The following is a 144,179-nucleotide window of genomic DNA, read 5'->3' as shown; positions in this document are numbered from 1 at the left end:
GTGTTCTAAGCTAAAAAAAAAAAAAAAAAAGAAACTAATAACTGTTTTTATTTTATTTACCTTAAAAAATCCTCATATATAAAATTTTATTAACTAGAAAATAAAAATACTTTCCTGGAAGGCTTTTATTTTCAGAAATTTTCTAAAGACATTTGGTAAGTATTTCAAACTCATGAAACAATACAAATAACAATAACCATAATGAAAGTAGCAATTATTGAGGCTTTACTACATGCTAGATACTATGAATTTTTTAAAAAATAAAATGTTAGTTTGGTCGAGTACAGTGGCTCATGCTTATAACCCCAGCATTCTGGGAGGCCTAGGTGGGTGGATTTCATGAGCCCAGAAGTTCAAGACCAGCCTGGCCAACATGGCAAAACCCCATCTCTACAAAAGAAAACACAAAAAAATTAGTTGGGCATGGTGGCACACACCTCTAGTCCCAGCTACTCTGGAGGCTGAGGTGGGAGAGTCACTTGAGCCTGGGGAGGTGGAGGCTGCAGTGAGCTATGATTGTACCACTGCACTCCGCGGGTGACAGAGTGAGACCCTGTCTCAAATACACACACACACACACACACACACACACACACATATATACATATAAAACTTTATTTAATTATTCGGACAAAGTTCTTAGTTAAGTATTATCATGCCCATTATCCCAATGAGCAGACAGAAGCTTGGAGAAGCTGAGAAACTTGTGTTAGGACACACACCAGTAAATAGCAAGGCTAGGATTCACACCCAGATCATCCCCACTCTTACATATAACTTTCAATAACCATAACATAATTCATGATTAAATTATATTTGACAAATGAGAGGGGATTTATGTCCATTCTGTTTTAAATAAAATCACGGCTTGGAAAGCCAGAAAAGTTTTATTAACGTCTGTGTCGTTCAGTTAAGCTTATGTTGAGTGTATGTCTTTTAAAAGAAAACTGCTTCTAAATTATTGATCAAAGCCTGTAAAACTCAGGAAAGGAAGAAATCACAGATCTAATTTATCGACCACAGATCCCTAAACACAAATTGATATAATCAAGTCAACCAGCCAATTTTAATAAACCTTGTCTCCATATACATAATCAATAGTATGAATTTAAATTAGCTGTTTCATATTTGTACAAGAATAATCTGCAACATATAACAAGTAGGGAGGAATATATGTGGTCATACGGAAAACATGTCTCTGTTGCAATAACGTCAAACTGAAAAGTTTTCAATTAAACATCACTTGCAATATAATAGATGAATACACAGTTTAAAAATGTCCTGTAAAACTTTTAGTATTAATGAATATGACTACTCTCAATTCAGATACCACCATTTGCCATGCTCTATCAGGTACTTCCCATACTTATTGCACTAAACTGTCACACAATTTAGTGAAGTAAGTATTACCTCCAATTCATGTGTGAGGAAATGGAGCCACATAGAGGGTAAATCACTTGTTCCAAAACCCACAGATGTTAAAGGACCTGGCAGCAATTCATAACAAGGTATGGCGGTGCTAAGCACTGCTGCTTTTTCAACTAAGTAAGATTGCTTACCTCTGTAAGTGCTAGGCCTCCATTTCACATGGCTTGAATGTTATCCTATTTTACCAATACTTATTTATTTATTTTTCACAGAAGGTATCACTCTGTCTCCCTGGCTGGAGCACAGTAGCATTATCATTGCTCACTGCAGCCTCAAACTTCTGGCCTCAAGAGGTCCTCTGGCCTCAGCGTCCCAAGTAGCTGGGACTATAGGTGTGTGCCACCACAATGGACTAATATTTTTTCTTTTCTTCCTCTCTTCCTCCTCCTCCTCCTCTTCCTTGTTCTTCTTCTTTCTTTCTTTTTTTTTTTTTGGTAGAGATGGGGGTCTCCCTATTTTAATCATTCATGTCCTGTAATATCATAAAACAAGTTGTATTTAATGAGAAAAAAAGTAAAAAGTACACCTAAACCATATTTTTCTGTTTAAATTGCTTTGACAGTTTTACTAAGGCTTTTACACTAACCTTAATGTAAATGTTGTTTGTACAATTATTATAAAATATTTATGGGTGCTGGGACATCAGGAATCCGATTATAAATTTGCTTGCAAATTTAAAGTAGCAATAATTCATGGGCCTTTGAACAAAAATCCCAACGGTTAATGAGTGAATAAGGGTTTATCTGGTTTGGGAAACAAATGTTCTTAGAAGATACCTGCAAATAGATCATAAGAAGAATGTGAATGTGTCACCAATTCTCCATCTCTTTCCTAGACATCATCCCCTTCTACATAGGGTTTGCCGTTAGGAAATTTTATTTTGGCCACCAGTAGTCACTAGTTGTCTGAACACAGTCAAGTTGGTTGAACTTGCTGAACTTCAGGTTAAAAACTAAAAGCTTATTATGAAAACAATAAGATGGGCCGGGTGTTGTGGCTTCACACCTGTAATCCTAACACTGTGGGAGGCCCAGGTGAGAGGAGTGCTTGAACCAGGAGTTTGAAACCAGCCTGGGCAACATAGCGAAACCCGGTCTCTATTAAAAAAAAAAAAAAAAAAAAAAAAAAAAAGAATAAAAATGAGAAAAATAGGACGAATATAACAACATGTCATCATACATTTTATTATATTAAATGTAATTGTAATTGTGAAGAGAAGTTTGTAAACACAGCACAAATGTGAATTTGTGTTCCTAGTGCTCTTAATACAATTCACCCAGTCAGGTCTTGCAATTTTATATATATTGAGGCCCAGGTAATAAAGTGAAGTATGCAAGGACACACAGTAACATTTCTAAAGACCAAGACTATGCTTTTCCTATTCTTTCATGTTGATTTTTATGACACATTACTCCCTCTCACAGCAACATAGTTGCACGGATGCCCATTGCACAGCTCTAGAGGGCACCATTCACTTTGTGATCTATGAATAACACATGCCTTGAAACACAGCTCAAACTGAATGGCGCCCCCTGAAGTTGTGTGCCAGGTGGCATTATTCAATATCGCCATTTCAACTAACTTTTTCTTTCCTCCATTAGATACCTATCAACAAACCTCATTGTTTTAATATTTAAAAATGCCTGTCCATTTTAGTGATTCTCTTCGCAATAACTTTTTTAAACTGAATAAAAGGTCTGCCTCACATTTAAGTTTTTCTGAAAATATAACATCTTTTTAGAGCCCTGCAGTTTTGGTGGCCATCGGAGACTTCGACACCCACCTGAAATCTATGCTTTCAATATTAGCATTGCCAAAAATAAAGGATTATTGACTACATCCTGAGGTTTTCCCTATTATTTGATAATGTCAATTCTTCAACTTTCAGAAATATCATACCACCTTGTATTACTTTTCCCACATCTTTCTGATATCCTGAGCGCCTTATTTAGCCCCTGACCAGCATTTCCTCTCCAAACCCAGGACTGTTAGCATCTACGAAGGGTTAGTTCTAAGCTCTCCATTGTTTCTTGTCTCTTAGCCATTGACTATGTTCCACTGCCAAGATGAAGGCTTTTGTACTCAGTCAGATCGATGTTTTGAATCCCAGCTCTGCTATTCATTATATGTATCTCCGCTGAACAGAATCTGGACTCTCTGAGTTGAGTTCTTTCACTATCAGACAGAATTGATAACACAAATCTCACAAGATTAGTCTGAGGAATAAACGGTGCCATATTTAGAAAGCACCATACATCCTCACAAATTACAGTCCTACTATGGTGATAATTTCTGTCATTGACTTTTCACTGGAATTTGAATTCTTTGGGAGCTGGAGACTATGCCAGCTGTGTTAGTCTATTTTTATATTGCTATGAAGAAATACCCAAGACTGGATAATTTATAAAGAAAAGAGGTTTAATGGACTCACAGTTCCACATGGCTGGAGAGGCCTCACTATCATGGTGGAAGGTGAAGGAGGAGCAAAGGCACATCTTACATGGTGGCAGGCAAGATAGTGTGTGCAGGGGAACTGCCCTTTTATAAAACCATCAGATCTCATAAGACTTATTCACTATCATGAGAACAGCATGGGAAAAACCCGCCCCATGATTCAATTACTACCACCAGGTCTCTCTCATGACATGCGGGGATTATGGCAGCCACAATTCATTATGAGATTTGGGTGGGGAAGCAGCCAAACCATATCACCAACCTTGATCACTATTGTATACTTAGTGCCTAGAATGGTGCTTCCACATAGACAATGCTACATACATGTAACCTAAATGTAAGCTGGCACCCATGTAGTAGAGTTTCTGAGAATCCTAGTGACATTCACTCAGTCCAGCAGCCAGAAGAAGTGCAAACTATAGCATATCCATTAACTTGCATTTCTCAGAAAAGGAAAACTGTTCATTCAAAATTTAAATTAACGCTTTGTAAAATCTTCTTTTCCCTTTTCTTCTAACCTATCATCCTCTAATAGCTCTCTTTTCTTTCTCAATTCCTCACCCTAAACTCTGCAAACCTGTTATTTCTCTTCATTCCCTATATCCAGCAAGTTCTGCACTAGTTCATTTTGAAATACATGTTTTCAATGCACCTTAACTATAAATAATTGACTCATGTCATTCCCTCATATTGTAAAGGATTCTGCAAAAGTCCTACTGCCTGACAGAGAGAGGTTACTACTAGAGCAGATAAAGTGGAAACCGGTGTAAACCCAAGGGGACCATTAGAGTATAAGAAACAGTTCATGTTTGGTTTCCAGATGGGACAAATGAACATGTTCAAAGCAATAGAATGTGGAATAATAATGAGAGAAAGCTCTGACCTAAACTGACTTTTGTGTTGCACTTCCTAATAATTTTGTGAAGTTCTACTCTTTCCCTGTTCATCATAAGTTCCTGAGAGCAGGGACTTTAGTAATTCATTTATTCCTTTTGTAACAGCATCCCAGCAAAGAGCTAAGCACGCTGCAGATTCCCACAAGTTGAAAAGGCACCTTTAATACATCTGATTTGACTTTCTTTAGGCCTGTAGAGACAAGGAGAAACAATCCTCCTCAAGAAGTTGAAGGGGGTAACTAGGGATACTAGGTACTGAGAGAATCTCTTTTAAAACATTGAATAAAATCTCCCTTAGTTCAAGTGCTTTATTATTTCACTCCACATACATTTGAACAGAGTGCTGGTAACAAGTCTCATTTGCCTACTGATGATATTACAAAGAAAATGTTAATTGTTGGTGAAGAGTAGTTTGGAGTGTTTGACTAAAGAGTAGCATGATCTAATAGAGAGATGTAGACCTGAATTCTTATCTTTGCTCCAGCAATTATGAACTGTATGATTTGAAACAAGTCCTTTAATCTTTCTGTCTTAATTTCTATCTTTATCTGACTTCATCTTGCAGGGATGTTAGAGACAAACAAAATATTTAATGTAATACCTAGCATAGAATATTTCCTAAAAATTTGGTAGTATGGCCTTCATAATGCGACAGTATTTTCTGGAAACCCAAAATACAATCTCAAAAAAGAGAGATACTGAGGTTTTACCAAGGTTTTTGGAAGCTAACAAACCAAAAATACAATCTTAAAAAGAGAGATACTGAGGTTTTACCAAGGTTTTTGGAAGCTAACAACCCAAAAATATCGTCTTAAAAAGAGAGATACTGAGGTTTTACTGAGGTTTTACAAGTAAAATTTTCTTTACACTGCCATTTAACCTCTTTTTTGAAAATACATTCTCTGCGCATTGACTATTGCCGTTGCATTTTGTCTACACCTTGCCAGTTTTACCACTCACATCCTTCTGATTTATGCTGATGCTTCTCAAGTCTTGACTTAGTCACCTTTTGAATGCAATGTTTAGGTTATCTAATTGGGCTTCATAAACCAACTCCTCCTGGATTTCAGTTATTTTCTCTGCTTGGCTTTGAGTTTCCTATTTAGGTTTGTTCAGGATCTTGGCATAGGTCCAGATGAAGGCAACGTGCCAGGGGTGGGGCATCCCTAGACACAATGTTTTACCAGGTATGGGAGAAGTCTCTGTGCCCCTGGTTATCTTGCAAAACCTCATTTGCTTCTGGCTGAGAACAGATTGCTCTCGCCCTCCCCTTCATTTCATAACTGTGAGAACAAAGAAGTCTGCTCCTGTGAGAGATAAAGTATTCAGCAGTGTTTGAGATGATTAGAAACAAGAAAAAGATTTCTTATAGGTTTTGACGGGACTTTCTCCTCTGCGCTAGTGGAAGACAGAGCTTCAGTCAACATTCTGCTACTAGCCAAGAGGTTTACCACAATTCTGATCCAAGCCTAACCCAGCAAAACAAAGAATTTCCTCATGCCATGAATAATCTGTGTTCTGCAGGCTGGGTGACCTCCTTCCCCGAAATGAAGTGCATAAGTGACTTTCGATCTAACAAGTTTATAGAATGACTTCAGGGAAATCTCATGTTTAATTTGTGTATTGACCATGTAAATATGTGGCTTTGAATGTGATTATTTGCTGCTGATGAACCATCAATCAAGTTGCATTTTTAACTTGTTTTTGAAGCAGTGTTTACTTGAAATGAGTGTTTAGAAGAGAGGAAGAGGGGGACATTTTAGAAACATTCTTTGAGGCTGTTTTAGAGATGTCCATGACAGCTATTTGCACATTTTGGGACTTTTATTCAAGTCAAAAAGTATTTACTGAGCACACACAGTATCCTCAGAAATGAATTATAAATCAGGACGTAACATTATCAGTAAGGTTTTATGCTTACTCTGGGCTAATACCTATTCTACTTTCTGGGGATTACCAAGAGCTAAGAGTTTTATTTGTTCTCTAGGTTGCTGTAACAAGTTACTACAAACCTGGAGGTGTAAAACAACAGAAATGTATTTTCTCATAAGTATGAAGGCCAGAAGTCCAAACTCAAAGTGTTGGCAAAGTCATGCTTCCTCCAAAGGCTGTAAGGGAGAATCTGCTGCATGCCTATCTTTTAACTTCTGGTAGGTGCCATCAACCCGCAGCATTCCTTGGCTTGTAGTTGCATCATTCCGATCTTTGCTGCTCTCTTCATTTTGCCTTCTCTGTGTATGTCCTCCCTTTTGTTTCTATCTCTGACTCCCTCTTCCTTTCCCTTTGAAGGATGCATGTGTGATTGTTAGTTTTACGTATTAACTTGGCTGGGCCAATAGATAGGATACCAAAATACCTCTCCATCTGTGGACATGAGAACCTCGGAAAAAAAAAAAAAAAAGTCATCTGCCTCCAAAATACAATGATGGGACAGATATAGTTAATAGTTATAGACATTGCCATTTTAAGGGAGAAAATGGAAGAAAGAAAGTGGTCACTGATGCCAAGCAAGTTCAAAATCCAGCAAGGAAAATTTCATTAGGTTTCAAGACCTGACAATTATTTTCTGCTGCTTGAAGCTATGATCTCTGGGTCTCGAGCTTTACCTTCTGTACCCAAGGCTCTGCCCTGAGAGTCATTCTTCTCTTTTTTTGAAAGATAATACATGTTTGTAGCCAACTAGTTCTATCAGCCCATTTTCTGCCTATAAAATCCCAGAAGTCTGACAACCTGCCTTCATTATGTCCCATATAGGTCCCTTTTGGGCCAATCTGGCAGTGTTTCTGCTGATATAATATTCCCAAAAACCTTGTGGGTCTCACATGTTTGTCACAGGGGCTCATATAATTAGACAACAGCATACTCCATAGGCCTTTCCTGAATAACCCAAACTCTTCTTAGCTTCTGTTGAGATGGTTGAGTGAGTTCAGAAATCACACATCTGCAATTATTAAATTGCTGTCCAGTCATATCCTTAGCTTTCTCTCAAGAGCATTTTTTTTTTCTAACGGTGAGGCTTAGTCTCAATATTAGTTAGGTTTCTTTTTAATCCTGATAGGTTGTAAATTTCCAAAATTATTAATTCCTAATTTCTTTCTGCTTAACAGTTCCTTTCTCAATCCGTTTATTCCCTCTTGCATTCTACAATAAGCATCAAGAAGAAAGCAGTTTGCATGTTTTGACAGCAGACCTGGTCATCTCCCTAGCTAAATATCCACGTTCGTTGCTTATAAATCCTGCTTTTGACACAAAAATTGTAGGACACAGTTAAGCCAACTTTTCTGCCAGCATCTAATAAGGATCTCTTTTCCTCTAGTTTCCAATAACATGCTTCTTATTCCTGGGGCTAAACCCTTTCCTGCCATGCTTCTAACGTTGGTATTTCTACCAATATTCTTTTTATGACAACACATGTATTCTCGAAAACTGTAGAATACTTCCCTACCTTGTTCCTCACTTTGTTCTGAGCCCTCACCAGAATCTCCTTCAATGTCCATATTTCTACAAATAGTCTGTTCAGAGAAGTGGAGGCCTTTGTTATCATGCTTCCTCAAGTTCTTCCAATTTCTATCACTATGCAATTGCAAAGCCACCTCTACATTTTTAGAAATTTATTACAGCAAATATAAAAAATCTGAGCCTGGTGTGGTGACTCGTGCCCATAATCTCAGCACTTTGGGAGGCCGAGGTGGGAGGATCACTTGAGTCCAGGAGTTCGAGACCAGCCTGGGTAACATGGCAAAACACTGTCGCTACAAAAAAATAAAAAATTAGCCAGACCTGGTGGCTACTGTCAGGTACTACCCCAGCTACTTGAGAGGCTGAGGTAGGAGGATTCCTTGAGCCCAGGAGGTCGAGGCTGCAGTGAGACATGATCATGCCACTGTACTCCAGTCTGGGTGGCAGAGTGAGACCCTGTCTCAAAAGAAAGCAAAACAAAATAAAATCTGTATCAGTTTTCTATTACCACCATAACAAAGTACGACGTCTGGTGGCTTAAAAGAACATAAATATATGTCCTCCTAATTCTAGAGACCAGAAATCTGAAATCAGTTTCACTGAGTTGAAATCACAGTATCAGCAGGGCTGTGCTCCCTCTGAAGCCTCATGGAGATAATTTGTTCTTTGCCTCTTTCAGCTTCTGGGGGCTGCAGGAATTCCTTAGCTTGTGGGCCCATCACTTCAATCTCTCTCTATGTCTTCACATCACCCACTCTTCTTCTATCTGTCTGTCTTCTTCTTTGTGTGTCTGTGTCCAAATTTCTTCCACCTCTCTCTGATAAGGATGGATGTGATCACATTTACCTCGCACTAGGATAATTCAGGATAGCTCCTCCTCTCAGTGTCCTTAGATTGATAACATCTTTTGCCCTATAAGACACATAGTCATTCTTTTGCCATGTAAGGTAATGGTTACAAATCCTGGGGATTAGAATATGGACATATCTTTTTGTGGGGGCCACCTCACTGCCTACTATAACAAGTAACAATCAATAATATCCTGTTTTATGTCAGCCATTCTGCTAAGTATTTTAAATCTTATTTCATTTAGGCTTTACAAAGATACCTTAAAGAATGTGTTATTATCTCCATTTTATAGATGAAGAAGTTAAAAATCAGAGAGGAACTGTCTAAATTTATTTTGTGTTGCTATAAAGGAACACCTGAGACTGAATGATTTATAAAGAAAAAATTATTTGGTTGACAGTTCTGCTGACTAGAAGATTGGGCCTCTCGTGAAAGGCTCAGGATGCTTCCACTCAGAGTGGAAGGTGAAAGGAAGCTGGCAGGTGCAGAGATCACACGCTGAGAGAGGAAGCAAGAGAGATCATGGAGAGGTGACAGGATCTTTTAAACAACAGGCTCTTATGGTAACTAAGAGTGAGAACTCACTCATCACACCTCCAGGGAGGGCATTCATCTATTCATAAGGGATCCACACCCATGACCCAAACACTTCCCATTAAGCCCCACGTAAAACACTGGGGATCAAATTTCAATATAAGATATGGAGAAAACAAATATTCATACTACAGCAGGAACTAATACCCTAAAAGTCTCACAGCCAGTTTGCCTGACTTCATAGGCAGAGATCTCAGCTAGACTACTCTGCCACTTCCACTGGCTATTGTGCTTCAGGAGTTGGCATTCTTATTTAAAAGGAAGAAAAACAAAAAGTACATTCTCAAAACAGTTACAGATTCCATCATAATCCATGCCTGGCACATGGTACTGTGTGTCCAATATGTTTAAAACATAACCGGTAAAGAGAATGACCCAAATGCAAGTAGATATATTGTGGAGGTAGCATTGATTTTTGGATTACAAATGTTCATTAATTCTTATTCTCTGCCCCAGGTGAAAGATTCATTTTTGTGTGACGGCGGCATTAAATTCAAGCAATAAGGGGGAGACTGTGCAACTTAAAGCTCCACTTTCCTTCATGTTTCTGATCCTATGGAAGATTTAGAGCAAGGAACCTAGACCGATCATGAAATGAAGCTGGCCAATCCTGAGTGTTCATGAAGCAACAGCTTGGTATCAAGTTTTCTGTGAGTCACCTTTGAGTAAGACAAATGAGAGGAGATGGAGTTCTTTCCTGAAAGAGAAAGCTAATAATCGTTTAAATGCACATGATAGAAAAATTAAACACTGGTGATGGAAAGAACAGATTGGAAAGTAAAAGGTCAAGTATCAGCAATGGCCTGAGACGGAAGAAGCTTTGGAAAATTGGCATAGACACAGTCTTCAGTAGAAGCATGTGGCTAAGCAGACAGAAAAGGAGAAGCAGATGGAGGTGATGGATGATAGGCTATGTGTTTCTGTGTGGGTTTGTCTGATTGGAGCAGAACTGAAGGACTGGATTGAAAAGGGAGGTAATTAGGTATTTTTTTTTTCTCCAAACCACTGAGTTTTTGTTTTACTTTATAAAATAACACCTATTAGTTATCATTATTATTAGTAGTAGTATTTCAAACATAAACTATGTTAATGTGACACACAAATCACACAAACACATAAGTAAACATAGAAAATAAAGACTGCTGGTAATGGCAACTTGCAGAAATACCCACTGTTAACATTTCATTCTGAATGTTTCTTATTGCATATATTCATCTATGTCTATTTGTACACATTTCTTCTACTTTGGAATTATGATTCACAGCCTACCCTGTAGCCTGCTTTCTCTTCTTTAATTAAAAATCTGCTGTAAAGATTTTTCAGATTACATATTCCTCCTAAACATAATTTTAATAGCTGTATAACTTTTTGTTATACAGGTATATTAACACCCATTTAAATAATTTTTTATTTTTCAGTATTTAAGTTGTTTCCTATTTTGCCCTCTTATAATATTAATCTGATCAACAAATTTACATCCATGTATTATGTGCATGTAAATTGGATTATCATTTTAAGTGTGAGACAAGAAATTCCCAGCAGTTACTCAATATTAATGTTTCTTTCTCTCTTGTCCCCATAAGTATTACACACACACACAGACACATACACACGCATGTATGTATATATATACACACATGCATGTATGTATACATATACACACAAGCATATAAAATAACACTACAAAACAAGTAGCAATATGCCAGCAAGGCTGAAGAGGTAACTGAAATACATAGATGGCAAATCCAAGATTCAAATTCAGTTCTCTCTAATAACAAATTCTAAATTACCTCCTGTATGATACTACTGCTAATAGTAATAATAACTTGCCTTAGTTGAGCACTAACTATGTGCTAGGCAAGGTACTAAATATTTTATGTAAACTGTCTCATATAACCCTTACAACATCTGTATAAGATTGTAGAGGCAAAAAGGAGGTGATCCCTTTTCTCCCCACAAAGGGTCATGGCCAAAACTCCTATAACAAAAGAGAGTTTGATAAGAGACAAGCATGACAAATTTATTATGTGCATAGGAGTCATCCAAACAATGTTAAAAACTCAAAAAGGGCCAGATGATTGATGCTTAAATATCCTCTTCATTGGAGAGAGGAAAGTGAATGAATAGACCCAAGGACAAGATAATGATTTATAAAAGATTATCTTTGGATGCTAAATGAGACCAAAGAACAAATAATAGCTTGTGGACAAGTTAGAGAAGGGTGTGGGGCAGAACTGCATTGTGAACAAAGGTTGCCTTATTATACAAGTACAGTTCTCCAAGTAATTTCTCACAACTGCCCTTGGAAGAATAGAAGAAAAGTCTGTCTGCATGTGGTAACAATTTCCAGTCTCTCCTCTTCTCCAGTGTTAATCCTTCCTGGTTATTTAATAAGATTCCTAAGAAGAGGGTTTTAAGATAATTTCCTTTAATTTACTAGAAGTTTTCTCAGCCAAATAGGGAAATTTCCAAGAAAGCCCCTTTTGGGAAATAAAGAGGATCAGAGAAACAGGAAGGCAGAGGAAGGTCAGAGGGAGACCTTAAAGGTGCTTCTATACTTCGGCATGCCAGAGCAACATATTTTGAGGTATTGGTTTTTGAGCCCCAACAGGGTAAACAACTATTATTATACCATTTTAGAGTTGAAGAAAAAGGAGCAAAAAATTTTAATAATTTCTGCAAGGTCACACTGCTAGTTACTGTATTTGTCAAGAAGTCTCAATGTGTAGACATGCATTACAAGATGACTTTATATTTGGATATACTACATGGGTTTGAGATAGGATTTTTTTTGGTACCTGTAATAGTCCTACTGGCAAACGTTACAATGGTAGCAGTAGAGTATCTTGGTTAATAGTACAGACTCTAGAGACAGACTGCTCAAATTCAAATTTCAGCTCTGGCACACCTAGCTGTGTGACCTTAGTCAAGTTAATTAATACCTCTGTGCTTAAGTTTTCTCATCTCTAAAATTGGGATAATTATAATAGATAGTTATGAAAATTAAATAAGATAATTAAATAGACAGTTCCCTTACAGTAAGGCTTCAATAAATCTTAACTAATATCCAAAGAAGTAATAAACACAATGACAAAAAACATCAAATAAAAGTTAACACATAAATAGAGGCGTTTGCTCCTAGCCTGGGCTATGAAAAATGAGACTTCCATTGGAAAATTCCAATTAGGCTTTCATCTGTTAACATATAGAGTATAGTGAAAATTAAAAAATAGTACAAAAACACAGTAACTTGATTTTGACTCTATTTTACATCATAAAATAATTAGCTATTCACTCTTCTCAAATGAAGACAGCTGGTAGCTCACTTCTGGGTGAGCCCTCAGATGAGAACTCATTCACAGAAAGAACCAGGATCACTTTTCTAGCATTTAGGAGAACAAATCCAAAGAGGTATTAACAAAAGTCTGCAGACACAGCCCAGAGAAAGTCTGATATGTGAACAGGAGCTAAGCAAGCTAGGAAGAATGCCTTTCTCACCCCTCCAAATCAACCCTTACAAGTTCCCAAGCTTGATGACCTTGGCTCATCCTACATAAGACATCTGTACCACATCTGGTAAGACAGGGGCTGAGGGGATACAGAATGAAAGAATTTTATACTGAAATGGGACATTGGTCCAAACACTGATGCAATAGAAGTCCTGAAAGCAGGAGTAAGGGACCCACACGAAGGGGCTAGAATCCAGGTTTCCAAGCATGGTTTGTTCAGTGCTCTTTGATTCTACCGCCTTGCTTCATTTATGTATGTGTGTATGTATGTGTAAATACGTGTATTCATGGATATATATATATATATTTAATACATGAATGTGTTATATACGCATATATGTGAATATGTGTTTATGTGATTGGATATTTATATGCATGAATATGTGTACAAATGTATATGCATGAATATGTTAACACATATGCATATCTGTATTTATATATATATGTATTTCATTCTGTATATTCTATCAAGTACCCACTGACAGTTCTGTTGCATAATTTATGTCATGAATAATTGATAATATTCATACAGGAAGTTTAGGTTAATTTACATCAAAATGTTTCTTGAACACATTTAGACATTTTTCACAGCTTCACATACAGCTGCATGGTTATAGATTCGGTTTTTGTGTTCATGGACTTTGTTTTGCTGATGCAGTGCTGAACTGCCGAGGCATTTCAAAAAAGCATATCTCAAAGGACAAGATCAAATGACATTGTAACTGATGTCTGCATTTTTGGTAAGACTTTCCTTCTGCTTCTTTGTCACCATGCATGAGACAAGCTGTGCTGTGCTGTTTCAGACAAAGGGGCTTGCAAGAGAAAGGCATGTGGACTTTGCTTTATTTCTTATCTATTTGTTTATTCACAGTGTGCAAAATGATGTCCTCCCTGTTTACTCTTGTAATAGAAGGAAATGGTAATTCGTTTCCTTAATGAAAAATATGCTACGGTTTACCTTACATGTAGAAAAAAGCCATTATTACTACCACAGCTATTGTTTTCCATTAGTAAAACTCATTCATTTCATCTAAATCAGAATAACATTTCTTTTTCTCTTAACTCTTACTTTTCCTTTAGATAATAATCCAAGCTCAGTGTTGGTGACAAAAGGTATAATGGCCCCTTGGTCAAATGCCATAATCTTCTAACCCTTCCCTCGTATAGAGATCAGAACTGCAATTCAGGCACATTGATTGTTTTGATTTCTTTACATTGAAATAGTCTGCATTTCCCCATCACACTAGGATGTAGAAAATTGAGGAATAATTGCTATGTTCTCTCATTTTGATCTTTATTAGAATGTGATGTTGGGAATCTGCTTATTGGCATATTCAGCCTTGTTACCAAGATGTGTGCTGTTGAGGCCATAAAACAGACAGCTCAACTTGAAGGTTAAGGCAATTGCATGCCATTATGTTCAACGCTGGTTTTCAGTTTGGGGGCAGTAAATATGTCTGGCAGGCAGGCAAGTTCTGTTACATGGCACTGATACAGTGCCTAGCACTTAGGGGGCTACTTGAATGAATGAATAAACACGTGCATTTTGCCATTCCCCCATACCACTGGTATTGTTCTGTCTATTTTTTTTTTGCCCCAAATAATTAATTTTAATTTTATAAATATTGTATAAAAGAAAATTGTGTAATGCAAGTATCTTTTGCTGGTTATTATTAATAAAATACATATGTAAGTATAGCACTATTTATTTAAATTCAGTGATGTATTCCTTCCACACAAATGTAGGACATAGAACACACTGAAGTTGGGAAACACTGAAGTTGGAAAGTTCTTGAGTAATAATAATAGTGATAATAAAGAATAGTCATACAAAGCAGCTATCATTTAAATACCTAGTATCTACAGAGTTAGCTCATTCAATTGTCATACCTAAGAGGAAATCATTATTTTTCCCACTTTACAGGCAAGAAAATTGATATTCAACAAAGTTAAGAATTCATGATATGATAAAACTTGTAATAACAATAATAAAAGTTATTGATAAAAACTTATTTTATGCTGAGATTTATCAACAATATGGTATTTGATTTTCACAATGACCCTATGAGGTGAGAGTTATTATCTTCATTAACAGACGAGGAAACTTAAATAAATAGCCCAATCACTTAGCTACTAAGTGAAATAGTCAGTATTTGAGCCCACCTATCTCTATGACCTAATCCTACAACACATGCCTTAATCTAGGGGAACTTGCATAATTCCACCATGGTAGTCAAGAGCATACAGTAGTCCCCCTTAACCCAAAGGTGATATATTCCAAGAGCCCCAGCGGGTGCCTTAAATCTCCAATAGTACAGAACCCTACGTATACTTTGCACGAATTTTTTTTTCTTCTTCACAATTTCACAGGTAGAAGATTCATTCTTACCATAGATTTTAGAGACCTCAGCATACCATTTTTTTTCTCACCTTATTAAATGGAGAACTTTCACCTTTTCACCAAAAGGAAGCATTTTACAGCTTCTCTTTGGTATATCCAAATTAGCAGCATCACTACTCTTCTGTTTTGAGGCCATGATGAAGTAAAAGAAGGGTTACTCGAACATAAGCACGGCAATACCACAGCAGTCCATCTGGTAATTGAGCTGGCTATTAAGTGACTAACAAACGGGTGGGTAGAAAGTTTGGATATGCTGGACAAAAGAAGGATTTGTATCCAAGGCGAGGTGGAGCAGGAGCACAGGAGATTTCCCCAGGTCACTCAGAATGGTACATGGCTAAAAACTCATTAATTGTTTATTTCTAGAATTTTCCATTTAATTTTTTTTTGGGTGGTGGGTAAGCCAAACTGCAGATAAGGTGGAATTATTGTACTTTATAGAATGGAGCAGTAGGAATACTTTTGAGATATTCTAGTTCCACTAGGTCACTCACAGGAAACAATTCTAGAACTGTAAGTTCCCAAACTCATCAGTTACTATGATCTCAAAAGAATACAAGAACAGAGAATCATTCAGCATCAGTGAAATAACCAGGTATTTTTGGACTGTTAATCAAGTCATTTAGAGCTGTGTGATTATAGTTTGTTTGTATAAATTGAGAAGAAAGTCATCCAGCTCTAAGAGCAATGAAAGGTTACCAGTTGACCTTTTGTCTTCTTTCGGGAAGCACAGAGGAGCAAGGAACAATTCAAGTTTCGAGGGGAGAGGATCCACAAAGTGTTATTTGTTTTCTTCCATTTGATTTCTATATTCAGCTGAGCACTTCCTTGAAACTGATGCCCAGAGCTGTCATTTATCCACTTTTCCATTATCACATCTGAATCCCGCAGGCCCACTTCAAATGTGGAGGGATACACCTGCAGTTTCTGAATGGATTTCTTCAACAATGCAGCCCAATTGACTCACATTTAAAAATACTTTGATCGACCCATCTCTTTGTCACATGAAGCTGGAAACACTAACGGAGGCTGTTGGAAAGAAAGGTCTGGTTCCATGGCCAAATATCTTGACTTTTCCAAAAACAGACTTTTTCTGTCTCTTCAGAAGAAGAATTACATGCAATGGGAAGATTGATGTTCCTCTGTCAGAAAGCTACCTTGGAACAGGTGCTCCCAATTAATTTCCATGAGCCACATTTATCCTGTGGTCAGATAATTAAAAAAAAAATAACCTGGATGAACCTTCTTTTGCCAGTCTAATAACCACATTTGATATAATAAAACAGCAAACACTTAGTGATATTCCAATAAAAAAGATTTATTTTTATTCTGGTATATATTATAATGAATAATATTATTGATATTATAGAATTTAAAATTACATTAAATCAGAGCTATATCATGCAAAATGTACAAAATATAGAAAAATGTGAAGAAAAATTTCAATACACAGAAATATGGATATGTTTTATTTTTCACTTGATGTTTGCATTTATATTGACATAGGTGTAGTCAAACATTATTTAGAGTTTTATGAATTAATAACACAGTCATTAAACAGTAATTAACCAAGTAATATCCATAGTCATCGCAAAGTAATTGGAAAACACAAATAAATAAAATCTAAATATCACTTTCTTTTTAGCAGCACAGTACTTTTTCTGATATGTTACTTCTATTTGTTTGCTTTAAAATTCAAAAGATTATATTTATGTAGTAATGGATTTTTGTGGTTGTTATGGAGCCCATGTGCCCTGGGGAAGGGTTTTAAATATCATGAAACTGAGTTCTTTCCAGTTTTCTTTCTCATTAAGGGCGCTGAAGAGATCAGCCCCTTAGCAAAGATTTGACTGAGATATAAAGGAGACAATTATGTACTCTATTACCAATTCGGATGGACTGTATGGTATTTAAATGAACAAAGCACTCTTTGTCATTTCATTAACATGATTCCTTTTCAGAGAATGAGCAGCTCTCATCTACTTCCTCCATTTTGGGAAAACAGCCCAATTTTTCTCAAGCTCATTTGAAAGGAAAAATGGTTGTTGGTCTCCATAATTGATTGAGGATGTGTCTGGCCTCTGAGTGTACCTGATTCCATGGCTTACCTCGGACCACACTAGAGTGAGAAGGGCCATGTTCTATTTGGGTGGAATAGTTAGAGGTTCAAAAGCACAGAACATAACAACCATTATTAACTTATAATTCCACGGCATTTATGAGCTGGTTTTTCTCATTTTTTCTTTTTCCCTCTTAAAAAAATGAAATGTGTAACATATGAGATGAGAACATATTGTTCTAAGTGTTTCAATTTAAAATGCTGAATTTCTTCATTTGAACTTTACCCAATTATGAGAATTTTAATGCTTGCAAATTATTTTTATTGCTTTATTTTACTTTTAAAAGTAATTTTGTACATTAGCTAGTCTTACTAACTAAAATGCATACATCCAAATTGCCCATATTTAAAAAGCCATGTCAAAAATAAATAAAAATAATGGATCCAGATGAACAATGAGCTTTTATTTCACTTTGGCATATTTTAAGAACTATAAGCTCAGTAATATGTATGCATACTATTTTATGTACTGTATATTATTATATGCATATTATCATATACACATAAGCATATTCATGTATTACCTATCATAGATGTTTGAAATGCTTGTTTCCCGGTGCCGTAAAGAAATAGCACTTTAACATAAATTTCATTTACTCAGCAAGGCCATTTTTATACTTTCTGCAGAAAGGGCACACTCACCAGCAATTTTGCCATGAGAGTACACTGAACAAAGGAGACAGGGTTATTTATAACCTGAAGCATCCACCCTACTGTTGTGTCCGGTTTCCATTGGCTGGAACAGGATCTCACATTTTTTATTTGTTCCAATTGGCTAGAAACTTAGAACTTTTTAAAGAGGCAAAGGTAGAGGAGAACAAAGGAAGGAGGAAATAACTTGTGGAATGCTGAGAAAGGTAAAAACACCTTTAGATAAGGAAAAGGAGCAGGCTATGACCTAATGCTTGCTTGGACCAGTATAAACCTGCCAGGACACATATTTAGGCCAAACTGTGAGAGCTAAGAACATAAAGCACATCAATTGCTTTATCATGGCTAGCAGATATTTAAGAATGTTAGCACAGGTCTTTGAATAAATTTTGCTTCCAAGATAAGTTACTATTTATTCCTAATTAAATGGGGAGGAAAGTCTTTAAAGAGGAATCTTTATTTTTTACAATAGAGTTCAATATAAAAAGCTGGGGAGGAATTTTTGCTCAATAGATACTAAGAAGAGACCTCCATATTGTCTCTTTGGATCCTGATGATGCTTATTTAAGCTACCACCTTGTATAAGACGTTGAACCACATACCTTGAGCCTGCTCTCTTGGTATTACTCTTCCAAGAGTGAAAAGAAGTAGTCCAGTATTGAACATTAATTAAAATAAGGACCCAAATATCTGTGTAATTAAGTTCTTAAACAACAGAGTAGAAACGGAAGCAAAGTTTAAATACCCTACTTAAGATGAATCTGTAAAATTCTTTGGAAATACCCAAGTTTCTATGTTACTTCATGGATCTTTTACCCAAGATGAGACCTCTTCATCAAGTGCTCTTTTACCCATTTCAACTCACCCCTGAGATCCTTAATTTAGCTAAATCCCATTCATTGTTTGAGTAAAGTGAGTACAGATTTGGGGGACCTAAAGTATATATGGGTTTGAGGGACTTATTTTAGGAAAAAGAATATAAAGTTACAAATACAAAAGGTATATTGGAAATGAATGTTGATTAAGAATAAGAAAATAAATCACAACAAATAACTGCACAGTTAAGATTCAGCCCACTTTCTTCCAAGATCTCTTTAGGCAATTTAATGAAAATGCTTAAGCAGAAATGATATCTGTTTGCATCCTCAATTTTCCTCCCCAACTTTTACACCCACTCCTCTCAGGGATCTGCCCAAGGAAGAAACCAGAAAACTGAAGTTTCTCTAAAAATTTTGTTTTAATTGACACATTGTACATATTTATGGGGTACAATGAAATCTTATCTTTTGTGACAACATGAATAAACTTGGATCACATCATGTTAAGTAAAATAAGCCAGACACAGGACAAATAATAATCACACTTACGTGAAATCTAAAAAAAAAAAGAAAGGTTGGTATCATAGAAGCAGAGTGGAACAGTGGTTAACCAGAGACTACTGGGGGAGAATGGGGAGAGGTTGGTCAAGGGCTTCTTGAGCATTATGGCAAGTCTCAGGCTGTCCCTTCTTGAAAGAAATCTTCTCTGCTTTCAGTATTCCTCCCCTGAGCTTCTGTGGCAGATTATATCCTCCTCTATCTTAGCATTTAGCACCTTGTATTTTAAGTACTCTGATTAGAATAGGAGTCTTTAGGACAGGAAATTTGAATCCCTCCCCATTTTATCCCCAATTTTCAGCACAGTTCTTATAATAGAATATGCACCAAATAAATATTTTCCAATAATAGCAAATAATTGCATAGTGCTTACTATATACCGGGCTCTCTTCTAAGTATTTTACATCTCTACACTAGAACAAATCTAACTTTATTATCAATATTATATAGATGAGGAAACTAAGAAGTAGAGAGCTTAAATAACTTGCCCAAGTCCAGAGTTAGTTCACATCAGAGCTGAAATTCAAACCCAGGCAGTGTGCTAATACAGTTCATGCTCTTGACCCTATGCAATACAGCCTCTCAAAAGGAATGCTGTAAGAATGTTTTTCTTCACTCCTGTTTTGAGTGGCATTTAAACTTTATGCCCCAAGGCATGGTTTGCTACAATGGCTGACTCCTTAAGAAATGATAATCCAATTTGTAAATTTTTGAAGACTTGCAGCCTCTTCACCCCCTACAGCTTCTTGCCTGTAGGAACCACTTACATGCTTGTTAGTACCTCCCCAGAGATGTTGCCAGGAGAGACCATATTACTTCCATTGTCCTCTACACCCCCCCATTATTCTTAATCCTACTGGGGTCTCTAAAAGCTAATCTAGCAGTAGCTTGTCTGTATGTGTGGATTCCAAATAGGAAGTAACCCTTTATTATCTATATTAACCTTTTTCACCCCTTAAAGGTTGATCATCTAAACCAATCCTCTCCTTGGAAAGATACGTTAAGTACACAAATGGAAACTCAAAATATGTCCTTTCAGCAGTTGAAAGATTTTTAGTGGGAGAGAGACAGAATAAAAACTGTATTTAAAGAAGATTAGCAGACGCATTGCAGAAGAGGAAGAGATGGGAGATGAGGAGATGAGTGAGGAGCAAATTGGTTTCACATTGCAGCAGCTTCCAGTGTGGACACTGACCCTGCAAACCTGCCAATCATTTCTAACACTTTACTTTAAAATAATTATTTCCTGAAACTCATTTTGGTATAATTTCCCAAGTCTAGTGATTATCATAACAATTTATTTTGAGAACCTTGTGTGTTAGTCCATTCTTACGCTACTATAAAGAACTGCCCAAGACTGGGTAATTTATAAAGGAAAGAGGTTTAACTGACTCACAGTTCTGCAGGGCTGCTTAGACCTCGGGAAACTTACAATCATAGCAGAAGGGGAAACAAATGCATCCTTCTTCAAATGGCAGCAGGAAGGAGAAGTAGTGCTGAGCACTAATTCTTTACTTTGTAAGGAGAAAAGCCCCTTATAAAACCATCAGATCTTGTGAGAACTCACTCACCATCATGAGAAAAGCAGCATGGAGGTAACTGCCCCCGTGATTGAGTTACCTCCAACCAGATCCCTCCCATGACACATGCGGATTATGGGAACTACAATTCAAGATGAGATTTGGGTGAAGACACAGCCAAACCATATCGCCTTGTGAGGAGAATATTTCTTTAGCAAAACTAAAAAAAGACAAAGTTGGCATAGGCAAAAGGTTAATTAAAATAATAGTTTATACTTATATTTCCTAGCCAGCAAGCAAAGCTGACTAAAATTTCCTTATATCAAGATTTATTTCTATTATGCAGAATTTTCTGTTTGTAACAGGAAGAAATATTAAGCTCTGGGGAAATTTCTCTCGAAATTACAGGCATCTGAAAAGGGAAGGCTTCTCTAGCCAAGAGATAGCTTTTGCGATTTTGTAATCCAGACTGTATATGTTTGATGGAACATTAATCTGCCTCATTTTGCTCAGATGAGAGGTTTTATATGTCATTCCCAGGAAAAAAATTGGTGACCATAACCGCATAATGAAGTTGACTTCCTAGTAGCTTATCAGGATTGGGTTCCTGAAATTTTTCAAAGCATTCACAAAGCCTGGCAGAAATGAGCAGAATTATTTCACGGTAAAATTTCATTCATTTAGAAGGCACTCATTTGGAGTTCATGATCATGGGGAACGGCTGGAGTGACCTTTAACGGGCACTACCTACTCAACAGAGTTTTATAAAACCTATTGAGGAAAGCAAACTCTTTTAAAGCATTTGTTATCACTTTAGAGGCAGCATTTCAAAAGCTGATGAATTAATTAAAATAATTATTACCGCCCGGCGCAGTGGCTCACGCCTGTAATCCCAGCACTTTGGGAGGCCAAGGCGGGTGGATCACGAGGTCAGGAGATCGAGACCATCCTGGCTAACACGGTGAAACCCTGTCTCTACTAAAAATGCAAAAAATTAGCCGGGCGTGGCGGCGGGCGCCTCTAGTCCCAGCTACTCGGGAGGCTGAGGCAGGAGAATGGCGTGAACCCGGGAGGCGGAGCTTGCAGTGAGCTGAGATCCGGCCACTGCACTCCAGCCTGGGCGACTGAGAGAGACTCCGTCTCAAAAAAATAAAAAATAAAATAAAATAAAATAATTATTACCTTCTGATTTAAGCAAGTCTCCTAGAATTTCCATCTTATTAATGCTACCAGCTTAATTTGAGTTCATTTACATCTTAAAATACCACTTTTAAAATTTTGATCTAATTCTTGTCATTCCAATCACTGTCACTTGACACTATTTATTTTGTATTGACTTAATAGAATAGATATTTTTGTCCATCCAAAAATGTTATTTGGCAAATATTCAACGAAATTATTATGCATTGGATACTTTTCTAATATGTGGCCATTTTGGAGACTTTAGGTATGGGTTTTCATACAATATAGTTTTTTAGTGCTCAAGTCAGGCTGTCTTTTGATAATTACCGGTTTCCTTGTTCCTGTGTCCATTTTCAGTGTAGGAACTGCTTTTTGTTGAGTGTGGGTTCCCTTTTTGCAGCATGGCATAGCATTTGGTAGAAATGTATTATTTTTCTTGAAAAACTAATGAGTGACTCAACAAATGAGTGACTCAGGCTTTTATTTGTTGTGCACTAAATCTGAAGTCAGTAATTTTAGAGACTCAGAATTATTTGCCAAAGAAGATCCTGGCATGGTATTCCATCTATATGGAAAGGAGCTACAAGGATCCAAGAGAGCAGGGAAGTGGAAGATTCCAAGAAGACACCAGGCAGGCACCAAAGGGCTACATAGGCAGAGAGGGTCCACAGAGTCAGCAAGAATGACTCCTCAGTGAAAGTCCAACTGTGAGACCAGAAATGTTAAATATATCCCCAAATCAGTGAGAGGCAAATAGGGGAATATCTCCATGTTTGAAAAACTATACATTTGTTTATTCACTTTTCACACAGTTGTTATGTTAATCCCAACTATTTATAGTATACTATTACTATTTACCAGATAGTATATTAGCTGCTGTCTAGAACATATGGTCATGTCTGGCATCTGATGGTTGCTCAATATCTGTTTATTAAATGAAATTGGCTGAAGAGAAATGACACAAAGTGAGTAAGGCTGAAGTAAATCTGGAACAAAGGGAAGAAAAGCTTAGGCAAGGTGCCCATGTAGTAGTAAAGCAGCCATGAGTCTCTCCACAACTTTCTCTGCACCTTATCAACGACACTGAACCTCACCCAAAGTGTTCTGCAATCAAGCATGCTATCCAAACTTACTGTTACATCTTATTATGTAATTTATCATTGGCCTTTCTATTCTTGAAGTAGAAGAGTGAATTTGAGTTAGAGAAGATTGCCTGGCTCTTGAAGAACTGCAGTCAATGTGTCATAAGCCCACAGTCCCATGTGTACTCGGTAATACCTACAGTAGAACTAGCTATGACTGGATAAACACAAAATCACACATTTACTAGTTTGTCATCACTCCTGTTTTGACCAGCTAATCTGTGTAAACATAGAAATGAAACATTAAGAGTAGGCAATTCGAAGAGCAGTGAAAGAAATGGGTACTTTTTTTGTATTAAAAATGTTTTTATTTTCTCATTGAGTACTACACTGAGCTGCTGAGTGTTATGGTGAAATAATTTGAAGCCTAAAGATCTTCTTCCAGTTTTTCTGTATACAACCAAAGGCTTATGACCATATTAAGTATGGGGAAGAGAATTGTCCTTGTGTATCTACAGTTCCTAAGACTATTTTGTATACAAGAAACTGATCAAAATCAGCTAACTTGAACTGAGTTTGGAAAATGCACATAGATTCAGTTGACAGACAGAGACCACGCTGTCAGATTAGCTATAGGGTATAAGAGGGGAATGAGAAGACAATGAAATCAAGGATGGATTAATCTCAAAGGGGAGAGAATATGCACTAACAAATCCTGACGTGGAACTGAAAGAATACAGATAACCGCCATGGATCAAGAAGAACAAAACAAGTCGATAACTGAAGAGTCCTGTTGATCGATTCACATTTTAGACCCTGATTTTCACATTGTCAACTGATAAACATAGTCTTCCAGAATTTCTTTCAAAGGAATAGCTCATACGTCTATTAAGTTAAAAATGACCTGAATGTCTATGCTTTTTGCAGTTATAATAATAATTTGAAAATCTTGGCATTTCTAGAAACTTCTGTAGGCTGAGCCATATCTCGTACCCCCAAATCTTGTCTTTCATGATGCCAACAAATACTTGACATTATGTAGGTAAATCAAATGTTGCAAGAAATGTTTATGTAGTCGCTATACATTTAAAGCCAGTAGCTTTACTCCCTTTCTTTTGAAGCATAAACTTCACATTTTGGATAATGTGGTAGTGAGGTGTTCTGGTTTTTAAGCAGCAAATCGACTACATTAACATGTTCCAACTACAAATTGTCTGAGAAACTATCAGATTTAAAATTTTTATTCATAAAATATCAAGGACTAACAATAGAAATTTATGGCAAGCCTGCTATATAACAGTAAAAAGGAATATGTTAAAAAAGAAACCAAAGCCACTGCTGTTTAAAAAAAAATAGATTAAAAAAGCAGTACATAATTTGTTTCCTAATTGTAGTGTGGACTAAAATTTTGTAGATGTCCAGAAGACATCATGAGTAAATATTAGTAGTTGCAAAGGCCAGGAGATTAAACTTGACATGTGGTTGGCTCCAGATGTGACCTTGGGCCTCCGTGACTAGAAAGTCACTGCTCTTTTCCAGATACTCCCAAACTAGAAAAAGCTAGCTTGGAAAACTTGCTGAGCCAGGGAAAAGAAGAAGAAAAACTGATTATGCACTGAACTCTAAGAAGATCAGAGAACACATTCTCAAGACAAACCTCAAAGGTGAGCAATCGTCTGTTTCTGAGAAAACAGGACTTGCAAAGTCTACTCCAGCATTTTTGCCAAAGAATATTGAGTTTAAATAAAGGCAGGCATAAAATGAGCTTTAAAAGATTCGCTGAAAATATATTCTTTAAAAAAATCTGCTGTAGCTAATGAAATGGTCACATTACTAAAAAGATCATTTCAAAGCATATTTTACACTTTTCTTCTCCAAAGAAACTCAAAGTAATTTATGATATTACCCAAGAGCCCAAACTGTCAAATACTAGAGAAAGTAAAGGTATGAAGTGATGAAAATAAATACTTGAATCATAGTTCTCATACCCTGACGAATCACCTATGCTCTTAAAGTGCTCTTAATCTTGACTACAAAGCTTTTACACAGAGTAAGTGAAAAGTAAGGGGATGTTGGTGGGTTTAAAATTGGTTCTTACACAATACATGAACAGAAGTGTTATGGGGGGAAGAGGAAAAGGCAAAAAGGGTAGCAGTCCCAGTTCTACAGTTGAACGTTCAACGCTTTTCCTTGTTGAACTCAAAGAGGGTACAAGGAGCACACTGCCTTCTCCCGGCTCAGAGAAAGGCGCTCAACTGTGAAAACGGTTCTAAAGCCAATGTGTCTAGCTCTTTATCTTTATGCACACACACACACACACATATACAAACAGGCACATTTATACACATACGCACACACACACAATTTGAGATCTCCCCACTTGCCTACCAAAATCTCAAATACACATGCGGACACACACACATGCACATTAGGAACACACACATGCACACCCCCAGCACACTCTTGCACATGCCTGTGCACACACATCACACATGAACACACCACAATATATATCTCACACTCACACACAAACATGTATGTACACAAACAAGTGCACATCATGCCAGTGCATGTGCCATACTTGCATATGTACTTCATGTAGACACACATACACAGACTCTCATACATCCAACCCTCACATACTTATATAATGCACATAGGAAAACACACAACAAAACAAACACAGAGATGCACACACATTGGGTAAGTATTCACTTACATATCACAAGGCAGGCATGTAGTCGTATACATCCATGCACACAGATACACTCCCAGACACAGGTGCACACATAACAATCAAAGACTACAGACAAATTAAATACATCTCTATTTAAATGTTTGGGAATTTTAAGTTATAAAGAAGGGAAATGAAAAAAGAAAACGGAAATCAATGGGCCATGTTATTGGATAGAGTAAACATATCTTCAAGTTCCTGAGACGTTCCCTTGCAGAATGGAGACTGCCATTTTAATTCAAGAGAAGCCCAGCGTTAATGCCAAAGCAAGTTATAGGTGTGTCTAACTCTAAAATGTCGGGCAGCACTGCTTTAATCCTCTAAATACACAATTCAGTTCCCAGCTGAGTTGAGCAATTTAATCAAGGTCACTGAGAATGGTAAACAGCCAGAGCTTGACTAACATTTGAACATGAACCACAGGACCACTCCCTTAAATTCATTTCAATATTTCATTTCATAAACAAGATAGGGAAATGAATTTAAAATATAGATTTCTCCATTTAAAATTCTATTTAATTCATCATCATAGATTAGAAGTTTGACAGTGACGAGGTGCTCATAATTTATGTATGAATCTGTTGAATTTTAAGCGCATTCATACACATATGGAAGATGGAGATATGTGCATATAATTGGTGTTCTCTGCATTGAAGACGTCCAGCTAGCAGCCAACATACTTTGCAGATGCCAAATCATGCTATTTTAAATATGATTAACAACAGCAAATTAGAAAGAAAAACATCTCCAAAACTCCATCTTACATACATTTAAATAATTATTTTTGTGTGTGGAAAGAAAGAACAACATTCTGTAGTTGTGCAGATATAAAGTATAATTCTTTACCACCCTCTTGTGGTGATTTTAAAGAACAACTTTCTGATCATTGAATCCCCCTCCATATTTCTAGAGTAATATTGAGCCGCTACATTTCTTTTAAGGTAAATCATAAGAAATTGCAGATATTTGACAATTTTTGACCTACAAAATGGTGATTTCATATGATATTGCTGCAATTAATCATTATCCCTGTGTTCTGAAGCCAAGGAGAATTCATGTACCATTTACTTGGATTTTTAAAAATTATCTTTCTATAAGAATTCCTTGTCTAGCTTTAAGAGTAAACAGAATTGCAGCTTACCCTTCCTATCCACAGTTTTCTTGATACCTATAAACATGGCCTAACTTGTTAGAGTTGGTTCCATCCCTATGCTGTACGCATGATGCCTTCTTTCCTAACTCTGTTCCTCACTTCCCTGGGGCCCCTTCCTGCCTCATCCAATAGCTATGCAGTCTTTATTATTCAGACAGATGTAACTTTCTTGGATATATCCAGTGCACTTAGATGTATGCCTTCTCTCTATTCCAATGGCTATACCCTGAATCTAATAAATTAGTTTTTCTATATTGTCTTATTTACCAGCAGTTTTGTTTTTATCTCCTCACTTATACATTAATATATCAACTCCCCAACCATATGCTGAGACGGGAATTTCTCAAACTGGAAGAGGACTCTTACCAGACCCTAACTATACTGGCACTCTAATCTAAGACTTTCAACCTTCAGAACTGTGAGAAATAAATATTGGGTGTTTAGCCACTTAGTCTATGGTAATTTGTCACAACAGCCCAAATAGACTAAGACACTATCTTATGTTCATTGTAAACTAAACTGACAAAAGATAGATTAATATGAGTAAAACAGAAAGTTTATTAATGTGTGCAGTGCACATCACTTGGGAGAAACCTCAGTGACAAGTGACTCAAAGGGGTGATTAAGCTGGAGCATACCAGCCTGGGCAGCATAGCAAAACCACATCTCTACAAAAAGTACAAAATTAGCTAGGTGTGGTGGTGTGCACCTGTAGTCCTAGCTACTTGGGAGGCTGAGGCTAGAGGATCCCTTGGGCCAGGATTTGGAGGCTGCAGTAAACTATGATCACATCATGTATTCCAGCCTGGTTGACAGAGCAAAACCTTGTCTCAGGAAAAATTAAAAAAAAAAAAAAAGAGAGAGAGAGAAAAAGAACTTGTGCATATATAGTACCTTGGCAAATAATAATAAATTTGAAGAAAAGTGGCAAGACATAAGAGAAAAGACTTTTAGCCTTCCAAAGGCTATATAACCTGTGGTGGGCTATATATAGGGGCTGAAACTAAGAGAAGACAAAAGTTCTTTTAGTAAAGTTATATAGATTCCTCTGATGCCATTTCTGGGCTAATAAGAGTCCAGCATTGTCCCAGGTGATTAAGAATTGTTCAGCCGGGCGCAGTGGCTCACACCTGTAATCCCAGCACTTTGGGAGGCTGAGGTGGGCAGATCACCTGAGGTCGGGAGTTTAAGACCAGCCTGACCAACACAGAGAAACCCCGTCTCTACTAAATACAAAATTAGCCAGGCATGGTGGCACATTCCTGTAATCCCAGCTGCTCGGGCGGCTGAGGCAGGAGAATCGCTTGAACCCGGAGGCGGAGGTTGCGGTGAGCCGAGATCGGGCCATTGCACTCCAGCCTGGGCAACAAGATGGAAACTCTGTCAAAAAAAAAAAAAAAATTGTTCTACTTTTCCTGGTAGAGAAAGGAAGGACAGAGAGTGTGTCCTGTGTCTGTTTTTTCCTCAATTATCTTTAGTTCAAACAATTCTTATGCCAAAGTAGCATATTTTGGGGTGGTATACTCTGAATCCCTCAAGTACCTCAACCTAGATTACTAGCTCAGAGAAGATATCACAGTTATGCAAAAGCCCATTGATGTTGGGAACATGTAAACTTTGCATGCATTAACAGGAGCAGCGTTGTACCTTTAGTTCATTAACCAACTTTGTCCCTGTTAGCTTCAACTAGCATTTATGCTTGAGGATCACAGATTTTCTGCAAGGCTGTGATTGCCTGACTAAGTCATTTCATTCTTCAAAAACTCAGTGGAATTGAAAAGACTAGAGACTGGCTTTAGTGGTTGCCATCCTCCCATCCAGGATACTCTTAACATGTACTGGAATGCTGCGATATCTTCTAAATATCAAACAAGAAAAACAAAAAAGTAAAAAAAAAAAAAAAACAAAGAAACAAAAAAAAACCTTAGGAGTCTAGTTCAGCTCTGACATGTAAAGAACTGGGACGTCATACTTGGCCTATGATAAGAAACAGTTGAACCAACTGAAAATCAATGACTTTTCTTGGACTCATCGGGTGCATCCAGAGAGACACACCTGAGATCTGCTTACCTGGAAGAGAAGAAGCTGGTGCCATACACTGATAGGAACATTCTTGTGGTAATTGTAATGAATTGCTGTGGGCTGTGTATGAATTACTGTGAGAGTGAGAAACTATTAGGAGCTGGATATTTAGGGGTAGGGGTTTCCCACATTTTAAAGGGCTTTATATTTAGGAACCCCACCAGGTTCTCACAGTAAACATCTGAAAAGATGTTTCTTCATGGCTCTGGCAGGTGGAAAGAAAGAGTAATCATTGTGAAATAGCTCAGTCTTCTCCTTAACAAAGGCTGATACTCCAAAAGAAAGACTCTGCTAAGAGTTTATCATAGCAGAGGCATTTCTCCCACTGAAGCTCCCATTAGCCTCCTGGTCTCACCTAAGAAGGGAAAACAAACAAACAACAATCAAAGTTTCAAGGAAATACACTGAGGATGCTACAATCAGGGAAGGGAATAGGGAGAAGTAGGGGGATAAAAGCTAGATCATGAAGGTCATAGCCCCAGGATATAGACACTGAGATTTAAGTGGGGCATGGTGGTGGAAGTGCCTGTCATCTCAGCCTCTTGGGAGACCCAGAAATTCTATCACATCACTGCACTCCAGCCTGAGTGACAGAGTGAGACCATATCTCTGATACAGGAGCTAAAAAGAAATTATTTAGGCAGATAGTGAAGGTAGCAGAGTCCTCGGCTGGGTTTTCCTTTTAATAAAAAAGCAGCCCCCAAATAATTTATTTTCTAACAAAAAGCAGCCTGAAAAATCAAGCTGCAAGCATAGATAAGCAAGTGGAAGCTTGCACAGGTGAATGCTGGCAGCGGTGCCAATGGAAAAAGGACACCTGGAGGTCAGGCATATTTAACATAGGGGTCCCTTTTCTTTGTTGACACATGTGCAGTAAAAAAATGGGAAGCATGGCTCAGGCCAGGTAGAAAACTCCATTTACATAATAAAAGATCAGGGTGGGATGACCAGCCTCTTTGCATGCTATGTAAATGGCACATCTGCTCCAACCAATCCTCTGTGCCCTATGTAAATCAGACACTGCCTCCTCAAGCTCATCTGTAAAAACAGCTACATCTTGTTGCAAGGCCGGAAAACCATTCCAGTCGCTTTCCTCTGCACGAGGAAGCTTTCTTCTCTCTTTTGTCTATTAAACTTCCGTTCTTTTTTTTTTTTTTTTTTTTTTTTGAGATGGAGTCTTGCTCAGTAGAGACAAGGTTTCGCCATCTTGGCCTGGCTGGTCTTGAACTCCTGACCTCGTTATCCACCCACCTCAGCCTCCCAAAGTGCTGGGATTACAGGCGTGAGCTGTGGCGTCCAGGCTAACCTTCCATTCTTAGGTGCACTCTTTACGTTTCTGCATCCTCGATTTTCTTGGCATGAGACAATAAACCTCCAGTATTTCCCCAGACAACAACACAGTTTCATCTCAAAAAAAAAAAAAAAACGATTTAATTGGAGGATTATAATAATGCAATCTCTCTCCTACATCTTAACACCATACCCTCAGGCTTCAACATAGTGACAGTGGATTACAACTGAAAAAGCTCTCTATTTGAAAAGAAGTACGTACTTAGGAAAGTGTAAAGTCAAGAGGGGAGACCAAAGAAAAAAATAAGATCATCAGCTGAATTTGAAGCCTCTGGCACCTGCAGCTACAGTAAATATTAAACACAACCCTACTCCTAGAGAGATTAAAATAAATGTTCACACTGAAGGCTTATTTATCTCAGTTCTCATTACCTGAGGCATGTGCAGATTTCTACAAAGTATTACAAGGCATGATAAAGGATGAGGAGAAACACAATCTGAAGAGACAAAGCTACCATCAGAACAACACTTAGATATGACTCAGATGTTGGAATTATCTTTTTAAAATACATATGATTAACATTTTAAGGGCCTTAATGGAAAGAGTAATGGGTAATGTCAGCAGAGGGATAGAAACTCTAAGAAACAAAAGAAAATGCTAGAAATAAAAAATCCTATATATGGATATGAAAAATGCCTTTGATGGGCTTATGAGTAGATTTGACACAGCCAAGGAAAAGTTTCAGTGATTTTAAGGATAGTTCAATGGAAACTTCCCAAAGAGAAATATTGAAGTGCAAAGGAAAAATAGGGGCCCGGTGCAGTGGCTGATGCCTGTAATCCCAACACTTTGGGAGGCTGAGGTGGGCAGATCACTTGAGGTCAGGAGTTAAAGACCAGCCTGGCCAACATGGTGAAACCCTGTTTCTACTAAAAATACACAAATTGTCTGGGCGCAGTGGCTCATGCCTGTAATCCCAGCACTTCGGGAGGCTGAGGCAGGGAAAATCACTTGCACTGAACTGAGATCACGCCATTGGACTCCAGTCTGGGTGACAAGAGAGTGACTTTGTCTCAAAAAAAAAAAATTAGATGAGTGTGGTGGCATTCACCTGTAATCCCAGCTACTTGGGAGGCTGAGGCAGGAGAATGACTTGCACCCATGAGGCGAAGGTTGCAGTGAGTCGAGATTGCATCACTGCATTCCAGCCTGGACGACAGAATGAGACTCTGTCTCAAAAAATATATGTAAAGTAAAAATACATAAATAAACCCAGAACATCTAAAACTATGGAGCAATTTCAAAGGGTATGACATATGCAGAAATACTTAGAAGAGAGAACAGAACAGTAGAAATATTTTAAGCAAAAAACAAAAAGCCATAAAGTTTAGAATTCTGCATATATCACCAAGTAAAGCATTTACCAAGATATTTCCCAAATTAACAGGTGACAGGATGGGCACCTGTATTGGTGTAGAAAAGCCTGTATTTCTGTGAGTGAGGAGTTCATTGTAGCAGAAGATAAAAGAAAAGGAGCCTAGTAAGAGAACAGTAAGCAGAGGTGATTGTGAAGGCTCATGAATACCACTATATCATTTGGACCTCAATCCAAAATCTGTGATATACTTTGCCTTAGAAAGACATGGTAATAATGGGTAAGATGAGGCTGGAAAGCTGTAAGTCCATTAGTCCTTCCTGCAAAATTCTAGGAAAGGGATAGTGAGAACTATGGCTGTGACAAAAGCTAAAGACTATTACTAGAGATAGGACATGAAGTAAGTCCTATAACCAAGTAAAAAAAAAAAGTAGTAAAAATAACAGATTAATGAAAAGTAAACAAGTAAGAGATTCAAGTTGGGAAATCCCACCGACCAACACCAATATGAAATTATTGCCCAACAAAGGAGCTGACATTTCTTTTTCTTTTCTTTTCTTTATTTTTTTTATTATACTTTAAGTTCTAGGATACATGTGCACAACATGCAGGTTTGTTACATATGCATACTTGTGCCATGTTGGTGTCATTGGGAGTTATCCCTGATGTAAATGACGAGTTGATGGGTGCTGACGAGTTGATGATGAAGGAGTTGACATTTCTAATTCAGAGCTTTCAGAACTGCAAGTAGCAATAAATAAGTCACTTAGAACTTTCTCCGGAAAGCCACTACGATGTATAAATGCATAAGGAAGTGAATACTTAACCACTCATATGATCTTGAAAATCATGCAGAAGACTGTCCATGTAGTTAGTAGTGGATAATGCCGATATGGCTGTTTTTAAAATTTCTGAGAGACCAACATTAAAGAGTCATATCCTACAAATGCAGATGCTATGGACATCTGATTTTGGCCTCACTGACTTCAACACTCTAATTACCAGTTTTCTTTATGGATGAATTAGTTGAATAGCTGTGTGATTTATCCTGATTGATTGTCATCATGGCACATTTGCAGAGGGAATAGTCAATGAAATGCATTTTTAGCAATAGCTATTCTGGCTTCCGTCAATATACATGTGGTGTCAAGGCTTGACATTTTATCTTGAATATTTTAAGGCACCCTTTCTCTTGAGTATAGTATCTAAGAGTTTACTTGAGCAAAAATTCTAATACTTGCATCACATGGATGATGTGATATGAAGGCAAGATGATTACATGGCTAAATGGTCTTTCACTGCTTCTACTATAATGAGTTTTCAACAGCATTGGCAAAGAGTTTACAAATTGATGATCACATAGGGGTAGATCCAGCCCCCAGATGTGTTTGCTTACATCATGCAATAGTTTATGACTTTTAAAATAAATCAACAAAATATTATTTTGGAAAACAAAAAGATTTTACATGAACTACCCCCCATCCCCATGTGCGTGCACACACATGCACACACACACAGACATACACACACTTTATTTTCTTTAAAGATTAGAAAGCTTGGCTATACTGTTCCTGCAATTCTGTGTCAACAATGGCCTACCCTCAGTCTCCATTACTTCTCAAATGCATGAATTTACATTTAACCTCGCCGTTTCCTTTATTTAGATTACTTGCTTAGCCCATTATTATTAGTCAACTAAGGCTGCCATAACAAAATACCACAGACTGGTATTCTCTCATAGTCCTGGAGGCTGGAAGTCCAATATCTAGGTGTCAGCAGGTTGGTTTCTCCTGAGGCCTCTCCTTGGTTTGCTGCCTTCAAGCTGTGTACTTATATGTCTTTTCTCAGTGCATGTGCCTTCCTGGTGTCTCTTCTTATAAGGACACCAGTCCTATTGGATTAGGGTCCCACTCTTATGACCTCATTTAATCTTAATTACCACTTTAATAGTCCTATCTCCAAATATAGTCATATATTGCGGTTAAACTTTCTACATAATTCAGTCCATTACATCCCTGTAAACAATTCAGTCCGTTACATCCCTGTAAACATTTAGGTTTGTGAACGCTTACAAAGCATTTGTAATTTTTAATGTCGGGAGAAGCCATTGAGCAGGACTCAACATAGGAGAGGCAGAAGGGAACTTGGATGTCATTAGCTTGACTTCCTAACTGATATAGTTCCTACGTCATTGCTGCTGTCCAATCAACTTTTGTTTCACCCTTTCTGAGATAGCTAAATGTTCTGGCTAATCACTGCCAACCAAGTCCTTTTCCATCAAATCACCTTGTTTTGATTGATCAGCTAGCATTTGTGGAGATATTTTGCTTGAGTTATCATTCATTGCATCATGTAAAGTCTTGCTTATATAAATCCCTGGGAAGAGTTCCCTCCTGATAATGTTGATGTTAGTTGCCCTGCTGTTCTTTTGAGCAACTGGTCTCTTAAAAAAAAATAATTGGTACAATGTGTTTTGCATAAAAGTCCATATTTGCTATTTGGCTGGTCACCATAAAGTAGAGATGTGTACTCTTTTGGCTTCCCTGGCCACACTGGATAAAGAATTGTCTTGGGCCACATATAAAACACACTAATACTAGCGATAGCTGATGAGCTTAAAAAAAAATCACCCAAAAATCTCACAATATATTAGGAATGTTTACAAATTTATGTTGGGCCGCATTCAAAGTCATGTGCCACAGGTTGGGCAAGCTTGACGTAAAGCTTACAAACACACACAGGGGGAGGCTATGTCACTTAGAAACCAAGAAGGGCCTGCAGGCTGGCATTATGCCTCACAATTGTAATCCCAGCACTTTGGGAGGCTGAGGCAGGAGGATTGCTTGAGCCCAGGAGTTTGAGACTAGCCTGGGCAACATGGTGAAATCTCCTCTCTACAAAAAATAAACAAGATTAGCAGCATGTGGTGGCACGTGCCTGCGGTTCCAGCTACTTCGGATGCTGAGGTTGAGGCTGCAGTTAGCAGGGATCATGCCACTGCACTCTAGCCTCAAAAACAGGATGAGACTCTGCCCCACTGTCCCCATCCCCCCGAAAAAGTGCCTGGAGTCAGAAAGTGTTAACTCAAAATCTTCCCCTGCACTCACTATGTGTTTAGTTTTTAGCAAGTTACTTATTTTCTTAGAACCCTGGTTTCCTCACCTGTAAATTGAAAAACACATTAACAGTAAATGCTCTTTATCCAGTTCTTGGCAAAGTTTTATGTGCTCAGGAATCACCCAGGACCTTGTTAAAATGTAGATTCTGATTCAACAGATCTGGGATGGGGCCAGAGTTTCTACATTTCTCACAAATCCCAGGTGATGCTGATGCTGTTGGTCTGTGGACTGCACTTTGAGTGGCAGGGTCTTTGAGGATTAAATGAGATATAGGTGGAAAGCAGCTAGAACCCTGCCTCACACATTGTAAAAATCCAAAATACCCTTCCTTCAAGGGTTAGTGTTATTCAGACAAAGCTTGTAGGTCAGTATAATTGCCTTTGTAGGAGGATTCATTGCATCCTGATTATGGTATTCCTTTGTGCATATCCTTGCACCCTACTTCAATTTCATGCAGTTGCATCATACTTTATGTATTTTTAAAAACCACCTGAAATCCTTTTTCATAGAAAAGATTATATAAATTAAATACTTTGATAAATGGACAATGAGAATGTACTTTTAAAAATGAATTTAAAATAATGTGATTCCAAAAACGAAATCAGAGTACCCATTGTAATCACCACCACTCCCTAATCAGTAAGACACTTCCAGAGACTGCACCCTGACGCACCTTATCATACCTGCTTTTTCATGATCCCTGAACTTGCGCACCATAATACAGTTTTCCCTAACCTCTTTCAGGTCCTTCAAAAGTATTATATATGCAAGTATCCTGGTCTTTGTTTTTGCTATTTCATCTGACATTCTTTATCCTTCCCTCTGCTTCAGATCTCAGCTTAGATGCCACTTCCTTCAGGAACTTGCCTGATTGCCCTCTTAGATCTGAGTTTCCTGCCCCTTCAGGGGCTCTCATAGGACCTTTGTGTACTCTTATCTTACTGCATTTCAAAATGTATCATAACTGCTTATTTAATAATTGGTCCCTGTCACCTCCCATGCCCCCAATCTTTAAACTTCAGAAAGTCAAGAGCACTATGCTTATGTCCTGTTATATTCTTAGTACTTAGAAGAGTGCCTAATTGTTATTATAGTAGGCACCATAATGAAGACTCAAGAAATACATGCTCCATTAATGATGAATGGATGAGTGGATAGATAGATGGATGGATTAATAGATACAAAAGCAGATTACTCCATTGTTTGAGGATTTTCGTAAAACATTTATTAGCAACAACTTGGATTAATTTTATTCAGCCTGAAATCCCTGAACATAACAATCATCTCAAAATCCATACACTTACTGGCAGTACCAGTCAACTTCTCTCCTTTGCCCAGCTGTAAAGATGTTTAGGAATAATGGATTCCTTTCTGGAGTTTAGCATGTGGCAAACATCTCTCCCTGAGACCTGCTATGAAGGGGTTTCAGGCTGAATTTCATTTAACTTTCTCCGTGTGTAAGATAGTGTCTTCATCAGAGCTAGCAATCTAACATATGTAACAACTGTGCACAGAAAGAAGCAGGCAAATACTGAGGAGTAGATTTTCATGAACTCACCATCACTATAAGGAAAAAAAAAACCTTCAAACTGTATTCGGGATTGATCATACCTCAATCTCATCATTTTCATCATTCAAAAGGGAGATAGCTCATGATCGTTACTAAGATAAAAATAATGAAATTGTTTTTAGCTTCTATAGCATGATTGTATAATTCTCTGCTCAATTTAAAATAAATTCTTCCATTGTGGATCAGACAAACTGAGCGGTTATCAGAAATGATGTTGCATTTTCAGAGAAGAATGATAGCCCTGAGCTTAATCAACCCTCTGAAAATATAATGTACATTCATAGAAATATTTTAAAAATATATCCTGAGGTTTTTATCTTGGTTGGAAACATAGCATACTCAATTATATAGGACAGAAACCATTCAGCATGTGCCTTGAGGGCCATTAAGTTCCCCAGGACTTGAGATAATGAAGATAAACAGTTTAACCTTTGCTAGACTTGGGACCCTGGTTACCACAATGTCTCATTAGGAAGAGGCACACTAGGAAAAGCACAGAAAAATGCATTACCAAGCACCATGCCTCTAAGTGGTGCCCCAGATCCACTACTTTTACAGTCTAATTTTGTTTTCTCACCTTATTCTAGCTATTTTCTATACCCAGACCACAGTGCTTTTGTGAAAGATTTTTGTCACTAAATTCTCAGCTTACGTTTTGAGAGTTAAAAATCACCTACCTGTTGACCCAATAGCTTGCAATGTATTTTATAAATTGAAATCTTTTAGGGACAAACGTTGAGATGCTCCCTAGCATTTAGAAAAGTTTCTGACGTTTGATTTGCAATTATTGAGAAGTCATTTTGCAATTATTGAGGAATGGGGTGGGGGTAAAGAAAAATGTGTTAGACTATTTGTGACTAGCAAAATCTATGACGAAATAAAGTTACAATCTTATCTTGGTTATTAGAACCTGATAACAATAACTTAGTTTCTTATGTAACAATATAAGGTAGTGGAACTAATAATGACTTATTTTGCTTCTCTTGAATGGATCTCAGGAGGAAATAAGCCAATGGCACATCTTGCTTCTGATCCCCACCATTGAGGAGAGAGATGGTCCATTGAAGAGCAGGCTCTTGTTTCTCTTGATAGGAGTAAGAGGAACACTATAAGGCACAGCTATAGATGGAGGAAAACATGCATGCTATTTGGAAAAGCCACTTCAGTTCTTGAGAGCTTGTAAAGACTCAAACAAAGTCAAGTCACAGTGTCATATATTTCAAGATGGACTTGACCTTTCACCCTTCCCAAGAGAGAAGGATTATCTGGCCTAGGAATACAAGTGGATAACAATTTCACAGAGATGAATCATTATGTCACTTCCTTATTTCCCAATGGATGTAGTAAACAAGGCACCTTTTTAAAATAAAGGACCTAGGGTTGAATGTCTTATTCTATCAAGTCACATGAGAAGACGTGTGAAGGTTAGAATAAATTACATTTTTGTGATTCTAAATCCATTGGTTCAATCATGGAACTTGAAGAATCTTTTACTGTGCTATCTTGTAACATCCAAGATAGCTCAAGAAGTTGAGCTTGTGAGGACCAAACAATAACAGATGCAATATAATCTGGATATATTTAAAATCTCCAACAGGTAGTTCCTAAGAAAGCTGAACACTAAGGAGTACCATCAAGCCAATAATAAAACGAGGTTGTTGGGTTGTTTTTAACATATTAAAATAAAACAGAATTCCCTCTTTCCTTTTTATAGAGAGTCATGTTATGACTTTGGTGGGCACAGGTACTTTTATCCTCCTGGTTCCCTTCCTCCAAAAAAGATTTAAAATTATATTTTATGAATACATTGTCATAAAGGTGAATATATTAATATTATGTATTATTTTCTTTGACCTAAAAGTTCATTTTCTCTGATAAAAATAAAACACTTTCTTAGGCCCTTAGCAGTATCGTGGGCCTTAAGTACCGTGCCTTGTGTATCTGCTAGAAAAGTCAGACTGCTATTATCTAGTTGTATCTAGAAACTGTGCATCTTCTTTCAATTTGCAATACAGATTCTCATGCCTAGGAGTCACATCTTAGGGAACTAACACACTAGAAACTGAGGTATACCCAGCAAAACATTAAATATAACTTCAAATGCTTTTTTTTCCCCCTCAAATTCATTATATCAAGTTTATTTGATTCGCAAATATGCCTGCTACTCAAAGTACATTTGTTGGTTCCTTTTGAACAATGCTAGCTTTCATCAAGTGTCCTCTGAAGGAAGCTCCAACTCTTGAAAATCCAGATCTTCCACATTCTTACTATCTACTGTATGCCCATAATTCATCTCTGCATCACAGCCCTCCTCCATGAAATCAGTGGGTTAGATAAACAAAACCACAAGAACATAAGCTCCAAAAGGCAGAGATTTTTTTTTCTTTGTTTGGTCTGTTTTGTTCATTTTTTTCACTGATGAATCTCAAATACCCAGAACTTTGCCTGATACATAGTGAATGCTCAATATGTACTAAGTGAACAAACTTCCGTTGATTTTATTTCCTTTAAATCTCTTTCTACAGCCTGTTTTCCATCTTTATTAGTTTTTGTCACCATTGTCTCTTTCCTTCATTGATCCATCTGCCTCTATGATCTTGCTAGTATTTCTCTTATGTGCTTTTCTGAGTGTTATTCATAATGCTCAGTTTTGATGATGTAGTCATCGCCATCTTATTTTAAAGTCTTTTGATGGTTCCTCATTTTCTTTAGAAGCAAACAAACAAAATCCAAACTATTTAAGTATATAGTATAAAAATCTCTTCATGTACCGACACCAGACTATATCTACTCTTGTCCCAAGTAGGCTACTGAATTATTTGACAGAATTGAGAATCTACTAATCTCTTTAGCTTCCAGTTCTCTGCACATGTCATTCTTCTGCACGGATAATCCTTTCTCAAACCTTTCATAAATTCACTTCCCTTGACCCCACACCTAACCTGACTAATTCCTACCTTCTCTTCCCTTTAGGAATCCTAGGCATTCTCCCATGTTCTCATATACACCTGCAACTTCCTTTCATGATAGCACTCATTTGACTTTATTGTGACTAGGTGTTTAGGTATCTGTTTCCCCCACTACATTGTAAGTTTCTCCAGGGAACAGTTCCACTGTGCAATATTTTATCCCCAGAACCTGGCACAGTATCTAGAACTTGTAAGAAATGTAATAAATGAGAATGGATGACTGAATTAATTAATTAGGCTTTGTTACATTTAAAGGAAAATTGATGTATTTCAGGATTTAACAGATTAAAGTTATGTGTACCACTTCATGTATTTGTTTATTTACAATCCTTTCAAAGTAATTGGAAATATTTCTATTATTTATTTATTTATTTATTTATTTATTTATTTTTGGGGGACAGAGTCTCACTCTGCCACCCAGGCTGGAGTGCAGTTGGCTCACTGCAACTTTGTCTCCTGGGTTCGAGCACTTCTCTTGCCTCAGCCTCCCAAGTAGCTGGGACTACAGTCATGTGCCACCATGCCCAGCTAATTTATGTATTTTTAGTAGACACGAGGTTTCACCATGTCGGCCAGGCTGGTCTCTAACTCCTGACCTCAGGTGATCCACCTGCCTTGTCCTCCCAAAGTGCTGGGATTACAGGCGTGAGCCACCTTGCCTGGCCTCTCCATTCTTAATAGGAAATAATAAGGATGATTTGAGTTAAGATTGTTGAATTCAGATATTATTTTTAGAAGTATATGTACATTCAATATTGGGTGCATTTCAGAAAATAAATATTTTTATGTACTACCCATAGGAATTAAGGTTGATAGGTCCTGTTTGGGAAGATATTTGGCATATCTTGTAAAACTAAAATTCACAGATCCTGTAACCCATTAGTCTTACTTTTAGGTATATTCTCTAATAAAACACATGTTCACAAGGAGACACACATAAATGTGCTCATTTGAGTAACAGTAGAAATTAGAAATGGTGTGAATGAACGTGAATAGGGAAATGACCAAACAAAATTAGGTATAATCACACAATGGAATGATTCATAAAACAGTTAACATTTGTAAGCAGATAGATCTAAAAATATGGTGATAATCATAAAACAGCAAATTGCAAGATGGTAATTACCCTATGCAACCATTTCTGTAAATAGAAACCTCACCAATAAAAACAACATGTATTGTTTATACAAATGCATGTATATTTGAAAAACATGAAAATTAGGATGAAATTATATTAAATTAGCCATTGACAGTCATTGCCTCTGGGCAGGAGTATAAGTGATGAGACTTAGGGAGTAGTCAAAGAGATCTTAATTTTATTTACAGCATTTTAATTTCTTCATTTTTTAAAATGTTAGTGATGAAATGTGGGCATTAGTTGTACAGATTATACAGTTATCTATGTATTTTATAGTTCCTGCAAAAAGAGAAGGTGATGGACACCTAACTATGTTCTAAGTTTTGGAGTTGAAGCCATCAGTGGGGAGTGGGGTTTGGGGGATGGTGCTGAGGAAAGTGATATGCCACAAGAGAGTGCAAAAGTACAGCATCAAATCCTACCTGTAGGAGTAAAAGATGTCAAGGCAGAGAGATTTACATACCCTACAAGTTACCTTTGGAGGATGCCAAGACACTCTTGAGGGAGTTGAGAGAGGCTCATGAGTACTGCAAAATTAATGGTCTAGGACAGAGAAAGAAAATGATTGCTGTGAAAAGAAAGGAACAAAATTGGCAAAATGACGTTTGCTGTTGCTGAAGCTAGAGAGTGAAAGGCAAACACGCTGCATCCTAGGTCTGCTTGCTACAGATAAGATTTCTCTGAATGTAAGAGTCAGTGCACTGAATATTCAAATGTCAGGCAGTAGTCTTCAACTATAAAACAAAAAGCATCCATAAACACATCACCCACAGGATGGCTTTGTGCTGCCATTACTGACAGTTTTCTTAAAAGGAGATTAAAAGACACTGTACTCAGGTTTCCTACAGACAAATGAAAGTGACAAGGATGAGAAACATGCAGTGTGTAATGTAGATAAAGGGAAAGAAGATTTTCCAACAAATACATATTCTGCTGACAGAATGAAAAGAAAAGCAAAAGAGAAAGAAGTACAGTTATGAATGTTGAGGATCATATTAATTAAAATAGACTTTGGGAAGGAGTGTTGTGCTTTTATCAAAGAGAGTATAGTTTTAAAGAGAAAGGCCAATGATCCAGAGTGCTGAATGGCTGGGTGATTTTTAAACTGGAGCCTTCTAAGTCTGTTAATTTATTTACTGGCTATGACAAAATCCAGAAAAGTGTCAATCGCTATAATAACCCAGTTGTATTTATACAGAAGGTCAAATATTACAAGCCTGCTGTTCAAGAAAATAAACATGTAGATAAGCAGAAGCCATAGTTATTAAAAGCAACAAAGCTGGGTTTAATTCTACCACTGCCTCTGGTTGGCCCTTTCAGTTTGGGTAAGCTGCCCAATGAATCTTTTTCTCAGCCTCCTGTACTGGAAATACAAAAATCAAAACAAGTGCACCATTAAATCCTTTTCTGTCTACCATTTTGGAAATTTATTAAATCTTTCTGATATGCTGTGGAAATAAGAAGAAAAGGGTGTTTTGTGGAAGAAAATACATTATTTTAGTGAATAAGAACAGATACATGTTATTGTATTTTACTTTTTTTGTGTTTTGGAACAAAGTCTTGGTCTGTCATCCAGACTGGAGTGCAGTGGCACGATCATAGCTCACTGCAGCCTCAAACTTCAGGGTTCAAATGACCCTGCTGCCTCAATCTCCCAAATAGCTGGAACTACAGACACCTGGCACCATGCCTGGCTAATTATTATTATTAATAATTATTATTTTGTAGAGGTGGAGTTTGTTGCCCAAGCTGGTCTCAAACTCCTACCCTCAAGCAATCCTCCCACCTCAGCTTCCCAAAGTGGTTATTGCACTTTATAAATTGCTTAAGTAATATATGCTTTCCAAATCATGTATGCAGAAGGACTCATAGGTATTAGAAAATTACTGGATTGCAAAATTGAATATGGAAATCTACTGTTTGGCATTTTACTTTCCTTTCTTTGATATACTAGAAGAATAGCTACAAATATTTCCCCTTAATTTCCAAAATGATTTGAAGATTGGGCTCTCCTTGCCCACAAATAAATAAAAACTAATTTTGGAATTACTGATGATTTTGGTGTGCCATTTAGAGAGATATTAAGGTTTATTTTGAAAGAACAAAGGAAGGAAAGAGCTTGAGTTGCACACCTATCTCCTATTCACATTCCCTTCACCCAAAGTTGGTCACATGGACATGTCTAACTGCAAGGGAGGCTGGAAAATGTAGTCTTCAATGGCGATCAATTTATGCAAGTAAAACTGGAAACATTTTGTTACTAAAAGAAAAAAAAGGTGGATACTACATGGTAAGGCAGTTCCTAAAGAAGGGAGTAAGTCTAGCACCCTGAAAGAGCTGAGTAGGAAATTTGACAGAGCAACAAAAGGATATGTTTCAAGTGTGCAACTGTCATGGGAGTGCTAAGTCATACTGAGGAACACACAGTTTTCACTGCACAAGCACCTCCTATTCCTTGTTTCCAGGGTATAGGTTGTTAAAAGAAAAACTTTAGCCAAATTAAATTTAAAAGAGTTTAATTGAGGAAAGAGTGAATCAGGCAGTCTCCCTGAGCCAGAATGGGCTCAGAGACTCCAGTGCAGCCGCCTGGTAGAAGATTTATGGACAGAAAACAAAAGAAAGTGACATACAGAAAATGCAAGTGAGATACAGAAGCAGCCAGATTGGTGATGCTCAGTGTTTGCCTTATTTGAACATGGTTTGAACAGTTGGCCACCTTTGATTGGCCGATCAAACTTTTCTCAGGGATTGGCACAAGAGTAGGCTACAGTCTGTTTACAACTCCATTTAGATTATAGTCCATGATGTATGGAAAAACCTTTAGGCTGAACTTAAAATATATAAGGAGGCAGCTTTTGGCTAAACTTGATTTAACACTGTCAATTTTACACAAAGGGTCTAGCGAAAACTTCGCTTCATCAGCATTCAGGAACCCTCTCACTGGCAAGAGAAATGCTATTCTATACCACAAGTCTATTCTTAGGCTCTGATAAACTCTGTATGGCCAGACACTGGAAAACACAGGAGAATAGGTGTGAAGCCCTGGACAGCTAGGGTAGTGGTCCGCTTGAATAAGCAAAAGACCACCATAAATTGGAATAATCATTAATAATACATTTGCTACTAATGTTTATATAGACATGTCTTAATATGAAAAAAGCAATGTACACATATATAACTGTAATATAATATAAAGCCTATATAGGGCAGATCAAATATTATCATAAATAGAGCAGGACCATATTTTGAAACATCACCATTGAGTAGAAGATTTTGTTAGTAGATGCCAAGGTGATAGATATTAATTATAGGCAAGAAAACTAATTTTCTTTTAAATGTTTTATTTATTAATTACTTTCATAAAAATTGCACAATCCCAAGTGTAGATTTTCTCACTTCGGCATGAGAAGAAGGGCTGTTGTGAATGTGCATGTTGAATGAGAAATGTGTTTCTTTAGCTCAAACTTTCTGTTCCATTATTGGGAACAAGAAATAATTTCTCCTGACAGAATATACCTGAGATAAAATGGAATTGTTACGAGGAAAATTTTTCCATAGCTGTATATATACGTAAAACATATTTATCAGTAAAAAGACTGTTTTAAAAATGTTATACATGGTATTTTCATTTTCACTAATTGCTTTAGTGTGGCAGTAATTCACTAGGAAGGATCTGAGATGTTCTCTCTCCCAAGACTCTTTTAATTTTATGGAAAGCCACAAACAATGTGTTAAGAAAGTTAAATTTTTTAAATCTTGGAGAGATAAAAAGGTTTTTTCATGTCTGTTTTACCACTTGACAATATTGTGACTGCCTAGAAGCTTTGAATATCCTGTGTATGTTGGCTAATTTTCCAGCTTATGAGTCTGATCCTACCCAAGGTAGAAGCCAGAAATTAAGTTCTCAATCTCTCTTGAAGTTGGGATAGAGGCTTGTGACTTACATGCTACAGATTAAGTATATACATGCCAGTTTTGACTATAAAACTACAAATTGAAGAATTAGATATCATGCCCGATCCACTTCTGTTCTGGTGGCTGCACACCTATCCGGTTTCTGAAGACCTCACCAGCAAAAATTTTAGTGTTATTAGCCAACATCCAGCGTGGCGTCTGTTGGCAGGGGTTACTGAAGCAGTTATGAAGTGTGATTTTGATTTTCTTCTTTGATTCACAGACTGGTTTTCTGTGTGGTCTTCAAGATTACTTGAGAGAGAAGAATGGGAATTTCATTGAGTATGTAATTATTTATTTTATATATCTTACATTTTTTTTACTGTATTCAGAGTAAACATATTCCCATTCACTAAATCACTTATGAATATATAATTTTAAATAACTGCACAGTATTTCCCATTTTACCCTTCAAATCTATGTTTCATCTTTTTCACATTGCTTTCTTTCTGGGGCTAATCCGTGTATATGAGATAAAACAGCTCCTTAGATCTCTGGTTTCAGGTGGATTTGGACAATGGGGAACTAGGGTAAAATAGCAGAGAAAGGAGGAAGCCTGAAGTCAGGCATTTGTATTCCCCTTGTTCCTTCTTACTGGATTAACTCTGATTGGCTGCTGCTCTCAAAGAGATTCACTTTTCATCCAGATTTTGTTAATTGCTACTTACTCACTCCAGCCTAGACATTGCATTCCTTATGATTTACTTTCACACACTTAGATCCTCTTCAAATAGCTTCAATTTGTGACAATTATACATTTTCTTTAGGGTCTCTGACTGGAGCAATATTCCATTGTAGGAATATATCATAATTTACATCACTATTTTCCTAGTGTTTTACATTTAGGATTCTCTTGATTATTTTAAGTCTAAACATTGCTGTAATTAGATATTAATATATAATTCTGATGATTGTCTCTGGTTATTTCTTAATTATATTTTCTAATTGCTGCTATGCAGAGACTGACTTTTCTTTTAGTATGGATCTCTTACATTCACCTACATTGCTAAGATCTAATTAGCTATAATAGCTTAGCTCTAGAGTTTCTGGAATTTTTATGGAGACAATCCTATCAGCTGTAATTAAAACTGTGCATCTTTCTCTCTAATATGTCTACTTTCCATTTCTGTTTCATATCTTATTGCGTTGTCTGGAACATTTAGTAACATGTTGATTATACTGTTTTAAGTTAAATTGTGCATCTTTATGGGGCACATGTGCTATTTTGATAAACACATACAATGTATAATGATCAAATCAGGGTATTTAGGATATCTATCACCTCAAACATTCACAATTTCTTTGTGTTAGGTACATTTCAAATTTTCTCTTCTAGCGATTTTGAAATATACAACATATTATTGTTAATTATAGTCACCTTGCTTATTCCTTAGATCTAACTGTATTTTGTATCAATTAACCAATCTCGCTATATCTCCCCTACTCCAAGCTGTTTTAATGGGCATATTTTCGTCCTGATTTCAAAGAGAATGCTTCTTAATTTTACTACTAAACATAAGCCATTGCTTTAGGATACATTTCTAGATGTTGAATTATTCAAACAGTATAAATATTTTAAAGCTTTTTGGAATATATTATGAAATTTCTCTCCAGAAAATTACAACATTTTATAACATCATCAATAGTTCCTGACAGTGCCTTGACCCACATAACCTTGCCAACATTAGCTGTGAATTCTATATGTTTTGTTATTTGTAACTAGATTACCTTTCTCTGCTTCATGGCCACACTTAAACCCTAATTTACCACAAGAACAACAATAACAAAAAGTAGGAATAAGATTCTGCTGAGAATTGATCAAGAATAAATATTACCCTTGTCGGTAGCTGACAACATATTCCATTTGTTTTATTTGTTTATTTATTTATTTATTTATTTATCTTTGAGACAGAGTCTCTCTGTTGCCCAGGCTGGAGTGCAGTGGTGCTGTCATAGCTCACTGCAGCCTCATGTCCCAGGCTTAAGCGATCCTCCTGCCTCAGCCTCCCAAAGTGCTGAGATTACAGGTGTAAGGGACTGCACCTGGCCTCTATTTACTTTAAAATAAAGACAAATATTTTTATTTTCTAAATTTGTGAAACCACATTTTCTCTGTTAAAATATTTCTAAAGCATTTTAATCATTGGGAGCATTTTTTTCTTTCAATAAAGACCCTTAAAATTTAGAAATCACCCCTAAGCTTGGGGGTATTGTTTTTCTCTAACATAAACACTAGATACTTAAAAAAAAAATATTAGAAAACCAATTTCACTCTACCTGCTACACACAGTTTTCTAAAGTGAGATGTTTGTCCCCTAGCTGCATAAACGTAAGTCATAAAAAATGCTAAATGTTGACAGTTTTACTCCACCTGAAATTTACATTAGGTAGTCACTGGGCTATAGAAGGTACAATGTCTGTGAGAGAACTCATCAAAAACATAGATATAAAACATATACCTGTCTTTTGTCTCAGAAGGCTGCATGACTTTTATCTCATCCCATAAATAATGGAAGCATCAGCACATTTATCTGCACACAATAACAAATCTCATCCTCTTGGTAATTGTAAAAACACTGAAGCCTGTTATTGACCTTGTGTAAAATATAGGCATGGGAGAGAAAGACAAAGAAACTTTTTGTCTGTCTATATCCACATCTAAAGCCCCATCACGCACTTTGAAAACCATTAAACTAAAAGTTAACGATGTGAAAAGGAGGAGGAAAAAATATATTATTGAATAAAGCAAAATAGACAAGTTAAATCAAAAGATGCATCCATCCATACCATGTCACTCAATGTTCCTATTTTCTTTGCTGAAGTTTTTGAGATATTTGCATTAAAGGAAGATTGAAATCTTCAGATCTCAAAGCTCTGACTCATATTGTTAGTTCTCTCTCTTTTTTTTTTTACTTCTCACATTCTTTTACTGTGCTTATTTATTTTGCAAATAAATAGTCTGTGGATATGTTTTTAAGGTACTTTTCCTATATTGTTAGAGTACACATTTTCTGACTGAATTACAGTGAAAATGGTTAGGAGCTATTTATTGATCACCATTTGCAAATATTTATATCCACATCCTAATCTCTGCCAGTTTCCCTGGGCTAGGCTCAAGAACTACAATGCTCCGCATTGCCCTGTGCATTACAGCTAGATGGCATGATAAATGATAAGTCATGAGGTCCTCCCATGAGCAACACACAATAATTACCATAATAGTTCAGAGAAGGGAGAGACAAATGCAAGCCATAGCAGTGACAAGAAGTCCCTTAAAAGAGGTAGGTTTTAGTTGGATCTTTAAGGCTGAGGTTGAATTGATGGAAAAGACAACAAAAATATTTCACAAAGGCCAAGAAAGATATGCATTATTGTTTTAGTCCATTTTAACACTGCTATAGAGAAATACCCAATACTGGATAATTTATAAAGGAAAGAGGTTTAATTGACTCACAGTTCCACATGGCTGAGGAGGCCTCAGGAAACCCACAGTCATGGTGTAATGCAAAGGGGAAGCAAGCACCTTCTTCACAGTGCAGCAGGAGATGGAGAAACAAAGGAGGAAGTTCCAAACACTTATAAAACCATCAGATCTCATCAGAACTCACTCACTCTCATAAGAACAACATAGGGGAAACTGCTCCCAGGATCCAATCATCTCCCTCCCTCAACACATGGGGATTACAGGTCCCTCCTTCCCTTGACATGTGGACATTACAATTTGAGATGAGCTTTGGTTGGGAACACAGAGCAAAATCATGTCATTCTGCCCTTGACCCCTCCCAAATCTCCTGTTTTTTTCACATTTTAAAACCAACCATGCCTTCCCAACAGTCCCCCAAAGTTTTAACTCATTCCAACATTAATTCGAAAGTCCAATTCCAAAGTCTCACCTGAGACAAGGCAAGTCCCTTTCACTTATGAGCCAGTAAAATAAAAAACAAGTTAGTTCCTCCCAGGATACAATGAGGGCACAAGCATTGGATAAATATACTCATCTCAAATGGGAGAAATTGGGCAAAACAAATGGGCTACAGGCCTCATGCAAGTCTGAAATCCCATAGGGCATTTCATTAAATCTTCAAGCTACAAAATGAACTCCTTTGACTCCATGTCTCACATTTGGAGTATGCTGATGCAAGGGGTAGGCTCCCTTGGCTTTGGGCAGCTCCTTCACAGGCTGCCGTTTAGTGTCTGTGGATTTTCCACGTGCACAGTGCAAGGTGTCAGTGGATCTACCATTCTGGGATCTGGAGGATGGTGGTTCACTACTCACAGCTCCACTAGAACTCCAGTGGGGACTCTGTGTAGGGGCTCCCACTCCACATTTACCTCCCACACTGTCCTAGCAGAGGTTCTCCATGAGGGCTCTGCCTCTGTGGGAGACATCTACCTGTACGTTCAGACATTTCCATACATCCTCTGAATTCTAGGCAGTGGTTCTGAAACCTCAATTCTTCCCTTCTGACATTATGTGGAAGCTGCCAAGGCTTCCACATGATGGAAACAATGACCCAAGCTGTACCTTGGACCATTTTAGCCACACCTGGATGCAGTGCAACGAGTCCCAAGACTGCACAAAGCAGCAAGGCCCTGGGCCCAACCCATGAAACCATTTTTTCCTCCCAGGCCTACAAGATCTCTAACATGCCCTGGAGATATTTTTCCCATTGTTTTGGTGAGTAATATTAGACTCTTCATTACTTATGCAAATTTCTGAAGCTGGCTTGAATTTCTCCCCAAAAAATGGGTTTTTCTTTTCTATCACATCATCAGGCTGCAAATTTTCCAAACTTTTATGCTCTGCTTCCCTTTTAAACATAAGTTCCAATTTCAGATTATCTCTCTCAAGTTCAAAGTTCCAAAGAACTCTAAGACAGGGGCAAAACGCTGTCAGTCTCTTTGCTAAAATGTAGCAAGAGTAACCTTGGCTCCAATTCCCAAGAAGTTCCTCATCTTCATCTGAGACCACTCAGCCTGGACTTCATTTTCCACATCATTATCAGCATTTGTGTCAAAATCATTCAACAAGTCTCTAGGAAGTTCAAAAGTTTCCTACATTGTCCTCTCTTCTGGGCCCTCCAAATCATTCCAACCCCTGCCTGTTATCCAGTTCCAAAATTGCTTCTGTATTTTCAGGTTATCTTTGTATCAGTACCCAACTCCTTGTACCAATTTACTGTATTAGTCCATTCTCAAACTGCTATAAAGAAATACCTGAGACTGAGTAATTTATAAAGCAAAACATTTTAATTGACTCACAGTTCAGCATGACTTAGCGGGGGGGCCTCAGGAAAGTTACATTCATGAGGGAAAGCAAAAGGGAAACAAACACCTTCTTCCCAAGGCAGCAGGAGAGAGAGAAATGAAGGAGGACATTCCAAACACTTATAAAACCATCAGATCTCATGAGAACTCACTATCACAAGAACAGCATGAGGGAAACTTCCTTCCTGATCCAATCACCTCCCAACTTTGACATATTTAGATTACAGATGCAATTTGAGATGAGATTCGGATGAGGACACAGTGCCAAACCATATCAAGTATCATTAGGGAGATGTTTATGAATCTAATACATATTCAAAAGACAAGATAACAGATTTACTTGGAGGAAAAAGGGATGTGAGTTTGGATAGGGAGCATAGTAAACAATTATTAAAAGTCTTCAAATATAGGCTGAATAGTTTCAACTTGATTTGAATGGTGAAGGTCACCAAGTATTTGGAATAAGAGCCTCAACTTGCCTTCCATAGCAGATACCACAATTTGATCAAAGTTCTCCATCTCCTTGAAGCCAGGTAGAACCTAAGACTCCTTAATTGTTGATATAAACTATCAAAATTGACTCATAATATTAATCCCTTTTGCCATGCTGGGTATAGGTAACTCATTTTGAGCCATAAAAGAAGAGAAGAATGCAGCTTTAAAGAATGGCCCAAGGTGAAGGCCAGTTAATTAAAATGTTTATGAAATAATCCAGACAATGAATCCTGAAAACCTTTAAATTGAAAGGGCAGGATCTAATGGAAGACATGCTGAAAGATGAAGCAGAGACACAGGATTCACTTACACCAGGTTAAAGAAAAACTCTTTCATTTAGCTAAAATACATAATTCAGCTTCAAGTTATTCAACAAACATTTATTAGCAATCTGATGTATGATAGTATAGGGCTAAAGCATTTACAAACTTTATCTGAATTAATTCTTTTAAAATTAGTATTAATTTTCTGTTTCTTTGAGATCATCATGTCTTTTGCGTGAACATGGATGGAGCTGGAGGCTATCGTACTTAGCAAACTAATGCAGGAACAGAAAACCAAATACCACATGTTCTCACTTATAAGTGAGAGATGAATGATTAGAATTTATGAACACAAAGAAGGAGATAATAGACACTGGTGTCTACTTGAGGCAGGAGGGTGAGAAGAGGGAGAGGAACAAAAAAGGTAACTATTGCATACTGGGTTTAATACCTGGGTAATGAAATAATATGTACAAGAAACCCTTGTGCCACTTGTTTTTCTATGCAACAAAACTTCACATGTACCCCCAAACCGAAAATAATTTTTGTAAATGAGGAATGGCTCAGAGAAATTAGGAAACTTGTTCAAGATCCTATATCCTTTCAGCTCTATCACACTTCTGAGATGAGATGAAACATGAAAAAAAATTACAGCCTAGTTTACTTTACATTTAAAAATATTTACTAGAAATTATAGCCTAATTGGAAGCTCAGCACTACAGCAAGTTTAGCATGAAATGAATATTTTATTACTCTTTTTATTTTGAGAGTTAAAATTGTTTTTAGACGCTAAGTAGAAAAAAAAATCTGGTAAACTTGATAGCAATAAACTTGCTGACATCAAACTTTATTTTTAAGACTAATACAGGATTGAAAAAAATAATAACTTTATTTAATACATAGGAGTGGAATATAATCAGAGGGAATGATGCAAATTATATGTTGAGTCTTTTTTAGTTCATATGCTGACACTTACTTGGATCATTCAGAAAAAAATTGAGAATTTTTAGTTGGGTATTTTTGTTATTTTAAGTAATTGAGTTAATATTATATATTTTATCAAACAATTGTCAATTCTTCAATTCACAGTGCTTCAAAATGTGCTCCATAAATATTAATTGATAAGACAAGACATTGGGCCATAGATAGTATTTATTGTTCTAGCAAAGATAATTAGCCAAGCAGCCAAATGTCATTTCTTTTATCAAAATTCTACAGTGTCTCATTATTTACTCAAAGTAATTGCCCAAATCCTTACTAGGAAGAAACTCCAAGGTCTGACTCCATGCCCACCCTCAACCTTTCCCTGACCTTATCTCCATCTTCTCTCTTCCTCTGTCTCTTCAGTCCAGTCACACTGGCCTGCATGTTGTACTCAAAAGCCCACATCAGCTTGTTCCTTATGGTTTTCTTTTCCTATTGTCTCTTCTGGAAAGTTCTTCCCACCTTACTTCCTCCTACAAGTCTTCACTCAAATCTCATCTTATCAACGAGTCCTATGAAAAGCATTTCCAACCAGCTGCCACCTGACACTGCAATTCCTCTTCCCTTGTTCTCCTTCAATTTTTTCTGCAGCACTTACCACTTTTTAACATATGTTGTTTACTCAATAATTACATTGATTTGTTATTTTCCCATTATAATTACAAGTTCAATGAAAGCAGAAACCTTTATCATTCTTGATTGCTGCTGTATCCCAAAGAGTTACAACAAGCTATATAGTCAATAAATAGTTTCTGAAAGAATGAATGAATAAATAATAAGGGTAAATAACAATAGTTAATGCTATCTGAGAGTATTTATTCGCCAAGAACATTAAGTGTTAAACTACCTACTAAGTATGATCACATTTTTTTTTTCATTTAAGTCTCATAACAATTGTTTAAGGGGATGGGAATTTATAGTAAATAATAGGCTACAGGTTTCCTAACCATAACTGGTTGTTTAACCCAAGTCTCCAAACTCTTGCTCCGTATTGCTATGGCTGAAATATAGAGAAAAACATGGTTACTCTTATTATAGTTAAAACATACCAGCATTCAACAATGAAGTCATAGCACATTTGGAATTTGATCAAAAATCTAAATTTTGATTCAGGATTAAAATTAATATGCTATAGCAATACCTCTAAGAAAAGAAAGAAAATTCTTCTTAAATTATTTGACTGTTATTCTATTAGCTGCTAATTATGATTGGATTCATGAACTAAAAAATGTTTCAGACATATGTAACTAATTTATATGAACTCTTTCACACTCATGTTGTACAATGATTTTTTATAATATCTCTACTATACCAAGGTAAATTACACTTTAATTCAAAAATATTTCAATGATTAAATATTTTGAAGTTTCATTTTGGAGACCTATATAGCTTTTCTGTCATATTACTAATATATTATAACCTTCTTTTTGCATTGCTGAAATCAGATGTCAGAGGTCACTTAAGAAGGCTTTAAACATGCCAACCACATGCATTAGATTCCAGTAAGCTTAGAAACCCTATAATTATTCAACTGCCTAATTATAATCAAGTATCTTTAAATGCAATCTTATTTTGAACATACTTGAAGATGAAATTGTAGCAAATAAGAAAAATTCTCCAACTTATCAAATTATCTACCTACAAAATTTTCTCTGTAAAAGCAAATGAAAACAACTAGGAAAATGTATATTTTAATTTGGCGCAACTGTAGCTATGACAAAATGGAAAATGGCTCCCCTATGAAAGGCAATCTCTTTGTTAAAGTGCTGACAAGCCAAAGATAAGTTATTGTTCTTTTAATTAAAAATAAAATAATTATTTCAAGGAAATAAAAACAAGGTAAAGAGTTAGGCTGCATTGCATAAAACCAGTGAGGACAAAGATAATTTACAAAATCATGTATGCTCTATGGCATTCATTAAAGCAAAAGCACTAGGTTTCCTGTTTTGATAACTCAGGACATTAATTATTGCAGTTTGGAAGGCTGCCTCTTTTCTTATATGGGGAGGCTGTGCCATCGTGAGAATACTTTGGGGAGGCTGCTAACAAGACCACTTTTCTTCATGTATTTTGTTTTTCTCATTTTAAAACATTGTGGTAAAATATACATAATATAAAATTTTTGATGGTACAGTTCAGTTCAGTATATTCACATTGTTGTACAACTATCTTTTTTTTTCCTTTACGCCTACAAATAAAACATTATCATTCTACCTGCTTTATCAAATCTTGTTCATCCAAGTCACACACTAGGGAACAGATTAGGGTCGCGAAGAAATTTCTTAGGAAGTTCCAGGACCTCATAATTTATATTTCCCAAGTGAAGTGCATAATAAAAGACCATTGAAGGGCCTGGTAATTCTGACCCCTTTGCCTGTTTCTAATAATAGCTGCCATTTTTGTTTTGTTTTGCCTTGTTTCTATAAATTTATGTATACCACACAACCATATCCCAAAGTATGTTCCTTGGAGCATCAGTTGTAGGGGTGCTACCCAGAAAAGGTGTTACCCAGAAAAGAAGTTGTAGGTGTTATCCAGAAAAGAAGTATATGATCAAACAAATTTAGACCCACTCAATTAAACGTGTGTCCTTTCTGCAGAGTTTCTTAGAACTTCTCACATGCTGTTGGGAATTGTGGCCGTCTAAGTCAGAGAGGTGGACTGCAGGTTTCACAAAGATCTCAGACCACTGAATTTTGTTATTGTTTGAGAATATTTTAGAACTATTTTGCAAAGGAGTACACCTTGGAAAACATGAGATTACAGCTCTATACCTCTGTCATTTTTATCATTACAGTATCTTTTGGCATGAAAAACTTCTTTTTAAAGAAAACATTTGGTTTGATGTTTCATCATCTTGGAACCTTCTGTCACTTTTCATATCCACCATCTTGTGTTAAACTGTCCACCTGTTTACTGCAAAACTCCTCACCTTTTTGCCATTTGTTCACTCCGCCCAGTATTTTCACTTTCAAAGTTTTACCTCCCTTCACAAGAGGTTAAGGCAGCAAATATACAATCTAAGTGAGAAGGAGAAAGAAATTCATTACATAAGTCTTAAAGGAAAAAACAGAAAATCCAAAGCATACTGAAAGAAAGCCTTGCAATAGGTAAGGCTCAAGAACTTTATGTCATAGCAGGACACCAAGAAAGTTCTAAGAAGGCTGTGTCAGAATGCCCTCTGCCGACTTTCAACCCCAGGGTCAACACTTCACATGCATTAGCAGAGGGAGATAAATCAATGCTTTTCGTGTTTTGTGCTGTATCTATTTTGTCCCCTACCCCAACCCCAATCCACCACTGCTTTGAAGAAAAGGTTGACCTCTCCAGATTCCGGGAGGAGATCAGTGTATTCGGTCTGCTCTGACTGAGGATAAATAAGGACAGGTCCCAGACTCCAGCCAGTGCCTAATAGCTAGAGTAGAGCGCATCAGCTACCCAGAATGAACTGCTTAAAATTGCTGGTATCTGTATTAAATTCTGGTCTCCTGCAAAATCAATATTGAGGCATCAACATTTAATAAGAAGGTTCCGGGCATTTTTAGCAATATTTATTTACAGTGTTTGCTCTGATAGGCAATGAGCCAAATCCATCAGCATTGGAAAGGCTTTCAATTTGTGAAAAAAAGTTAAAGGTATTTAGACATGGATACTAGGATCAACAATCTCTTTAGCCAGGACTTCCAAAGCAAAGCCCCTGCAAGTGCCAATCTAAGCCCACTTGTCTTTGGACAATCATGGTGGTGGTTGGTCAATATCTTACTTGTTTGAGATCATTTGCCCTATGAAAGGCAGGAGGCTGGTAGTGGGAGTTTTCTGAGTTCATTTTTTTTTTCCCGCAGATCTTCTCATTTCCCTGAAAATTGCTAAAGTATGGTTTTTGGCTCCTGCAGGGCTCTCTCTCTCTCTCTCTCTCTGTGTCTCTCCCTGCCCCGGCTCCTTCCCTGCCTTAGTCCCTCTTTTCTGTTTACTAATCCCCCCTCATAGTTTCAACAAGAAGCATAGTCACCACACTAACTTCTGCAGGAATCCAGGAAGATAAGCTGTCTAAAGGCAACACCTGCCTCTGACCCTATAATACAGTCCTCACCAAAGATACATGTTATGGGTTGAATTGTGTCCCTCAAAAAGGTATGTTGAAGTCCTAACCTTTGGTGCCTGTAAAGAGGACTTTATTTGGAAATAAGCTATTTGCAGAAGTAATCCAGCTGCAATGAGGTCATACTGGATTAGGGTGAGCCCTAAATCCAATAACTGGTGTCCTTATAAGGAGAGGGTGAGATTTAGAGGCACAGCCTAGACACAAAGGGGAAATGTTCATGTGAAAGGAACATTTCAAGAGAAAGAAATCAGAATGATGAAACTATAAGCCAAGGAACGTCAGAGATTGTTGGCAATCTCTGGAAGCCGTGGAGAGTCAGGGCAGATTCTTCCCTAGAGCCTTCAGCAGAATCATGGCTCTGCCAACACCTTAATTCCAGAGTTCTAGCCTCTGGAACTGTGAGAAAATCAAGTTGTGTTGTTTTAGGTTTTAAGCCATGTACTTTGTGGTAATTTGTTACAGTAGTCCTAGGAAATGACAAGTGAGTACAAAGGTCTAGCTGTTTGCGTGGAAAAAGGAAGACATAATATGGGAAAAATAAAATTTTGATTAACATCCTAATAACTTACCTGGCACATGAGGAAGTCCAAGCAGGAGGAGAATAGCATCGAGCAGGCTATGAGTAACTGTTTTTCATTCATTGTACAAATACATATTGCATGCTTCTCTGGGCCTGGAAGGTAAATAAGACAAAGTCTTTACCTTGAAATGGGTCAAGTATAATGAATATGCAACAAACACAGGGCCACATGATTTCCATAAGTGCACAGGGGTGCTATAGAGATAGGGAGAAAGAGAACTTGATGAGAACGTGAAGGTCTGGAGTAGGCTTTTTATTATTTTTTACTTTTTTTCAAGAAAATAAGATGTCAGATGGAGTTCTGCAGGATGAGCAGGTGTTGGCCGGGGAATAATGGTATACAGGACATCTGAGGCAGGGCACAGGATAACCGATGTCAAAGGTGTAATACAGCGCATTATGAGTCATTGTGTATTCTTGGTCAAGGGGGACTAACGTAAAAGGAAGGTCTCTAGAGGAATTTAAGGACTAGGAGAAGAAACGCATCTTGTGTCATGCTAAGCACCCAGAGCTGACCCTATAAAAGATGGGAGCTAATGATGACTTTAAGCTAAGAGGTATTATGGTGACATTTTTATTTTGCATATGTCACTTTGGCGTAGAAGATGAAGTAGATGAAATCAAGGCCTCATGCATAAGAATTTCTCTTGGAGGTTGGGTGTGATGGCTCATGCCTGTAATCCCAGCACTTTGGAAGGCCGAAGCAAGCAGATCACCTGAGATCAGGAGTTTGAGACCAGCATGGCCAACATGGAAAAACCCCGTTCCTACTAAAAATATAAAAATTAGCCAAGTGTGGTGGTGGGCACCTGTATTCCCAGCTACTCGAGAGGTTGAGACAGGAGAGTCGCTTGAACCCAGGAGGCAGAGGCTGCCGTAAGCCTATATCTCACCATTGCACTCCAGCCTGGGCGACAGAGCAAGACTCTGCTCAAAAAAAAAAAAAAAAAAGATGGTTAAGCACTTCATTTTCGTCTAATGGATTCATCCAGACGAGCTCTATCCATCATAACATGCTCAAAGAACAGACTGAAACTGCAGGAGATAGGATGCTAGTGTTCTCCATGCCAATTATTGATTCTAAGAGATCCAACAGCACTTCTTGTGGCAGGGAGCCCTGGGTCACTAGAATGCCCAGGTGTCTTTGTACATCAGGCTTTTGTGATTTGAGATTTGATGGTGTCTCTGCTCCACATCAATCACAAAGGCTTGTCCAGTACTCTCAGCATGTTCATCTATCCCTGTACCTTCAGAGGAATGTCATCTATGACATTAATTTTCCTTTGCCTCCTAGCTAACATTCACATGGAGTCATGATTTCTTTGCCTACTCCTAATATTTCTTCACTTACAATGTCTTGAAAAGCCAGGTAAATGGTTCTCCCTGCTTTGTTCATTAGATACAGAGTGATGTTACTTTCACTAAATACAATTTTTCTGAGGCAATATTCTCATTAAGTCCCAATCTGCTCTCTTCTAACAAGAAGGATACTCCAGCAGGAGAAGCTGCATGCAGAGTAAAAGGGTAAATCAGTCTTCATCTATATGATTTAAGCTACAATAAGCTACACACAAACTCAAATTTAAGAAGAATATTTTGCCTTTTGTTAATACAATGCCTGGAATGCAGTGGTGTGATCTCAGTTCACAGCAACCTCTACCTCCTGGTCTCAAGTGATCCTCCCACTTCAACCTCCCACGTAGCTGGCACTACAGGTGGGCACCACCATACCTGGCTAATTTTTTTTTAATTTTATTTTTTGTGGAGACAGAGTTTCACTATGTTGCCTAGGCTGGTCTTGAATTCCTGGGCTCAAGTGATCCTCCCACTTAGGCCTCCAAAAAATGCTGGGATTACAAGCATGAGCCCACCGTGCCCAGCCTGTAAAAAAATTTTTTTAAAATAATATTGATAAAAAGAAATGTTCATTAGTGAGAACTCAGGTATGTCAGTGTTAAAAATTCAAGTCAGACTAGCTTAAATGAAAGGAATACCTTACCTTACTTATAACTAAAAATTCAGGGGTTAGAAATTTAAAAAAAAAAAAAAGAATTTTTAAAGTTTTAATTATGTCTCTCTTTTCTTTTTATTTCTTCATCATTGCATGCACCTTCTTCATTTGTTTGTTTATTTGTTTTTAGAGACAAGGCCTCACGCTGTTGCCCAAACTGGAGGGCAGTGGCAAGATCACAGCTCACTGCAGCTTCAAACTCTTGGGCTTAAGCATTCCTCTTGTGTGAGCCTCCCAAATAACTGGGACTATGGGACTACAGATGTGAGCCACCAAACCCAAGTCACTTTTTTTTTTTTTAAGACACAAGGTTTTGCTATGTTTGCCAGGCTGGTCTCAAACTCCTAGACTCCAGTGATCCTCCTCTCTTGGCCTTCCAAATTTCTGAAATTACTGGTATGAGTCATCACGCCTGGCTTCACCTTCTTTCTACGTTATTCTTTTGCATTGTGAAACTGTCAAGCCATATAGGTGCAGTCATAGAAACTATTTTTCCCCAGTTGAAATTATCCCAGTTTAAACACTAGAAAGAAAGCATCTCTGCCCATGTAGCCATCTCTGAAGTCTCTGAAAAGTATTGTGATGGTCTATTTGGTTCTGCATCCATTTCGGAGCCAATCACTATGTCTATATAAGGAAGAGAGAGTAATGAACTATCCTATCAAAGTACTTGGACTGAAAGTAGAGGCATCCTAAAAGAAAGGGAATAATGTTACCAAGGAAGATATCAAGTGCTGAACTGAGAAAAATAAAGGCAAAGAAAGGGTTTATTAGTGCTTTGAATTCCAACTAAAGAAAGGCAGATCTGAGAGCAGGTGGAAATTTCTCCTAGCACCGTAAACTCACGGGAATATAGGCAAACAAACCAATGGAGCATTCCACAATAACAGAGACTGCGTAGAATTCCTACCTCCAAACAGAAGTTTTTAATGAAGAAATTAACCTTGCTGCTTTTCATCCAAACTAAAATGTGTGTGTAGAGACACTCCCCCAACACAAATCATTTTTAATGTATAGAATAAAGTCTCAAGGGATAAATGGTTCTCCAGTTTTGTGGGTAAAGAATTATTTATCCTAATAGATAAATAATTTTGTTTTATCCATTAGGGAGCACTGTTACTCTTTAACTCTTTTCTAAACTTAGCAAAAATATAAATTAAAAAAAGCACAAATGCACCAGTGTTTGCTTTCTTTGGGAGATCTTCTCAATTCCAGAAAAAGATATCTCTATCTATCCTCCCAATCTCCATAATTATTAGTTTGTACCATTCATAAGAGACTAAAATGGTTCTATTTTGAATTTGAGTTAATTACAACATTTTTACATATCCAGTTTGTACATTTTTTGAATAACATCTACCTAAAAGACAATACATAAATAACTAATTTTGAGCAACTTCTGTGGTCAAGTTATATACTAATTATGTGAGTATGTCTTGCTTGAAATCCATCTATGAGATAGGCTCACCCCATTTTAAGATGACAAAGCTGTGGATCACAAAAGTAGACTAACTTGTCCATGATCAACTGCTAATGAAAGACAATATCCAAGATCCGAACCCCCATAAGTGTTGCTCCAAAGCTCCTGAAATAGTCTGAAGGGGGCATGATTAGAGAGAGACCAGTTTGATGTGTATGGCTGTGATTCAGGTGACAGAAGACAGTGGCTTAGACTGTAGGATGGCAGAGAAAATGAGACGGATTTAAGGATATTTTAGGATGGCATCAACAGATCTTGATGCGAAGGTTAAACTCTGTTCCATCCACCAATGTTCCAGCCTTTTGGAAGTAGTTAGGAAACATGCTATGGAGGAGAGGTGGAGAGTGGAAGACGCAATAAGGCTGTTTAGAGTATTTACACCTCTTCCACCTCGGACGCTTTCCTGAAATTCTCAAGTGGTCACTATATTAAGAGCACGTGGGAACTTATGAGAGAGGGAGCACTTTGGATGTGTGATTCCTTCAGGGCTCAGAATGAGAAGCAGGGTATTGGAAAAGGAGACTTTGAGGATGAAACAATTAGTCATGTTGAGATGAAGAACTCCAAAGACAGGATAGAAGTTTCCTTATTAACTGTAATGCCAAGAAAACTGTCAGTCATTGGCCCGCTGTGAGTTTCCATTCCTTCTAATACTTGCCTGTCACATTCACATCGATGTTGCCTATGAATATGTAGATACTCTCAGGAAATGTGTAACCCTTCAGAGGGTGAATGCAAATTTAGACTCATATTTTACTTGTTGGAAGGCATTCATCACCTTAAACAGTATTAATGAATAACTAATTAAGGTTGCAGAAAGCTTGTTAAATTTTCAAAACCAAAATTAACTTTCATAGGATGATGATAACTCAGTCATCCAGTAAAGTGGTCGTAATTGTCTATTAGTCTAGTGTCACTTTAGTGCCAGAGAAAGGCCTAAAGTTAAACGGTTTCTATTCCAGGGACCATTTTCAGATTTGAGTTGAGAAAATAATATAAAATAGAAAAATTTGAGGTCTGTGTGTACCAGACTAAATTAAATATTTGCAGCAACAATGCAAATGTAATCTATTTCATTCAGTATATATTTTCTTCCCTTTCTATTTTTTTCTTCTCCCTCTTCTTTTCTTCCTCCTTTCCTTTTTTCCTCTTTTCTTTTCTTTTTACATTCCTTCTGTCTCTTTGTCACTCTATTCTTCCATTCTCCTTTAATAGTTTAAAAAAAAATCTATATTTTTCCCAAAATAATCCAGCAGAGGTCAAATGTTCTTTGCCTGAATTTTATAAACCTGGATGAAAGTGAATTCTGAAGACCTGCCTTTCGCTTTCAACATGAGGCAAATACTAGATATGCACACTTTCCTGGGTCCCTAAATGTTCTTTCTTCTCTTGCAGTTCTTTCTAGTTAACAAGACCATGGTGAACACACTGAGAGATAATGTTCTCTCTTTTTTATACTAACCTGTTTGTTATTTCTAAATAAAAATGTGCTCTGTTAGAACACATTTTCAAAACCAGTTAAAAATGAAGTAATCTCCATGTCTACTTTCATGTCTCTATAAAACTCCTTTCCCTAAATGTGTAAGTAAGCATCAAATAGTAAAATTAGAAATCTCCTTGTCTTGTAAACAAGGAGACAAAAAGCAGCATTAAAAAAGCGGTTGTATTAAAGCTCATAGAAGTTATGGCTCAATCTTAATCGGTGTAATGTGGTTGCTTTGTGTTTATGTCTGTGAGCAGTAGTTTTACCCTATGCAGAAAATGTTTCTGGATGATACACTGTGGAATTACTTGTGAGCTTCCTATTGGCTTTGGATTAACAAACTTCTCTTCAATCTTTAAATGAGAGAAAATGTAGCATACATTTGTGTTACTCCTTTTTAACAAAAAGAATAAAAAATTTAACCTATTTGGAGTAAAATCATTTCTAATATTCAATATTTAGTCTATTGATACCTTAGAAGCCTTGCTTCAATTCAAAGTGCTGGTTTCTAGAGTTTTGGTAGGTTTTTTTTTTTTTTTTTTTTTTTTTTTTTTTTTTTTTTTTTTAGTTATTTGTCAGGTAGGTAGATTTGTTGGTTGACTTTAATTTTATGAATAGCACACAAATGCAGTGTCTTCATTTTTTTGTGTGCTTTGTTTTATTTATTTATTTATTTTCAGACAGTTTCGCTCTTGTTGCTCAGGCTGGAGTGCAATGGCACAATCTCGGCTCACCACAACCTCCGCCTCCCGGGTTCAGGCGATTCTCCTGCCTCAGCCTCCCGAGTAGCTGGGATTATAGGCATGCACCACCACACCCAGCTAATTTTGTATTTTTAGTAGAGATGGGATTTCTCCACATTGGTCAGGTTGGTCTCGAACTCCCTACCTAAAGTGATCCAACCTCCTTGGCCTCCCAAAGTGCTGGAATTACAGGCTTAAGCCACCACGCCTGGCCCAGTGTCTTCTATTTTTATTTTATTTGATTGATTGATTGATTGATTGATTTTTGAGACAGAGTATCACTCTGTTGCCCAGGCTAGAGTGCAGTAGTATAATCTCAGCTCACTGCAGCCTCCACCTCCCGGGTTCCATTGATTATCATACCTCTGCCTTCTGAGTAGCTGGGACTACAGGCAGGTGCCACCACGTCCAGCTAATTTTTGTATTTTTAGTAGAGACAGGGTTTCACCATGTTGGCCAGGCTGGTCTTGAACTCTTGACCTCAAGTGATCCGCTGGCCTCAGCCTCCCAAAGTGCTGGGATTACAAGCATGAGCTGCCATGCCCAGTCAGTGTCTTTAATTTTTAACTGAAGAGAAATACACAGTGTAAAGCAGAAGTCATTCATTCATTCATTCATTCATTCGACAATAACTGCTGAGCTCCTACATACCTACAAAGTACTGCCTCTGTGATGCTTATCCTGGTAAGGATGTGAAGATATGGTCCCTTTGCCCGTGAAGCTTTTGGTCTGGAAATTTCTCTTTGCATTTTTTCCTCAATTATCAATTTAGTGCAAATTATTTCATACCACTTGATATCCATTTTTATACCTATATGCCCTTGTTTTCACATAAGTGGAATTCGACTTTTTATGTTGTACAATGGGATTCATTCTTCCCTTGCCTCCAGGCAAAACCTTGGTTAACTTAGTTTATAATATTTATGGTCACTTTTAAGTAACACAAATAGTATAGATTTAGAAAGTACAAATAGTGCACAAATAGTATAGAGTTAGAAAGTGTACTCTTTCCTTTGATCATTAAAATGCCAAAGTTGTTTTCGAGTATGGTAGAGGGAAGCCTTTAATGAAGAAAGGGTGTTGCGATTGACTTTTTCATCCCGTCTTCTACTCCTATCAGTTTTGTTACTTTCCCTGCTTTGCTGACATTAGTTCTGGTCCCTGATGATGTTGGGTGAATAGTGGAGAGAGAAGGATGAGAGCTAAGGGGCAGTGAAGTGAGTTCTTAATTGATGTGATTCAGAAGAAGGGCAGGGAAGTGCTGAGCAGAGAAGGGCAGGATCCCTGGCAAGGGCTCCACCCTCGGGCCTGTGCCCATGGACCTAAATGAGGACAGGCATTTCTGGTTTTGGCCTCCCATCCTGTGCCCATAAAAACCTGAGACTGTCGCGGGCACACACACAAACAGCTAGACGTCAAGAAAGAGCACAGGGACAGACAGCAGCAGACACCGGCAGGCCATCGATCAAGGAACAAAGGAGATGTCGTTGAGGGGAATTCAGACAGGGACTGTAGGAAGAGAGTCCAGCCAGCCGCTGGGCAGTTTGACTTCAGGGAAAGACCACCTTCCCACTCCATCCCCCTTCTGGCTCCCGTCCGTCTCACTGAAAGCTACTTTCACCACTCAATAAAACCTTGCACTCATTCTCCAAGCCCACCTGTGATCCGATATCACTGGTGCACCGGGTCAAGAATCCGGGATACAGAAAGCCCTCTGTCCTTCCGCTAAGACAGAGGGTCTAATTGAGCTGATTAACACAAGCTGCCTGCAGATGGCAAAGCTGAAAGAACGTACTGTAACACACACCCGCTGGGATTTCGGGAGCTGTTAGCACTCAACCCTAGAGGCAGCCATGGGGTCAGAGGCCAAAAACTCTCCCCACAACCTGCCCGTCTACATGCTCCCACTGGGGGTTTGAGCAGTGGGGCACCAAAGAAGTGAGTCACACCTCTGTCGCATGCCCTGTGAGGAGGATAAGGGAACTTCTCCTGTTTCAGATGGATACTGCAATAAGATGAAATCATGTTTTCTTTTAGCAGATATTTAAAATGAACTCTCACACGGGGCTTTGCATGAGTTCTGTTGGGATGTCTTATTTGGATCTGGGAATCCTGCAGGTTATCACTTTACCTCTCTGTGGTTTGTTCAGTCTTCCTGGACAAGTCTTGAAATAGTATCATTCAGCATATGTTCGGGATATGACCCAGGTTCTAATCACTCATGAATCCTGACACATTGCCCTGACAATATTCTAAGAGAGCAAACAAATCCTAATTCAACAGCAACTTCTGTGGCTTACAGATCAGCAACTCTCAAGCCCATCCCTCAACCATGACATTTCTCTGGTGGAAGTCAGGCACAATTGTCATCTGCAAAGGCAGTGGACAGTTAGCAGGCTCTCCTCTTGATCCAGGGAAAGCCCTTCTCACTAGTAATAAGATAAGGGACCACTGTGCATATTCTCAGCAAAGGGCATGGGGAGGAATTTTTCATCACAGCAACAGCTACCTTCAGATATCCTCTATAGATGCCTCACTTCTCCATTCCTCCCCTTCCCCATACCAACTGCTCAGATCCTTTTATGATTTTGGTTAAGAACTTGAAAATTATATTACTGTTTTTTTTCATATAACTTTCTTAAAAATGCATAGTTTGGCTTGATATCTCATTTTTGAATGTCTATTGTATCTTGGATTCAAGGAACAACCACCAAGTTAAGAGTGATCACAAAAATACTGTCTCCTGGGGCTGCAACTGGTCTTTTAAAATGTTTTTTTGTCACATTAAACCTTACAATTTTTAAATGAAACTTTCTAATCTTTTCCCTGAAGTGTGCAAGAAGACCATCTTTAACCCAAGATAATACAAATATCCTTCTCTGTTTTCTTCTAAATCTTTTACTGATATGTTTGTTTGTATTTAAATATTGCCTTCATCTGATACTTACTTTGAAGTATTTTGTAATACAGGTTATCTGACTTTATTTTTTCCCAAGTGGAAAGCCAATTGGTGTTAAAACGGCCATGATGTTCCCACTGGTGCCAAATGCCATTTTACCTTTATCACACAGCTAATTACTGAGTAGGATTCAGACCTTACCAAGTAGATATCCCTTTTCCTAGGGTAGTCATTCTATATTTACAAAGGTCAGATAATTTAGTTACTGATCTAAGCAATATCTCTGTTTCATGTTTCCATATAGTCTATAGAATAGGCAGTAGTATATTCTAAGGCAGTATTTTAACTGCCTTACCCATATCCTAGGATTGTTATAAGAGTAGAAATAAAAATTAGATAATGTGAACAAAGGTCTTTGGCAAACTATAAAACCATGTACACATTTATATGTGTGTGTGTGTGTGTGTGTGTGTGTGTGTGTGTGTGTGTGTATCTTTTTAGATCTTCTTTTGTTAAAAAAGTTTGGCAAAACAATCCTGAGTGAAATGTCATTGTAAAACATAGCCCTAATTAAACAAGTCTCCATCTGTTTCCAAACATTACTTTCAATAGGATGAAAATTAGCCATTGCAAATTGCTCATTTTAAAATTAGTTTTATGCAAAATTTTATGTTCGACATGCTATTTCATTCCAAAATACTATATAGTTTAATAAATGTCAATTTTGTGCCTTTTTGACATTAAATCTACATTGGGTTCAAAACGGCAAAAGAAAAAACATGATTTCAACAAATTGGCCCCAAATTCAGCTGAGTCTGCTGAGTTGTGATAATGGAATGAGATGATGAAATGACACAAATATTGTTATAGCTGCAATAAACAGGATCATGTTTTCCTCTGGGAGGGAAAAAACAGAGGTTAGCAATATCAGAAAATTTTATTTTTGTCAGTTTTATTCTGTAAGTAGCTTTTATATATTTTTATATTTTAAAATACAATGTGCCAAGCAGTTCTTATCAAACCCAACAGTTAAAAAAGTGAAATAACACCAATTTCCTTTTGGTAAGCTACATTGAAGGAAAATTATATTTAGATTCAAAACATAATGTGAATATGGCAAGGTATGCCATCCATTGCACATCTATCTAATAACGTATCTTTGTGAGGATGAAGACTTAATTAAAGTTACATAGCAATCTGTTTCCTAGAAGTTTGAGGTCAGGCTTGGCAGATAAAAACTCAAAAGCTCCTTTACCATATGCTTGAATTACCATGTGGTTTCAGGAGGAATTTATTTGACTGCTGATTGCATATATTTCAAAGAAATTACAAGAGAGTTTTAGGAAAATCACATGGTCAAACAGGAGCCAAATCTAGCTTTTCGGTGATCTCACTTGAATGAAGGTAAAAATGCAGTCAGTGTTCAAGGAAGACTAGTTTGATGATTACAGGAAGACAGGTGGGGAAGGGAGGGGTAACGATAGTATGCAGCAAATGCATTCCAAATTTATCTATATTTAAATCTGATGCATTTTAATATGCAGATAAAATTTTTAATTTTTTTTCTTTCAAGAAAATAAAAAGCCCATCAGTTCATATTAGGTCTTTTCTTCAACAAGGGTATACAATAAACTCCCATCTCAAAGAACCTTTGGCCTCACTCATGAAGCTTTTCTGTGGGTTGCTATCAGACCTGTGCACACACAGCAGCTGTCTGCTCTCTCTGCCCTTCTGTCCACTGTGATCCAGCCAACCAAATTGCTGCCCTGGGCCCTCCTACGGAGTCAAAACCTGTGGATCTGGCTTGCTCTGATCCTTCTGTCTCAATAGTTTGGCAATAACTTCATGGGAGCATGCACATCAGAGACCGGTGCAGAAGCAATAATCATAAGAAAGATATAACAATCATAAAAGCAACTATCAACTGTGTATTTAATGTGTCAAGGATTGTGCTAGGTGCTATCTGTGTGTCCTCTCATATAAACCTCACAATATCTTTTGCATTAGACACTTTTATCATCCCCATTTTTTGAAAGTAGGATACAATCCAAATGACACAACTCCTAAGTGGGAGAGTGACTACAAAAGTCAGGGCCCCTGTTCTGAGCCACTGAGTTTTCCTGCTTCTACCAGTGTCCTTGACAATGACAGTGAAAAACGCATGTTACATTAAACCTCTGTATTGTTTACATCAAAGAACGAAGAGGACAGGACAGAAGTGGTGTGGTGAAATGCTACTCTCTGAGGGCTGAGCTGAAGAGAAGAGTAATCAAGGTACTTAGCATGTTGAATGAAGAAGGAAAGAGGTGAGCAGCAGAGAAGCTTCTTGGAGAGTTCAAAGAAACTAAAAAGTCGCTTCTGCCCTCATGCCCTGGCACCATAACAGTCATTATCTGACTTCAGGGATACTTCATAAAAGTTCCGGACTCTATGTCATCTTTTTAAGCCCCAAATAAAAAGTCCTTTAGAGAAACACCTAATCTCACCACAAAGGCTCAGAATCCAAGTGGAAGAATGATAGAGATTAAATTGGCACCAAATTCAAGACAGATTTGCAACTTTTCAGTATCTACCCAAATCGAGAACATATTTGGAATAATGTTTTAAAATATTTTGCAAAATAAAAACAAGAGAAACAGAGAATGAAAAGATCTGAAATTGACTTTTTCTTAAAAAAAATCATACTTCGGAAATTTTGAATAGCAATTCAACTGGAAAGGCAGAATTTTCCTGATCTTATAAACTCAACTGACATGGGACAGAATTTAGCCATCAGGACTTATTGATTCATCATTTATTTCTTCAAAAAACATTTATTAAAGGCCTCCTTAGCACTAGATACTTTTCTAGTTGCTGGTAGTAAAATTATGTACAAAAGAGAGATATTCTCTGCTATTATGAGATTATATTGCAGTGAAAGAGACAAGCAAACAAGTAAATGATAAAAGAAAACATATGGGGGTGACATATTATAAAATAGGTAACAATAAGTACAGGCCAGAGATAATAATTGGGCGTTTCCTTTAAATTAGGTGATTAGAGGGAAGACTATCTGTGGAGGACACATTAAAATCACTGAGACTTGCATAAGATGGGATTAGCCCTGGGGAGCTCTGGAAGAAGTGTGTTCCAGGAAAAGAAAAGTTCTTGTGCAAAAGCTTTGAGGTGAAGTCACAGAGGCAGCAGATGTGACTACAGTTTAAAAAGGGAGATGTGTAGTGCAGGAGAGGAAACAGAGGAGTAAGCAGAGCCAGAGTATGATTTAGCACATTGAAGTCCAGAGTCAAGATTGGCAATGAATTTTTTTTAACTTTCATTTTAACTTCAGGGGTACAAGTGCAGGGTTGTTACATATGTAAACTTATGCCATGCGGGTCTGTTGTACAGATTAGTTCATCATCCAGGTATTAAACCTAGGACCCATTAGTTATTTTTCCTGATCCTCTCCCTCTTCTCACCCTCCACCCTCCAATGGGACCCAGTGTGTGTTGTTCGCCTCTATGTGTTCATGTGTTCTCATCACTTACCTCCCACTTATAAGTGAGAACATGCACTATTTGGTTTTCTCTTCCTGCATTAGTTAGCTAAGGATAATGGCCTCCAGTTCCATCCATGTCCCTGGAAAGAACATGATCTCATTCCATTTTATGGCTGCGTAGTAATCTGTGGTGTATAAGTATTTTCTTTATCCAGTCTATCATTGATGACCATTTAGGTTGATTTCATGTCTTTCCCATTGTGAATAGTGCTGCAATGAACATACATGTGCATGTGTCTTTATAGTAGAATGATTTATATTCCTTTGGGATATATCCAGTAATGGAATTACTGAGTCGAATGGTATTTTTGTCTGTAGGTCTTTCACAATGGCTAAACTAATTTACACTCCTACCAGCAGTGGATAAGCATTTCTTTTTCTCCACAACCTTGTCAGCAGTGATTACTTTTTGAATTTTTAGTAATAGCTATTCTGACTGGTGTGACACGGTATCTCACTGTAGTTTTGATTTACATCTCTCTAATGATCATCAAGAGAGTAAGCAGACAATCCACAGTATGGGGAAAATTTTTTGCAAACTAGGCTTCTGACAAAAGTCTAATACCCAGCAACTACAAGGAACTTAAAGAAATTTACAAGAAAAAAAAAATCCCATAAAAAAGTGGGCAAAGGACACGCACAAACACTTTTTAAAAGAAGGCATACATGCAGCCAACAATCATGTCACATTGGATTTTAAGTACAACGTGAAACTGCAGGAAAGTTTTAAATAGAGTGACAATAAAATTTACCATACAAATCAGCACATTCTTCAGAAAGGTGTTTTTCCTAATGACTACATCAAGATAACAGGCATGAAGTGGTACCATCCTAAGCAAAGTAGGATATGTTGTCACCCTAATTTTAAATAAGTGAGCCTTGATCTGATTAATTGATATGAGGGTTAAGTGATCAATGGATTTTAGAGGACCAGGAATGGAAGCAGGGAGAATAATTAAGAGGTTTTTTTTACTAACTAAGAAGTAAATGAGTGGTAGATTGGATGAATGTGGTAGTGAAGATTTTATTGAACAAATGCATATATGCCAGACAATGAGTGACACATGGATGTAGAGGCAATAGGACTTGCTAAGGGGAAAGAGGACAGGAAGCTCTTAGAGATGAGGGTTGATGAAAAGGTGGAATAAACAATAACTCCTGGTTCTCTGGTTTCAGCAATTACATGGATGCAAATGCCATTTACAGTGATTTGGGTTACAGAGAATCTCGAGCAGATGGAAAAGAGAGTTCTATTTTAGTGTGTGATGATTATTAGACATCCAGTTGGAGATGTCAAGTAGTCAATTGGCTTATGTGTTTGAAATTCAAGGAGAGACATGACTAGAAGTATATATTTTGTAGGTCATTGATCTATAAATTGTATCATTGCTCATGCCTGATCTTTGCTTTCTTAACCACCAAATGATCTTCAGGATGTTAAAAGGTCAAAGTCTTACCTAGTGCAAGGTTCCTCAGAGTCTGGCCTTCCAAATAGTCAAATCAGAAGCAACCTCATTGTCTGCTGATAAATCAGCTTTTGAGGTCCAAATGCCAGATATTATAATTTGATAAGTCATATGGTAGGGCCATGGAATCTGCACTATGGACCGGTTTCCCAGGGATTCCCGGAGCTCACTAAGGTTGTGAAGCACTACCTTTGTTGTTGCTAAAGAATCATATAAATACCCAAAGAGGCAGAGAGAAGCAGTTTCTGATGATGAAGATGGAGTTGTGGTGGGAGGAACATTGTATTGTATCCTTCCTTAGGGCCTTAATTTCATCATTATTATTATAGCTGTTTATTTTGAGCCCCTGTAATAATATTGTGACAGTATTTTGTTTTACCGTAAGGCAATACAACACTGTGGTTCCCAAAGTTGACATATAGAGGCAACTATAGCAACCAGCTTAATAAAAACTTGGACTCCAGTGATAGATTCAAATTCATAGCTTACCTTCAGAATCTTTATTTTTGACACGTGCCTCAGATAATTCCGAAACTTTGATTACCTATGTGATTCAGCAAAAATTCCTATTTTGAGTTTCTCTCCATGTGAAAGCTTCTAGTCACTTTGTGGTTAAGCTCCTATTATTAGCATTCGATTTAGATCATGTTAGAGCTTCACCTTTTTATTTTTCTTTTTATGTTTATAGAGACCAATGAGAATAAACAGCTGAGCAGTACATTTCTGAAATTTTTAAAAATCAAATTTAATTTTTTTCTCATGAGAATCTTATTATATTCCCAAGAAGAGAAACTCCTCCTATTAATTTTTAAGCATATGTTCCCCAAATGTGCAGATGTGAGAAGGATCTTCTCAAATAAAGTGCTCAAAAGAAAATATTTTTTAGTACTTTATAATAAGCTACTGCTCATTGTTAGATTTATGCATCAGATTTTTCCAATTTGAAGTGAAATAATGTTAAAAACATGGTAAACCTAAACATATTACCCGAAGGAAAAAAGACAGATGCAAACATGGAAAGAAACTACTTGACGAAAGTGGAAAATTTTGCTTTCTTATTAATTTTTCTATTTTTAGGCATTCTATAATTTTAAAAGCTTTTACATATCCACACTGATTTGTTTCTTATATCACTCTAAAGTAGATAAGAGGGGTAATGATTTTCATTTTAGAACAAAGGCCCTAAGAAAATAAATGACTTGGTAAGGTCTTACACATTAAGTGCTGCATCAAGGGCTTCAACACAGGCCTTTTTATACTAGAAGCATAAGATGCCATCCAAAATATCTGACGAGTCTTGTCAAAATATGTGACCAGTCACTTCCCTGATATTTTGAGTCAGATTCTTCCTTTGATTCCTAGCTGTTCCTGATGTACTTTTAAACAGCCTTATCACAGCCCTCTCAAGTTTAACATTCTTTATTTCAATAAAATGAGGAAGTCTCTTCTTCGTGACACTTTTGATGCAAGGCGCTTAAAATCCACATCAAATTGGCTTCAGTAGAAACGAGAAGGGGGCAGGGATTTATTTTCTCCCATAAATGAAAACTCTAGGAATAGAGAATCTTCAGGCATAGCTGGATCTAGGATATTTGATGATGTCCTCAAGACCATGTCCCTCTCCACAGTGTATGACTCAGTTCTTCTCTACTGTAGGACTAGAACCTCTTTTCCTGGTGGCCTCCAGGTGCTCCAGGCTTCATCAAATCTTCATGTCAAGGAGAGACAGCTCCTTCCTCAACAGTGTTCCAGTAAAGGTTCTGGGTTTGCCTTGGATTAACTCTGAGTTAGTGACCCTGAGAGAGGTTGCAATGCTCTGTCAGCTGAGGCTTTCTTCCTAAGCTTGCCATCAGCTGGAAGCTCCAGCCCCACAACACACATCAGGATAAAGTTAAGGCCGAGCACTGCAGAGGAAAATTCATCTACTGTTGACTACATTAAGAGCTGCAAAGGACATTTAGCTCAATTTTCTTTTAACTCAGTATCCCCTGAGAGCTAAGGAATCTTAGCTTGTTTTATCAGTAAGGGAAGACTTCAGGAGTTTTATGATGTGGCAGTGTCAGTGGGCTTTTGACTGCCAGTGGCCCATGTGGAAGTGGGCAAACTGAACATTTATAGAATAACTGACTTTTCAATTCATTTATCTCCATTTAAACAGGTACAGGTGATGGAATAGCTGGAACTTGGAAAGTTTGGAACATTCCAAAAGCTCTAATGCTTTGAACTTAGACTGTGAGGGGCTATTAAAGTCAGTCATTGTAATAAATTTATTATATTGTGGTGCCTGTACCCGTCCAATGCCAGACAGAGTTCAGATTTATGGCCAATCATACATTATGTATCAGCTATAAAAATAGCTTTATGCTATTGCACTAAATTTCAAGAAAATAAAAATTCTGACAAAGAGGATACTACACTAAAAAAATCTCCAGCTTATGATCAACACCTTGGAGTTGCTTCAGCAATCAACTATGTATTTGTGTTTAGAGTCTCTCAAAAGCACCTTGAGACATTAATAGTAGTTTTCAGAAGCAAAAGTGGTGTCTAGAAGGAAGAAAGCTTTTAGTTGAGAAGAAATTGAATCAATTTTTCATTTTAAAGTCATAAAGGTTTTAGTGTTACTAAGCCCTAGAACCACCCTAATAAAAGAACATTAGTCCTAAGTAAAAGCATGTCTTGTTTTGGATGGTGCAGAGAAGTGAAAGAGTCAGAAATATATTTTTAAAAGTTAATAAAATCTGTTAAATAATAATGACTTAAGTTTTGAAATATTAGAAATTTCTTCCATCCACAAAAAGACATAAAAACTGAGAACAAAATGAAATTAAAATAGTGCTTGTCATCTCAAATTCATTGTTGAGGGAGTCATCACATTGAAAAGTAAAAATCAAGATTTAGCATTCAGCTAAAATGCTTAATTCAGTTTTCTATAATCTGAAACAGTTTATTGAGCTTTCTTTGTATTTCATTACCTTGATATTTTTGAATATTGTAAGACATTCTTTTGGTAGACTGTCCCCCAATTTGGGTTTGTCAGATATTCTTTATGATTTGATTTACGTTTTTGGTAGCAATATCTCTATATTAGTTCATTCTCATGCCGCTATGAAGATATACCAGAGACTGGGTAATTTATTAAAAAAAAAAAAAAAGAGATTTAATTGAATCACAGTTTTGCATGGCGGAGGAGGCCTCAGGAAATCTACAAACATGGTGGAAGGAACCTCTTCACAGAGTGGCAGGAGAGAGAAAGAGTGCCAGCAGGGGAAATGCCAGATGCTTATAAAACCATCAGATCTCATGAGAACTCACTCATTATCTTGAGAATAGCATGAGGAAAACTGCCCCCGTGACCAAATTACATCCACCTGGTCTCACCCTTGATACATGGGCATTATTACAATTCCACGTGAGATTTTGGTGGGAACACGGAGCCAAACTGTATCAACCTCAGAGGTGCTGTTGCCTTTTCAGTGCATCATATCAGGAGACACACCATCATTAATGGTGAGTTTGACTTTGATCACTCAATTAAGATGGTATCTGCCAAGTTTCTGCACTATAAAGCTACTTTTTCTCCATTTTGAGTTTAATATGCATCTTCTGGGGAAGCACTGTTTATTTTCAAATTTTTACTCAGTATTTTTAATGATAGTTCATGCTTCTGCCTAAAATAATTATTGCTCTGGTGATATTCTAATTCCGTTATTAATTCTACTCATTTGTTTATAGTAAGGAAGAATTCTATCTCATTCATCCATCATTTATATCATTATAAACTTATGAATACTTGTTATATTTCATTCTATATTTTCTATATTTCACTACTATCACTGTTTATTTTAAAGTTCACATTTTTCCAGATTTTAACCATTTTTATTGCAAATAAGTAATACAACCACACTTAAAGGGGTGAGGGAGGGAGCTAACTTGAGTAAATTTTGAGCACAGTGCTTTGATTATATACCCTTATATTAAAGACTAAAACAATTAAGAAAGTATTGAACTCTAATTTGTAGATGTTTTATCACTCTAACATGAATTAGCAATTCTGAAGCTACTTTATGTGATTCTAGTCAAATAAAATGAATTGTTGATAGTGGAAAGTTGGTGTTTTACTGTTGGAGAAGGGAGTGACATATATAAAAGGTTAGAAAAAAAACATTACATTGAATTATAATGAAAAATATCAATATAAACTTAGGTTTTAAATTTTTTTAATTTTTCTTTTTTTTGACAGGGTCTTGCTTCGTCACCCAGGCTGGCAGCTTGTGCAGTGGCATGATCACAGTCACTGCAGCCTCAACCTCCTGGTCTCAAGTGATCCTCCCACCTCAGCCTCCTGAGTAACCGGGACTACAGGCGTGTGCCACCATGCCAAGCTTATTTTTTTCTGGATTTTTTGTAGAGACAAGGTCTCACTATGTTGCCCAGGCTGGTCCCAAACTCCAGGGCTAAAGCAATCTCCCTGCCTCAGCATCCACAAATGCTGGGATTACAGGTGTGAGTCACTATGCCAGGCCAAGGTTTTTAATATACATAAAGATCCATGATAAGGAAATAAATATGGCTGCATGCATTTATAGTTGTGTGTGTATGTGTATATTAAATTAGAGAACACCAATGGTCTGATGTGACAATCCAACTTTCAGTAGGTTATGTATTCTTTATGTGCACTTTCTAATGCTCATAGCAAGTAACAAGCTCATTAAATTAGAGCTTGTTATCATTCTAATCATATAAGTAACAATATAAAGGACATCATATTTATTAAGTACTATGACATCCTTAATGTTATTATTGATTTCAATACTTTTGGGGTAAAATTAGGTGTTCCTAGGAAGTTGGAAATGCAGGAAGTAAACTGATTTTTAGAGTTAAACATTAAGCAGTAAAATCAACCCATTGAAGATCAAAGGAGAATGTGTCAATCCATATAATGTCAGCAGGACTTGATTATAACCTGATGGAATGTATTAACATATCTAAGAAAAAACTGTGTCTAACAGAAGGTAGAGCTGGCAGAAATGCAGTAAGAAGCAATTTAAAAAGCAGATTGACTGTCCCTATCCTTAAATACTATCCAGGAGGGGAAATTGCAACTATGCATTCAGGAATTAATAACTTCAGTCTCAGTAGATGATACTCAGTAGATGACATGATTGAAATCTTACAGTATTAAGGTTTTGAATTCCATGACCACAGTGTGAGTTTTAGATCTCAGTTTGATGCAAGAAATGTCACCTGAGAACCAGTAGAGAATATCTGAGACACCACTAAGCAATCTCAACAGTTACAACCTTCACTGTTAACTGCTGTATCTGCAGTCTTATTCTATGCATCAGTCTGACATGTTTGGTTACTGTGAATCTGTAGTGTAGTTTTCCTTAATAACTACACTACCATGTTCTGATGGTAAATCCAGTTTTTAGCTACAAGATTACAGAGCAGGAAGCTCCTTGGGGAGAAAAAAGCCAAGCTTGCCAAAGTAAGCAAACTCCTTTGGGTCTCCAAATTTGGCTTGTTATGGTCTTCAGAACTCTAGAGCCATGAATAAATCAACTCAATAACTTCAATGTAATGAGTATCTACTCTTAGCCAGCCACCGTCTTAGGTGCTGTTTCCAGTAGGATTGGATTCATTCATAGTGTATATCAAAATAACCACGTTTAAACATTTTTATACATTGAGACCTATAATCAAAATACAAATTCATTTTTTAAGCCAATAAATAGCCACACTTTTACAACAGAAGCATAAATAGAACCTGATTAATAAACTTATAATTTCCTGCCATTATCAGTAGCCTATTTTCTAAGAAATAAGTTTGATAGTGATTCTAAACCAGATATTCAGCAATCCTAAGTACTTCTTAAAGAGCTATCTTTGATAGCTATTTGGTTAATATTTCCACTGCCAGAAAGAATTTTTTTTTTTTATGTGAACATCTTGGATGCCTTTTGGTTGCTTAAAACGTGAGTAGATACAACCACTTAATACAACAATCTCATTGCTAAAAACTTACTCCACAAATAGTTATACTTGCAATTGTATGCTTATAATGCAGGAATTTTTCCTTCTTAGTTCAGCAAAAATCCAGGTTCTTGTCACATGACCGGGAAAAGTGAGGCATGCAGACACATTGAAAGGTGAGGAGAGCAGAATTTATTAAAAGAGAGCTCTCTAATAATGAATAAGTAAAGAGAGAGCTCTTGTTTTAAATAAAAAGGAGTCCAGCCAACAGGGTCACACCCCACAGATTGAATACCAGGCCACTACACACAGGAGCTGAAGGAGTCAGGCTCCTCTCTGCTGCACAAGGATTCCCGGTGGCTCCATCCCACTCTCCCAGCATGCAGGCAGGCCCCCAGTTCATTATGGGCATGCCCAAACTAGGCCCTGGGCAGGTTTCCCTATCTTCTTCCTGCATCTATTATTCTCTCCTCTAAAGAAGTGCATCGAACTGCCATTACAACAAGGATAAGTAAAAGGATGATGACTGTTCTCAACTGCTTCCTACTGAGGGGGGCTCTGTTTTGGGAAAATGGAAGTCAGAGTTTCCTTCCTCAGAGGCCTTTCTAAGGGTTCCTGGCGAAAGGGACCATCGTCCAAGGCTCTGGTTGCATGACCATTTGTAGTGTGATGGCCTGAAGATAAGAAGAGACAAACCCGGTTATTAGAAAACATGTTTCAAAATACAACAAGGGGGTGGGTAAGGACAGCTCAAAAATCCCAAGGCCTTCTAATCATTTGCACAGGGAGAGGGAGACCACAAGCCTGACTGGTAAAGAAATGTTAACCCTTCTGTTGGCATGTCAGCTTTCTGGGTTCCCTTCACCTGACCCCAATCTTAAACCAACCAGTTTAAGATCTGGGAAATTAACTTTTCCCAATTTGGAGAATGCATCTGAGGGAAGTGTCTCATAGTACGAAGACACAATTACCTCACAGTAATTGTGCATATTTGTAGAGTGTGTCTGGTTGTGCAAACTTGATCTGTTCTCCACAGCAACAGCAAAGCTAGGCAGGGTAATCCCAATAGGCATCACCTGAAGCCTGGTGTCTACCTGCCTTCAACACAGTGATATAAGAAGATCTAGGTTCAGTGGCTTCTACGTGCCTTCCTACTGAAGAAGGAGGCATAGAGATACCAGGTGGCTCAGAAAAGCAATTCTCACCCTCTCAGGCAGCACCAGCAGTGATTTGAGTGGGAAGCCCAGCAATGCCAGAAGAACAAAGCAAACCAAAATTGCATTTGCATGTGCCCTAAAAACTAAAGTGTTATTGGAACCACTGCCTGAAAAAAATAGGCTGGAACCAAATGATAAACACAATCAGGGTGACTGCCTAATAAATAGGAGATTTGATAGGATTAGGGGTCTCCTAACACAAAAACCAAATATCCAGGATACAATAAAAAAATCACTCATTGTATCAAGACCCAGTAACTATAAATTGAATGAGAAAGACAATCAATTGACGTCAAAACCAAGATTAATCAGATATCAGAATGATCTAAGTAGCATTTTTAATGCAGCCATGATGAAAATGACTAGATGCTTATGAATTATCTTGAAACAAATAAAAAAATTAAAAATCCCAGCAAAAAAGAGAAGTAATAAAAATAACCAAATGTTAATTAGATAACTGAAAAATGCAATTGCTAATATAAAATCTTCAATGTATAGAGTCAAAAGGAGAGTAAATTAAAAAGGACACATTCAAAGAACTTGAAGACAGATCAATAGAATGTACTCAACTGAACAAGAGAAAAGAAATCAAACTTTAAAAAATGAAGATAGCCTTGGGAACTTGTGGGGCAATAACAAAATATCTAATATGACACATGAGTTCAAGGAGAGGAAAAAGTGTAGAGCTGGGAAAATATTCAAAGAATAATGACTGCAACCTTCTTAAATTTGGCAAAAAATATATATATATATATAAAAACTTAAGATCCAAGAGCCTGAGTCAACTCCAAATAAGGTAAACCTAAAACATCCACACTAAAAGACCTTATAGTTAAACTTGTAAAAACTAAAGACAAAGAAAAAACTTTAATAACAGTCAGAAAGAAGCAATGCATTATTAGTAGAGGAATACCAATTCAAAGGATTCACCTCTGAAGTCATAGAGGCCAGAAAGAAGCAAAGCATTTTTCAAGCAGAAAGTAAAGAAATAAGAAAACTGTCAACTGCAAATTTTATGTCCAGTGAAACTAATCTTTAAAACCTAAGAGGAAATAAAGACATTCTCAGATGAACTCAGAAATTGTTGCTGTCATACCTACTCTTAAAGAATGAGTAAAGGAAGCTGTCTAAACAGCAAATAAAAAAATAATTGAAGACTGGGACTTTCAGAAAGGAAAGAAGAACTAATTAAAATAAAGGTAAACATTTTTTCTAATTTCTAACAGGTTACAGAAAAAGGTAAACATAATAAACTATTCTTCACCTCATAAGTTTTTTAAACCATTTTGTATGATTGAAATAAAAATTATAACACGCTTTGATGTAGTGTGCAAGGTATATTGAGGAATACTTAAGCCAATTAAAATTAAGGTAGAGTTTAAAGACATCTAAACGGAAGTAAGACTTCTGCACTTCACTGGAAAATCCAAAATGTCAACACCAGTAGGCCAGTTCAATGTATAAAAATTAGTCAATATAATCCATCAATTTTTCTAAAAAGAAAACCCATAAAATCATATCAGTTGATACAGAAAAATCATGTGACAAAGTTTGACACGCATTCATGATAAAAATACTTAGCAAAATAGGACTAAAAAATTGTATCCAGTTTCCATACAGCGTTTTGCTTATTTTGAACAGGACTCTGTAACAGACTTGGTGACTTATAAACAACAGACATATACTTCTTATAGGTTTGGAAGTTGGTAAGTCCAATATCAAGGCATCAGTGTTTGGAGAGGGCCTGCTTCCCAGTTCATAGATAGCTGTCCTCTCCCTGTGTCCTCACATGACAGAAAGAGGCAAGGGAGCACTCCCAGGTTTCTTTTATAAGGATAATCTCATTTATAAGAGCTCTGTGTTCACAGCCTTATCATCTACCAAAGGCCCCATCTCCTTATACAATTATATTGACGGTTAGTGTTTCAACATGTGAATTTTTTTTGAGGGGGGCATAAACATTTATTCAATAGCAGCATATATAACTATAGTTAACGTTGTATTTAATGGCAAAAGATAGAATGCTTCCTCTCTAAGATTAAACACAAGGTAAAAATGTCTGCTCTCATCACTCTTATTTAACACAGTGCTGGAATATCTAGACATCTCAATAAGGCAAGATAAACAAGTAAAAGGCATATAGGTTGTAAAGAAAAAGAAGAATACTATCTCTAGTTGCAGATAACGTGTCTATGTAGTAAATTCCAAGTAATCTACAGAAGTCCCCTAGAAGTAATAAGTGAATTTGGCCAGGTGGCAGCATACAAGTTCAATACAGAAAACTCAATCTCATTTATGCGTACTAAGAATGAACATGCAGAACAAAAACTAGAAATATAATACCACTTACAATTACTCAAATAAAGATTCAATGTGCTAATTGTTTTTATTTTTAAAAAAGGAAAAGAAAGATTCATGTAGGTATACACTTAAGAATATATATATGTGTGTGTGTATACATATGTGTATATATATGTGTATATATGTGTGTATATATATGTATGTGTGTGTATATATATGTGTATATATATAGCCAGGTGTGGTGGCTTAGGCTTGTAATCTTACTTTGGGATTACAAGCACTTTGGGAGGCCAAGGCGATCACTTGAGGTCAGGAGTTCGAGACCAGTCTGGCCAACATGGTGAAATCCCCTCTCTACTAAAAATACAAAAATTAACCTGGTGTAGTGGTGCACACCTGTAATCCAACTACTTGGGCGGGTGAGGCAGGAGAATCGCTTGAGCCCAGGAGGTGGAGTTTGCAGTGAGCAGAGATTGCACCACTGCACTCCAGCCTGGGCAACAGGGCGAGATTCCATCTCAAAGAAGAAAAAAAAAAATGTGTATATATATATGTGTGTGTGTGGGGGTGTGTGTGTGGGGGTGTGTGTTTATGCATATACAATCTGTACTCTAAAAAGTAAAATATGAAATTTTTAAAATATTTAAATAAATGTAGAAATGTACCTTATTTTATGGGTTGGGAGACTCAGCATAACAATGATATCAATTCTTCCTAAATTAATCTATCTATCGGTTTAACGCAGTTCCTATTAAAATCCCAGTAAGGTCTTTGTAGACATAGAAAATTTATTCTAAAATTCATATGTAAAGGCCTGGCTTAAGAATAACTAAAATAATCTTGACAAAGCAGAATCGTGTGGGAAGAATGATACTACAAGTATTAAGTCTTCTTTTTTTTTTTTTTTTTTTTTTTGAGACTGGGTCTCACTCTGTCGCCCAGGCTGGAGTTCAGTGGCATGATCTCAGCTCACTGTAACCTCCACCTTCTGGGCTCAAGTGATTCTCCCGCCTCAGACTCCCGAGTAGCTGGGATTATGGGTGTGCACCACCACACCTGGCTAATTTTTGTATTTTTAGTAGAGATGGGGTTTGGCCAGGCTGGTCTCAAACTCCTGACCTCAGGTGATCCACCCGCCTTGGCATCCCAAAGTGCTGGGACTACAGGCATGAGCCACCATGCCCGGCTCCAAGTATTAAGTCATATGGCTGCAGAATCAAGGCAGTGTGTTCTTCACAAAGAAAGACACACACAGATCAATAGAACCAGACAGGAAACCCAGAAATAGGCCCACTCAAATATGGAAAATCGATTTTTTCTACAAACAAATAGAAGCAACTCTATAGAGGAAGAAAAGTGTTTTCAACAAATGGTGCAGAAGCAATTGGACATCCATAAGCATAAAAAAGTGAACCTCAACCTAAAAATCACATCCTATACAAAAATTAACTTGATATTAAAATGGATCATAGACTTACATGTAAAATGTAAAACTATAAAACCTCTAGAAAAAATAGGAGAAAATCTTTGGAATATAGGATGAGAAAAGGAATTTTTAGACTTGACACCAATGGTATGATTCAAACGGAACAATTGGCAAATCTGTTCTCATCAAAATTAAAATACTTTTTCTCTGTCAAAGACCCTATTAAGAGGATGAAAATATAAAGCTGCAGACTGAGAGTAAACATTTAGAAATGACATATTTGACAAAAATCTAATATCCTGACTATGTACTCTTATCTAACACTGTATACAAAAATTAACTCAAAATAGTTTAAATATTTAAACATCAGGCCTGAAACTATAAAACTACTAGAAGAAAACACTGGGGAAAAATGATGTAACATTGGTTTGGGGGATGATTTTTTAGATTTGACCCCAAAAGTACAGGTCAGAAAAGTAGGAATAGATAAACTGGATTCCATCAAAACAAAAATCTTCTGCAAAACAAAGGAAACAATCAACCAGAGTCAAGAGACAATCTGCAAAGTGGGAAAAGATATTTGCAAGCTATATATTGGATAAAGGTTTAAAATCCAAAATATATAAGAAACTCAAACAACTCTATAGAAAGAAAACAAAAAATCTGATTAAAAATGGGCATGGAACCAGAATAGACATTGCCCCCAGAAAGACATACAAATAGCCAACAGATATATGAAAAAATGCTCATCATCACTAATTATTAGAGAAATGCAAAGTAAAACCAGAATGAGATGTCACCTCACAACTGTCAGAATGGCTGTTGTGAAAAAGATGAACTACAGCAAGTGTTGAAAACACAGAGAAGTGAGGACTTTTGTACACTGCTGGTGAGAGTGTAACTTATACAGCCATTGTAAAAAACCTTTTGGAGATTCTTCAAAAAACCAAAAATGGAATTACCATATGATTCAGCAAATCCACTTCTGGGTGTTTACCCAAAAGATTTGAAATCTGTACGGACATCTACACTTCAGTGTTCATCTCAGCCCTTGTCACAATAGCCAAGTTATGGTATCAACCTCTATCAACAGAAGAATGGATAAAGAAAATGTGGCATATATCCACAATGACTACCATTCCATCTTAAAAAAGAAAGAAATTCTGTCATTTGTAACAACATGGATGGAATTGGAGAATAGTATGCTCAGTAAAATAAACCAGACACAGAAAGACAAATATCACATGTTCTTACTTATATGTGGAATCTAAAATAATCTAACTCAGAAGAAAAAACAGAGTAGAAAGATGGTTACCAGAGGCTAGGGGTTGGGAGGAATGAGAAGGTGGTGGTTGAAGGGTACAAAGCCTTGGTTACATGAGGAAATGAGTTTGTTTTTTTGCTTTTGTTTTGTTTTGTTTTTGAGATCGAGTGCATAGTGTGGTGGATGAAATTAATAGTGTGCTATACATTTTTAAATTGCTAAGAGTAAATTTCAAATGTTCTTATCACAAAAAATGGATAGGTGTTTAAAGTGATGGGTAGATTAATTGGCTCGATTTTAATTATTCCACATTGTATTAATAAATTACAACATCACTTTGCAATCCATAAATATATATAACTATAATTTGTCAATTTACAATAAAAAATTGAAGCCATTGGGGATAACTGGGTAATGTTTAAGTCACACTTACATTAGATGATATTCTATTAATGTTAATTTTGTTAGGTATGAAAATAGTATTGTGTTTGTAAAGGAGAATGTCTTTTCCCAAGGAGATGCACATCAAAATATTTAGAAATAAAAGTTTTAATGCTTTCGAAGTACTTTCTTATGGTTTAGTAGAATGAAATAAAAAGTGCATTTGGCGAGATAGATAAACATGCAATCAGAGGGTAGTAGGTCAACAATTATGAATCTAGAGAAAGGACAGCCAGTGTTATACTGTTTGAACATTTCTGCAGGTTTGAACATTTTGAAACTGGAGAAGTCAGGGAAAATGATAAGTATTTCAAAACTATTAGTATGATATTGAAGAAGTATTATTTATCTATGTGGCATTTTACTTTGTTACAAGTTGTCATGCTTAATGAGAATGTTCCAATTAGCATAATAAAGCAGACTAGTGTAAAAATATGTTATTATGTGCCTTTTGCATAGAATAACATTACAGCCAATATTTGTGTGTGATGTTTGGACTCATCAGCTCATGATGTGTCTAGAAGTCTAGAATTGGTTACCTTAGATGCTATATATTCCTGTCTGCTTAGAATAGCTCAATATAATATGAAATACTTGTAGCTGCCAACTTAAGATAATAAGAATATACACATTGCAAAAATAATTGGGTATGTGTCTGTGTCTAATGCATATAACTAGAATCATATTAGGTAAAAGAAAAAAGCAGGTCAGTCTTAAGGAAGATTCCACCAGGGGCCCAGCCGAAGAAGGTCCAGGACACTTTCTTAAACCACAACCTTGCATAGAATATTCCTCCTCTTAGATGAAGGAAAATACTGTTACAGAACCTTGGGGAAGAATGGCAGTGCTCTATGTTAGATTGGGCAGCTCTGTCTCCAGTAATTCCCACACCTGGCTGTGCAACAGAAATACTTGACTGTGAAAAGGAAATACAATAGACAGAATGTTAGGCTCCACCTCATACCTGTTGCTTCAGATTCTAATGAATGGCATTCATTCCCAGAAATATATCTATTGTTTAAGTTCTTCTGGATGTTACCAAAGCACAGTGAGACATAGGATCCATTGAACAAATTACTGTCACAGGCTGAAACATTCTCTGGAAAGAGCTGATTTCTGTATGCTTAAAATATTTCATTAAAATGCACATTAATCACAGTTTTTACTGACAAAAGAATAAGAATAAATACATGACAGTTTAAATTGAATAACTACTTTTGAAATGTGTTTTTGTAACTTATTTAACGCAGGACAAATAATTTTATCTTTTAAGGCTCCTCTATAGAAGGGGAAATAACTATGAGATAACTATATTGGTAAGGCAAGGAGCCAACAATTAGTTATGTTACTATGTGTTTGCTTCTGAGAGATAGCCATTTTAAAGATTTTGTATTTGGAGAACTTGTTTCAATTAGTATACAACTATGCAGAATAGATAGGCACAGTGCTGTAATATACAAGGAAGTGAAATTTAAATCGACTTGTAGAATTCAACACAGGTAAATGGAAACTAATATACAAGGAAGTGAAATCTAAATAGACTGGTAGAATTCAACACGGGTAAATGGAAACTAGTAATATGTATTTTATTTGACTCTGTTCTTCTCAGGCCTTTCATTTAAGGGTAAAAGAGTATTCTAGAACCTCTGCATAAAACTGAAGCAAAATCATCTAAGTTCTAAGCACATTGAAGTATTCTAGTACCCACTTCTCTGTGATTTACTTATATTAAGTCCTCAATCAATACTGAAGAATATCATCACAGAAAATGAGTCCAGGGACCACTTGCCAAACTGGTATTGAAGTTGCCATCTGTGGGGGTTTGCACTGAGCTTTAGTAATATGGCTTAAATTTTCATTTTTAAAATGTGGAAATAGTAAGAGTTTTGATACATTTAAGGAGACTTTAGTAGGGAATAAAGCAGTGTTGTGCTTTTGAGGGAAATACTCTTAATTATAGCCTAAATATCACTGGCTTAAATACGGCCAATTATATTTTTAAATAATTTTGTAAGGTTGCATCCTATGCTACTATCCCAAATCCCTGCATTTTAAGAGTTCCACAAGAATTCCCATGCAATTAGCTTTCAGGTATACACAAAGGTTGAATAAAATAAATAAAACTTCCTGCATTCTTAATGTATTTATTAAAGAGCCATCAAAATGCTGGGAATTCAAAAATAACTTTGAAGGAAAGCTGAGTGCCAGAGGAGAATAATAGCATATATATGAACATAAGATTTGCTTTATTTTGTAAATATGCATACATACTTTCAACAGTCAAGGATAGATGAAAATGGTCTTGAAATATGCACCTCTTAGACTAAGTTGCTCATTAAGTAAAAAAAAGTTTAAATGTATGCTTAAAGGCAAGGTAGTGGGAGAAGGAGATGTTTAATCCTTTAAATAGTGTGTAAAACCATTTTGATACATCCAATAATTCTCAGTACACTTAAATATAGAAATAAAATTTCCCATTTTGTGGAATGTTTTCTTTATCCCCTTCTCCACGGCAATCTACAGGAAATCATACACTGATTCTTATCCAGGTGTCCTGTGGTTTATGTACCTCATCTTAGCAGATGCTTCGCCAATAATAAATTAAAGGAAGACTTTATTGCCTCTCATTTCTCCGACATTATTAGGCTTGTCACAGGTCTGGATACAGCATTTTATGAGACATACTAAATCCTTCTTGGTGTTTTGTTACATGTAACTCTATTTCTTTGCCATCAATAACTTCTTAAAGCACACCCAGACACACACACACACACACACACGCATATTGTTAGAGAAAAAAATTTCAAAGCCTGCACTTATGGAGCTAGTTTATAGCACTACACTGAAATCTAATGGAAAAAAAAAAATCTATCTTTGATCATGTCAAAATTGCTAGTTGAAAGCCAATTGTCTCTATGAAAATGCAAATAATTCAATCACATATATTATCCTCTTTCCCTTAAAATTTAATGAATGTAAACATTTATAATTCTTAGGGGGTTTTCACTTCTACTATTAGATATTTTGGAACCTAAAAAAAGAACAAAGAGGGTGCATTTTCCTTTGAAAAGATAATTGCTCAAAAAGTGGCAGAAGATACTCTCTTTTAGTACTGTACCCAAGCAAAATGACATGGAACAAGATCTGTGTCAACCTTTGACTTGCAAAATGCATGTTTTCATTCAAGGATCAGAGTACTGTTATGACACTTGGGATATAAATTCTTAAGTAGACTCAAGAGGATCAAAAGATTCTAAATCCTGTCAATTCATGATTATTCTATTGTGACATCTCCAAGATAGTTGCTTTCCTAATTCTTCATCTCACCTTCTTCAATTCATTGCTTTCTTTACTATTTACATTTTTACTTTATTAGATGATTGATAAAAACAGAAATCCATCAGTTTCTTTTCTTCAAGGTCTCCTTGTACACTTATCCCATGATCTGTGCATTGAAAATGTAATGAGATGTTCCATAATTCCTTAGGCTGGAGCTGCTCATTCACAGCTGTACTGCACTACCTGGCACAAGTGGGCTTCAATAAGGGTTTTCTTTTCTTATGAAGAAATTCATCCTTAGGAAGGGTATGAGTCAAGGTTTTCCAGATAAACATAAACAGAATCCTAATGTCAAATCCCCTTCTCCACGGCAATCTACAGGAAGTCATACATGTATTCTTATACATATATATGTGTATATGTACATATATATACATATATAGTCATACATATATATGTCCTATGTATTATATAGAAGTAACAGAATCCTATTTTTATGTACATATTTATGAAAAGTGATGGTAAAACTGCAATTACTTTTGCACCAACTTAATATAACATATATTATATATAATATATTATGTTTTACATATATTATTATGTATTATATAATATGCATTACATATTATTATGTATATGTAATGCATATTATATATAACATATTATATGTAATATACTGTAATATATCCTATTATATAAATGTATACATCTATGTAATATATCCTACTAATATGATATATTTACATTGTTATGATTATATAAAACACATTATTGTAAAAATTATAAAAAATAAATTATTGGCCAGGCACGGTGGCTCACACCTGTAACCCCAGCACTTTGGGAGGGTGAGGGAGGAGGATTGCTTGAGCCAAAGACAATGTAGGGAGAATCCCGTCTCTACAAAAAATAAAAATAAATTAGCTGGGTGCGGCGGCACATGCCTGTAGTCCGAGCTATTCAGGAGGCTGAGGTGGGAAGATGGTTTGAGCCTGGATGCAATGAGCCCTGGATGCAGTGAGCCCTGATGACACCACTGCGCTACAGCCTGGGCAACAGAGGGTGGCTCTGTCTCAAAAAAAATTATTATAATTTATAAATTATTATGAGATTGGCTCATGAAATTATGGAGACTGAGAAGTACCAGGATATGTATTCCACAAGCTAAGCTCCAGGACAGCCAGTGGATATATAGTTCCAGTCCCATTCTTAAGGCCTGAAAACTAAGAAAGCTGACGATGGAAGTTCCAGTTCGATTCAGAGGCAGGAGGGAGAAGACTCACGTCTCTGCTCAAAGGCAGTCAAGCAGAGAAAGAGAATTCTCCCTCACTCAGCCTTTTGGTTCTATTCACGACTCCAGCAGAGGATGAGGCTCATCTGCACTGAAGAGGGTGATCTGCTTTACTCAGTTTACCCATTCAAATGTTAACCTCGTCCAAAAACACCCTCATAGACACACCCACAATTATGTTTTACCAAATATCTGGGTGCTCTGAGGCCCAGTGAAGTTGCTGTATATAATTGACTATCACAGGAAGCATACACTGTAGTAGTAGAAATCAATGTATAAGGACACAGGTTTTTGGATCACACGTATCTGGGTTCAAATACTTGAATATCAGATTCCTTCACTTCTTTTTATCTGTAAAACTTTAGTCAGGTTAACTAACATCTAAATCTCAGTTTCCTAATCTACAAATTGAGCTAATAATGCCCAGAAGACTTTAGTGGGGATTAAATAAGACAATGTTTGGAAAGCACATAGCAGAAAACCTATACTTACCTGTTAGTGTCAGCTTCATAAAACAAGTAGTTAAGGGAAAACAGAGATGAATGGGAATCTTGCCTTTGCCAACTTCATCTATAGCTTTGAGCAAGTTACCTGATCTTCCTAAACTTCCATACCTCTTTTGTAGGTACTATTACTGAAATAAGATAGTTCCATCAAAGTGCTTATACAATTTTCTGCTTAATCAATGTTGTTGTTTTCCATTTCTGTCTATTATAAATAAAGCTGCCAGAGATATTTAAGCGTAAGTCATTGGGTAAATATAGGTTCCATTTCTCTAAGGTAAATACAAATGATTGGGTTGTTGGGTCATATGGCAAGTGTATAGTTAACAATTTTTGAAAATGCCAAACTATTTTCAAAGTAGTTGTAAAATTGTACACTCCCAGCAGCAATATCTAGAAGGTACAAGGGCTTCATATCCTTCACAACACTTGGTATGGTCAGTCTTTTACATCTAAGTCATGAAAGTGAGTATGTCGTGGCAACTCTTCCAAGTTTTCATCTTCATATTTCTGAAGATCAAGGACACTGAGCCTTTTTTCATGCATTTATTTTCCATTCATCTATCTTGTTTTATCTCTTGCTCAATATTTTTATCATACTGCTTTTCTTCTTGATATACAGTTGTAACAGTTCTTTATATATTCTGTATACAAGCCTTTTATCAGAGATAGCTTTCTAAGTAGCTTCTCCCAGTCTCTGGCTTGCTCTTTCATTTTGTTAGAAACATCTTTCAAAGAGAAAAAGTTTTTAATTTCGATGAGCTCTCAAATTATCCATACGTTTATTCCACGGTTCATTCTTTTTGTGCCATATCTAAAACTCTTTGTGTGACCTCTCATAATTTAAGAGTAAGCTCATATGTTTAGGCCTACTATCCATTTCTTACTAATTTTTATATGTGACATGATACAAAAATCTAAGTTCATTTTGTCCTGTGTGTATATCCAATTTTTCTAGCAATATTTGTAGATAGATTACCTTTTATTTGATGAATTTTCTTAACAATGTTGCTGAAAATCAATTGACCGTGTCTGTGTGGATCTATTTTGGACTCTATTTTGTTCCATTAATCTGCTATGCAAACACCACAGGGTATAGATGAATGTAGTTTTCCTTTGCTATAGTTTTTCCTGTTTCTAAAATTTTATATAAGTGGATTATATATTATGCATTAAGAAGTCTTTTATCTTTGATTTATTTTATTTAGCTTTATGCTTTTGAGGATAATAATCCATGTAGTTGCCTGTGTCAGTAGTTTGTTCCTTTAAATTTCTGGATATTGTTTATTAGTTCCAGAACGTTTAGTTACCCTTCTTAGTTTCAAATTCCTTCATGATGGTTGAAGGGATGAGAAGATAATAGAAAAGGGCAAAACAGGTTTTGTAATTTCTAGAAACCATGCTAATAGGAAATACTCTCAGAAATCATATAATAATTAAAAAAGTGCTGTTGAACAACAGTAAAAACTAAGTTTATGTATAGTGAGTTGAATGACTCTTGAGTTAATTCTGTTTTTAAGGTGTTGTGTATATTTTCGGTGAAAGTTTGGTTAAAGAGTGAGGGTAAATTACATGAACCATAAACATCTAATACTGGTACAATAACCATTTTTGACACTCTTTTGTCCCTTGTGACAATCAAATATTTCACATTATCATTTTCCTTCTGCCCGAAAAAATCCTTGAACACTTCTGATAGTGCAGATCTGCTAGTGATGAAACTTCTTAGCTTTTATTTAACTGAAAATGTCTTTATATTGTTTTCATTTAAAAAATATACATTAACTGTTTGAAAAACTCTAGATTAACATCTCTCTTTCCCTAGTTTTTTAAAGGTTCCTCTTTATTATTTTCTGGCTTGCATAGTTTCTGATGAGAAGTCTTCTGTCATTCTCATTTTTGTTTTTCTTTTTGTCTTTGTCTTTTTTCCCTTTGGCTGCTGTAAAAAAAAATTTTCTTTTTTAATCACTTGCTTTTAGCAGTTTAATTTTTGAACCTCAAATATCTGAGACAGCTCTTAGTTTAGGACATTTATTTTGCCAAAATTAAGGCTGCGTGCCCATGACACAGTTTCAGGAAGTCTTTTTTTTTTTTTTTTTTTCTTTTTTTTTGAGAGGGAGTCTTGCTCAGTCGCCCAGGCTGGAGTGCAGTGGCCGGATCTCAGCTCACTGCAAGCTCCGCCTCCCAGGTTTATGCCATTCTCCAGCCTCAGTCTCCCGAGTAGCTGGGACTACAGGCGCCTGCCACCACGCCCGGTTAGTTTTTTTGTATTTTTCAGTAGAGACGGGGTTTCACCGTGTTAGCCAGGATGGTCTTGATCTCCTGACCTCGTGATCCACCCGTCTCGGCTTCCCAAAGTGCTGGGATTACAGGCTTGAGCCACCGCGCCCGGTCTAGTTTCAGGAAGTCTTGATGATATGTGCCCATGGGGGTCTGAGCACAACTTGGTTTTATACATTTTAGCATGACATGAGACATCAATCATTATACTAAAGATGAACATTGGTTTGGTCCGGAAGGGCAGGACAACTCAACCTCAAGGCAGGACAATGTGAAATGGGGAGGGGTTTCCAGATGATGGGTAGATAAGAGACAAATGGTTGCATTCTTTTGAGTTTCTGATTAGCCTTTCCAAAGGAGGCAAATCCCATATGCATTTATCTCAGTGAGCAGACAGATGACTTTGAATAGAATGGGAGGCAGGTTTGCCCTAAGCAGTTCCCAGCTTGACTTTTCCCTGTAGTTTAGTGATTTTAGGGCCCTAAGATTTATTTTCCTTTCACAGATTCTTACGCACATCATTGTTCTGTTTGTTATGTTTCCTCTACTTGGGTTTGTTAAAATTCTTCAGTCTGTGATTTTTGTTTCCATCAGATCCAAGAATATTTTTGTTACTGTTCAGAGGCCCTTAGGCTCTTGTGTAATAGAAGTTGACATGAAGCCAAGCAAGTTTCCCAGACAAAGCTTTATTAGGGGGTTATGCTGGAACACAAGGGAGACAGTGGTGGAGCAAAAGTTCTCCAGCCGGCTCCCGGAGGGGAATGCGTTGAAGTGTCTTAAGGAGGTGACATTAATAATTCAAGAAATAGGTGAGCATCACTACATGTACGGGGTGGAGTGCAGGGTGCTCAGGTGTAGTAAGGGATCATGCTAACACATACATCACATGATCAGAAAACGGCAGATAAGCACCCCCTGGGCAGAGATTTTAGGGTTATAATGAGGTGAAGGGTAAAGATCAGTCATTCTTCTGATCTTGTGCACTACCGATGATAAGGTAAACTTCCTTGAGTAAGACTTATGATGGAACACTGCTTATCTTAGTTTCTTCAAGGTCCAAATGTCATCAGTTAGGAAATTGAAAAAGAAAGAAAAAGGAAAAAAAATACAGTAGTAAAGCGTGAGGCCAGGTCCCTTCTCTACTGTGTCTCATTTGTACAATTATTTTTTATTGTATTTCCTTTCAACTGACTTCCCTATTTTGGGGTCTCAAAGACACATTTATTAGAAAGATTAACATTATCCCACAGCTTCCTGAAGTTCTGTATCTTTTTTTGTTCACTCCTTTTTCTCAGTGCTTTAATTTGGATTGCTAGACCTTGAAGCCCACTTATCTTTCCTTTCTTGGTGTCTATCCTTCTGGTAATCACATCTGGTGTGATTTCCAAATTTTTAATATTGAGCCATTCATTTCTAGAAGTTCATTTTGGCCTTTGTAATGTCTCTATTTCTCTTTTCATTGTAGTTATGTTATTTTTCAAATCTCTGAATATACCTTTAGATTTACAATAATTGTCTCAAGGTTTTGGGGTATAACTCCATCATTTGGGTCTATTTTTATAGATTGCTCCTTTGCATGTCTGATAATTTTTAGTTTAATATTGAATAGTGCTAATTTTGTGTTATGGGTATTGGATTTTGTCTTTCCACAGAAGTAACTACTTGCGGATTAACCTTATGATCCTTTTGTAGCTTTCATTCAAGGCACATTAAGACAGGTCCGGAGCACACTTTAATCTGGGACTGATTTTGCCTCACTAGTAAGGTGTGCCCCTTTAGAAAACTTCATCAACGTTTCTGTCTATTACAAGGTCTTTCTGTTTTGACTGGTGGAAATGCAAATATTCCCAGGCCTTTGTGAGCTTTGTGAATTGTTCCGCCTAATGTTTTCCAGTTGTTCTTTCCTCGGTTTGGGGAAATTTCATCCTACTCATACACAGATTAGTTTTCAGCCAAAAACTCAAGGGGACTCTGTGTGCAAATCCCAGAGCTCGCTCTCTCTGTGCAGATTTTTGTTATCCAAACTCAGTTGTCTCTCCTCTCAGTCAAATAAGATTGCCAGAATTTGTTCCCCTCCCTGTACTGTAGCCTGATAATTTCCTCCAGGGAATAAGCTGGGTCAATCATATCTCACTTGATTTCCTTCTTTCAATCACCACAGTAACGGGCTGACTGTGGCCTGATGCCTAAAAATCAGTGCTTCATATCTCTCTTTCCAGTTTTGTAGTTATTTACAGTGGAAGAGTAGTTTTGTTGTGATTGGTTCTTCATTGGCAGTTGCAGAAACGTTGTTAGAAGTACTTATTAATAAAATAATTAAAATATAAAAGGTAAACAGAACTTTTTCATTTTGCTTTTGTTTTCTTCCTCTTCCCTCCCCAGTAGCAATTGTTTCATGAATGTGGTGCATAAAAGTAAATATGTCATTCCTGCAGGGAGACGAGAAATGACGGTCTGATATTGTGAAATATCTACAGGGTCTTCATCCCTGTTTCCTGGCACACAACTCCTAAAATCCTTGGAATCTCCAAAGTGATATCTTTTTGTATGCCAATGCTGGATGGATGGCCAGCAGCCCCTCAGCTTGGAGATGGGGACTGGTCACCAGAAAGACAAAGGCAGGGCCCCCAACCTTCTGGGAAGAAAGGGGCCAATAGCCAATGGTTTAATCAATCATGCCTATGTAATAAGTCCTCCCTAAAAGCCCCAAAAGGATAGGGCTCAGACACTTTCATATAGTTAGACACATGGCGGATCCTGGAGGGTGACATACCCAGAGAGGGCTGGGAAACTCCATGTTCCTTCCCCCACAGCCTGCTCTATGCATCTCTTCATCTGTTTCCTTTGTAATATTCTTTACAATAAACTGGTAAACATAAATGTTTCCCTGAATTCTGTGAGCCACTCCAGCAAATTAACCAAAGAGCCAGTCGTGGGAACCCCAACTTGAAGTTGGTTGGTCAGAAGTTCTAGAGGCTGAACCTGGGACTAGTTTCTGAAGCGGGGCAGTCTTGTGGGACTGAGCCCTCAACCCGCGGGATCTGATGCTATCTCCAAGTAGAGAATGTCAAAATGAAATTGTAGGACCCAACTGGTGTCTGCTGCAGAATGAATTGCTTGCTTGGTGGTGGGGCGAAACCCCCGCAACACACATTTGGTCCCAGAAGTCTTCTGTCTGTGTCGATTGGTGGTGTCGAGTGTGGCATGAGAGCAGTGGAAAATACAATTTGAGTTCTTTCCTCAAAAGGAGGGAATTTAGTTTTAAGGTCATTAGGTTTAGAATACAGTGTTTGACTAGAAGATCGTATCAGTGTGGATTCAAATGTAAAGAGAAAGAGTAATTTGGACAATAATTATTTACTAAATAAGAAATTAAAGTAATAAGGGACTGGCTACTAGGAAGTGAAAATAACTCTCAATAATATAAGGGTAGCAGATAGGAGAAGCACCAACCAACCCTAGGACTGAGATAGAGCAGCCACAGGAAAGCAGCTCTGCTACCCCACCACCCGCCACACAGGGCTGGGATCCAGACTTGCGGGAGAGGCAGCTGTGGCTCACTGAATGAAAGAGGGTTTGGCAGAACTTGCTGAAACCTGCCGTCTTCTGGAATTTGCCAGACATTCTTCCACTAGGTTGGCAGTGTAATCTGTTCTCAGGAATGAGTCTCTTTGGAGACACTCCAATATAAACCCACTAGAAGCAGAGACAGAGGGGCTGGTGGATCCCCTTACCACCATGCATCATAGTAGGTGGGCACCAAAGAAGCTCCAAGTGCTGCAGGATCTGGTGAACCATCACCAACATCAGGAAGCAAAACCCTGGTATCCTGCAGTGTCTCTCTGGCGCCCTCTACTGGCAAGCCTTAATATTGTGTCAATTGACAAAGAAAAATATTTAAAGGGCTCAGATCCATTTCACAAAGCAGGCAAAAAGATAGACTTGGAGCTGAGAGGCAATAAATGAATGACACAGGATGCAGATAAAATGTCAGATTCACTACTAGACATTTATATTATTTTAATGTTACTGAAGATAGCCTCATTTAGCCAATTCAAGCAGTGGAACCAAGAAAAATTAGGTCCCCACTTCTAACTTGTTACACTTAAATGTGAATATGCCAATTAGGAGTGAGCTCCGACATCTAAGGGAGCAATTCACAGGAAAAGGCTAAACAAAGAACTGAGAAAATATGTGAAAAAAGACCACCCCAGAGAATAGCTGGAACTGTGCTTACCCTGCTTAATTGAATGATGCTGCAACCTGTGATTCTACCCCTTGACTTTTCCCCTTGAACTTGGATTCTGGAATTGGGCAAGACAAGAACAAAATTGATCCATCAAATATCAATGGTCAAATAAGCCTGTTAATATTTAAGTGTTTCCCATCCATAGTCATTTGAGGTGGAAAAATGATAGTATCCTGTTTTGAAATCTTGGAGATAGATGAGGAGAATCTGAGACGAACTGGGGCTTATTACTGAAGCCCTTCCCCACTCCAAAATAACGGACCACAAGGAATTTTTAATCGCACTTGTCTACATGAGTGGATTGGTCGGGAAATAAGCTTTTTTATACTGCTGAAAAAGTGAGGCCTTTCCATGAGCTCCTGGAAACTATGGAAAAACACTAAAATCATACTAAATACATAGTTTGCCAAATACCAAAAGGCTGAATAATAAAATCAATATTGAACCAAGTCTGAGATTAAAACAAATACAATCATCACAAAATAAAGTCTGAGAATGAAAATTAAATCCTAAGGTTTTTTTTTTATTAAAAAAACCTTAATTATTAATAAAATTCACTGTTAAGTATTTCATTAGTATGATTTTAACCGTGTGACATTACATGACAGAAATAAACATTCTTTGGAGTCCTGTATAGTAAACAGCAGGTCACTTGTCCCTGGGGTTGTTGACGATACCTATATTTTTTGGCTAACACTGCTGGTATTTATGCTGTCATCTAATTATTCAGCTCTCCTTTATCTAAATAAAAGGCACTTACTGTGGTAGATGAATGTGAGGACATCTTTTCTTCCAATTCTGCATTAAAAGATTTAGTCCGTAGTAAAAGTGAAATCCCACTGAAACAGTCTCACAAACTAACCACTTTTGTACTGCTTGAAGAAAGTGCTTTTAGCATATTTTCCGAAGCTGACTCAAGGTGGCTTCCTTCATTTTTTTTTTTTTAATTGTCATATTCTTTCCAAGTACTTGCTGTTTCTCAAAATCCCTTGAGACAATTTTGTCTTTATACTTTTCATCTAGGAGAAAGTTGGCAAAGTAGCAATGTTGGCTTTCTAGAAAACAAGGTCATTTCTAGAAATATGTTTCCTTCCACATTGCTTACATATCAATTTCAGCATCTTCCCAAGAGGATAATGACAGGAGAATCTTTAGAGCAGAAGGCATAACAAAGTGTTAGCCACAATATTTTTGTCACTTCTAGGATCAGAAGATTGTTGGCAATGTGCAAGTTCAGAGATGACAAATGATGTTGAGGTCGGCAATGGGCTTGTTCTTGAACCAGTCTCGGAGAGACGGTAGTCAGGGTTCTCAAGTTTTTTAAGCGGCCTGTCCAAAGCCTCTAGACAGGTGGCCTGGAAAGCACAGAACTTAGCTGAATTGCATGACCTCTGAGGCAGGGACCCTGAACAGTTTGGATCCCCACCCAAGTCTCATGCCAAATTGTAATCCCCAATGTTGAAGGTGCGGCCTGTGATACTGTCCTCACCATAGTGAGTGAGTTCTCGTGAGATCTGGTTATTTAAAAGTGCAGCACCTTCTGCCTCTCTCTCTTGCTCCTACTCTGGCCATGTGATGTGTGTGCTTCCCCTTCGCCTTTCGCCATGATTGTGCATTTCCTGAGGCCGCCTCAGAAGCCGAGCAGATGCCAGAATCATACCTCCTGTACAGCCTGTGGAACCATAAGCCAATAAAACTTCTTTTCTTTATAAATTGTCTCAGGTATTTCTTTATAGCAGTGTGAGAACAGACTAATATAGACCCCCTTATTCCTCCAGTCAAATTGACTCAAGGTGAGCAAAATATCATTTCTTTCTTAGGCTAACCAATCTATTCTTGTTAACCTGAATTTTCTGGAAAATCTGGAATGTCTTTCTCAGTCCTCTTACTTCTTCTTTGCAAAAACACACAGATTTGTCTATCCCCATCAAAGCTCTTCATTTATCTCAGCACCTCACCATCTCCTTTACTATGTCTCCTTCTTCTATTTGTCATTCCATGTCTCAAATATGTGGTTTATATTCCTCACTACTCAATACTTTCCTCTCTAATTTAGTTTCCATTATTGCCACTCTGCTAAAGATAAGCTCAACAATTCCTTAATTCCTTTGAGTCACTTTTCTTTAATGTTAGTCTTGGAGGTGAGGTGGAGACTTTACTGTGTAATTACATTGTTTTTGCTTAATTGAATATTTTACACCAGATTTGCATGACACCATAGTGAGAGAATTCCTTTTCTTTCTTTTTTAATGAGGCTTAACCTCTTTTGATTAATAGCTTGCCCTCAATTAGCACATAATACGTACATTCATGAAAATTACAAAAGCAGAAGAGAAAACATTATCTGAACTAAGAATTTACCCATTTTATTGTCTTTTGAAAATCTTAGCTAATATTATGTCACTTAATTTAGAAAAAAAAGAGTTACTCTAAAATGACATAAATTAAATCTTAATGAATCCAAGAAACGAATTCCTTTACATAATATAGGTATAAAATATTAATTTAAATGTCAAATTTGACCCTTTCACTATTCTGAGACTCTGGCAAGGGAATTCAACATACACATGAAGACTTGTACAAATCTATGCTGTCTGAAAGCTGTTAAGGAAGCATTATTTGTCTCTGATGGACTCCACACAGAATTTACCATAATAGCTGTTCCAAGCGCATTCCACTCTCCTCAACACAAAGTAGGAGAATTATATTGTGGCTAGATGTTAACCCATGGAGCTCAGTGCATTTTAGCTTCTCAGGCAGCTCCAGCTGCAGTTGCACAGGCAGGAATAAAAAACTACAACAAAAAAAGAGAGAGGAGCCACACGTTCCTGGAAGTTTGGGAGCATCTACTTGCTGCCCTCTGGAGAACTAAGAAATGATATCCAACAAGGTTTCCTTGAGGCGAAAAGAAAGGAATAAGTCCAACTTAATAGGCTAGTAGTTACTGGCATGAGTATATCTGGGATCCTTGAGGTAAGTGCATAAAAGATGCATGAGGGGCGATTGTAGCAGTCATTTTAAAAGGAGGAGAATTCTGGGGTCCAAGCTTCCCAGAGGGAAATGTGGCAGGGGATTTGACAGTAACATGGAACCAGAGGCACACCAGGTACTAGCTGCAGTAGTCAAATTGACAAAAGGAAGAAAGTATGGCACGCTATGTGGGAAAAAAGAGCTTCCTAAAGATGGGGAAATAATTAAGTGATCTAGCTACTGAGAACTGTGTCTGAAGAGAGTATCTTGCATGCAGATAATTTTGCAAGGCAGAAGATGCAGATAGGGTATATGTTGCTTACAGAATAGACCCTTGGAGGATTGTATTTGGTTCTCCTTTTATAAGCTGCTAGGCATACATTAACTTTTTTACTTTTTCTTTTTCTTTCTTTCTTTTTTCTTTTTTTTTTTTTTTTTTTTTTTTGAGTTGTAGTCTCGTTCTGTCACCAGGCTGGAGTGCAATGGTGCAATCTCGGCTCACTGCAACCTCCGCCCCCTGGGTTCAAGCCATTCTCCTGTCTCGGCCTCCCCCAAATTTTTACTTTTTAAATAACATTTGTATGTCTCGCAATCAGAAGTAACAAGCTCCTACTATGTACTTTAATTTTGGGTATAAGGAATGATTCCTTAAAGAAATAGAACTTATAGAATCTTGATAAAATCTAGATTTAAAAAGCTGATCAAGTCCCCAAGGTATTTATGATCATCAATAATATTAAAGATTTTCTGAACACCTCGTGCGGCAGGCCAGGTCTCACTCACGCAGGCCTCCATAACAACTGTTTCAGTACTGACCGAGAGGTTAAATTTAATATTAAAAGTCAGTGTCCTTACACAAAGGTTGGGATCTAAAAACATCCTGTCAAGAATTTTGGCTAGGACTTTAAAGCATAACACAATAACAAAATAATACTTAACAGGACCCATTTAGGATTAAACCAGTTTTATTGTGGGTCTAAAGAAACTCCCCAGGCCTCCACAAACAAGCTTATTGGGAGTCTGAAGGGACTCCCCAGACCTCTGTAATTTAGCAGGAGAGAAGATAAGGGTAACCACGCCAGCACCTGTACCCATTTAGCTTAAGTGAATTTACTAAGGCTCCAGAGGAAGGTCTTTAGGACTCAGACCTTAGTTATAAAGAAAGTTAATCACTTATATCTTTGGATAAATGCACACTTAAATGTAAACATATAGTTTAGAAAGTATATAAGCTCTAGAAAACTTTGTAATTTAGAGTTGGTCTGGTGATAATTTCCAGGCCTTCCCCCTGTAAACAGTTGCAGAAATAGGAACTCTCTTCCTCCCCAGTTCATCTGCATCTCATTATTGGTCCACGAGAAATAGTAGCCTGACCCTCACTTTGCCCCGGGAACACTAGTACATAAAAGGGGTTGTGTTTCTTTGAATACTACCACTTATCGGGTGCTTTCATGTGCCAGGCACTGTTCTAAATCCTTTATATGAATCTCTTGTTTAATCTTCACAATGGCTATACAATGTAAGAACAATTCTTCTCCCATTATACAGAGGAAGAAACTGAGGCTTAGAAAAGTAAGGAACTTGCACAAGATCAATTAGTTAATACAGGGTAGAGAGTGGTTAAACCCAGGCATTTCTTCTGTGAAGCCTGAGTACCTATGAAGAGGGGATGTAATAGTAAATCGTATCAACTTGTCTTCTGGCTTTATAGCCTTCACCATCTTTGAGGGTGGAAGATGTCGAAAGTGAGAGGCAGGATACTGGACTCAGTGTTGAAAGGCTGAAGAAAGCTTCCAAGAGGACATGCTGGCCTAATTAAAGATCTGAAGGATGAAAGGGAGCTGGCTAGTGGAAGAGAAAACTTATGAACCTTTCAGAAACACAAAAACAGAAAGTGTACAAACCCAGATGTGAAAGAGAACATGGCACATTTATAACTAGAGGCTGAATTGCTTGTGGCAACAGACAAAGCTGGAGACGTACAGTGGTGATAACCAAATAGGCCTTGCATACCATATTGAAGAATGAATAAATAGAAGTGTGGAAGAAAGAACTCACTCTTCTAGGGGATTTTAACCCCCTGGCCTACATGGGCTACATTTCAGAGTATGAGTACATTTGCAAATAGGAGAATTTTGAAAGAGTTTGGCCTGTTAGTCTTTGAGAGATCATGGGACATAAGACAATTACCCCAAGCCTAAACATCAGTCAATTCACCATTTGAAAGTGGAACAGATGTATTCTAAAAATTGGATAGACTGATCTTGGCCTAAGCTGACTCAGTGCCAAGTACCGGAGGAAAAAGTAAATACTTTTTGATCACTTGAATGGAACAAAATTCTAGAATAAATTATTCATGAGATATTTTTTGTGGGCACATCAAGAAAGGGTGAGATAGTGAGAACATATTTACTTTTTAAAAAAATGTAATGAATATCTTGTATGTACAAGGAATTGTGCTGAATTTGGAGGAGAAGAATACAAAAGGACAATAATAATAGCTACCATTTATTGTGTGCTTGCCAGATGCTTGGCCGTCTTCCAAACCTTCATTTGTTCATACATCTCTTACAATCCAGTGAAATTAAGTCCTATAGATTTCATTTTATAAACTGACATTCAGAGTGTAACTTCTTCAAGGTCACATCCTTAATACATATGTGGGCTGGAATTTTGTTTTTTGGGGGTGGGGTCAACATGGCACCATTACTACTTTTGCCTAAGGCTGTTTCACAGAATCTTTTTCTTTCTATGATTTCAGGATAGAATTTGGTGACTAGTGTTACATGTGACATGTTAGGTGAAAATAAAATGCACTTTTTTCAGGAGACTGCATCAGTCTGATTTGGTGGCTTCCTCTAAAAAGGTGACTTCACAGACCCAGCAAAACCTACTTGGGTGCCAGGTGCAGTGATTTTTACAAATTTCTCTTGAGCGCTGGTTGTCCAGACACTCCAGTGTTTCAGATTAGAGTTGCTAGTGTGTGTTTCTCTGATTTCCAACTATAGCTTCTGGTTTCTGGAACATTCATGTAAGCTTTGGACCAGTTAGCTTTTGCTTTAAAACACATCACTCTCAAACATAAACAAACACTATTTTATTTAGCTCATAATTCTTTGAAGGCAGCGCTCAAGTTCATCTGGTCTGGGCCAGAGTGACTGATCCCAGCTGGGTGTCCTCATGCATCTGTGGTCAGGTAGTGGAATGACTGGTAACTGGATCGTGGTGGCTGGTCTCACAGGTGGAAGACTCTCTAACGGGGTGTCTAAGTTCTTTCTCCACCAGTCTAGCTTAGGTTTCTTTGCAAGGTAGTTGCAGGGTTGCAAAAAGCAGCAAGAAAGAGCAAGTTCCATTGTTTAAAAAGACTTCAAATATCTGCTCGCATCACATTTGATATTGCACCAGTGGCCAAAACAAGTCACATGGCTAAGCCCAGTCTCACTATCAGCGGGTGTATCCAAGGACATGAGAGAGTATCCAGGGCCATGTTACAGTGATGACAAGAATGTGACCATTTTCAGAAATCACACAAGTCCTGATTCCCATATTATATCTCTTATTCCTGTATTTATAGTGACTCTATCTTCCTTGCTGAAACTTGGTTATTATAGAATTAATAATTAAATCAAGACAGACTAGTTTAAGAGTTGGCACAAATCTTGATCATAATGTTGTATTACCTTTCCAAATCTGCACAACCAGAGGGCTTATAGGACAGAAACCTACACATTTCTGATTATCCTAAGAGATAGGATACAAATAAAAACCATGAAATGATTAAATGTACTAGCCCAAATAGTGCAAACATGGAGGAGTTATAACTAATTTTGATGGGGAGATGAGGTGGTTAAGAATACATAATGAAAGAAATATTGACCTATTTCCTGAGCTGCTAACTCACCTTGCTGTCAGGCTGCCTGCTGGAAAACTTCATGTGAATTTGTCCCTAATATTTTATGCATGTGTTCAAAATAAAATTAATAATCTTCCCTTGCTTTAATCTTCCTACAAGCTCCATATTTTGACTCACTCATTGATTCATTCAACAAGTATTTATTGAGTGACTACTAGGTACTAGGTAATTTTCTAAATGTGGGGATAGAGTAAACAAAAAAGATTTCTCCCCTAAAGGACCTTTCATTTTAACAAATGGATAGAAAATTTAAAAAGTAAGAAGTCTTAGAATAGATTATTAACTTGACATAAATTGAAACAAAAAAAAATTAAGCAAGCAAACTCTGCTAGTAGGGAGTGAAAATTTGGTCACCTTGGAAAATGGTGTTGTATTACTTTCTAATTTGAATATTAATGTATCCTATGACCCAGCAATTCTATTCTGAGGTATATATCCAAGATAAATACTTTCACATATGCCAAAACATATATGAAAGACTGCTAAAAACACCATTGTCCATAATAGCAAAAATCCAGGAAAAAATTCCAAATGTTTATTAATATCTAATAGAGTATTTGTAGATACATTCTAAGGAAGAAAATAAAGTAGTGTTTGCTGATGAGTAGTATACATTTTAACTGTCACTTCAGAAAACAATTTGGTGGTAACTGTTAAGTGAAACATTCACATATCTTGTAACTCAGTAATTCTACTCTGAAGTTTATACCCTGGAGAAATTCTTGTATATGTTTACCAAAACATATGTAAAAACATTTAGGATACCTTTGTTCATATTTGCAAAAAAGTTGAAAAATCTCTAAGAACAGAAGAAAGAATAAATAAGCTGAGTATATTCACATAAAGGAATGTTATACGACAGTGAAAACGAATAGATATTGATGAATCTTAGAGAAATGTAGAAAATAAAAATTATATGACTTCTGCTTCTAGCTATGATGAATTAGCTTCTAACAGGCTAGAAAAGCCAATTAAAATTCAATAAAATCTGTTTGAAGTATTGGTGAGATGCTGAGATTGCCAGGATTTGAGGGGCTGAGATTCTGGATAGAACTGAGGTTAATTAGGTGAATGTAACATTCCCCATGCTGTTCTTCCCTTATGAAGCATATGTTGATTTTTGGAGGAGGATAAGAGGCTGAGTAGCTGAGCAGATCCCAGGTGCTCTGAAGCGGTGAAGACTGCAGGGCATTCAATAATCTCAATATTCTGGGGAGGCAAACATCAAAGTAATGGTCTGCCAAGGCAGTCAGCATGAGAGGGTGAGATTCTAGAAGAAGGTGCATATCAGGAGATTGGCATTACAATAGTTTTCCCTTGGGGGCATGTCTTGAATGTTAACTAAAGAGTGTGACAGGCTAAAAAGAAGCAATAACTTGCTGAAAAACAAAGGTGTTTCCAGAAGTTCCACACTGCTAAGGAGACAAAATTGTAGTTAATGATATGCCAAGGAGGAGAAATCCTGGTAAACACACAAAACTGTTATTGGAAACCTGAAGGGCTTCACATTAGGAGTAAATCAGTGGTAGAGAGAACCTTCAAAAGATGTATTTCAGCCCAAGATTAACCCAGTCCCTTATTCGGCTCAGAAGACTTGCCTCAAGGCTAAGTGCATATCAAAGGGTAGAGTAAATCCTCCATGGAGGAAAATCCAATCATCTAGAATCTTTAGATATCATATCCAATGTATGGTATTCAATAAAAAAAAGTTGTCACTCATCCCAAATGTATTAGTCAGCTATACATACCATTATAGTGCATGATAAGCACCCATAAATCACAGAAGCATCCAACAACAGGCTTCTATTTCTTCCTTGAACATCTACAAGTTGATTGGGTGGTTCTACCTAAGCCTGTGTGTCTGGAGTTCAGCTGAGGTACTTCCGCTTTAGGTTGCATGGCTGTACATCAACAGAGGTGGCCCTGCTCTACCTATTTTGTACTGCAACCCCAGCTGAATGGGCAATAGAATACTATGTTATTCTTTGGGAATGACAGAAGCACAAGTGAGCAAAATCAGTCATACAAACGCATTTCAAATTTTTTTCCATATCAGCCTGGGAGCAGTGGTGGGCACCTATAGTCCCAACTACTCAAAAGGCTGAGACAGGAGGATTGCTTGGGTCCAGCAGTTCTGGGTTGTAGTGCACCATGCTGATCAAGTATCTGCACTAAGTTTGGAATCAATATGATGACTTTTCAGCAGGGGACAGTCAGGTTGCCTGGAGAGTGTGGAATGGCCCAGGCTGGAAACAGAGCAGGTCAAAACTCCTCTGCTGATCAGTAGTGGATGCCCCTGTGAATAACCACTGCACTGCAGCCTGGGCAACACAGCAAGACCCCATCTCTTATGAAAAAAATCCCATATCACCTCTACTAAAACCCATTCACCAAAGTCAAAGTCCTGGCAAAGTCCAAAGGTATTGGCAAGTTCTCTCTATCATCAATGAGGCCATGGAAACTATGGTGAAAATTACTACTACAGGTCAAACATGATGGCTTGTGTCTGTAATCCCAGCACTTTGAGAGGCCAAGGAGGGTGGATCACTGAGGTCAGGAATTAGAGATCAGCCTAGCCAACATGACAAACATCCATCTCTACTAAAAATACAAAAATTAGCTGGATGTGGTGGCACACACCTGTAGTCCCAGCTACTCAGGAGGCTGAGGCACGAGCATGGCTTGAACCCAGGAAATGGAGGCTGCAGTGAGAGGAGATCATGCCACTGTACTCCAGCCTGGGCAACTGAATGAGACCTTGTATCAAAAATAGAAAATATAAAAAAATAAAATTACTATGATAGGGCAGGAAGTTGAGCGAGGAGAAATGGGACCAGGATTCAATCTGTCATAGTTTATTTTATTGGCCACAATTATGTGTGTCTTTCCCATGTGCAAAATTTCCTTATACTCATGTCAAAGCTCAGAAATCTTTCCTGGTATGTCATTGGGTATACCTAGGTATGTTTATTCAAGAATGCAAGATTTTATATTATTTAAAAAGATAAACAAATCTAATGAATTACATTCACAAAATAACAGAGAAAAAGCATATAATCTTCTCAAAAGACATGATAAATCAATTGATAAGATTTAATACACATTTATAATAAAATATTTTAGTGAACTAGGAATAGAAGGGAACTTTCTAAATCTGACAAAAGATTGCTACAAACTCTGCAGCAAACATCATATTGAATGGCAAAATTTTAAAACCTATTTCTTTGAGATTGTGACTAAGATAAAAATGTTCATTCTTACTACTTTTATTCATTAATTGTCTTGGTGATCTGAGCCAGTGGGGTAAATTAAGGAGAAAATAATCTATAAAAGTAGAAAAGAAAGATGTAAAATTGTCAATATTCATGCATTACACACATTTATATAAAAATCCAAAAGGATTTTTAAATTATTAGATGTGATAAGTTAACATGTTTATTGAAAATTTGGTCAACATGAAATAATTATGTTTCTATATAGCAGATACATTAAAATAGGTAATAAAATGAAAAAAGATACCCTATCAAGAACATAGAATACTTAAAATATACAGAAACAAAGATACACAAAACCTCTAGCAGATGTTATTGAGAGAAAGTAAAGACCTAAATAGAAAAAGAAATGTATGATGCTTACGGATTGGACAATTCAGTATTGTTAAGATGTCCTTTTTCCCCAGTTGATCTTCAGGTTTTATTACTTATGATCAATCTAATTTTCTTTAGATTGCATCAGCCTGTGTGTGCATGTGTGTATAAATTGACACAGTGATTCTAAAATGATATGAAAATGAAAATCGTCAAAAATAGTCAACTCAATAATAAAAGGAACAATGCTGGAAGACATATTTTTAGTGTTAAGATAAAGCCACTGACATTGTATTGAACTAGAGTCACCAACTTTATAGCAGAAGTGAGACAGTATGTACCTGGCTATTGTATCTCCTGGTTCTAAAACACACTACGCACTCAGAAGCCACCAGCCTGGTGAGTGATGGAATAACTGTTCAAGGTGAAGTTGAGATATGAGCAAGGACAGAATTATTTGTGAGGATGGGACATCATCCGCCAGGATGAATCATACATCCCAGTAACTTACTTGGGAATGTGAGCTCCTTGTTTCAGTAACTTTAGGTTCTGTGGTCTAAAGGGCATGGGAAAATTCCCTTTGAACTTACAGCTTTGGCTGCTATTTAGTCACTTTGTGCTCTCATATCAAGAGATACAGAGACAAGGAAGGGACTCAACAAATTAGCAGGGGACCCTGATCAAGAGGAGGATATGAGACTGCTGTTACAGGAAGGGACAGCAAAGACTGCTTTTGACTTTTGGTCATTCACTGGAGGAGACTCTTGGTATTTCCCTCCTGAATTTGGCACAATGCACGAGTGCAGCTGCTATGGGCCCAGAAGGATGTGGCGAACAGGAGCTCACATGAGAGGTAAAGACCAGATGCCATAAGAGAAACCACAGTTTATCCCAGTGAGTTTCCTCTTGTAAATTTCATCAGGAAAGGAGACCAACCAATCAGACAAGCTGTTCACGGAGGGAATGAACATACTGTGAGAAACAAGTGGATTTAAGCAAGAAGGTTCCAACCACACTGCATCTGACGGTGTGCTCCCCAGCTCTGGTCTTCTAGACAAGCTACAACCAGCTGCCAAGTAGATATATCACTGAAGGCTCGCAGCTATGAACTTCTCTGAACTTTGCTCCCATGAAGGGAGCTACCTCATTAGTGTTTAAGACCCCTCTCCAGGGCATGGTCCCTTGTCTCAATTTGGGACAATTCTGAAGGGTTATTCCAGTTCAAGCTTGTGAGATCAGCTATACCAACTGTTTCATTTTATCTAATTCTGCTTCCTTCATTTCTCTATAGGATTTGTTCACCATTACACTGTCCAATAAACCATGCAAATTTCCATCTGAGTCTGTTTGCATGGTTCCTTTCCTAAGACAGCTTTCCTATTTAGTTTAAAATATACATATCCAAGCCTAGATTGTTAGCACCTTGAGGGCAAGGACAGTCGGTTTCCTGTGGTATCACTGGCATCTACCAGGGAGCTTTACGCGTTGCTGCCTCAATATAAAATTGTCGACTACTTCAAAAACCATCCTTCCCATTAGACTGCCATCATCTTGAGAGCAAGACTATCTCTAAACTTTTTTTATATCCCTACATATTCTATAATAACCATTCAGAGGAGGCTCTACATAATTTTGCCTCATTCTTTAAAAGGAAGAATTAGTTCTTACATAACAAAAGCTAAGTTAATGTATTCATTTAAATTGAAAAGTGCTTTCTTTGTTTGCCTAATAGCATTTGCTTGTCCTTTTCTCTTCAGGAACTTTAGATCAGCACCTTTGATCTATTCACTGCTAACTGGCATGGATGGATGAACAGTAACTTTGACGTGGTTTGCCATTCTTTTATTTTAAGTTATTTTGACACAGATGCTAAGAAATAGACTTGTGTTAAGAGACACCAGACATTAAATGAATAAATTTTCTGAGGAGATAATGATAGATAATGATGGAAATTAGTTCTTATCAGAGTCATCCCTAGGTTTGAGCTCCCCAGTGTCAGAAGTTCTATATTGGCAGAGTACTTCCGTAGCCATGCGAACAAGGACGGTTTGAGGGAAACATCAGGGAGCCCTGATTCTATTAACTGTAATCACCGCAGTGTTTCTGCTCACTGGTACAACACATTTTCCATGTAGCAATAAATGCGGAAGCACATTTCATTAATTCGTGATTTCCCCTAAACAGCAATGTGTTTAGCTGCAGATCAGTGTGTGACTTTATCAAAGAAATGGCAGCAAGGAAAGTACAATGAAACAAACCACTCAATCTCCTGGGAGGGCTGCTTTTTACTGGGAGGTGCTTTGGACCAGGCCTACTATAATTAGCTCAGTCAAAGGTCTGCTCCACTGAGGGTCCTAGATTCCCATGGGAAATTCTTCGGGAAACTGAGATTAAGCCAGACCTTACTACATTCTGCCAAAGTTGCCAGCCAGCTGCAGTTTCTCTCAGGAGGCACCAAGCAGTCAACCTGTCTAAGCTTAAGTCAGGAACTTGAAATTCTAATCACCACCCTGATAGCAGTTTGCAACGTGTCTTTGTGCAGGCCACTTACTGCTTCTGATGCTCTAGCAGTTTCTCAGCCGGAACTTGGGAGAAGGGACAGGAGGCTTTAACTATGACTATTCTGAGAATTAATATTGACAGAACACTCGTACATCCTCTGATGAATGGTAAAGTAGCCTTGTAGAAACTCAACAGAGTAGAGCATTTTCACTTGTAGCCACCTACGAGACAAACACTGTACTCCCCACAGTTATTATATATAGAGGAATCAGTCCAAGACTGAGAGAGATGGTATGAACTGCATTTGGCATGGAATTGTGATTTTATTATTATTGGCTGCCACCAAATATGTACTCACATGCCAATGTTATAGGCTCATTCAGAAGCATATTGAGATGTTTCTGTTCAGCACCTGCATGCATGAGGAGCTGACATCATACATGAGGAAATTAAGGGCAGACTGAACAAAATAAGCACCCTCTTGCTGGATACTTCCTTTTGGCTCCCCAAGATTTATTCTGTCTCCTTCCATACCTCTGCTGGTGAGGCTGACTTTGACATAGAAAAAACCCCAGAGGCCTTCCTTTCCTCTGGCTTCCTCTTGACTGTGGCAGTGGGGAGGACCCAATGACATCAGAGTAAGGGAGGAGAATGAGGTCAAGGTATTGTTTCCCCCTCTTATGTTCCCACCCTGTAGGGTCTCCTTTGGACTAGTTGTGAGTCTTGACTGGACGTAACTACCTGTCACAATGTGGCCCTCTCTATATGGCTGTCTGTTGCCATCTGCTTCTTGCCATACCCCTGATGATGGAATTCCTTCCCTCTCCCCTCCTTCTTTCATCAAGCTTTGCCTTTCTCAACTTTCTATATGATCTGGCTCCTATCCCACTGTGCACTTAGATCTCTGCTGTCAGAGAATTTACATGGAATCTCACAGGTGCCATCCAATAGGAATATACTTCAAACCACAGACACAAGCCACATATGCAGTTTTGAATTTTCTAGTAGCCACATTTTATAAAGTAAAAAGAAACAAGGGAAAGTAATGTTAACAACTGATTTCATTTAACCCAATATATACAGGTACTATACTCAACTCTTTACAAGTATTATCTAGAGCGAATATTATAACAACCTCATGAGGGTTATCCTGAGGGATTCCTGGATTCAGAGAGGTTTATTTCTTCATTTATTTGCTCATCAATAAGAACTGATGGAGTGCTTCTGTGTAACAGGCACTATTCTGGACTCTGTGATAATTAACAAACTAACATCCTGATTTATGATGTTTATATCCCACTGGGGACAAATCAGATAGTAAACAAGCTAAATAACTAAAACATATAGCATATTGGATAGTGGAAAAGCTTTGGCAAAAAAAATTAAACAAGGAAGGGGATGGAAAGAGTATGAAAGGAATTGAAATGTTATGCATACGAGTTAGGTCACCCCCTGTAAAAGAGACTTTTGAGTAATACCCTGAAAATAGCAGCCATGTAGACAACTGAAGGAAGGATAACTGAAGTAAATAATTCAAAGCAGCAAGTGCAGAGGCCCTGAGGAAGGAATGTGCCTGAGGTGTTCAAGGAATAGCAGCAAATATGGTGTGGCTAGAATAAGTAGAGTCGGGCCAGGGGCTGTGGCTCATGCCTGTAATCTCAACACTTCGAGAGGCCAAGGCAGGAAGGTCACTTGAGTCCAGGAGTTCAAGACCAGCCTGGGCAACATAGGTACCCCCTATTTCTATAGAAAAGAAAAAGAAACAAAAGAGTAAGTAGAGTCAGCAGGAGGCAGCATAGCAGAGGGCGAGATCAGGGAAATAACAAGGGAATGTGAGTCAGGCGTGCACATCCCATATGGCTTTTTACTAATGCATCCTAGTAAGAACTTTCTCTTTCACTCTGAGTGAAATGTAAAGTCGTTGGCAAATTTTGAGCAGTGAGACTGGTCAGGAGGCACAGGAACAATTCGGGCAAGTGAATTAGGGTAGAGAGGGTTGGGCGGGTTTGGGGAGTAGGACGGTAATGGAGGGGATGACAAGAGTTTCAATTATGAATTTATTTCAAAGATAGGAAAATAGGAACAGTTGAAAGTAACTTTAAGTTTCAGAAGATTGTTCTGGTTGCACTGACAATAAACAAGAGAATTAATATTTAAATCCAGATCTGCCTGACTCCAAAGCTCAAGCTCTTAATTTTGACTGATGAGTCCTTGGTTTCTTCTTAGCTGCAGATGTCTGGGTGTCCCTAAAAAATAAACTCCAATATGTTTTGATGGCAGTTATGAAGGTTCTACAAATAACAGAGCATAAACTCTAAAATTAAAAGATTTTGGACTCTGACTTGGAAGTACCTTTTCAATTATAAAAGCAAGTTTCCGGTAAAAGCATAGAATCAGTGGTCACAGGATCTTCATTTATTCCCAGCATTAGCTGCGTGACTTTTCAGTCACCCCACCTAACCTTTTCCTATTTATATATCCTCATTTCTGTATTGTGAATAAATATTATTTTTTTCTTAATTGTAAGACTTTTTTTTTCAAAAATACCTGTATTTTTGAAATCAGGATATGAGAGAAAAACTGAACACCTTGGATTGCCTACTCTCCAAAAGAGAGAAATGACAGGGCCACTAACCTCTGGATAATAGCAGCGTGGTGGGATGAAGGTCACCTTTATCAAGAGATCCTGGATTTTCAAGAAAAGATAGTATGTCAGGTAATAGATAGGTTAAGTAGCTCGATTTGCTCTTTACACAGTGCATACATGGATGAAAGCATTATATTGTACCCTCATACATATATACAATTATTATTTGTCAGTACCAATAAAATTAGGCAGAAAAAGACAGTATGAGAACGTGATTGTGTGTGGGAGAGGGGGTTGTGAAACTTCTGATTTTTCCATTTGGGCAACTAATTCAATTCCATTTTTGGTTTTAATGATGTACAAGCCAGTGCTATATGGTTGCTGCCGCTTCTGATCTTGATATAAGAATACCAAGCTCTTGAGAAACGACCTTAAGGTAACTTAGCACTTCCATCCCAACAAGAAAGATTTATAATTCGATGATGTTCCAAATTAGATATAATATGCTGGTTCAGATTGGTATCATAAAGTGGATGTTTTATATACATATGTAAGGCGTTGAGTAGACTATATATACACAAAGAATATGGGCTTAGTGTGAATGATAAACTAGTTACTAGATGCTCTGAACGCTGTTAACTTTAAGATATTTCAGGCCGGGCGCGGTGGCTCAAGCCTGTAATCCCAGCACTTTGGGAGGCCGAGGCGGGCGGATCACGAGGTCAGGAGATCGAGACCATCCTGGCTAACACAATGAAACCCCGTCTCCACTAAAAATACAAAAAAATTAGCCGGGCGTGGTGGCGGCGCCTGTAGTCCCAGCTACTCGGGAGGCTGAGGCAGGAGAATGGCGGGAACCCGGGAGGCGGAGCTTGCAGTGAGCCGAGATCGCGCCACTGCACTCCAGCCTGGGCGACAGAGCGAGACTCCGCCTCAAAAAAAAAAAAAAAAAAAAAAAAAAAAAAGATATTTCAGTGACTCCTCAGTGTAAAGATGCAAGCCTTTTAGACAAATCGTGATATCTCTATCATTAACTGAAACAGTAGTTTCAGAAACACAGTAATGTAATGTCAAATTTTTACAGTTGTGATTATGGAAACTTTTACTCAGTGAAAAGAAACTAAAAGATGTTTGTGGTAATAAACATTCTGTGATTGTGAAAGTACATGAGTATGCAATTGATGTTTGAACTATTATGAGCAAGCCTTTGAGAAAATGCATAGCATTGTCAGCAGCAGGACTTTGTCATCTATAGGTCGGTTGATTTTCCTTTAATTCTGTGGCGTTTTACATTTATATAGAAATGTGTCTTTCAAACAATGTGTCCGTTATTTTACAATATCAGCTGATATCTGATTTCTCACATCGGATAGCCACATTGAGAGACTAATTCAGCTGACAACTGAATTAGTAATTAATTAGTAAAAAAACTAGTAATTAATTAGTAAAAAATTGGCAGCGAGCAATGGAAGTAGCCTGGGCTGGTGCATTTATTTAAACTTTTAAATAAATGGGTGGCCTGCTAACTGTCATTGATGTGACAGAAGCAGCCTGGAGAAAGGAAAAATGGGTATTCACGGAATAATTAGAAAAAACAAAAAGAAGACACAGTATTGATATGGAGTAGATCACTTACAGGTTTTACTTTTTAAAGAACATCTTTTTCCCAGCCACAGTATAGTTATAAGCTAAGAATAATTTCCAGTATTGCACAATGAATACATCTACATCCTGTAATATTGATCAAAACAGTGGATTACAATGGAATATGATAGCAATTTCATGGAAGTCTCCCTTCCTAAATACTGACAGTTCTTTTTTCTAACAAAAACAGGTCCATTTTTTTAATTCCACAAACAATTTTTTAGAATCTACCCTGTGACAGATAATACATTTAGCTTGAAATTTTAAAAATGTATTCTCATTTTTCTTCCATGCTATCATCTTTTAAAAATGTTTAGACATTAAATTGACAAACACAAATTTTATATATTCAACATGTACCATGTAATGATTTGATATATGATACATTGTGTAATGATTACCACAATCAAATCAATTAAAACATCCATTACCATCCATGCTGTATATTAGATCCCCAGAAATTACTCATCTTATAATTGAAAGTTTGTGCCCTTTGACCAACATCTGACAGTTCTTAATTTAATTATTTATATGTTAGTAGCTAAAAATTCCTTTAAAGCATTAAAGCAACCTGGATAGAATTGAAGTCTTCTTTTTTTTTTTTTTTTTTGAAATGGAGTCTTGCTCTGTCGCCCAGGCTGGAGTGCAGTGGCATGATCTAGGCTCACTGCTACCTCCACCTCTGGGATTCAGGCAATTCTCCTGCCTCAGCCTCCTGTATAGCTGGGATTACAAGCACCCACCACGAAGTCTGGCTAATTTTATTTATTTATTTATTTATTTTTTATTTTTAATTTTTTATTATTATTATACTTTAAGTTCTAGGGTACATGTGCATAATGTGCAGGTTTGTTACATATGTATACTTGTGCCATGTTGCGTGCTGCACCCATCAACTCGTCAGCACCCATCAACTCATCATTTACATCAGGTATAACTCCCAATGCAATCTCTCCCCCCTCCCCCATCCCCATGATAGGCCCCGGTGTGTGATGTTCCCCTTCCCAAGTCCAAGTGATCTCATTGTTCAGTTCCCACCTATGAGTGAGAACATGCGGTGTTTGGTTTTCTGTTCTTGTGATAGTTTGCTAAGAATGATGGTTTCCAGCTGCATCCATGTCCCTACAAAGGACACAAACTCATCCTTTTTTATGGCTGCATAGTATTCCATGGTGTATATGTGCCACATTTTCTTAATCCAGTCTGTCACTGATGGACATTTGGGTTGATTCCAAGTCTTTGCTATTGTGAATAGTGAGTCTGGCTAATTTTATTTATTTTTTTGTATTTTTAGTAGAGACAGGGTTTTTCCATGTTGGTCAGGATGGTCTCGAACTCCTGACCTCGTGATTCACCTACCTCGGCCTCCCAAAGTGCTGGGATTACAGGTGTGAGCCACCGCGCTGGTCCTGGAGACCATTATTCTAAGTGAAGTAATTCAGAAATGGAAAACCAAACAGCGTATGTTCTCACTCATAAGTGGGAGCTAAGCTACGGGGATGCAAAGGCATAAGAATGATACAGTGAGCTTTGGGTATTTGGAAGAAGGATGGGAGTGGGGTGAGAGATAAAAGACTACACATTGGGTACAGTGTACACTGCTTAGGTGATGGGTGCACCAAACTCTGAGAAATCACCATTAAAGAACTTATCCATGTAACCAAACACCACCTGTTCCCCCCAAAACCTATTGAAATAATTTTTAAAGCCAACCCCCCACAAACTAGACAGCAGCTGAGTTAGGACACAGCCCTGTGATTCCTTTTAGTCAGAATTTCTTCCACCACCTGCTGATTTCGATTTCTTTCTCCTCACATCAGTCTTTGAAGTAGGGGCGACAGATTCTATGCCTATCATCCAGGCTATGGCCATTAAGATATCAGCTTTACAGCTTCCAGCTCTGCAGGCCACGAGGCTGATTCCCAGTCGGTGCACTATACTCCCCTCCTTCCTCCTTCAGCTTGCCTGCAGGGATTCACTTTTCCCCTGCCCATTTTGAAAGCAAGCTACCACCTGGGCCATGTCTCCCTCCTACCTCTTACCTGGGACCACCTCCATTGGAAACCGCCTGCCCAATGCCTTCTTCCTGGGCACTTTGAAACATTCACAAGTCCATTTTATATCAAGGGTTTTATCACTTACAGAGGAAGGAGGAGTTAGAAATGAATTGTGGGGGTAGGGGGCAGGAATAACTAAGTGGAAGCAAATATGGTTCTTGAATGTCACTTAATGTTTTCTGATAGAGCCTCAGCAGCCCTTCTCTGAATATGTGCCAATGCAAAAACAAAACCAGCAGGCCTAAAAACAAAAACCATCCTATTGATAGAATTAACATATTAAAATAAATACAAATTCATAAGATAATATATGAGCTTCTCTTTTAGTACCAAGATTTAATGACAGACATAATAATTACCGTAATTACACAATGCCTAAACAATACTGGCTCTGTCTGCCACAATTGTAACACGGTATGAAAATACCTTTGATTTCTTTTGTGGATTACACTAGAGATAATATAGCCTACATTCTTAATGGGAAAAAACTGCGAACCTTCTATGAAAACAGATTTTTAAAATTTAAGTTCACTGACATAAGTAAAGAATCCTGTTGGAATCATTGGCTCCGGGAGGTAGATCCTATTCATAGACAAAACTGCCTGAAATGGGAACATTCAAAGGAGGAAGGAATACCGTCAAAATCATCAACAATAGTAATAAACACCCAAGGGTCTGCAGCTGGACTAGATGTTTTCTCCAGACCCTTAGCCATACACTGTGGAGTCCACATTGCCTTTTCAAGAAGTCATGGAGGAGAAGGAGCAAGTGTACTTAAATAAGTATAGAAATTGTGCGGTTCAGAGGTGAGGGAGCAACATGTTAATAAGGTGTAAGAAGAGAAGACAATGCCTTCTCTGTTTTCAAAGAATTTGCAGTTGAGAGGGAAATACGATTAACCATCCAGAGGTAACTACTAAACAATGAAGAATTAAGCCACATCGATTGTATTACAACGTGAAATAAGTTGAAACGTGCATCTTAATATAACAGGTAGAAATAAAAATTCATTGTATTTTGTAATATTCTTACCGATCATAAAAATTCAACAGGCTTTATTTTCTGTTATGAAGCATGGCTTGAGAAGCTCAGAACTCTCTGGGGAAGGATATCCTTGCCAAGGGCACTCCCAGGCTTCTGTGAGTTGTCTCTTCTCCAGCACACTTTCAGCTTTCTAAAGGTAGGGGAGGGGGCCGGGCGCGATGACTTATGCCTGTAATCCCAGCACTTTGGGAGGCCGAGGCGGGTGGATCACGAGGTCAGAAGATCGAGACCACGATGAAACCCCGAATCTACTAAAATACAAAATTAGTCGGGTGTGGTGGCAGGCTCCAGTAGTCCCAGCTGCTTGGGAGGAGGCTGAGGCGGGAGAATGGCGTGAACGCGTGAACCCGGAAGGCGGAGCTTGCAGTGAGCCGAGATCGCGAACCCGGAAGGCGGAGCTTGCAGTGAGCAGAGATCGCGCCACTGCACTCCAGCCCGGCGACAGAGTGAGACTCCGTGTCGGGAAAAAAAAAAAAAGAAAAGGTAGGGCAGGGACTTGTTTCTTTGACCTGGCTTTTTATAATTGCTCTGGCTACCTATTTTATTTGTCCGGTAGTGTCTGGGGAAATATGGTGTGAGGGTATGATGGAAGGGAGCTTTGAATAACTGGTATTCCATTTTGGAAAATTTTCCATGATGCAATTCAGTTAAACTTTGAGGATAATAATAGAGAAGCGTCTTATGTATGATTTATATTCTAATGAATTTTTAAGTAGGATTTTATTTTTATTTATTTATTTATTTTTTATTTTTTTTTTGAGACGGAGTCTCGCTCTGTCACCCAGGCTGGAGTGCTGTGGCCGGATCTCAGCTCACTGCAAGCTCCGCCTCCCGGGTTCCCGCCATTCTCCTGCCTCAGCCTCCCGAGTAGCTGGGACTACAGGCCCCGGCCGCCTCGCCCGGCTAGTTTTTTTCTATTTTTTAGTAGAGATGGGGTTTCAACGTGTTAGCCAGGATGGTGTCGATCTCCTGACCTCGTGATCCGCCCGTCTCGGCCTCCCAAAGTGCTGGGATTACAGGCTTGAGCCACCGCGCCCGGTTTAAGTAGGATTTTAGTGAGAGCAGAAATAAGGTAGATAAAAATATCCACTTGTAAAATTTTTTTACTAACATTCACGTTTTGGTTCTGTGGCACTTTCAAAGGGAAAATACAGTTAGCTTTGAGTATATATATTCAGACTTAAACCTTCATTATTTTTCTGAAGAGCGCCTGTTTTGGCTATTTCATATATCTTATCCCGATAAGGTGTACTTTATTTTTAAAAGAATGTATCATTGCAGAAATATAGAATGTGATTTTTCATCAACTTTTGTCTCTTTTTGTCTGATTCCTCATCGATATGAATAGAAATGCCCACTAGAGGTCTCTCCAACCTGAATTATTTCTAATTCCTGACATGAGCTTGTACTTCTTAAATGTTCTCTGCTTGCTTGTGAGAGCTAGTAAAACTTTGTTGCATTTGACATGATAGCTGCCCAGGGCCTTAACATGGGAGAGTGGCATACACGTTCAAACTGCTATTCCCGGAGTCTATTTTATTTACCCCCTGTTCTACAGAGTTCATTTGACACCTTTTATGCTTTTGAGTGAGGATGGAAAGCAGGTAAGCCCTGTAAAGAGAGTGACCACGTGCTGTCAGGTTTTTGTTTGTTTGTTTGTTTGTTTTTTCAGCTTGCAGAAAACTCTGGTAGGCTATCAACTGGAAATAATTGTTATGATTGTCCATTTTCAGCCCTACTCGTATCAAATCACAGAAAACATATAAACATTTCAATTCAAGGGAAGAACTTTCATGTGCAAACTCTAGAGACAACTTTTTGATTTTCTGATACATTTACTTTATTAATTATGTCAAATTAATTTTAGGAAGCTTGGCTTATGTGCAGTGTGCATTACAGAGAGTCATTGCAGTGTGTAATGTTAACATAATGAGTTTGTGTGTATGTGCACCTGTTTACATACATAAAGCAATTCTGACATTGCTTCAGCAAATACATGAATTAGCCTTTACCATATGAGTCTTAAAACATAAAATTAAAAGGTCAGAAAGGTTTAGTAACCCTATATTCTTTCCATAGCATTTAATCCCTCACCCTGGTTCAAGACAAGTTAGAGTTGGTGACGAATGGGCAGGGTGTTCTACTGAGAAAAGTCAGCACTTAAGATCAGCTGTGGCCACTGCCTCCTTATTGGATGGAGGTCACCCAATTTGTGAACTAGTCTTTGGACGTTAGATTAATTTTCTGTTGTGGCTCAAGGAAACCTGCAAGCCAAATGAAGAAAAAACAGATAATTGACAAAGTGCGGTGATTCATACAAGTAAATTAAAAATGTGGCTAACAAAAGAGAAAATAACAAATAAATGTATTGTCTTTGAACTCATAATTATTTTTCTTTTCAAAATCAAAATCTACAGAATCTGGGCATTAGCAAGTTTGCATGTAAGAAGCCATTATGGCACCTGTCCTTACTAAAACAACAACAAGCAATGAAAAGGGTTTGCTTTATTCCTGAATCAGCTTGGATGGATAGTAAAGACATGCGGCAAAATAATCTCAAGATACCAACTGTTTGGGTTGGAGGAATCCTAAACCCCTGGTGTTTTGCTGCTAGATTACTATAGCAATAACACCAGCCCAGACAATAGTTGAACTTAAATCCCAAACCACTGTAAGCAGAAATGTGATGGTTTAGAAACTTTTTCTCTCCATAAAAACCACAGTCAGTGGAAGACTCCTCCAAGATGAGACTGGAGTGGGAATACACATTGAACCTGTGATGCTTCTAAGCAAACGGGTCTCATTTCCTCACAAAGCAGAGAGCAATAATGTGAGATGGCATGCATTCTTTTCAGGCAGAATTCAAAGTTATTATATATGTCAATAATTATTTAAAAGGAAGAGCTTTGACTGGGCTCAAGAGCTCATGCCTATAATCTCTGTACTTTGGGAAGCTGAAGCAGGAGGATCACGTGAGCCCGGGAGTTCGAGACCAGCCTGGGCAATCTAGGAAGACCTCAACTCTACTAAAAATTTAAAAATTAGCCCAGCATGGTGGCTTGAGCTTGTAGTCCCAGATACTTGAGAGGCTGAAGCAGGAAGATTGCTTGAGCTCTGGAGGTTGAGGCTACAGTGAGTCATGATTGTGCCATTGCACTCCAGTCTAGGTGACAGAGTGAGATGCTCTCTTAAAAAAAAAAAAAAAAAAAAAAAGAGGTTTTATAAAATTAATAAGCAGAAGGCCGGGGCATGGTGGCTCACGCCTGTAATCCCAGCACTTTGGGAGGCAGAGGCAGGTGGATCACGAGGTCAAGAGATCGAGACCATCCTGCCCAACATTGTGAAACCCCGTTTCTACTAAAAATACAAAAATTAGCTGGGCACGGTAGCCCGTGCCTGTAGTACCAGCTATTGGGGAGGCTGAGGCAGGATAATCGCTTGAAACCGGGAGGCAGAGGTTGCAGTGAGCTGAGATTGTGCCACTGCACTGCAGCCTGGTAACTGAGCAAGACTCTGTCTCAAAATAAATAAATAAGAGGAAATAGCAGGCCACAGTACTGGTTTTCTAGTATTTTTACTGACAATACAAAAATCACTTTACATTGTAGTCCTAGACACATTCACACATATATAACTGACACAATATTTACCCTTACTCTGCACTATTTACTCAGTTACTTTATAGTCTATTTCTATTAATTATTTTAATGCTGGTTGTTACCCACTAAATCGATTTTCTAACCCACTAATTGGTCATAAATCACAGTTTGAAAATCCTTAAATGAAAGAATAATGTATGGAAGGAATCAATTTTTGTAAACCTAAATTATCATGGGAAAAGTAATGAAGATCACATATTTTAATATAAAAAACGGTTGTCTCTGGGTAATGGATTTTGTGATTTTTTTTCTTACCTTTATTAACATATCTTCCTTCAGGAAGTTATATTTCTTGGGGAAATGGTAAATTGAATCACATCCCATGCAACAAATATTTTAGAATCTTCCAAATTTTGAGAATGTCCTAATTCCCAATATCCATTTGGACCCCCCTCCATCAATAGATTTAGCTGGTGAATTTCCTACCGGCAACCATAATGACATCCCTACTCTCTTACTTCCCAACTCAGGGTACCTCAAACAGTAATAAAGAAAGGAAAGAAAGGCAGTGGGGCAGGGGCGCGGGGAGAAGGAGGGAAGGGAAGGATGGGAAGTAAGAGTGATTCTCATATGCCTACTCCTAGTTCCTTTACACAAGGTGCTTGTATGTGGTGGGGGTAGGTTGGTGTGGGGCTTAGGGCTTATTGTTATATTGCCTAGAACCTAGACTGGATTTTTAAAATCCTGATTGGGCCATTCATTTCATTAGCCCTGTGAATTTGAGAAACCCACATCCTGCTTTTCTGTACCTCACTTTCCCTGTTTGTATAATAAATTAGCTTTGCTAAGATTTACTTCCCACTTCTATATCCATCAGCTATAATAGGTCAGGAGGAGTTACCTTAATAACTGGTTTCTCACTTGCATATATATATATATATATAGAGAGAGAGAGAGAGAGAGGTGTGTGTGTGTATATATATATGGATCCATTATATACATCCATTGTATATCCATATATCCATTATATATGTATATTTAAAATTCATATTTCTTGCTTTATACCAAATTCAAACACAGGAAGAATACTAAAAACTGACTGTCTTTATTATGAATTAAATTTAGCTCAGGGGCCAAATCAGATCTAATGACTCCTTTTGTAAAAACATTTGTTAAGATTTCTATTACTATCTTATTTGACCTCTTGAACTTATAACTTCATAAAATTAAAAGAAAACCTATTTACCATGTGTTCAAATATGTCTCTCTGCTCCCATAGGAACATATTTAAACAATCTATATATCCTATAAATATTTGTTCATCTAATTTTTAGTGTTAAAGATCAAAGTAAGTTATATTGAATAGAAGGTCATGCAAGGAGCTTTAAAGAGCTTTATTCATACTCTTTGAGATGCTGAAGATATTTCCAGGGCGTACCCAACTGCCATTCAAAGAAGTCACTACTGCTATTGACAGTAAGTGTTCAAGGAAAACATTCTGTCTGGGAGCAGGTTACAAGACTTCCACATTGGCAGGAGGCTTTTTTCTCTTTTTATTTTTTTTTTTTTTTGAGATAGTGTTCAGCTCTGTTTCCCAGGCTGAAGTCCAGTGGCATAATCACAGCTCACTGTGACCTCCAATTTTTGGGCTCAAGTGATTCTCCCTGCTTAGCCTCTTGAAAAACCGGGACTACAGGCATGAGTCACCACACCTGGCTATCTTTTAAAATTTTTGTAGAGACAAAGTCTTGCTATGTTGTCCAGGCTGGTCTCAAACTCCTGACCTCAAGCAATCCTCCTGTGTTGGCCTCCCAAAGCCCTGGGATTGCAGGTATGAGCAACCACACCTGGTCAATATGTAGGATTAACAGACAATTCAGAATTCATAAGTGGATGGTTGAGAGGCTGGCAACATGTGGGCCAAATTTATCTCCAAAGAAGTATTCTTTGGCCATTTTAGTTTTAATTGTTTGTAATTAGTTGCAAATACTAAAAAAATGAGAGTTTACACAAGTTTGCTTTCAGCTTCCTTTAAAGAGTCATACAACAAGTTTACCCTGGGTCTACATTCCTAGCAATTCCCTCACTAGACCTAAGTAGTGATGGCCACTTTATGATGAGCAGGGGCTTCCCAGGTCAGCATACCCTAACCTGCACCCTTTCATTCATGCAGGTTGGTCTGCCTGGACTTTTTAAGCATTTGAGCTTGAGACCCTTATTGTGAGCAAACATGCTAGCTACAATATCATGAGTTAATCAATAAACACTTACTTGATGTAATTAATTAGAAAACAAATAACACCAGTAGCAGAAAGTAACCAAAAACAATTCACAACGTTTCATGCAACCTCTCAATCTAAGTGTACTTGTTTCTACATTATTTTCAAGCCTCTTTGACTTCATCTTGGTATATTTACCTTTATTCACCCCTCCCCACATGCTTTTTGCCTCTGAGAGATATTTTCGTAAAATGCAGATACTAGCACCTGCTCAGCCCACCTTTCTGAAAGTCCAAGTGCAGAAGTGCTATATGAGTGCAAGGTATTATTATATCCGTTATCATTCACGCTCAGGCACTGGTAGGTTCTTCTAGGCCCTGCGGCTCTGGCTGGCTTGAAATCTCATGTATCAGGAGGAACAGGTAAAGCTGGCTAGATGCCTTTTAAACTCATTTACTACAGTACTTGGTTCTCCCATACTAGCGTTGAAGTAGCTCTTTTTCTCTGTCAGCTCAGCAGTCAGTCCAACCAAAACCAAATAAATAAATAAAAATTCCCCCCTTTTCCTGTGACAACAACCGAAGCTGCAGACTTACGTGCACCAATAGAATCCAGGCTACTAATTCTAAACAGCGGTGGTGAATAACACAATAGTGGTGATGAATAACACAAATGTCCTGTACTAATAACAAAAGTATCCAAATATGTCCAAATGTGCCAGTAGGTCCATTCAAGTGCAACATGGCTCTGCCAGCATGCAGAAAGGGTGCTGCAGTCCCCAGAAGATGTGTTTTCAAGCCAGTCCATTTCTCCAGAAAGTAATCCACAGTTGTGTTGTCTTTGAATGTTCTGCATCATTGTGTAAAATGTTAAAATAGTTCAATGTCAAAATACAGAGGCAAAGCAATCTGTCAACCAAAGGACTCGCAAATCTATGCATTTCACCATGGCGTTGTCTTCTGAGCTTCAGGCTCGTCACCTCACCATCGCTCTGACATCCCACGATGGTATGCAGTGTTTCTCCGTAGTTTTTTAACTCATAAAATTCTCAGTGCCCAGAATGCTATCTAGCATATAGAGAGTACACAATGCCTTCTTTTTTTTTGAGACGGAGTCTCGCTCTGTCGCCCAGGCTGGAGTGCAGTGGCGCGATCTCGGCTCACTGCAAGCTCCGCCTCCCGGGTTCACGCCATTCTCCTGCCTCAGCCTCCCGAGTAGCTGGGACTACAGGCCCCGGCCACCTCGCCCGGCTAGTTTTTTGTATTTTTTAGTAGAGACGGGGTTTCACCCTGTTAGCCAGGATGGTCTCGATCTCCTGACCTCGTGATCCACCCGTCTCGGCCTCCCAAAGTGCTGGGATTACAGGCTTGAGCCACCGCGCCCGGTCTCATAATGCCTTCTTGAGTTTGTTTTTGTTGTGGGATTCATGAAGGATATCACGCAATAAGTATCTAGAATTTAACTTGTCTAGGAAAAGACTTCTGAATTCCATCTCCCACCTCCAAACCTGCTCCTTTCCTGTTTTTTGTTTTTGTTGTTGTTTTGTCTTTGCAATTGGCACTGCCATCCTCCCAGTTATTCAGTGACACTGATTCCTCTTTCCCTTACTCCCACTTCCAATCAGCAAGTTCTTTTGGCTCTACCTCTGTGATGTAGCCCACGTCTGTCCCCTTTTCACCGCCATTACTGCTACCCTAATACAAATCTCTTGGCTGGACGACTCCAGAAACATCCCTCCTCCAGCTTCCCATCTCTCCTCTTTCCTCCTGCAGACCTTTTTCTTCACAACAACCAAGGGGAACTTTAAAATATATAATTCTGTCAAGAATTCTCCAGTGGCTTCTCATGGCACTTAGACTAAGATAAAAACATTTGTGGTTTCCAAAACCTGGCCATAATAAAAGCACCTGGAGAGATGAAAAATATACGGAGCTTGAGACCACACGTTAGACTCATCTAATCAACCTCGCCAGAGGTGGGAGGCTCAGTTCCACGTTGATTGTTCCCCATCTTTCAACTTCTATGTTTTATATCCCTCTCCTGTTCACCCATGACACTTCGACCACACGTAGTTTCTCTTCCCTCTCCAGAAATCATCAAGCTTTTTCCAGTCTCAGGACTTTTGCTTTTGTCTTACTGTCTATCTGGAATGCCCGTCCTCGTCATGGCTGTTTCTTCACCTCATCCTAGAGTCCTGCTAAGCATCACCTCCTTCTTACACCCTCAATAACGCAGCCCCAACCTCTGCCTTTAGGTGTTTCCTGTGCCATAACTTGTTATATTTTCCTTCCAGTACTTATCGCATAAATTGAAGTAATCTTACCGATTTATGAGTTTATATATCTCCCTCTGTAGAAAGTAAAATCCATGAGGGCAGAGAGATGGTGAATTTTTTTTTTTTTAAATTCCTGACTTTCCAGATGTGCTCCATAAGTACGTGTGGACAATCAGTATGTTTGTCTTCGTGGGCTCTGTCGCAGCTATTCACCTCTGCCACTGTAGTGTTAAAACAGCTGAAGATGGGATGTGACAAATGAGCATGGCTGCATTCTAGCAAAACTTCATTTATACATAATGAAACTTGAATTTCATTTGATTTTCGTGTGTGGAAAGTGTTATTTCATTTTTGTTTATTTCACCATGTAAACAAATTATAAAAACCAGCTCATAAGCCCATACAAAAACATGTGGCAGACTGGATTTGGCCTGTGGGCTGTAACCTCTGATTAAGAGGATTTGTTTTGTCATTTGATTTGAAAGTCCAGAACATCTTGAGAAACACATGGAAGCGTCCTAAAACTATGTTAGTAGCATTATCATTCTATTTCTATTTAAAGATGTCTGTAGGTCTAAGACCAATTCAAAAAGCATTTGCCAGCTATATATTAGGTTCAATTGGACTGTATTAAGTGGCAGGCCGGGGGCAGCTACTCAAGGTACCAATCCACAACTAAAGCTAAAATATCACTGTAATAAATCTGAAACATTTGACCTCTGAACTCAGTTTTCCTCAAGAGTCTTTTTAAATAAATGGCAAAATATAAATTGTTAAAAATGAAGACATCTTAAATTCTTCATTTGAAGATTTTAAATTCTTCATTAAAAATTCATTTAAATTCTTAAAAATGAATGAATAGAAATTTAAAATAAAGCACCTATCTATCCATCCTTATTAATATTGAGAAAACATTTAAATATTTTTAAAATGGGAAATCAAAATATTTAAATATTTTAGACTTTGCAAATTCTGTTTTTGCGTCTTACATAACTTCATCCTAAATTTAAGACATTGTAAAAAGACTCTCAAAAAAATACAAAGAATAAAATAGTTCCTCCCTGTTCTTAAAGAGTTTGTACTGACTGTCCCCAATTTTCACCTGCCCAAATATTCATTATACATTTTACTTCAGCCCCAAAGCCAATATTTCTGGTAAGATTTCCTGAACTCCCAGACATAGATTGGTTGTTCTAGGTTCCCAGTATTTCCTCTTCTTTGAATATATTTATATATTTATTTTTAAATAAAAATAAATTCTTTGTTTATAAAAGCAAAATTTTTTTTATGTATTTGAATACTTAGTTAATGTCTATTTCCCTCATGAGACTGCCAAGCACTTTAGGCGTGTTTTATGGACCTGGATGAGTACTGTGCCTGGTATTCAGTTAGCACACAATTAATAATTATTCAAAGAGCTAATAAGTATCTGAATAAATGTATGTGGTAGACCTTGAAGGAAGGCAAATTTGTGCCTTAACAACTAGGAAGATATTTCTCTCCGCTTTTTCCATAACTTTTTATAATGCATTCTGCACACATTTATTACAAATATGATAATCATATTTCTGAGACCCAAACAGTCCACCTTTGGGTGAAGGAAGAATAGACATGGGAGACATGGGGAGGAAATGAAGGTACCCCTGGAGTGAAAATTCATTAGACGCAGAGGGTAGGCTTTCAAACCACAGCATTCATTTTAAAGCTCACATGCTGGTTACTGCAAAAGAGGCGGCGGGTGGGGCGGGGGGCGGGGGAAACACCACATGTGTTTAAAGGCAAAGGAAAACACGAAGAAAAGTCTTCTTTCAAAACCATAGGAAGCTTGTTTTCAATTGTGATTCCAAAAGATGAACAACCTGCTCTCCCCTTCATTATAATCCTCATTGCTGCCCTTATAATTAGGTCCTAGAATGCATGCTGGTGTCAGACACAAAATCCAAAGCTACAGCATAAATGTATTTCCAGATACCCTGCATATATTTTCTGTTTCTTTGGCAAGAGGCAGATTCTAGTGAGATCTCTCACATGACTAATTGTTCCTGGAAAAGATGTCCCCCTTTCCAGGTGGTGATATTTCAGCATGAGCAAGAAAGAGAAACTTGTGCACTAAGAAGAATATTTAGGCATTGAAAATTGATGAATCAGATGATAATAGGTTTCCTTACCAGAAAGACATGTATCCTAAAAGTAGGTTACAACATACAAGACCAATAGAATCCAGGCTACTAATTCAAAATAGTGGTGATGAATAACACTAATGTACTATACTAATAAGAAGAAATATATAAGAAGAGGAACTGCTAAAAGAACATAAGCACTTCTGAGCATAGCAAATGAATCATATTCTCCAGCAAAAGTTTAATGTAAAGACAACGATTATAGTTCTTTCAGCAATCTCTAAACTTGCAGTTGCCTGAAATAAACTGGAAAAATATCAGCAGTCATATTTATCTGCAGATTCAATATGTAGTTATGAGGCTGTAAAATGAGCATTGCTATAAGACAAGATGCTGGCTATCTAACTGATTATATAAAATTAATCTCTATTAAAACAGTCCTCCCACTTAACACTAGTTTATATCTTTGCTGATTCTCCTATTCAAACTAAATGCAATACAAAAAAACTTTAAGGTGCAATTACAAATCTTCCAACTAATGCCGGATTTCTTGAAGTTGATGAAAGTGATATTGAAGAGTTTCTTTAAACTTCAAGCCATTAATAAATAGATTTTTAACAGAGATAGAACAGTAGAACAGTTAATGATTAAATATGTAATTATTATCGGGGATAGTGGCACAATTATCATTTCAAAAGATAATGATTTAAATATAAAGAGTAAAAGAGACCCATGGGAAAGCTCAGGAAGTCCTGCAGAAAATATGATGTCCTGTATCATTTGTGTAAAAATCAAAAATGAAATGAAGAATATTGTTTCACAGAAAATTTTCTCACAGAAAATGTTCTAGAAAACATAAACGTAACTCATATTGCTTGCTATAGGTATTGGATTTTTGTTACAATTTCTATCAGCATTTATGAAATAAAATATATAGAATATAAAATAAATATTTTATAAATAATATATAATATGTATTTTTGTATCTTATATAACTTCAACCTAATAATATATAATATATATTATTTATAAAATAACATAATAATAAAATAAAAACATAAAATAAAACATTCATAAATAATATAAAATAAATATTTACATATGAAATATTTAAAATATATCTATAAATAGATGAAAGTAAATAATTATTTTCACAATATTAACATCAGTATTTAAGATAACAATCTAATAGTATATTTCCAGAATTTTCATAACATACTCATTTCTGTTTTAAAGAAACTTTTCCTTGCACCGATGATCCTTGGATATAAAGGATCACTTGAGGTAGCAGAGTTTTCAACTCCTACATTGGAGAAATGTTTTTTCTCCAATTTTTTCATGCTCTCCTACCTCTACACCCACTACTTAGATGTAGGGCTTTGCTAAGTTTTATTGATTTGTAAAAAGATGATATACTTTATTGTTGAATGGAGGTAATATTGAGAATGGCAGGAGAAGTTAAAAATAATTAACAGGCATTGAGTGATTCACAACAATTGTTAACTACTGAAGTCTCAAGCTTTTGGTCTCCATTCTACTTACTCACTTTGCGTACTTTTCTCATGTGTCAGTCCATTCTCTAATGAAGCTGTAACCTCTTTCCATATTCCCAATCTCAGATATTCCATCTGGTGACCTTAACTCAAAGTCTTGACATAAACATGACTTCTCCCCTTCTTGACTCACTTTCAACCCATTCAATCAGCCATCTTCAGTGTGGTTTCACTTTTCTGTGCATGAATACATCTTCTCTATATTTTTAATACTGTTATGAATAAAACCCTCATACTTTCATTTGGATCTCCTACATTGAACTCCTAGCAGGTCTTCTCTCTGCTCTCTTTTTCTTTCCAAGTACAACTTATGCCCACTCACACACACAAATACACACAAAAATATCTTACCATGTAAGTCTTTTCTTATCCTGTAGGAAAGACTTAGCTGAACATAGGCAAGACTCTAGTCCTTATGTATTCTTTCAACTTAACCTCTCATCACTTCCTACACCATACTTTATGGCAAAGTAGTAACTTGTAACTAGGGATACAACAATCTTTGGACAATGCAAGCTGTGACATATGTACATTGTGAACAACATTTCGGGAAGATAATGAAAGAGCACTATGACAATAAAATAATTAAGAACCATGATACCAGAACAAAACCAACCCTAGAAACAATTTATGTGCATTTTCAGTGGAGACAGCTACGAGCTTATGTAGTCTTTACCACTCACTGTGATAGATATTTGTGACCATTGCAAGTTAGTTACATTTCTAAGCATGTTCCCTAATATCTAAAACAGGACTAATAATTTAAAGCTTATGTGGCTTATTATGAGAATTAAATGAGATAGTATTTATAAAGTACTTATGTTTTCAACCAATGGTAGTTTAGCAATGAAGCTAATAAAAACAATGAAGAAGAGGATACTGATACATCAACATATTTCTCACTAATAAGCTTTTCTTTGTTATTCCCTCTGCCTAAAAAACACTTTTTTCTCACATTTTACCTGAAAATTTAATCACTCTTCAAGATACAACTCAACCTTCATCTTCTTCAAGAGCCCTTTCCTTACCTGCTCCAGACTGAGCAAAGTGCTTCCTGTTTTCATATTTCTGCATATCTTCGTAGAAGAGAAACTGCATTTCACTGAAATGATTCATAAATATTTCCCCAGTCACAATATAAGTTCCTTAAAGTCAAAGACTGTATCTTATTACCTCTTTATCCTCAGTGCCTTGCACAGTAATTGGCACACAGTTATAAAGGGTTCGAAGGCTTTGGGGACTGATCCAGGAAAGAGATATGAGCACAAGGGGCAGTAACACACCATAAGCTTTATTGGGCAGTGCTTCAACAGGGTTGCATGAGAAGAGAAGTCCCTCATAACATAAGACAGTCCTGAGGCTACCATCCAGAGAAAAAGGAGGGCAAGGGGACTGAAGGATTAGCAGCATTTGAAAGTCCCTGTGTCAGAAAGCTCCAAAGTACAACCTGGGACTTTCTAACTGCAGGGCTCTATCTAGTCAATGGGTATCAGCTGCAGAGTGAAGTTTCATGGGGTATGCAAAACAGGTGAGCTCTAAGTGGCTAAAACTGGTTGTTTGGGCTGTTATAAAAAATAACTGGATATATAAAAATTTTGAATTTGATGCCAGCAAGCTTTTGCCTGGCTTATACACAACCTGGAGGCCAATACACAGAAGCCAACTTTGGCTCATTTATACAACAATAGTAGGTTCTTTGTAATTGTCAAACTTATATGAACTCACTAACTACAATTTTGCTGTATACTCAGAAATTCTCAAAGGAGCATCCTACTTTAATTGAAGTCAAAGTCAGAGTCCGGAGATCGAGAGCTTGGTTCATTTGTTTCTTAAATATGTCTCTTAATCTACTTGGTTTCAGAATTCAGGACACTTAAAAGACCCCTCCAGTAACTGAAGGTATCATGATTCTCCTTTTTTTTTTTTTTTCTCCAGCAAGCATACTATTCTGTGTGTAGTGTATACTTAATAAATATTCATTGATTGGAATAAATGAATTAATGATTCCAAAACTCCTCAAGCACATATTCTTTAAGATGTTCAGAACAGATAATATTTTGCTAGGCTTAAAATAACTATCTTCTTGAAGAAAATAGCTCAAATCCAATCTATTTGGAAATATTTGGTTAAATTTATTAAATTAAGATATATGGGTATTTTTTTCTAGTTGAAAAACAGCGAATAAAAATCTTTACATACAAGAAATGCTAAGTAATGCAGTGAGATAATAAGACTCATAATGGGGCAGGTGTGGTGGCTCATGCCTGTAATCCCAGCACTTTGCCAGGCTGAGGCGGGCAGCTCGCTTGAGCTCAGGAGTTTGAGACCAGCCTGGCCAACATGATGAAACTCCGTCTTTACTCAAAATACAAAATTAGCTGGGCGTGGTGGCACGTGCCTGTAATCCCAGCTACTTGGGAGATTAAGGGAGGAGAATAGCTTGAACCCAGATGGCAGAGGTTGCAGTGAGCCGAAATCATACCACTATACTCCAGCCTGGGTGACAGAGGGGAAAAATAGATAAATAAATAAATAAATAATGTCTGAAAAATCACCTTCTTCAGAGAAATGCGTATTCTACCTCTGCAGATTCGCAAATGGTGAGGAAGAGGATGGATGGATAGATAGACTCATTTGTTTCTTAGCAATCTAGATAGATAGATAGATAGATAGATAGATGATAGATAGACAAATGTTGCACGTTTACTACATGCTAGCTACAGTGTTTGGTGCTTTGCACACATTATCTCTTTCAATTCTCATGACAACCCTCTAAGGAAGAGGTTGTTATTATCACAGTTTTAATAATGGAACCAAGGCTTAGGGAAGTATTTACAGGATACAACGGAGTTATAAGTGATATTTGAATTCAGGTTCTCTAACTCTAGAGTGTGTGTGGTCAGTCACTGAATGAGTACCCATGCAAGTTGAAAGAGGAGAATTTCAGCTGTAGAGATTACATTCCTAAAATAATTGCAACTTTTTCCCACGTTAATCTTTCAACTTGCTTGCTAAGAATACACCTTCATTTTGAAAAAAGTAATTTCAAACACAATGAAAACACAGTAAAATCCATGTGAATTGTAATTAAGTTCCAGATCACATATTCTAGAGGAAAACAAATGAAAACAGTTGGAAATCTCTTATTTTACGCACTAATAGAATTATATAGCACCCACTCACTGTTCAATTAGTCTAATTATGGTCAACATCAGTCTTTGTTGTTAAAATGACAGAATATGATTCTGCTAGTGTTTTAGAACTAGCCTTGCCAGATGGATAATAAATAGGTGTTGTGCATAACACAGATAATTGCCATCCATCTTCAGTCATTCTATACAGTTAAAGTGATTAAAATGAAAATAAATTTTGTATAAATATCACTTGGATTTTTATTTCTTGTGGTTGTTTGTATATGTACCTCCATTGTTGACTGAATGTTGCATGATTTTATGATATTTTTGTTTCTTTATCCAACAAAAATAAATTCAAGGTATCCTTACAGTTCTAGAATGAACTCAACAACTGCAGACTTGCACGTGCACTACTTAAAGTAGCAAAAAGAATTAGACAATGAAAAATAATCTTCAGAATTAAGCAGCTCATTAAATTAAATGTGTAATTTAATTTTCATATAAAGTAGACTTTAAGCTACTATATGTGTGTATATGCATGTGTATATTTCATGTGCAGTTTGAAAACTCACCATTAAAGGTTGTAAAACCCAGGAACTTAACTATTAGGTAGCAACAAGAAATTTACTTCAAACACTTCAAGTATTCCCAGTAGAGCAAGCAGTCTAAATTTTCTACAATTTAGGCAAACATTTGTTGTTTATATATTTAGGGTAGGATCATAAAATAAATTGGTGCATAAGACCACAATTTGTAAACAGTCACTGGAAGTTATGCATAGAACCAAGAAAATAAGATACAGATTAAGGGAGAGTCATCCTGATTTTACTATTCCAGCTCTGAGAGAACTCCACAAAGCAAGATGATGGAGTAAATCCCATCGGACACTCTTGTCCAAGAGTCTCTAGGAGATGCAATAAACTGAGAGCTCATAGACACAGTTCCAGAAATATTTTCCTTGGTTTGCACAATATTTTGGTAATCTCAAATTTAGTTACCAGTATTTTTTTTAAAAATCAAGATATTTTTACATGAAGTCCTTTATTCTGGTTTCTCTTGAAAAATCCAATGTATCAGCCTTGGGTGCACAGTCCCTGAAGGCAATGGTGCTCTGAATTTGAATGACTGTTGTTATTAGATGAATCATATGATTCCCTGATGCTAGAGTCCCTGACACCCCCTATAGTGTGGCATGAGGTCCACTATAGTCATGAAGCTTATTTTGTGACTCTGGTGGAAATACAAATGGGAGTTTGAGACTTTTGGACTAAGAGATGGAGAGAATAAGAAAAAAATGACCATTTATTTCAAACTTGAACTTAAGTTTCCTTAACAGAGATAGAAGACTTGATTAATATTTTTGTTTCTCTAAAATCAAATGTAGTATCTGGCATTTTGAAAAGTAATTTCAAACATACTGAAAACATAGTAAAATCAATGTGAATTGTAACTAAGCTCCAGACCACCATATTCCAGAGGAAAGCAAATGAAAGCAGTTGGAAATCTCCTCTTATTTTGCACTAATTGTATTATATAGCACCTACTCACTGTTCAATTAGTTTACTTATAGTCACCATCAGTCTTTGTTGTTAAAATGACAGGAGAATGTGGAATTTGTTAAATTGACAATGATTTGTCTAAAGATTGGTGGGTTGAACTGGGAATAAAATCTTATGAGATTCAAACATAGTAATTGGATCTCAAACAAATCATTCCATTAACATCTCATCAAATTAACTCATTGCTCAGCTGAATCAATCAAAGCAATACCATTGTTTGATATATCAAAGATATATATCTAGTGTTTTCCTTAATACATTTGCTATAACCTGTATAAATGACTTTCAAAAAAATATTTCTGAAACTAGGAAACACTTACCAAGCTTCTCTGAAAAAATCAAACAACTATAATATGAAGAAACCAAAATTTTCCCTAAACACAACAGGATGACTCTGAAAAATAAAAATTTTCCAGGAAAATTTGTCAAATTCCATGTATAATGATAAAAAATTTTATTTTTGATAAAGAATGAAGCGTTCATTCACTAAACTTTCTCCTTTAGAGATACATGTACTCCATGTTTCTTTAAAGATTCTGAGAAACATGTACTACAATGTACATTGACACACTCTATTCCTGATCCCTATTAAGTTTTCTAAAGTCCCATCTACCTAACATCACATATAAAAATTAAAAAGGAGTTCAGATAAAACCTAAGTTTATTTTTTGACTAATGTCAACAAGACATTTGAAAATGCCTTACTTATCATTTTTTTTGAAACGTATTTGCTGTTATTGGCGTCCTGTAGACATATATAAAGGAATCAAGGCAGCAAATCGGGTCTAAATCTGAAGAGCAGCTAGAGCTTCATATAATGACATCTCTTCATGATAAAAGATGGTTTCTTCATAAAGAACAGGTTATCTATCATCAGAGCAGTGAAGTGCTTTGCCTGACCCTGTCTTCACTCATTCAACAAGTGTTTATTGTAGGTCTATTATTTTAAGTTTGGCATAAAACGCTAGACATAAAGAATACAATTGCAAACAGAAAGTGGTAAAAGAGGATGTTCTACAATGAGTTAGCTACATAAACCTTAAGATCTTTCTGAACCCTGAGATAAAAATACCAAGTGTGTTCCATATATGTTTAAGAAAATGCTCCCAGTCACTAAAGTTATTTTTAATCTGATATATGACCAAAATGATTATAGACATTACTAGCAACTTTCTGTGTAGTAAAAAAATTAAGTGTTATAATGGAAGGAAAATAAGTATTATAATGAAAGGAAAAAAAAATTGGAGGCAATAAGAAAACCTCAATGCCCTAATTATAATTCACAACATTGGATATTACAAGATAGCCTTACAGATAAGAACATTTGACTCTGTTAGAATCTCAATACTGAATGATGCTGGAAGCATTAGAGAAGATCATCAGTTTTGTCTTTTTCCATATTAACAACATTTTCTGGTTCCTATAAAGATATTTTGTTTGAGTGTGAACATTTATTAGCTGTGAAGTTCTTGGGACAGGGTTGTTACATAGTACGTGCTAAGTAATTATTTATGTGGCTGTTTTTGTTATTATTATTGCCATAGGATATCCAGATCAACTAAAACAGATGCAAAGAGAGCAAGCAAGGTACATAGTAGATATCCCAGTTGTGAACCTGATAAAACATATAAAATAAAATCCCTCCCATTAAAAAATTTTATCATTTAGGCCAGGTGCAGTGGCTCGTGCCTATAATCCTAACATTTTGGGAGGCCATGGCGGGTGGATCGCTTGAGTCCAGGCAACATGGTGAAACCCTGTCTCCACTAAAAATACAAAAAAATTAGCCAGGTGTGGTGGCGCGTGCCTGTAGTCCCAGCTACTCGAAATTCTGAAGTGGGAGGATCGCTTGAGCCTGGGAAGTCAAGGTTGCAGTGAGCTGTGATTGTGCCACTGCACTCCAGCCTGAGCGGTAGAGTGAGACCGTGTCTGAGAATATATATATATATATATATATATATCTCACACATATGTGTATATACGTATACATCTGTTATACATATATATATACACACACACACACGTATACACACACATAATTTAACACTTAATTACTCTAATTTAAATAAAGTAGTTACTGTTCACAAGAAACTTCTAGGTTAACATCTCCAATGTTCACTTACTACATCCAAACATAAGAATAGAATATACAAGAAATGTAAAGAAATATATCTCTTTCCTCATAAACATTCTAGCCAGTGTGATTTTATTGAAGGGCATTCTGCTATCTCAGGTTTCTTATATAAACCATATAAATTTGCAAAATTATTAAGATGACACTGATTCATAAAACAAACACTAAGCCTCATTTATCATTTTCAGGGAATATTCTTCCATGCTTTTTTGATTAATACTTTTATTAGAGGCATTCAATATAGATAATGCAAAATTAAATGGATTTTGCCAGAATACATTATAGCCATTAAAATAAATCAGACTATTAAATGAAGAGAAAAAGTAAAATCTGAAAACGAAATATAACCATATAACTTATGACAGAGTCAATTAATCACATAACTACAATTTGAGACCTTTCCTATGGAAAGAAAGGAATAAAGATCCGTTTAACAGTCCGTAATTATTGTTGCATTCTCTGAAGAAAAAAACTATGAGCCTGGTCTGTAATGACCATGAAGACAGAATTTTCTCTGTGTTTTTTTCAACTTCCCTTAACTCAACTATACTGTGTTGCCCTTGCCAAAAGACGATATGAAACAAGATATAGACCAATAGGAAAGAACCAAACCAAATGTCAATGCTTTCAAAAACTGTTGGAAATAAGCCATTTGAGAAGAGCACTTGTCTTTTGTCATTACGTCTTCACTGCTGCGTTCTGCTTCTGAATATCTTTCTCCAGTGTTCCATTTCACAAAATTGCCTTCAATTTCCAATTACCTTAATAACAAGATAGAACATTTACTTGACTTTAATTATTGAACTTCACAAGTTTTTTGGCCTTTAAGATTTCCCCTTAAATAATAAAAAAGACGACAGGATGAACACTTTTTTACGAGTATGTTAGTGCATCCAATATGAATTCATAGAATTATGAATAAGTTCATTTTAACCAAATACCAAATGTCTTCTATGAAGCCTTTTTAATAGTGTCTGTGTTTTATGCCAGTTCTGAAATTTATTATTTATTGATTTAATAGATTTTTAGGTGTTAGGTGTAGTTTAGTGAATTCAAGGAGTAATTGAAAAACTTTTACTCTGCTATTGCATGATGACAAGCTTAATCAATCAAAAAGTTCTACTTCTGGCTGTGCAGTTAGAGCCTAGCAGGGGTTGAGTGAGATATGGAAAGCAAAAAACATGGTTTTACTATTACAGAACTTACAGGACAGTTGGGAAGGCAGAAGTAACTTGTGTGTTCAGAAAATAATGAAACATTCCTAGATATCTGATGCCATAAGAGTTAAGCAGGGGAAGGAAAACGAATAAGATACGTTGGATTTGATAAAGAAGGAACAGGAAGAGACTTTGGGGGCATTTTCAGGACTCCAATTTGATCCCAAGAACAAATACAGAAGGCAAGAGGTGTGGTCAGGAAGTAGGATGACTCCTTGGTTTCCGGGGAGCTGCACGTGCAGTACAATAGAAGTAGCAAGTCTAACTGAAAATATTCAAGAGTTTGTTATTAAAGGGATACAACTTGCCTTTTACTGCAAACTACATCACATAGATATAGCCTTCTAGGAAGCAGCATATTATAATGGCTAGAGAGATAAGTATTGTTTTGGAAACCTTTACAAGTTACCTCCCCAAAGGAAAAGAAATCATTCTATCAAAAAGATATCTGCATGTGTATGTTTATCACAGCACTATTCACAACAGCAAAGTCATGGAATCAAACTAAGTGCCCATCAGTGGTGGATTGGACAAAGAATACATGGTACATATACACCATGGAATGCTATGCAGCCGAAAAAAGTGACCTTTGCAGCAGCATGGATGTAGCTGGAGACCATTATTTTAAAAGAATTCACACAAAAGAAAATCATATACAACATGTCCTCACTTATAAGTGGGAGCTAAACAATGCTTACACATGGACATAAAGATGGAAACAATAAAGAAGGTATTCCAAAAGTAGAGAGTGAGGGAGGGAGGAATGGGCTGAAAAACAACCTATCAGGTACTATGTTCACTATTGGGATGTTGGGTTCAATAGAAACCCAAACCGCAGCATTATACTCTTATAACAAACCTGCACATGTACCCCTGAATATAAAATTTTTTTAAACTACCTCCTTCAATTCTTGAAGAATATAGTTCTCTCCATGTCCCATCCTCCCCTTCTTGTCATATCTTTTAGTGATTTAAACATTTTCATAGATGGGACTTCCGGTGCATTACTTTCTAAGTCTTTCTTCCCTAACGTCAACAGCCCCAATGACCTACAGTTGTCACCCACTTCCATCGTCACTGACAATAAACGCACTGCTTCCTTTATCTGTATTACAAACATTGTACGCTCCAAACACCACCTCCTGTCTTTCAACTTTGTCCCTCTCATATCCCGTCTCCCAAAGTTTTTTTTTTTTTCTCTCTCACTGGGACTTCTAATTTATTTGCCTTTTTACCTTTTTGACTTTCCTCACTCCCATTATATCCTCACTTCTCTTCTCATGCAGCTCAAATTACAGGATCAGTCACAGTCATCACTTCTTTGCAAACACTAACTCCCTTGGCCTTTCTTTTTCCATCATTTTGCCTGGAAAAATACCAGATTTGTTTAAATTCAAGTTTTTCGCTACTTAGGGCCCATACCCAAGCAGCTGAAGACTCCTGAAAAAAAATATGGAGCCATGCTGACAGGTCTCATTTTAAATTCATGGCGGAAATCTCAAGTGGGCTCTTACTGCTTGCTGCTCAGTCTTACAGCTTTTCCCTAGCTAATTCACCTTCTGCTTCTACGTGATTCCTATTATAAACCCTTTACTCTCCTCCAACTTTTAATATCTCCTACCTACTTCCTTCTCTCAGCTGAAAGATTTGCTTAAACGTTTCCCTGAGAAAATAAAAAATCAGAAGAATACTTCCATGCACTTCCAGCACCAAATCTACCAACTAATCTGCATCTGTGTCCATATCCTCAGCCTTCTTCTCCCTTACCATGAAGTGCTTATCGCAGGCCAATCCTCCACTTGTTCTCTGGATTGCCTATTATTATCCCCGTGAAAGTACCTGGCTCCTTCCTCTCCCACTTTCTGGCAAACATCAGACTTTGTCTTCTACAGCAGGGATTAGCCAACAATGGCCCACAGGTCAAATTTGGCTAGATGCCTGAGTTAAGAATAATTCCTACATATTTCAATGGCTGAAAAAAAAGTCAAACTGAATTATATTTCATGGCATGTAAAATAATTTTTGAAATTCAAAAATCAGCATCCACATAGAAAGTTTCATTGGAGCACAGCCTTGCTCACTCGTCTATGGATGCTCTCACACTGCAGTAGCAGAGTTAAGTAGTTGCCACAGAGACTATAGGGCCAGTTAAGCTAAAAATATTTACTATCCACCCTTTACAGCATAGTTTTTGACCCCAGTTGAACAAAATAATTCACAGCAATGTTTAAGCATGCTGTAGTTACTCAAATGTTAAGGACAGACCTTTCTTCCCTCCATGTCTGTCTCTAATCATAGAACGTCAATGCTCTTCTTTGTAGCAAAAATCTTCAAAATAATGCTCAGTAACCAGTTTTCAACTCCGTTTGTCCTGTCTGTTTTAGGATCACTCCAGTAATTATTCCAATGAAATAGCCCTTTTAAATGCCATCAAGAGCTGCAAACTGTGAAATCTAATGATTACCTCCTGCTACTCCTACTCTACCACTTAGCAGCATTTGACAGGGATCATGCTCTTCTTCGCTTATGTTTTGGGACCCAGTCACTTTTGGTTTTCTCTTTTATCTAGTCGATCCTTCTTTATTTCCTTTGCTGTCTACTCTCATTTTCCCAATGTCTAAAAACAGTAGAGCTATAGGGCTTAGTCTTCTGACCTCCTCTCTTTTGTTTCTCTGCTTGCCAGGCGATCTCATCCAGCATCCAAGTTTTAAGTGACATTAATAAACTGATACTCAAATTTATAAGTCCATCCCTGATCTTTCCCTTCAACTCAAGACTCATATACACAAGAGCCAACTTGACATATCAAAGTTTATATTCCTAAAATCACACTCTTGATATCCCCCCAAAGCCTACTTCTTCTTTTCTGTCTTTCTCATCTCAGTAAAAGGCAACTTCTGTTCCTACGAATGCCTAATCCAAAATCTTTGTTGTTGCCTTTAATTCCTCTCTATGGTTCATATTTAAATCCTATCAGCTCTTTGATTTCTCTTTATCCCTAACACACTCAAATACTATTAACTTTAACTTTAAAATAACCCAAAAGTTATTTCATTTATTTTATCACCTTCATTCCTTTGACCTTAGTGCAAAGCATCACCATAGGTCTAGACCATAACAATAGCCTCCTATTTGATCTCTCTCCTTCTGCCCTTGTTCCCTTAAATGATCATTTTCAAATGAAATTCAAATCATGTAACTCCCCTTCAAATGGCTCCCTATTGCACAAGGATATAAATTGAAACATGTAACAATGGTCTTCATGGCCTCAGATTATTTTGCCCCTGTTTATTCTCCAACTTCATTTTATTCTACATCCAGTCCCCTGTCACCACATTTTATCACAATGGTATGATTTCTGCTGCTCACAACCTCTAAGCCAAGTTCCTGCTGCTGTTCTCTAGGCTTAGATGCTTTTTTTCTCCCTGCTCATCACATGCTGTCACCTACCCTTCAGAGTCCAGAGAGGCTTTTCCTGGCCACCTGGTCATCCCCACCCTGTCTCATCCACCTACTCTTTATCCTGCTCAGTTTCTCCATAGTCTCGTCTCTATCAGATATTATTCCAATATGTATTTTTATTACCCCACTAGAATATAAATGCCATAAGAGCAAAGCTCTTACCCTATCTTAATATCCATTGTATCACAAAAGTCTGAAAGAGTTGCCACTCATGAAACATCTGTTGATTTAATATATGAATTAGTAAATACATGAATGAAAAAAATTATTATAAAGTGTTCAACACATTGCTTGGCACAAAGAAACATAATGAATGGAGGTCGTTAATAAAAAGTAAAAATAGATATAAAATAAAAACAAAATAATGAATAATAAAAATCAAAAGATAAACAATACTGTTTTAATTAAACATAGCAGTTTAAAAGAGTGGCATGCAGAACATAAGTGCTATAAAATAAACCTATAAAAACTTTAAGTTTTATAGGTTCAATAGACTTTTTTTTTGTAGTGCTGACAATCTAATTTTTAGATGTAGTATTATATATTTATTCAAAATACTCAAGCACATATATACAATACACAGAAAGGGTTGGAGAGGGATATTCTACAGAAGTCAGTGGCAGCAACGATGGAGAAAGAGAACTGAATTTTCTTTTTCTTGAGGAAAGGAAATGAAGTTGTTGCTGTTGCATGCTTCCTTAAGCTTGAATTTCAATTTGTGTTAAGTCTGGTCTGTTCCAAGTTCTGAATAGAACATTAAATTAAGGACTGCACAGGCAGTGTAACTAATATTCTTTTCTCATTCTTCTAGACCTTTGACTGTGCCTTGGGTAACAGACTTTACATAGCTGACTTTGATCTTTTTTCCTTGGTTCAGGTGCTATATGGGATATTTGCAATAAAATTTATTTTATTTATGTGTGGTTGCAAGTGATGAATTTATATTTAAACTGCATAAGCTGCTCATTATTTGATTTATATATATATATATATGAACACTGTACATCTACTTTCTTTTGAAATTATAATGTTTGTGCAATTTTATTGAGCTTATGTTGTTTGTTTCACTTCGGTGCAATTTATTAAACAAAGGTTGAGTATTCACAAGGTTGGAAGTAACATGTTGGGCACAATAGAGGATACCAAATGAAACAAGTATGGAAAGAGGAAGCTATTTCCTGAGTAACTCCAGTTGAATTATTATAGCTGCATGAAGGGCTGTATGAGAAGGATTGCGAGGCTGTGATTGGAACTATGGAAAAAAAGTGATATGATCCGTGAATGATATCTGACAGAAGGGACCGAAGCTGAATCACTGCACAAATATTGACTGTTTGAAATGTTAGAATTTGACAGTCATTGCTCTTAGACAGTGGTAGTCCACTAAACAAGATTAATTCACATGGTTATATGGCAAGGAGTCATATTAACACATTTTAATACAAACCAACACATAAATTTTATTGACATATTTTAACACATTATCATTAGTTTACCTTATACAAGAATAAATAAATTTTAAAACACAGAGGATTTGGTCAATTCTGATGAGCACAATGGAAACAAATCATATAGAAGTCTTTAGATGATACTCACCTTTTAAAATCTCCATTTATATTTTCATTGAACTATTTATTTAATTTTTATGTATTTAGCCAGAATGATATTCTCAATACATTAAAAAAAAATGGAAACTGTGAATGTTAACAACTGAAATAAATTTTTCAAAATAAATTTCCATTCAGCATAGCAGACTATTTGCATCAATCAAAACAGAATATTTCTCAATATTGTAGTAAATAATTAAATAATATTTTAATAAGAAATGAAATACTATAGATTTAAACATATAGGCAGTGGCTAAATCATCCTTTCTAAAATTTCCATTATCAGTTCTGCCACAGAAGGTCAAACTAGATATTAAAGAAAGGGTTCCAAAAGAGAGCTGTAAACATCATAAAACCATTTTTAAATAATGAAAATAGAAAGAGGTGGCAATCATACATGTAAGACTTTATTTCTTAAGCCACAAATTGACAAAAGTGGATCTCTAGAAAATATAATCAAGAATAAAGGAGCAAAACATTCCTAATTCACAGCCATCGGAAGGATTTTGGGTGGTACACAAACATCAAATGTAAGGGGGAAATGTTGAGGGAAAAGTTAGCATCTCAGTTGATACTTTATAAAAAATGTCCAGGGCCGGGCTCAGTGGCTCACGCCTGTAATCCCAGCACTTTGGGAGGCTGAAACGGGTGGATCACTTGAACCTGCGAGATGGAAATTACAGTGAGCCGAGATCATGCCATTGCACTCCAACCTGGCAACAAGAGCGAAATTCTGTCTCAAAAAAAAAAAAAAAAAAATGTTTAGATAGTTACTGTGAGCACAGATAGTACATCTTTGTAAAGAACAATAGGGTTAGTCCTGAATTATGGCAAGCGAGGATGATATTAATTATTTAATGCAGAAATAATTCCGTGGTTTGTTTCTTTACTGCAACAGACTCAGCAGCAGAAAAATTACGTGGGCTTTTTTCTTTTTTTCTATTCATAGGAAAGGTAACCAGGTTGCACTGCCTTTGTGAATTTGTAAATCACTGGTTCTTGGGGGAATGTTACCATTCTTTTGTGGTTTAGCTATATAGGGTTAAGCTGCTCTGGTCAATGTCCTCTCAACTGTAGACCTTTAATGATACATTCCAGAAAGATCATCCAATAAGAGTTTTCGGATAGAAATCAATCATTAAAAGAACTGTGAATAGACCAAGCCACAGGATATGCTTGGATTTTCTAATCATGAGGAAATTTTGTACCCACAAAATTCATATGCTGAAATTCTAAGCTCCAATGTGGTAGTATTAGAAGATAGGGCCTTTAGGAGATAATTATGCAACCCTTATGAATAGCACTTATAAAAGTGACTTCAGATAACTCTAGCTCTCTTTCCACCACATGAGGCTACAATGAGAAATCAACTGACTGCAACTGAAAAAGATTCCTCATGAGGACCCTATCATGATGCCACCCTGATCTTTGACTTACCAGGCTGCAGAACTGTGAGGAATAAATTTCTGTTGTTTAAAAACTACGCAGTTATGGCATACTGTTTAGAATCACAAACTGACTAAAATATGAGGACGTGGAGGAATGAGAACCTTTCCAGAGGCCAAGATTTTCAGTCTACATGTGACAATTGCTCAGGTGGTATGCAGAGTCCAAGATAAGTGTGCATCAGACAGGTGCAGAACCATAGAAAATGACCCATATTGGATTTTGTGTAGAAAAGAGTGAAGGGCTCCTGAGAGCTAAACACAACATTATTTTGAAGAATAAAGAGTGTGGCATCTCTTGCATCTTAAATAGTGTTATAATGTGGTAGAATAAGATATGTCAAAATAGAAGTACGAAAGTACTTTGAGTATTCAAGAAAAGAAGGAATTCTTTAAAGTCTAGTTTCATGGGGGAGATTATGTTGACAAATATCTGTGTTACAATTCATCTTACATAAACATATTATCAGGGTCTTGATCAAATGACGAATAAATTCTAACCTTTTAAGGACTTTATCAAGGACTTGGGGATATCAACTTTTGTTTAGGTTTTGGTGTCTCTACCTATTCCAAATACAGAAATTTCTTGGTCGGTGGTAAGTCTCTAATCTTACACTGTCATCCTTGCCTCTGATAGGAGATCGAATTAAAATCAAGACAAACTTCCCTGCATTGAAACACCCAAGTACAATGACAGACCATCTTCTACTGATATAGCTCTTGCAAACAAGTCATAGTTTGTCCAAATCTGGAAACAGCTCTGTAATTTTTAGCTCTGTCTAGGGAGCTACCTGTCTGTCTCTTCTGGGTTTTAGATTCTATGCTTTAGATAAGATTTCCTGTTTCTCATATTTAAGAATACATCATGTTATAGTTTCTGTGTCTATCTTACTTCATCTCATGAAGAATTTACTAGTTACTTTGGTTCTTCTTTTCTTTCTTTCTTCTTTCTTTCTGTTTTTCTTTTCTTTCTTTCTTTACTTTTCTTTCTTTCTGTTTCTTTCTCTCCTTTCTCTTTCTTTCTTTCTTTCTTTCTTTCTTTCTTTCTTTCTTTCTTTCTTTCTTTCTTTCTTTCTTTCTTTCTTTTCTTTCTTTCTACTTCCTTTCTTTTCTGTCTTTTTACAATTTTGTCTTGCCTAACATAATCTTGATTGTTTGGTAACCTTGATTATTTGGCTCCAACGTTCCTCCACACATCCTAGATTCATTAAGGAAGGTCACGTATTGGCTCAACATTTTGGTTCTGCATCAAAATACTTATTTAGTCCAAACTAGTGTATTTGTTTAGGTTTTATTAAATTTAAGCTTCTGTGCTAGATGTGTTAATTCAGATATTTCAACAACCAGGCACTGATGTCCATTCCTGAGGTTCAACAACTTGCAAACCTCATATGCTTACATATAGAAAAGTATATGTAACCTGCAGAAAAAGAAATGTATTTATTTTTACCTTTATAGCAGAAGCCATTCATGGAGCATTAAATTTAAAGCATCAGGTGATGCTGATATAAAGAAGGAAGACAATGAATCTGGGAATAATATTCAAAACAGAACAAGCAAAATGGCTTTCCTATCTACTTATTAGTAAATGATTTTAAATGAAGAACAAAAGACACAATTTCCTCAAATCATTAGGTATTAGATGGCTCTTTGTGTGTGTGCATGCATGCACACATGTATGTATGCACATTTTTGGGCTGGAGCAGGCAACTTGATGTTCTCTCTTGCAAAGAATTTCAGAATAGTGTGTTTGGCTTCAGTTGGTAGTGGCAGGAGTTACAGGCTTAGTGATCTTATGTGTATCATTCAAGTATTCTGAGGCTCAGATTCTTCACCAACCTAACAGAGATTAATACCTAGAAATAAACAAAACACTGCTTATAAAGACATTGTAGGAATGGCTGTTTCATAAAAGTTGTGCAATAAATGATAGTTCTTGATTTTGTATCAATACAGTAACAGTAGTAGTTTTTTAGAATCAATGGTTTTAGCGTTAAACAGTAGTAGTGGTGATAGTAAGCAGTAATCATCCTTACCATGAGTTTCCAAATGCTAAGAAAAATGACTGTGTTGTGGCTTTCTGTCTTTGAGATTAAACTTCTTAAAAGAAATGGTCACTGTATTCATACATTGCTCATGAGAGCATTAATTGACACAATCTTATTGGAAAGTAACTTGGAAAAATCTATTAAAGTTCAACATATACAGACTCTCTAAACCAGAAGTCCCATTGTAGCAAGACGAGCCACAGAAAAAACTCATCAGATACCGGGTTAAAGAAGGAAGAGGCTTTATTTGGCCAGGAGAATCAGCAGACTTGCATCTCAAGAACAGAGCTCCCCCAAAAAAGAGGTCCTGGCCCTTTTAAGAGCTTACAACTCCAAAGGGTTCACGTGAAAGGGTCATGATACATTGAGCAAGCATGGGGTACGTGACTAGGTGGGAGTGGTGAGCAAGGCAATTATTTTTCAATACCATTGTCTGTGATCTATAGATAGCACAAGCAGTTAGAGTGAGGGTTAATCTTTAACCTACAGGCCTGGCCAGTGGCGCTGATCAGTCTGTTATTTTTCAGTTTTTACTTCCTCCTTTCCTTTGGAGACAGGGGACAGTAGGAGAAATGGCCTCTCTCCTCATTCCCCCCTTTGAGAACCTCACTCAGTAGTGGGAGTTATAATTCTCATCCTTACTATCTAGATCTTCCTGTGAGACAGATCAATAGTGATTCATGTAATATACTTCTGCTGAGGTCTTTTGATGAACGAAGGTGGTAGAAAATACAGGTAACATACAGGAGAGTACCATGCATATTCCTAAGACTATTATTATTCTTATTATAAAAGTTTTAAATTCTCCTAGAGCTGGAAATCACTTTCCAAACAAGGATCCAGGATCAAACCCATGCCAAACCTGCATGGGCACATGTGCCAGCTTTGTCATGTCTCTAAATTTTCGACTACCTATCCTTGATCATCTATTTGCAGACAGCAATTGATCAAGTTGAATTTTCCACAGACTCCTCCTTCAGCTGCCAGCAAATAATCTAAGGGCAATCTATTCTGATAGATGGTATTTCTCATTTGGGTTTTCTGCCAGTCTAAAAGAGTCAAAGC

At 37.2% G+C, this 144,179-nt stretch overlaps 1 long non-coding RNA gene across 1 annotated transcript; it reads right to left on the bottom strand.

Annotated features, from left to right (window-relative positions):
* Window positions 1–54,829: 54,829 nt before the first annotated feature.
* Window positions 54,830–114,917, bottom strand: LOC105479603 (uncharacterized). Its single transcript, XR_985990.2, has 3 exons — window positions 114,731–114,917; window positions 56,587–56,690; window positions 54,830–54,935 (listed from the first exon to the last, which is right to left on the bottom strand). It is a non-coding gene; the product is annotated as an uncharacterized lncRNA (long non-coding RNA).
* Between the last annotated feature and the right edge of the window lie 29,262 nt (window positions 114,918–144,179).

This window comes from Macaca nemestrina, chromosome 2 (assembly GCF_043159975.1).
Source record: "Macaca nemestrina isolate mMacNem1 chromosome 2, mMacNem.hap1, whole genome shotgun sequence".
NCBI classification, from domain to species: Eukaryota; Metazoa; Chordata; class Mammalia; order Primates; family Cercopithecidae; genus Macaca; species Macaca nemestrina.
The sequence above is the reverse complement of the archived record's forward strand: the minus strand, read 5'-3'. Positions and strand labels throughout refer to the sequence as shown.